At 35.7% G+C, this 144,179-nt stretch overlaps 8 protein-coding genes, 1 long non-coding RNA gene, 1 other non-coding gene and 1 pseudogene across 11 annotated transcripts; 6 read left to right on the forward strand and 5 right to left on the reverse strand.

Annotated features, from left to right (window-relative positions):
• Window positions 1–13,657: 13,657 nt before the first annotated feature.
• On the reverse strand, window positions 13,658–38,624 carry LOC146131750 (ankyrin repeat domain-containing protein 45-like). The gene is made up of 6 exons (XM_083397305.1): window positions 38,483–38,624; window positions 36,888–37,057; window positions 35,382–35,549; window positions 33,710–33,807; window positions 33,156–33,294; window positions 13,658–14,749 (listed from the first exon to the last, which is right to left on the reverse strand). The coding sequence occupies exons 1-6, from the start codon at window positions 38,596–38,598 to the stop codon at window positions 14,718–14,720; spliced, it is 723 nt and encodes a 240-aa protein (XP_083253431.1). The 5' UTR covers window positions 38,599–38,624; the 3' UTR covers window positions 13,658–14,717.
• A 2,654-nt stretch (window positions 38,625–41,278) lies between these two features.
• LOC146131751 (U5 spliceosomal RNA) lies at window positions 41,279–41,397 on the reverse strand. The gene has a single exon (XR_014501713.1). It is a non-coding gene; the product is annotated as a U5 spliceosomal RNA (small nuclear RNA).
• Window positions 41,398–46,166: 4,769 nt separating this feature from the next.
• Window positions 46,167–47,089, forward strand: LOC146131752 (protein SpAN-like). Its single transcript, XM_083397955.1, has 2 exons — window positions 46,167–46,284; window positions 46,807–47,089. The coding sequence occupies exons 1-2, from the start codon at window positions 46,204–46,206 to the stop codon at window positions 46,894–46,896; spliced, it is 171 nt and encodes a 56-aa protein (XP_083254081.1). The 5' UTR covers window positions 46,167–46,203; the 3' UTR covers window positions 46,897–47,089.
• A 781-nt stretch (window positions 47,090–47,870) lies between these two features.
• LOC146131753 (uncharacterized) lies at window positions 47,871–50,618 on the forward strand. The gene is made up of 4 exons (XR_014501695.1): window positions 47,871–47,995; window positions 48,797–48,903; window positions 49,306–49,372; window positions 50,405–50,618. It is a non-coding gene; the product is annotated as an uncharacterized LOC146131753 (long non-coding RNA).
• Window positions 50,619–51,418: 800 nt separating this feature from the next.
• Window positions 51,419–69,347, reverse strand: LOC146131754 (uncharacterized). The gene is made up of 14 exons (XM_083397338.1): window positions 69,222–69,347; window positions 68,135–68,300; window positions 67,624–67,760; window positions 66,830–66,968; window positions 65,997–66,232; window positions 65,358–65,504; window positions 57,260–57,532; window positions 56,971–57,042; window positions 56,624–56,734; window positions 56,055–56,169; window positions 54,488–54,685; window positions 53,741–53,833; window positions 52,852–52,947; window positions 51,419–52,300 (listed from the first exon to the last, which is right to left on the reverse strand). Exons 2-14 carry the CDS (start codon window positions 68,295–68,297, stop codon window positions 52,095–52,097), a joined length of 1,986 nt encoding a protein of 661 aa, XP_083253464.1. The 5' UTR covers window positions 68,298–68,300; window positions 69,222–69,347; the 3' UTR covers window positions 51,419–52,094.
• A 7,281-nt stretch (window positions 69,348–76,628) lies between these two features.
• LOC146131755 (uncharacterized) lies at window positions 76,629–89,540 on the forward strand. Of its 2 annotated transcripts, XM_083397336.1 has the most exons (16): window positions 76,629–76,675; window positions 78,236–78,395; window positions 79,074–79,204; window positions 79,600–79,738; window positions 80,339–80,535; window positions 81,141–81,287; window positions 82,422–82,625; window positions 83,223–83,294; window positions 84,747–84,821; window positions 85,523–85,594; window positions 85,878–85,988; window positions 86,540–86,657; window positions 87,414–87,611; window positions 87,846–87,938; window positions 88,463–88,552; window positions 88,991–89,540. In XM_083397336.1, exons 2-16 carry the CDS (start codon window positions 78,239–78,241, stop codon window positions 89,197–89,199), a joined length of 2,013 nt encoding a protein of 670 aa, XP_083253462.1. In that variant the 5' UTR covers window positions 76,629–76,675; window positions 78,236–78,238; the 3' UTR covers window positions 89,200–89,540. The 2 variants fall into 2 exon arrangements, with proteins under 2 accessions (XP_083253462.1, XP_083253463.1); XM_083397337.1 differs by lacking the exon at window positions 84,747–84,821.
• Window positions 89,541–92,496: 2,956 nt separating this feature from the next.
• LOC146131756 (uncharacterized) lies at window positions 92,497–101,207 on the forward strand. Its single transcript, XM_083397037.1, has 13 exons — window positions 92,497–92,545; window positions 93,170–93,338; window positions 93,725–93,861; window positions 94,465–94,603; window positions 95,106–95,302; window positions 96,335–96,472; window positions 96,889–97,092; window positions 97,713–97,784; window positions 98,240–98,350; window positions 98,865–98,982; window positions 99,489–99,686; window positions 100,235–100,327; window positions 100,875–101,207. The coding sequence occupies exons 2-13, from the start codon at window positions 93,170–93,172 to the stop codon at window positions 101,081–101,083; spliced, it is 1,785 nt and encodes a 594-aa protein (XP_083253163.1). The 5' UTR covers window positions 92,497–92,545; the 3' UTR covers window positions 101,084–101,207.
• Window positions 101,208–111,025: 9,818 nt separating this feature from the next.
• On the forward strand, window positions 111,026–116,701 carry LOC146131757 (uncharacterized). The gene is made up of 9 exons (XM_083397339.1): window positions 111,026–111,193; window positions 111,898–112,034; window positions 113,225–113,363; window positions 113,884–114,122; window positions 114,325–114,537; window positions 114,816–114,929; window positions 115,301–115,403; window positions 115,980–116,138; window positions 116,359–116,701. Exons 1-9 carry the CDS (start codon window positions 111,034–111,036, stop codon window positions 116,565–116,567), a joined length of 1,473 nt encoding a protein of 490 aa, XP_083253465.1. The 5' UTR covers window positions 111,026–111,033; the 3' UTR covers window positions 116,568–116,701.
• A 1,163-nt stretch (window positions 116,702–117,864) lies between these two features.
• On the reverse strand, window positions 117,865–125,445 carry LOC146131758 (uncharacterized; annotated as a pseudogene).
• A 4,197-nt stretch (window positions 125,446–129,642) lies between these two features.
• LOC146131759 (protein O-linked-mannose beta-1,2-N-acetylglucosaminyltransferase 1-like) lies at window positions 129,643–131,288 on the forward strand. Its single transcript, XM_083396986.1, has one exon. The coding sequence runs from the start codon at window positions 129,672–129,674 to the stop codon at window positions 131,181–131,183; it is 1,512 nt and encodes a 503-aa protein (XP_083253112.1). The 5' UTR covers window positions 129,643–129,671; the 3' UTR covers window positions 131,184–131,288.
• A 300-nt stretch (window positions 131,289–131,588) lies between these two features.
• On the reverse strand, window positions 131,589–134,319 carry LOC146131760 (choline/ethanolamine transporter flvcr2b-like). The gene has a single exon (XM_083397405.1). It carries the CDS (start codon window positions 133,910–133,912, stop codon window positions 132,437–132,439), a length of 1,476 nt encoding a protein of 491 aa, XP_083253531.1. The 5' UTR covers window positions 133,913–134,319; the 3' UTR covers window positions 131,589–132,436.
• Window positions 134,320–144,179: the final 9,860 nt, after the last annotated feature.

Genomic DNA, 144,179 nt, shown 5'->3' on the forward strand with positions numbered 1-144,179 from the left:
TTAAATGTTATCCATAACGTCGCATTTGTTTCACAATTTGTTCAATGTTGGGGAATTTTGATTAGAACCAATCATAACAAAACTAACAACTGCAGTCGGTGTCCAACCAAATAAAACAGGTGACCCATGGATGACAAACACAACATAAAATAAACTCATTTTTATACACAGTCTTACAGCAGAAATTTTACTTGGCTTAAACTCACGCTCGCTTGATATTACTCATTAAGATGAGCCGCCAGATTTGATGAAGTTATGAGCTTCATGTTTAGGAATCTCCCGTAGGCAAGAAAACGTCGGAAGGTTGAGCTTTTGTTGCTGCAAACTCACAGCCTAAGTGGACATCAAGTTATACTTAAGAACACATATTTACATATTTCTGTGAAACAGACATTTGTGCTTTTAAAGTATAATGTATATTGTCCTGTCATCTGTCTCACCAAATATTCGAATCGTGAAAATTGCGGGTTGCATGGATTCGTAGAAATATATTTCGCGATTCAAACTTGTTATTTTCTTGCAGTGAGGGCGTATTTGAGTAAAGTGGAGATAAAATAAACAATTTAACGCAAATATCCAGAGAGATTCAAAATATCTAAAACAACTTTATTTAAAAGAATTTAGCCAAAAACAGCATCCACAACTATTTAAATAAAATGTTGAAGCCTAGTGTCATAACTACAATATTCTGATAAAAGATTCATACTTTTATTTTGCAAACGTTTCGGCAACTACAATATTCTGTGTTTAAATAAATATGTTTTATAATTATACCTATTTAAACTTTTTTTTTGTCTTTTTTACGAAATATATAAAATATCAACTTGTAGTGTTGGAAGTGGCCTAGATACAAGTATAAACAGCAAATAAAAATATTAATATTAATGTTTTATCAACAACAAAGCTTAATTTACATTTAAGAATCAACTTGCAACTCATAAAATGCACAAAAACCCAGCACTACGAAGGTATGCTTATGGCCAGTCGCGGTGGTGAAGGCAAGGACATAGCTACTTCCAGGAAACGTTAGATCGTTGAAGTAGATAGGCGCGTGGAGCAGATGCAGCGACCGAAGTCATCTTATACAGGCCAGATTATCTCGCCACACTAAATAAACAAACACATCGCTAGCGTCGAGCTACTAGCGTGTGCTGTGGCCTCATATAGAAGGGCGCTACACGATTCTTTTGGCCTTGGAACGTGGCCATTTTGAGGCCGCTAATTTGGTTCAAGGCTTACTTAGCTGGGCCGATTTGCTTGAAGTGAATTTTTAATGTACGAGATCTTAAAGGGGGTACGTGGACTAGTTTTAGATGGCGTTTAAAGGCCTAGTTTAAATCTTGTTATTTAAGAAAAATCACATACTTTTTTCAAATAATTAGAGTTCAGTAGAAAAAACACTTTTATATACGCCTTATCTCTAAAAAATGGCAAATTTTAAAACGATAGTGGTTCTACGACATCAATTTATGATAAAAAAATCCAACACTGTTCGACGGAAAAAATGTTTAGGGGTCCGCGGTAAAAAAATAATTTAAGAATCGCCGTTTTATTACAATGACTTGGTTTGGAGTATTAAGTTCGTAGTAGTTTCTTAAGTTTAAAAGACACTGGATGCAAAATTGAGCACTTGCATTCAGTGAAAATTGACTACAATGTCAGAATCTTATTTGTCGTTTGAACAACAACTGCTCAAGTTACAGACTTGGACAAAGCGGAATTTTAATTTTCGCAAAGTCGAAAATCATAAATATAATTGTTTTGATGGTCACAACTTATACTTTTCTTGGTCTTATTTTGTGTTAATATGTGTGGTTTGCAATCTACAATAAACTATTTAAATTTGAAAACCTATTTGAAGAAATGAAGTATTTTGTGGATGTCTTGAAAAGGTTGGCGCTGACATCAGCACAAACAAACAATAACATGAACTTTAAACATTCCTACTATAATAACTGTGTCCAGAATGTACATCACGCTAGGGTAAATGTAAAATGCCGAAGCTGTGCGAAAATTTCAGGTTAGTCGAATTATAGATCAGTCATCGTGATGTTGAAAACGAATAAAGAGTTATTCGAAACGTTCAAACTGCTTTGTACTTCTGTTTGGGCTTTGGTATTTTTACTACGTCTGACTGCAACCTCCAGAAATTATGCTCCAAATAATATGACTTATCCTATTTAGAAAGAACAAGATTTTAGTGTAAAGCATTTAAAAGTCAAAGCTGTATAAATTCGACAAAAACTTGACTTTTACCAAGTATGAGAAAGGCCATTTGCAAGTGATATTTTTCCGGTAAGCCATGCTAGTCTGATATTACAGTTTGCATCTCCCAAGATCAACTCGTGGCTGAAAAAGTGTCAGAAGTGGCAATTTGTGAACCCCGATAGTGAGAAATGTGCAACAAAAACACCGGGTTTACCTCACTGATGCCAAAAATATAGCGGGCTCCGATCCAAGGATTATAGTGACGCTTATCTCTTGTAGAAGTCAACCATTTCAAAAGCTGAGATGCGAAAGATAAAATATGTTGGTTGTTGGGGTTTGGCGAAACTATTATCCGCTCCACAAGTTTCAACTCACAGTAATAACATTTTTAAATTAAAAAACACGCGATATGGTTTTGGATTTTTTCAATGCCCAAAACGTGAATAATATGAATATTAACAGTTTTCATTTTAACATTCGACCATTGCGAGTGATTATAAAAAACACAACAACATTTTTTATGTTTTTCTCTTTTTGTACTAAACTTTAGGTCTAAAAAATGATAACCAAAAGAAACTAGTACACCGAAAGCCATCGCAGGTGTACTAATGATATGTAAGCCGTAGTCGTTGGTCAAAAAGCAGCTTCAGAAGGGCTAGATCTCAGTTGTTACACACTTGGTGTGCATGTTTCATTAACCAAAAGAAACTATTTACAATTTTATAGATTTGTTTGATTCTGCAACGAAAAGAATCTGAAATGACTGTTTAAAATCCATTGTAAGACCCTTTATATTTTGAAAATAGTTTCTGAAATAAAGATTCGTTGTAGTTTAATGGTTCAAAGTTTAGCTTTACAACAGATAACCACGAATTCCCAGAGAAAATAGCGACGGTTAAACATTTTGCCTGGCTCGTAACATTAAAATCATGAGTTAAATCGCTAATGTTTAATACCACTGATGATTCAATCCATCTTTGGAAGATTTCCACAAGAAGTTAAACTTTGCGGTTTAAATACGACCTTTACATTGTGCGTCCGGATATATAGGTTATGTTGACATCAGAAAACCACAAGACATTTGATTAATGATGGGCGTTTCTGGATATGTTGTTGGTATATAGAAAGACCGCTTTTTCTTTGGTTGAGTTTGGGGAATTTGAAAATGAAATCAATACTTGCTAATGTACTAAGTTTACCGTTAACTGTGCAAAAATTCTAGTAAACCTACTAAAATATTGCTGGATAAAAGAAGAAATGGGAAAGAACAAATAATCATACTTTAATGTTTGGTAATTCATCATGATAAAGCCAGGCTAAAGTTTAATTTTTTTTATTTTTTAGCATTTAAATTTCACTGCAGTCATTTTGTATTTATAATGTTTTTAATATGCAATGCTAGCAAACATGTCAATTAACTTGCAACGTCAGGTCTTGCATTAATACACCTTTAAAAGTCAGAAACGCTCTTTTATGCTTTCCCTTCTATATTCTGCAGTAAAAAAATGCAGAAGTGTTAAGTTAAAAATGAGTAAACTTTGTGTTGCGTTATAACCATAGGTTACTTAAAATACCAACATTCATTTGAAACATATTGGAGAAATTTTAATCAAACAAGAATGCCAAATTTCGAATCTCAATATAGTTTAGGGTTCTAGAATCAAATAGGAAAAAAGTCACACTTAAACAAAATTCAAAATTATGTAGCATTGTTTAAATGTTCTAATTAAACAATGCTGATTATGAACGTCATAATAGCGCAAGTTTTCCGTACTACGTGAGAAAAGTGAGAGCTACTAAGGCGCAGGTAACGTTGTGTGTACGCCACACAGTAAACCTGTCATTTCCTGCACGTTCCAATACAACGTGGAATCGTGAAACGTGCAGTGATTTCTCAAATCGTGCGGTGATGCAGAAAACAAACGAAAAAGGGCGTTTTTCACCTTTTTACCTTCATCTGTCAAGTTCAACCGTCAATATGGCGCAGGCATCACGCCATATTGTGGTTTGCAACTCCTGGAAAACATTAATCTCGTCTCTCCATCACCACGAGCCGCCATTAAAGGTGAATCAGCTGGGAGACAAAATATCAGCAGGCGCTCCTAAGCACGCTAAGCACATTAAATTAAGTTGTTTGCTATACAAGCCGGGTATAGGCACCAAGCTAAGCCGATGTCGCCAACATTTTGAGAGAAAAGAAATTGCTGACTGGCAATAATCGCTTGAACTCAAAGACTTATTTGTTCGCTCCTATTAGATTAAAACACTGCTTATCTTTAAGACCACTTTGATTCATTTTGGATTAATATAATCAACTTGAAATGTACCTCCGGTTGCAAATATATTATGATCAAGATTACAGATTTTAATTTATTTTGTGCAGCTATAGAACATTAAAAAATAGCTCATAGAATGCTTAAATTTAGCTTGATTGACGTTTATAAAATTATTTAGTAAATTACAGACTTTTAAAAAAATCGAAAACACTCGTCTCTAAAATTGATTTAAAGTGTTTTTTCGGTTTTGGAAAAAGAATATCGAGTCTCCTCCAAAGCGTTCGGGTTTACTAAAGGTTAAAAAGTCAACTGCAGCGTTAAGTCTGTTTGAGTTCCAAGTAAAAACAGGGGATTTTGTACTAAAGATGTCTTGCCTATCGCCAAACACTTTTAAGGAGAAAGACAAAGTGTTGGTAAACTACAACCGAGCAACGACGCTAAGAGCCAGGTATACATAAACAAGAGGTTGGATCGGTTTAAAACTGCATGTAAATAGTGCTTGGATCGGCTTCAGAGAAATCGGTAAAATCCCGCGTCAATATTTACCTACACACAAAACCAATCGAAAACATGGAAGCCTCATGCGATAATTACTCGGCTGCTTAGGCCTGAAATCAGTGGCAAATAAAATTGATCGTGTTGCTTGATTTTGCTGCTGAACCCCGGGTTAGTTCTCCTTCGATGTAGCTTCATTGGAACGCCGGGAGTGAAGAGAATTGACGGTAAAATGTTGCCGCAACAAATTAAATCCTGGCTCAAGCACGGAGGCTTAATTCGGACGCTAAACGCAAGGAAAGGCAGTTTGCGATAATTGCAGCTATTTTTAACGCAATAAAGGAAATCGGAATTTTGTTTTTGGGTAATTTTTTTAACTGCATTAAGGTGCATAGCAATCGGGGGTTAAACAACGTGTTTTTTGTCAGAAATAAAAATGGTTTTATCTGACTCTGGTAATTTACATGTTTATAGTTTAATTATAACTATTTTATATTGACACATATTTAAATATAACCAAAAAGTGCACAACGCTGTTTTAACAACTTTAAAACAACCAGCCCACTCGACTAGCAACTTGAAATGTTCTAAGCCGCTTAATTACTGCTGGAAGCTCAATCTTGCGGGTAAATCGACATCGGGAAAGTACCTCTGTTCGGCAAAACACGTGCCGTAAGTTGGTTCAAACACAACCTCACAATTCTGACGTTGCTTGTACAAAATAAGTCATCGCACGAAAAACATGTGGTTATTATTGTCAAGGTTCAGCAAAAAGTAACGCCATATAAGCTAGAAGGTTTGACGATAAAGATTTCAACTTGATCCGTTTTAAAGCAGGGGTGGGCAATTAATTTTGATAAGTTGTCTTATAAGAAACATATCATGCATTTTGCCTTGGACCTAATTAAAAAAGAATTTGAAATACACCTAGTTAACAGGTGTATGGAAATGCGTTAATTCAACGTTCCAATCAGGGGTTCTTAAACTGGGGTGCGTGGTGACAATTCTTGGGTCTATGGAGGCCTAATTAAAACCATTAGAGTGTAATTCAAATATGAAATAACTTTTTTAGAAAAGAGATGCATTTTTTAGGAAATAAAACAATTAAAGTTTTTTTCATGGTGCAAAATGCACGTTTTTCAAGTCTACAGTTTTATGAAATCGTCATTGAAAGATGTTATAGCGACCTTAATTCATTCGAACTAACAACTTAAGGGGTAAGCTTTAAAACAAGTTTAAGAACCAATTTAAAGGGTGTAACGCCACTTTGCTTCCCTTTTAAAAGCACTTTTTTGTAACTTATATAACTTGAACTCAACTATTATTTTGACCCACAAGAACTCACCGTTAAACTCTGGTTTTGATCAGAAAATGGTAAGTCTGCTCGACCGAAACGACCCGTGATTCACAACATAAACATCTCAAACATCGATTTTACGCTAAACTCGGTAAAATAAGTAGGCGACAAAGTCAGAAGGAGAAAACAATTGAACAGATGCCGTGAAATATTTTAAACTTGTCGTCAAAATAACATTTGCAACTGTGAATACTGATTCGATCTACGGTTAAAAGCGTTTCGGTAATTTAGGCAGGGTTTTTAACACAGTTTGCAAAGCCAACAATTTAAATATTTATCTGAAAATACCAGGTGTCTAAAAATATGTTATATATATATATAAATTTTTGGTAACATGTTGATAGAGGGTTAGTTTACAGAAGATAGTTTGTTTAAAAATAGTTTGGTTAATAAAGTTAGATAGGTTATTTGAAATCTGGAGCGGTCCATATAAAATACGTAAACAACCAAAGGTAAAAATAATAAATATTTTATTGAAAAAAAAAAAAATAAATAAGTTAAAAGCAGATTTAAAAAATTACATTTGTAGGAGCACAGTTGAAACTTAAAAAAAAAAATTAATAAAATTTGTCAAAAAATCGGGATAACGATCGGATTATTCTCCAAAAGGTTCGTTAATTTAATTATTTCTAAGAAAACTCGTCGAAGAGTGATTTCAGTTTTTGTCGAGCTAAAGTAGGTAATATGTGGTTGTGGCATGACGACATTCGATGAATGTTATCAGGGATTCATCGAACCACGACCAACTTCAGTTTAAAACAAGTTCCTTAATCGAACTTCAATCGCCAGCCACTCCCGGTAAATTGCGACAATCACGTTTTAAACTTCGCGACCGACCAACGAAAAAAAGTGGGGTCAGTTAAGTTCACAAGAAGATGACAAGTTTTTTGAAAACTGTTCCGAAAAATCTTTAAATTGGGACACACCTTCAAAAAGTTATACTTTTCAACAATGTGTATTAAATTCACAAAAAGATGTCAAGTTTTTAACTGTTTTAAAAAAAATTCTAAATTTATACAAATCCTGCCGAAAAATGTATACTTTTAAGCAATGTTTACCTATTTAAGTATTTTTGGGTAAAATAACTTATTTATATTTGTAGAGTGTGGATATTTCTTCTTGGATGAGTCAATATTTAAAAATCTTTATTTATATATTTTGTTCAACAACTATCACAGAGTTTTGAGTTTTTTACTTTTTTTTAGTAAGTTGATTTTTATCCGACATGCTTGCGTGTTACGTCAACGTCGGTAAGATAATCTTTATGGAGATGAAAAAAGCTGTTTTCGTTTTAAAAAGATAAAAATATGAGGAGAATGGCAGAATAATGACACGTGGACATGAAATGTCGCAAGATATTCATGTGTTAAGCAAAGTCATGTATAGGACTTTAACATATCTTCAGACGACAGCTGCTAAAAGATACAATAAACGTGACTCTGCTTAGATGGAAGTGAAGGCACGATTCACGTTCTTGCCGCAAATGTGCTTCTTCCAACGCTTCCTAAGATTGCCATCAGCTCGAAAGAAGTGATTTCACTTTAATGCAGCACCTTTCATCTTACGAAAAAAAAATTAAAAAGCTAAATCTGTCGTTTAAAGATTTGAAAATGTTGAAAAAACAAAAATGTCATATTTGGATTTTCAGTTAGTTTACACTTGACATTTGCGAATAAAACCAGGTCAAGATTTACGTCACAGTTTGTTTTTATGACGTGTCAATGGTAGTAGGGGTTACTTCAGGTCACACTTGATCAGATTTCGGGTTTTACCGAACAATGACAAGTTTATGTCATAACTGAAAACGATTGTTACATCAACTATGACGTAAAGAAAGCTTTGTAATCTTTCACGACAACAATGAATCACCCTGGGGAGTATAAACACACGATATCAGCGGTTTATAAACATTTATCAACTATAGGACACTTCAACAATATTTTTCGGACGCGCGAACCTGACTGGACATGCTTTTTTCAAAGATGATGTCATAAATTGACGTCATAAAATAGACTTGAGAAACGTTACGCTTTTTGTTTTACTTATGCCCAAACATGAAACTGACGCATTTAAAGAGAAGGCGCCAACGATTTCTCTATTCTTTCATTTTCGTTTTTAAAAATTTAAAAAGCTATTATTAGACCTTCGTGAAAACATTTTAAGATCCTTGGACTAAATAAAATTGATTGTCATTGATAAAGCAAATAATCCTATTGCTGATATATACTCATTCAAGTAAAAAAATCCAGGCATTCAAAGCACGAAAACCTAAAACTGACTGTGGAAAATTACAGAACGTTTTCCATTAGGCCAAAGCAGTCTGGTTAGGAGCGGCGAAGAAGCTGTGTTCGGGCAGATGATCAAAACAAGACTTGGCGTGAAAGCCAAACACGAAAACACGAATCTCGGTCACAACTTGACACGAAGACATAACAAAACACGTCACAATGCACCACGTGACACGCGCGCACCTGATTGGTGGAGAGATGTGGTGAGGACGACCTGACCAAATATGTCGCCCTCCGAGCTCAGCAGCGAACAATCGGTGTAAACAATGAGTTGGGAGGAGTAGGAGCGCTCCTTGCTCCTCGGGAGAAAGTGAGATGAGAGATTGTGAATCCTGATCAGAGCATCTTAATAAAGTTTGGAGTGCGGAGGAAAAAATGAGGCGGATTCTTTGGAAGAGTGGAATTTTCCACAGGAATTTTGACACTTTGAAAAACTGTAAGTTGTTTAGAAATTTAAAAAAATAATAAGCAACCTGAAAAAACCTTGCAATGGCATCAAAACCATAGTAAACCAAAAAAATAACCACAAATATACTGTTGTTAGTTACTATGGCAATATTTTTGTTAAATTTACGGCCTTTTCGCAAGAAACAAGATATTAAAAGGTGTTCATGAGTTGGTTTGTAATCTTTAGAGTACAAAACTATCAGCAGCAATGCGGAGTGCAGACAAAAAATCATCCAGAAATGTTATAATTGTTTGTCACAGAAAAGCTTCAACTCTTGCAGACGAAATTGAACAAAATTTGAAAAAAGGTAGTTTTATCAATCCAATGGTTTAAAAGTCTAAAGTTTAGCATTTAAATAACTACTTGTACACCATATACTTGAAGTGTAATAGCCGAAGTACACCAAGGTGCTAATGTTGACATTTTGTGCGAATGATCGCCGATCTAATCACCATCTCAGCTAAATGCCAGCCACATCTTGGAGCGATCAGATGCTGCTATGAATAGAAATTCCTGCGCCTATATTCGGCGATGTAATCAGAAGGGCGACCTGGGGTTGTGCTTCAAGGGTTCAATTTGTCAACATTTGCTCAACTAAGCGTAAAGACGAAAAATCCAGCAGAAGAAATCGTACACTGCGTTTTTATTCCAATACCGTTAACCGCAGCTGAAATCGTGTAAATGTAATGCTTAGGGTTCTTAGGAAAAGTTATTTTAAAAAATAGTCTTGTCCCACTATTTTAGCTCCTACAGATGGAATAATAACTTGCATGATATAAAAGTGATCTCACAATGTTATATGTAACTTTTACATGTAACGATGGATACCAAAGTGTTGGATGTTGATAGCCCATAATTTGCTTTAACATTGAAAGTCCAAGTTTCGGAACTAACAAAAATTTCCATTTTTAGTTATAAATTGGTAAAAATTGTGCAGAGACAATGCGTTTGAACGCACGAGCATTAATTTTCCAAACTACCACTTGGTATGTTAAACAGTAAGTTTTGCACTAAAAGGAAAGTAAAAGAACATTTTTTTCCAACCCTAAGTCTAAACAAGAGGGATGAAACAAAATTTGGATAATTACCAAGTGGAATATTATAGGGACAACAAAACATGTTTGTATAAAACGCAGGGATCGGCAGTGAAAGTTTAGTTACTGTAAAAACTAAACTTTTTCAGTTGAAAACAGAAATCATCCTTAAAACAAATAGTGAGGTCTAAAGATTTCAAACAAACAGTAAACGTGTAGAACATAAATCTTATTCACTGTAAACAACACAAGAAGGTATCAATATTAGTGAAAAAGGCCAAGATAAAAAAATGCTCAACGAAAAAAATGGATGCGCATTTTATGCTTAACAACAACTTTACATGATACTTTCATAAAACGAATTTTTGTTCTTTATCAGACATGTTACATAAATTGACAAAGCTAGCGGTAAAAGTAATGAGAAAGCGTGTTTTCGGCGACAGACTAACCAGGAATCTCATCCAAGATCCAGGATATTTGCAAAGCGCAGACAAGGCTGGGATTAAAGCAGACTTACAAGCAGAAGCAATCCGATCCAAGACGAAACACAGCAGCAAACTAATCCAGTAGCTGTGGGGGTTATTGGGCAAAGCTGGTAGAAGCCATCTGGAGCCACCACAAGCCAGTGTCAACACACCAGCCATGCCACGAATACGTACATCCATGTGTAACTGTCAGTCAGTGCTGAGGTATTAAGCTCTCACGATCAAACTTTGGGGATTTGGCGATCGCAACGCCAGCGAAGTTTCAGCACAAGTGACTGACGTTTCGTACAAAGTGTCGCGGGTTTGCGACATTTTTGTGCCTATAGCTTAACTACTGTCACAGACAGGGCCGGATCAAGCCTTCTAGAGGTTCTAAGCACTTATGACTTTCATGCCCTATATGTGTCATTCAAAATATAAACACAGTTACACCACATAATATTACCCATCGAAAATATAGACAGGTTTAAGATTATACTTGAGAATGAAAAATAGGCAAACATTTATTTCAACAAGGCCACTATTGAGGTCTGAATCGTCTGACCAACTCACCACAGATTTGCAAACCTTGAAGTGATAAGGTATAGAGCGTAACCTTATCAACCTATATGTAAAAAAATTTAATTTGCAGCACCGCTCAATGCATTCACACACAGTCACACATACATGTGCTTTTAACATAAAGGGTTAAAATTATCTAAGATATTTACAAATTACATATACTACATGTAAAATATAACTGGTATCTGGTATAACGTTGTTATCAACGATTCAACGCTAGACAAGTCACGATATAATGTAAGTCTATAAAGCGTTACATTTGTGAGATATCTATGTGTTTAAAGGTACTTCAAGAAAATATACATTTGATTCATTGTAAGCAACATCAGAACAAAGCGAGTAAAAAGGTCACCCTAAAAAGCGCTTAAAGAAAAATAAACGAGTCTTTATAATTTGCCAAATAACAAACTTTAAATTATACTTTCAAACAGGAATTTGATCTTTATCATTTTTTACTTGCCTTCCTATTATAACAGCATTAACCAATTTAAGGAATTAGGAAGAAAAAGATTACATTTTTTAGATTCTCGTATTCCAAATATACACTTACTTTAAGATAAAATAAAATTGCTAAGTATGTTAATATACCGAAGTGTATAATAATGCAATATTGAAGCTTGTTATTACGAACACACGCGAATTTTGTAATTTATATTTCACGGTTTGTCCGTCTTCTCCCAAAGTTATTACGCAATAACTACGCACATTGTACGTCAGAACAAGTGCCTAACTACCAAAAGACCGGACTGTACTCGCAAACTTGTCATTAAAGATGAATTACGACCGCAGCCAATAAAGTGATAGCTAGATCTCGAACACCATCATTGGAATATTTCATAGTTTTCTCAAAATCGTGTTTTTTTGGTGTTAGGCACGCAATTTTCACGCAACAAGATACACGAGATGTGGAATCTTTGTGAAGCCTGTTAGAAATGCATTACCCAAAAAAAATAAGATATGTGAGTTGATTGACACTTTTTAAATTACAGGGTTTTGAAAGATAGTGCAAGTACAAAGTACAATAAAAAGCATGACTATTTATTTGAGCTATCTGTTTTGAATGCAGCACCATTGCACAAAATTACCGTAGCGCGTGTGATTTAAATGCCACAAAAAACCTGATTGCAAGTTGTAAACCTCAAAGTAAAAGTTCGTGCAATTGAGGTGGACAAACGTGCTCATTAAAACGTCATTAGGATCAGTTCGATCAGGACAAGGTTCACGTTTCCCTGGCATTTCTGTTTGCTCCATTTCACAGTTTCATGCAAAAGAACCAGCACACAAGATTGGGAAGATATGCAATGCTCTTTCGTTCCATATAACATGAGCTGAACACGGCAATTTCAAAAAAGCCTTTTTAGACTTATCGTTTGATTGCGTGGCGATATGGAACTATATAGGCAATAGTTCATGCCACCATCCCAGTAAAATAAATTAATTATATTTGTAGGTTTTATCGAATATTATTTGATATTTTTTTACGGTGTTTAGGCAATTTAGGGGTAATCAGTGATATGAGAAGCTTTCTCTACAAAAATATACATCAAAAGTAGTTTTATCACCTTTCAATTATTTGAACTTACTCTTTTTACTGATTTCATTTGACTATAGTTTTGGTTAAAAGGTTATTTTGTAGCATATTTACTAGTTGTCTATGTCCGCAAATCACGTTCTTTGAAAACCAATGAAGTTTGTGCGGGCGAAACGAATCTCTGCAAAACGCGCCACCAACAACTGATTTGTATAATTGAGGGCATTCTGTGAGATTATGTCGCTTCAATGTCAAGATACCAAGCCCAAAATATCTGTTATATTTCTATAAAAACATACATCAAAAGTAGTCCCATTACTTTCCAATTGTTTGAGTTTACTTTTCAGTGAAGTTACAACACTCCAAAGACGCACTTAAACGCCGTCGCCTTCCATAAAATATAAGCAAAGTGCGGGAAATGCTGCAGAAAGCACCAACTGTCATGTTCTCATCAAGCTAACACCAATTCCTGGCACAAGTGCTTCAAGTACGTGTCATAAACAGATTGTGACGAAACAGTTGAGCGAGTCGTGACAATGGGATCGCCATTGTTGAAGCGCTTCCGAGAAAAATCGCAGGAACTCGAAACTTGGATTATTTGGGTTTGGTCGCGAGAGAGGTCAATGACCCCGAGATAGAGACCAACAATGGGGTCAATGACCTCGAGAGACCACCAAGGAACGATCACGTGACCACGTCAATCAAACGAGGAAGAAAAAGAGAGAAATGCTTCGACTATTGAAACTCGGAATGATAACAATTGCGCCCCACCTTTTATAAGTGATGTTTGATTTGCTTCTCAGTCACATTAACTGATGATGATAAAGGTTCGCATTGAAACTTCTTAATCAAGATGATGGCGATCTACTCGACCTTTTTGGATTTTGCAATTCATTATCAAGCTACATTACAGATCTGTACATAGTGCACCTATGACGAACAAAACTATTGAAACACCGGGTTCAAAGTGTTAGGGTTTTTATTTTGAGCCAAGTTTTACTACAACCAGCGATATTTTAACAAACATCATTTTTTTCTAAATATTTTGGTCACATAATAAAATTGGACAAAACAAAAATTGACATCAAACTAAAACAATTCTGTTTTTTGGGAATAAATCTGTTTCATGACGACTTTGTAAAATAAAATTACCAACAGACCCGGTATATCCAAAAAATATTTATAACAAACTAATATTTGAATAATATATTAGAATTGATTAAGGTTTATTTTATATTCAACAGGAAAAAACACTCTAACGCATCAAAAACAAGTCACAGTGATGTAAATTGAAAAAGCGTTGATTGCCCTCAATAAAGGTAAAATTACTGGAAGCATTATTTACTGTTCTACGGATTGTTTAAGGCGCGATATTAAACGTAACACAAGTTTGCAAGAAAATAAATTATTGGTTACATTTAAAATTAAATAAATTAAAAAGCACCAACCAGCTTATTTCACAATTACCTCTTTAAAGACCTACAATTATTGTCAGCCCAAGAAAACTCCATAAACATTTCCAGGCATGCAACATATTTGGTAATATACTAGAATATTTTGTCACTAGTTAATCAAACTCTCATGTTATAAACATGCTCGGTCTTAAACGCTCAGAAAATTTAAGCAGGTGTGAAACAAAATGGCCGCAAAATGCAAAATAACATCGACAAGATTTTTTCGCAGTATTCTGTTGTGTTTTGGTAATTTGTGTTAAAATTACGATTTTTGTCTTGCGCTTATAAAAGCAAAACAATATGTAAAAAATTTTGTTTGCTACGGTCTGTTAAAAGTTGTTCTTAATTGTGAAATAATTCCAAAAAAATACTTTAATTATTTCAATATATGCGAGGCTACAAAAATAAATTTCCGGCGATTTTTACAATTTTGGAAAAACACCTTTTGCGCTGAGAATATTGGTTAGTGATGCGTAACAGTTAGTAAAGCTACTTTAAAACACTACGTCCTGGCGTTTGGAAGACTACACGAAGTTACGTTGGGAAGGAGAGGATAAACGCATAAGTCACGGTTGACTGCCTACTTCTTTCCACTGCTACCTGTCCCTGGGGCTAACAAAATAAAATTAAAAACTGTTAAAGTTAAATTAAACCATAGGCACCCTTATAACATATTAATAAATGACGGACATTTAGTTTAATTGATTTTTATGCAAAACAATTTCAGAAAATATCAATTTATTATCCACATCTTCATGCAAAACAGTTAAAAAACGAATATACTGTTGCTGCCAGTCATTGTATCGATGGAAAAATTGTTCTTTCTGCAATATTTTTTTTATTAAATGTACCTTAGTTTCGATAACCTATTCAGGAAACCGTCATCAGGGCAAAATAAATTTGCTGGAAGAACAGTTAAGAAAACACTGTAGTTGAAATTGTTTTTAAAAATGTTGATCAAATTTTATCAAATTGGCATATCATTTTCTTTGTGTTTCTCAAGACAAAATGGGTAACATACAGCTTGTGTAAACTTTTAAATTATAATCTAACTTTTTTGAGCATGATAATTTTTAGATTTATGTATAGCTTTACTGCTGAACTTCAGTTTTTAACGTAACAAAGAAACTGCCTTGAGGCAAGGAAATTATGCGAGGAATTTATGCACCACTCGTGTTTACAAAAAGCACCAATTTTGGTTCGAATTCGTCGAAATCCACCCACACAATACGCCCGTGTGCAAATCGCTGCTATCTGTAACAAGGAAGAACTCGTGACCTGAACACACGATTATAAGATCGAATCCTGATGCTCAACAAACTGGTGGGCGGTGAGCGTTTAGCAAATCGATGGAACTTTTGCGTGGTTTGCCCTTGAGCTTATGTTTCGCAACATTTTAAGTTGATGTTTTTCCAAAGTTTCAAAGTTTTTGCGATATGTGTGTAAAGGCATATTTCAAATGCCTATAACAAGGCGTATGCAACTCTATAACGTCTTATGCTTTGCAACATTTTGAGTTTTGTTTTTACGGAATTAGAAAGTTTGTATTAGTGGGTGAACATGTAAGTAGTTCTAAAACTTTTTTTATAGTTCTCATTTCTTTTCTGAACTGATGAAGCACATTTTAGCAAAATCTTGTCATTTTTTATAAGTTTTGGTTGTCTAATTGTAGAGCGCCTAAAAACAACGTACAAAGCTCAAGCAGACAATTTTTCAAAAAATAGTAAAACCAGCAAAACGTTTGTGTGCGAGTGAAAAGAAACTGCTGACAAAGTATTTAAAACGACCAGCATAATTTAAAAAAAATTTGAATCGAATATTTTATCAAAAATAAAAAAACGTATTTTTGTTTATAGACGTTTTTAAAAGATTAATTTCAAAAAAATAACTTTGATAAAACGACTATTTCGGAAACAAACTGTCACATCTCTTATAAAACAATGACTTCAATATTTAATTGGTAAATATGTACACTGGTTGTCTCACAGTTATTTAAAGCAAACTCATTAAGATATCCATTTGGTCCTCCCATGAAATAAAATTGCATTTTATTATTTAAAAAAAAGCCAGAAAAACTAGCCAGAAAAATAGGCCCTTTTTTACAATACTCCGAGGTTGTAAAAAAACTTGACCTATAGCCTTGTTATATATGCAGCACGTAATTAAAATTTATAATAAACCCACATAAACGTGACAAACCGACCATACACGACAGCTTTATTTCAAATTTAGTTTATAGCCACAAAACATAAGGTTGTTGCCACTGCAATCAATGCCCCAGCCCGAATTACGTCACAAAAACACGCATTTTATCGCAAAATCTCGCCGCAGGAAACAACAGGGTCTATTTCGGGTTCTGACGTCATTGTTGTGAGAATTTCCCGATAAACAGAAGCAAGTTGCGGAAGAAAAAAAATCGCGACATGTTGGCAGCAATAACATTAAGGCGATACGAAAATGTCGTTACCTTTAAATGCGTGGTTGTGGCCGTATCAAGAAAAGCTTTAGTTGCCAGGTATTTTTCACCCTATTTTGGTAACTACTTGTGATTAATAGGTAAATTTTCTCTTAAAATAATTAAAAGTAAAATATTGGAAACCACAGAAAGTAACGCGCGGAAACAAAAACGGAACCTATAAAAACAGTTTTGGTTTAATTTTGATTAAGGACGGACAAATGTAGCACAAAACCGACTATACTCCAAACATTGCGATTATACATATTTTTATATTTCCAGCAAATGTCACAAAAATGTTAGCAAACAATTGTAGTAAAAGATATACACACATACTCAAAAACAGCTCTTCAGGTAATGGTAATTGTAATTTTACAATTACAAGAGCTGTCTTTTTATTAATACTACAATGCCTGGTAGCAACAGTTTATATACACACACAAAGGCCTATATGTGTTTATAAACAACTGTGATCTAGACCCTCAATTGTAGTGCTTCTCAAACTGTGATCTGTGAGGAAGCTTCATAGGACCCGCTTAACTTTTTCAATTTATTTAATGATAAACTTATGTTATCAGGAGCACATTATAGTACTTACTACAGTATATAGATTTTTATATTTAATTACTTATGTCTCTAGTTGTATCCTAATATAATTGGAACAGTCACAAATTTACCACGAATTTTAATGTTTTCTACATTTGTTTCCGTGTTTAAAAAAATGTCGGGGTCGCTTATTATTCATGAAAGTAAAATGGGTCCATAAACTAATAAAAAGAACCACCGGTCTATCGCTACTTAACCAACCCTTAGAATCAGTGGAAGGTCATTTCTCCTTACTACCGGTAAGTATGAGCACAATTATCGGCAAGGGCGTCACGTTTAAACTTGTTTGTGTTCATTCCAATGTTTCGCCGACAACCACCGCTAAATAAATTAACACAAGGCTCTTCGGGGAAGAATTTTAAGGAGAAACAAACACGAATTCCATGCTCCAAGGTTAATTTATGGGCTGGAAAAGTAATCTAAAGGAAAAAGGTGCTTGAAAAGTGCCAGAAAAAGGTAATTTTTGTTTTTTGTTTGTTGCGCATACAAAGGCTGACAAAACTCCAAACTAAATTGACTCTCAACTTGAAAATGGAGAAAGGACATATTTTGCATTCTTGTATAACATTTCTATATGTGTAATATTTTCAGAATATTCCTTAAGAAAAAATGATTGAAGTGAAAAATAAATAGAAAAAAAAATTAATGAAGTTTTATGCCTTGCAACATTTTGAGATTTTCATTTTTAATAATTTTAATAAGATGCAGGTTGTTTGTACTTTTTTCTGTTAAAAGGTAAGAAAAAATGCTTTTCTATAAAATTTACATTCCAGGACTAATTTGTTGAAAGCTATATGCGACAATTTTCGAGTGGGTAAAGTTTGTGACATTTGTAATTTCTAAACGGGAATAAATTGCTGTAGTTTATTGATGGCATTTCAAGGTTAAACCACTTGGCACGTTTTATTTTATAAATATCGCGACAAAATGGATGAAAACGCCAGGTGCGGCTGGTAATTGTCGCAATTCGTCGGAATCTGACGAGACCAATCCTATTTTGGTCATCACGATAAGATAAATTTACGCATAATTAATTTGCAGCAAGGACATACTATTTTAAGAAAGTCCTTTTGTTCGTATTTGCCTTACATTGGTGCAATTGTATCGCAGTAAAGCCATGTTTTTTATTCAATTGTGTTTAAAGAGTCCGACGTAAAAAAAACGCAGAAATAAAAAATTAAATTAAAAGAGACGTTAGTGAACCATTGGCCAGCTTAAAAACCAGCACAAGTGGAAATACAATTTATCAAATAAAACCACCTTCCCACGATCTCACAATCTTAAATGTTTTTTTATCACCAAACAGCTGAAAGTTAATTGAAAACAGCACAAAATCACTCAATAACAAGCTTAGCATGATGTGAGTCACACCTGAAATGAGGCACGATTTTAAGTCAAAACTTACGCTCAAATCACTCAAATTTAAACAGACGTAAAATGACTACGTGGCAAAAGTTAGAAAACATGATTTTTCCCACGAATTTTGCATTACGTAGTGGTTTACAGAGATACTAATTAAAAACCACTCCCATATGTAGCACAAAATACAAGGGTTTGCTCCATGAAAATCACAGACTGCTAAGCACTACTTTACATCATCGGTAATTAGTTTATCTTTTTACATTCTCACCGTGTGAATTTATTAAGTAGCTTCCAGAGCACAAAAATTTCTCAAAAGTATATTCTACAAAATGGTGGAATAAAATTGAAAATGCCAAACATTTTTTGTAAGGAATTTTAAATTGGCTAAAAAAACTGCTATAACCGAAACTTATGTAAACCTAAGAATAAAAAAGTTGTATAAAATAGGAGAAGCAAGCCAGAAAAAATAACAATCCGCATTCTGTTTGAAGCGTCTAACATGTTTTCTCTTAATATTGAATTTACAACGTCCAGAGATTTTTGCTAATAATATTATCTTGAGAACTGGCTAAAAATAAACAGCGCATGTTGGTGAAAAAGGCGCGATTAAATGATACGTCAAGCACAAGGTTAAAACCACGAGGTTTAAGTTCAAGTTCCAAGTCACAAACCTCCTCAATAAAATAAAGGCAAGGTGACGCGGTTTAGATAAACAGCTTGTCGTGACAATGTGGTCACAATTATGGAACAAACAACTAAATCCCGGCACGTTTTGAATCAATCAGAGGATTTCTGCATCATGTGGTTTGAGTTTCGATCGATCAATCAGGATGTTCAAGTGACAAGATTAAAATGTAACTTCCAGCTAAAGAACTGCTTAAAACACAGGTGTTTCAACTTCTCAAGTTCGGGTTTTAGCGTCGCTCAGACAAATGTGACAAGATTTAGTAAAGCTTTAAAAAACTAGGTCTTAAATTGTTACTTGACAGCCATTAAATGATTGTTTTTGCAGAAATTGTGGAACGACGTTTCTTTTAATGGAGTAAATGCGGCACATTCAAGTGAATTGTGAACACAGTAACTTATTTTGAAATGAACGTTTAAATACTTGAAGGTTTTTGTTTGTAGCGGTCCCGTATGATATAACAAGCTGTTAAAACGTTCAAAATAAATCGCAGTAACGTTTAGAGTTGAGTTATATACAAAAAAGCCAACCCAATTGATTTCTTTAATTAAGCACAAACACGTCATTTTCCAATATTTACGACACGTGCACGTGCTATTGCCCTAGCACGTGATGCTGTTAATAGAATGGACCTTTAAGCGTAAAACAGCCACGTTTCCTTGTAGAGGGAAAAACATTTACTCTCTGTAAGCACAGTAATAGGATTAAATTTAAAGGAATCGCTGCAAACATTTGATCAACGTACGTAATCACAATCTCAACCTTATCCAAGAATAGCCGTTAATTTAAAGACCTACGCATACAAAATATTCTCATACGTCGAACAGAGGTTAAAGGTCACGCGGGACGCAATAAATGACCTTGAGCGATGACGCGCGTGCGTAGAGGTCATTGCTGCCTGATCCAGATGACCTTTCACGGCGCAAACCGATATAGAATGGCACAGGGAGTGTCGTCGCTTCCGTTTGTTTGGAGCGATAACACTTCTAGCTTGCGACGATTACACGCTTGTCGTGGCTTCCAGGCTGTGTACGTCCCAATTATAAAAGTCCCTACTTCACTGCGTTACCATTGCACGTCATTGGTAAAAAATTATAGCTCTTAGCTTGTGCTTTGTGAACTTTTGCCAGGTGCTATTATATTATTTGGGGACTGTTGTTGTTTTTAATCTTTTTTAAGTATCTTTTAATTTAGTCTTGTACTGCTCCAAAAAAAATTTCCGATTAGGTTTTTATCTGGAAACGTTTCTAGTGAAATAAAAACAAAAAATGTCATAAAAGTAGAGATTGCAGTACTCCTTGCAACAATAAAACGCTGCAACGCGCTAAAAGAGCTTTAAAAAAAAAAAAAAAAAGTTAAAAAAAAAGATTTTTATTGTTTTGAAATCGTGAAAGTGGTTTAAAATTTAGAGACACAACAAAACAATATTTTTACTTTTAAGTTATGTTTACTGCACTTAACGTGTTAGACACAACGTGGTCTTCTTAAGCTAGTTTTTTTGATGCTACTGGAATGTTGATTAGTTCCAAAGCAAAAAACATTTATCCACTAGAGGCGCTATGCATCATACAATAGTGGGGATTCCTCGATTTCGACAGGATAAAAAAGTGACGTAACAACAACAGCTAGGTGTGACGTAACAACAACATCAGGGTAAAGTTGACAAATAAAACACGGGGCGTTGCATGGGAGGGGCTGGTTGGTGGTGAACATCAGCTTGTTGTGGTCTGGCCGTAACAAGTGACAAGTGAATCACCTTCAGCTCAACTACGTGAGTATGACGTACTTATACAGGGAAAGTCGCAATGTAAATACAAATAAGGCAATTTTCGGTATGTAATAACATGGGACGGTGTTAAGGATTTTTTAGTGTGTGTGTCGAAGTTACCTGAAACGGGATTTGACAAAAAAACATTTTTAACCAAAATACTTGGCCGCAAAGTTAGTTGGTATACAAATAAGATTTGTAATATCAGTAACAACAAGTGTAAGGGATTTTTAGGCACTGTAGAAAAGTTAACAAAAATGGAGTTTGAATACAACATTTGTAAGCACAATTGGAAATGAGTTGAAACAAAATGTTGGCAGAATTGACAAAAACTACAGGTGGGGAATCTAACTGGTAGTCAAATGATTAGTTATTTTTTATGAAAAGTTGCATTTTAGGAATTTCTGGTTAATTAATGTGTACCAAAACAAAGAAACCAAATTTTCCCACAATGAGCGGGGAATTTTGTGCTTGATTTATCGCATTTAAAACTGAAAGATCAAAACAAAAAGATTACTTCCAACAAACGTCACCAACCGATTATTATTGCACTAAAACAACCAGCTGTTTAAACAAGGGAAGTCGAATTTTACAATTACAACACAATTTTCCAAAATCAGACAATGTGTTTATAACAAAAACATCTGCGGACAAAAGTCGGGCATTGTATCTCGATACGTGCATAATTAACCACTTAACACAATTCATTTGCAGCTTTAACAATGAAAATTCCCTTAATTAGCAACCTTAACAACAAAGTACCCAGTTAATTAGAGGCTAGTGACAATGAATCCTTGTTAACTACCGAGTCCTGGAACAAAAGAAGGGCCGATTAACCAAATATTGCGACCACGTTTAAGTAATTACTTCGAATAAAGACTGAACATTTGAAAAGCAGCGTCTGGAGCAATTGTTTGACGAGAATATTTAAGTGGAGTTTTAAATGAGCTATTTCCGAGAATGCTTCAAATTCTCATCACAAAGAAACTATTGTGTAAGCCACTCTAGATTGGCCAGTAATATTTCTTAATAATTTAAAAAAAAATATTATTGAAGATACCCTTTATTGAAACATTTTCTTCTATTATTTGCTGAGATTCACAGTTTTACTAAGAATTGTACAAAGCATGTGATATTTTTTGGTGGCTACACTCTTTTTATAGCGAAGGTTACAAACGAAATATTGTTTAAGATTATGAAAATAACAACAAAAACGACAAAATCAGGCAAAAATATCACAATCGTAGATTTTTGGGCCTACAATTTGAGTAAATTTGGGTAAAAACAGATTTTTTATCTCAAATTACGTTAAACTTTTGCTCACGAAACAATAATTATAGCAGTAATTTGACGAACAACTTTTTCAATTTATCACTACACTTGCTAAATCTTGAACAATTTACGTCACGTTTAACCAGAAACTTCCTAAAATCCTTAAAAACCCGATTGCGGAAAATCTGCTCCAAGTCTGAATCAAAGTACAGGTTTTTGTTGAGAGATTAGAATTGAATTGAAGTGGATGGTTGCAGCATTTGCGTCATTTCCACGATCAAACCAGTAAATTGCTGGAAGAAGGTTGCGTAAGGCAATTAAGAATCGCTGTACGTTGGTAATAGGCCAAGTTGTTAAGCATCTAGCCCGAAGATTAATCAATTGCCCGGATTCTATACGAAACTGTCGGCGACTACACGAATATTAAATTACTCCAAACCGCTCCAATCATCGACAAGTTTTACAATTGCTTGAACTTTTCGTTAAAACCGCGCGGCTCTTTATTAAAGCTCCATCGTGAAAGGCAAATAATAATGGTAAATTGAAGATTCCTACTTCAAAAACTAGTTTTTCAACGTATTTTAGCATTGTTTATTATAATATGTTTGATTCCCAAAGCAATGTCACCGCCGCATTGAGGTAAAATACCAACAGACCAGGATGAGTATTGTAAACCCGAGTAATAATTAAATCGATGCTTGCAATACAGAATTTCAGCAAAACCAGAAAAAATTTATTTTGTTAAATCAAAAATAAAGCTTTCCACGCTTTTGCTAAAACAAACTTATTTTACTAAATATAATAATAAAGGATGTGAAAGCACCAAGTTGAACCGCCTTAACTTCTATTTAAAAACGCTTAGAAATCACAGGTGCTTTAGTTTAAAGTTCAATTTAAGCGCAACTTTTCGCATTATTTACCAGCTTTACGTAAAGGTGAAATCACCGTGGATGTAAAAGGGAACCTTGTTTATTTACAGTATGATCTAATAGGTTTTTTATTTTTTATTGACATATGTTTAATGACGAAATCTGTGGCATCCAAAGTTCCAAATTAAATGTATGTTTAAAACTTTCCATTTACACTTGATACGAACTTAAAAGGGTTTATAGTTAATATAATACTTTCTCCAGTTTTAAGGCGTATTAGCAAGGTTGGCTCGAACAAAATTATTTTTACAATTTTCAAGAACTTAAAGTATAAGAAAAAACAAAAATTAAGTGTAAACGGAAGGGCTGGTTGGCGGTAAACATTAACTTGTTGTGGTCTGGGCGTAACAAGTGAATCACCTTCAGCTCAACTACGTGCATATGACGTACTCATACAGGGAAATACGTACAACCAAGATCTAATCGCAATGTAAATACAAATATGGCTTGTATTCTCAGTATGCAATAATATGGGACGGTGTTGGGGATTTTTAGGCTGTGCAAAAATTTCCCAAAACGCAAAACAGGTTCAAGCAATCGACTAGCAGCTAAATAATTATAAAATTTCACTTGTCTTCTATTCAACCGCATTTGTCCGTAAATTACCCTCTATGCCAGAATGGCTAATTAAAACTCAGACAACAAAACATTCTCCTAATTATTAAATATGGTATTCAGGTGGCACTATATAGAGACAATTGTATTGGATTCTCGACAGGCTTTCGCACAACCGTGCTTCATCAGGTCAAAGTCCTAATTTTTAAGACTTTTCCCCAATGTTCAATTTTAGTCAACTAAACCACAGAATCAAATAGAAGAATGTTTTAAACAGACGAGACTTCATTTCTACTCCACCGCAACTTCGCATAAACTCCCACAAACGAAGCCCAAGCAATCGCCATGCGGTCACCGCTTCCGCATTCCGCGCGCCCGATTATGACGTCATCGGGCGCGGTATGACGTCACGAATCGGCGATTAACATTCTGGGTCCAGGTGCTGTGGTTTGTCACTTGTATTGGGAGTGGCTGGCTTGTGAGATCGCATCGTACAAGTGGGTGTTTACAAGCAAACAAATATGAGCGGGGATGCGGCTTGTGGGTGGGCGTCAGGAGAGGTTGAACTTGTCATTTTTTTTAAAGGTTTTATTAAAGTTTAACACGTAAGCTAATACGGAGTTGCCGCACAGTTTATGAAAAAAAATCAAGACTAATAATTCATTTCAAAGCTAAAGAGGTCGAGTAAATTGACATCACCTTGATTAAGATGCTTCAATGGGAACTTGTATTATGTTTAGTTATTGTGAATAATAAGTAAATATTGACTTTATTTAGCTAGATTACAGATCCGCGCATAGTGTACCCAAATGAAGACATTCGAGCCTTTCAAAGTGTTTTTTTTTATTTTCTGCCTTTCAAAGACCTAAAATTGTATATAATTTGTAGGTGTTTAAATATATTTCCAAAACAAAATTGTATAAACGCCAGTTACGCCACGTGTTTCCATGTAATTGTGTACTACGAGCGTATAGTGTCGTTCACCCTGACGAAGGAAACGTAGGTCAAGAATTACAATTACCAGAGGAGCTGTTTCACGAGTAAGACATATAGTGGTTGCGGGTTAGTTTTAGTCACCAGCTGAGTTTGAGTGGTTAACGTGCTGTGTGGGATATTTAATTTGTTCGAAATTTCAAACGTAAACTTTTAATGTCCCGAAGAAGGTTGAAAAGTCAATCGAAATGTGAGTGGTTTTAATAAAAGTTGTTTTAAACAAATATTTTTAATTGCTTAACTAAAATGACCACAGAACCCAACGATAAGAACCAACATTGTTGACATTTAACAGTAAAATAAAGCTAAAGCTCGGGTCAAGATAAGTTATACCTTAAGAAAACACAATTTGTAACCAAAGGCTAGAAAACACAAAACAAAACTATTTTTGGCACAAAGAATGATTTCATCCCTCAAATAAAATTGCATTGATACAAAAGCTGTAAATATTAGGAAAACATTAAAATTATTACAATGTCTGACACCGGTTGTCCACGTAAGCTCCGAGCAACGGTATTGTGCAAAATAGTGTTAGTAGAGATCCCCTTTATTCTGATGAATTTTGTTGTTTTGAGAATCACTAGAATTTGGCGCAAAACTTATCATCGGTTCGAAACACTTCCCGTTGAGATTCACATTTACAATTTTGCGAACAAATACCAAAAAACCTTGAAAATAAACCAAAATGATGGTGTTTTTCAAATTGCGGGAATAACAAGTCAAACGCCCACCACAACAAAAACAAAATTCCTCAGAGAGCAAAACCCACAACAGGGGTCTGAAAATAGGTTTCTAAGCAACTTATACCGAGATATTTAGCGTTTGTTTGCATAAATGGGGATCACGGCAATCAGGAACAACAATCTCCGGTGAAATAAAATCCCAAAAGTGTCGGTGGCAATTACCAGGAGTTTATTTGACTTGGCTGTCACAATAATGCAGGACTGAGCAGCGCATAGACCGAACGTCGGGAAATTGGCTTTCACGCCAAACCAGCGGATTGTAAACAGACCTGGGATTATCTCCGGTGGCAATTCGCCGGCCAGGCTAAACGGCCACTTTGAAAAACACGTCGCGCTTTTTCAGTCATATTTTTATTTCATTGAGTCGGGTTTTACACTCCAATATCAACTCTGCTTATTGAGTCTATGTTTGCAACCGACAGGTTACTGGTTTAAGATTGGGATGCCAGGAAATAATAAAATACTTTAAAGTTAGAACACAGTAACACGCCAAATACAAGGTTCATCTCTGTCCATCCAATCATTGGCTTGCATCAACGGCAGCGTTTTCACCTGGTTATGTCACAAAACGTCAGGCTACTTTAAAGAAAGATACGCTTCTACTATTCACGTTTTATTTGTTTTTAGCAGATTGATAAATCAACAAATCCTTTTTATACTAATGTACAGCGTTTAGTTGAATTCGTTTCAAGCAGTGTGTTTATTGCTCCATACATGTTCAGATCGTCTTCTTGTAACCCTAATTTTCTGTTATTTCCACCAACTTATGACTTCAAATAGATCAAAAACGATTTTAGACTATTTTTGAAGCGGCAATAAAACATAAATAGGACGACCAATAATTTGTGTTTGATTGAATTTCATTAATACTTCAAAAGAAAAACGGCTTCTATACATATATAAGTTGTATACACAAAATTGTTGCGTTTAATGGTTGAAATACCTGAATTAAATATATCACTGTTTAAAAAAGAGCCAGTTTATATCAGAAACAACCATATAAGACGACCCATTATTTTGTGTCCGCTTGAATTTCATCATAAATCGTATTGTAAATATTTAAACCCTGTCCGACCCTTAGCGTTCAACAGTTATAATATTGTGAAGAAATGTTAGAAAGGATCCGGCCTATTTCAGAAACGGCCCTATAAAGTGGCCATATGTGACGTCAGCGATGGTTGTTATGAACTCAGACCGCGGTCATCTGAATCGCCATTGCGGTGGTCAAGATGGTCACGTACAACTCAATGCTAAACGTAGTAGTTTAAAGGTGCGGCCTGATCTGCTCTAAATTCAATAATTCAAAGAAATGCGGCGGATAATGCGATGTTGTGACGTTGCATATGTTAAAACGTGGTGACATTGACTTAAAAATACCCTGCTTTTTTGTCATTTTTAAACGCTGGTTTGCTTTTAAAGCTGAAACGATGTGAGATTGTTTAAGATCATTCTAGGCGAGATGCGTTATGCCCTTTATTAAAAAATATCAAGTTGTGTTAAAAAAATTCTTACCATGCCTTTAAATATTAATTTTTAGCCAGGGGTTCCAAGTTTCTAATGGAAGACAACTTATTCAGAACCATTTAATAGACAACCATAATATTTTGGCAAAGTCAATTAAATTTAAAGAGCCTTGCTTTTAAATAACCCACATATAGATGATTTTAAATGGTTAAAAACTATTTTTCCCATGCAGGTAAGTTGAGATTCATTTTAGCAAAAAAAAAACAAAAAAAAAATCGAAAAGAAATCAAAAAAAAAATCGCTGGTTGGATCGCAAATCACGGCATAAATTCCTACAATAATTTGATATCGCATCGGCACCGATATAACCCTACTATCGGACGAGTACCGATACTACCACTTGGTATCGGGTATCGCTTCGATCCAATATTATTAGCCAACCATAAAACTCAGTTTAATGTAAACAAAGCTAAATTGTAGAAGTGATAAGCAACAAGCATTCAGTGTAAAAATTCAGTGTGTCGTGTAAAAGCGACTTATAATTTTAAGATTTTAGGTTTCAACCAAAAAGAAACCTCATCAGCAAAAGACTTTTTACAGCATTTGCAAAAAAGGGTTTAAAGTTTCGCGAATTTTGCAGAAGAAGAAGGATCGGCCATTTAACCGTGGGCAGCATTTTGCGAAGAGCCGGAAAAAAAATAGCGTCGCAAAGGTTAAAGCATCAAACATCAAACTTGTGAGGAGTAGGAACGCATAATTTCACCCAACTTTTCCGGGAACGTTCGTCGAAATTTCTGGAAACACGGGAGAAAAGATCCAGCGACTGATAGCTGCTTTGTATTTGTTATGAGCAACATCAGGCCGGCACGACCCACATTTTCCGTGAAATACCTCGGTCCCTGGTCCGTGGTTGACCAACAGACTTGCAGCAAAAAATAAAGAGTTTTTTCGGAGAAATCAAGCGGCAAGATATTTTGCCAAACCACCACGTGGTTTCACGGATTTTTGTTGTAGAAATAAACTTGGAATTTCCAGGGAAACATAAAAAGTTATTGCAGCAACAACCAAAAAATAGATTCTCAAGAAAATTTGAACTTTTTACACAAACAAAGGCCAAAGATATGAAAATTTAAAAATCTTAAAGAAAATGATAAATTTTTCTGTGAAAATCGTCGTGTGTCATTAAATTTGTCACGGCCACACAGCCTTGACGTTTTTACAGCTCGTTTTAAGTCTAATAATTTGTTGCATCAACCAAAAATTTCCTAGAAAAACGGGAAAATTGTTGTTTAACTCGCGAAACGTGTGAGTAAGGTGGTGCCAGTATCGACAGGTTTGGCGACTATTTGTTTATTTCAAACAATAAGAATCAACGTTTCTGTGAAGCAACGTGATCTGCTGCGACAAGCAGATGCTTGAGTTTTGAAAAACAATAAAATCTGATGAAGAAACGGTACACTATTGTTTAAATGTTCCAATAAAACAATTAAATGTTCCAAATAAACACGTAGTATTGACGTCATAATGGTTCAAAGAAGCCGTAGAATATTTGTCAAAAGGACGACACACAAAAAGCTTTGAGTGAAACGTTTAATCTTTAACATAATATTCATTTATTTAAAAAACATTTACGAAGAAGACAATGTTAAAAGTGAGTAAGCATTTTTCAAATGTGTAAAATTACACGATACTTTTGTATGGGCTTTAGAGGGTATATATTTACCTTCAAACCAATGTTAATAAATCGTCACACATTTTTTAAATGTGCTAAAATAAAAAAATGTTGGAAAAAACTTATCCAAGAAAACAAAGAAATATTGCTCGCGATTTTTCTTGCATTTTATCCTTTGTGTTTTTCCATATATTGTACTACGAGCGTTCAGTGTCGTTCGCCCTGAAGAAGGCGATTTGAATAGGTTGCCGAAACGTTGGTCAAGAATTACAATTACCAGAGGAGCTGTTTTTTATTATTATAACATTGTGAACGTTAAAAAAATACTCATGTATGGCTTTAAACGCCATTCATTCCACTTTTATTGGTCTGAGTTTCAAGTGTTTCTCTAGCTCACGTTGCACAAATATTCCAGCGTGAATAAACAACAGCAAACAGTGGTTCTAATCCACAACGTCACAAACCAAATTCACAACGTCACAAACCAACGTTTTCCTCGAAGCGCGACATTTTGTGGATTAGTGACCTGACTTCTAACACAGATTGACCTAATGCACTGCCCGTGTGGTTTATTAAGTCGCTGCCAAAACAAACCTGATGTTTCAGGGAAATAAGCCGCGCTTGAGTTAATTAGGAGTGATGGCAAGCCTTATAAGGTTTGGTGCAAAAGTTTCCCAGAAACATTCGATGGAAGTAAGATTATAAAAGCCTTGTAATAAGAAAGGCAAGTCGTAAATGGCAAGGCGAGATAAATTAAGCCGATTTAAACTAGGTGACAAAAAACAACAAAAAGATCGACAAAAAAAAGGAATAGCTCCCTGAAAAAAAGAGGAACTTCGAAATAAATGAACTTAATATACTCACTTATCTTAAATAAGGAACCTAACAGTTTTATAGAATGGTTCACAACAATATTTCAGACCTGTATTAGTCCTGGCAACCTACTATCATTCCTCAAATTTATTATCAGTTGCAGAAACTTTTCGACACAATGTTTACAAACTATTTTTGACGAAAACTTCCGCCTTGATTTGAACTTTTAGCATTATGTTGTTAATATTAGGATCAACCGAACCTCAAAAATCCACTTCATACATGTTTATAGAATATGTTTTGTGCATCAATGTAACCTATATTACAATCAACGTACGGCGTAAAATATATTCTTCCGTAATACGAACATTGCGCATTCTTGATTCTGCCAAACCAACGACGCCAGCATCAAGCAGCTTTGTTGTTTTAGCGCACGAACTGAAAGAATCCAGTGTGTTGGATTTAGCGCCGCCTACCGTCCGAATTTTAAGACATTTCCTACCACAAGAGGCGCCAATAAAAGTATAAGAAGTCGGGTTGCATCAAAATAGTTGTAGAAAGATGTAAGACCCCGATGCATTTCACTCTTGTCTTCACAAATAAACAACGGATATAAAAGCGATGTTTAAACCCGTTTGGTCTGAAAACACATAACATTAATGCAAACAGAAAAACACTTTCGTTTTAGAAGAAACATTGGCTCGGCAGGTTATCGCAATAAATTCGTGCACAAATTTGGCGGCGTTTTTAGCCGATGAGTGGCAGGAATAATCCGGAAAACCTTATTTGATCTGAGATAAGCAAGCCACGGTTTCAGAAACACAACTTTAAGGTTTCGTCAGATTACGCAACCTGTAATAATATCGCTGTTGGAATTGGACTTTGTCCGGTTCAACTTCGTTCAAAACTTAAACTGCCCACAAGATGTGGATATCGGCGCCTTTTAAGCTTTACAAAGACCAACTGTGGTTTAAAGATTTATCGTAGAGATAGGATTTGCAGTGCAATGCAATTCTTGGTAAAACTGCATTCTGTTTCCACAAATTGCTGCACGGATTCAATACAACTTAGGTAAGCTTTGGAAACTGTAAATAAATATCTGACTGAAACAAACAAAAAGTTCGCTGTCTTTTCTAGATATCAATTAAAATATACTTAAATAAACATAAACATATGATTGCAAATAAAAGCACTGGATGAACAAAATCTCAAAACAACGTTTCTACATCTTTAACAAATTGTATTTTCAAATAAAAAAATAAAAAAATCAGCTTGTTGTTTTCAACGCCATAAATAATTTTTTAAACGCCTTTTTTAGGCACAAGATGACATTTTGTTTATCCTTTATTAAAAACCGATCTGACCAGCATAAGACACATCCAAGCAACTGAAAGTAATTGCACAAAAATCACAGATTCACAGCAAGACAATGTCAAACATGTCAAGCATTTAATCGTCCTTTGGACTTTGCCTCATTTTGAATGTAGTTAAAACGTAGTTGCACTGTTTGGTGGAACGTATGCTGTTATACAAGTGTCTCCTAAAACTGTTGTTAAAACTTAAAAGGTTCCGAAGACCACAATTTAACCAAATTACAACAGAGAAAATTAAGTGGAAAACAACGCCTTTGTTTTCGTTATTTTTTTATCTCGTTGTATAAGAGTCTATTTTAAAGGGTAAGAAAGAAAACACAAATAACTGAATATAGGCAAGGGAAGTGAATTAGATAGTCAGCATGTTACAAATAAATACCTTCTTAAAATGGTAATTTTTGTATCCAATGTAAGAATTGTTGACAAGTTACCAAGTTTTTAAAATTGTTGGTAAAAGACCTTTTTCTGGCTCATAAAAGTTTTTTTTTTATGAATTCTATGATTTTTACCGATATTACACAATTGTAACAAATCCAACATGAGTTTGATAAAACTATAAATCAAAGGAATAACCTTAAACAACCATTCATTTGTGAACGACAAATTTAATAGCAACAAAAAATAAAAATACTTTAAAAAAATGCATTTTTAATCAAAATTTTTTAGGTTAAGGCAAGACGTCTGCTCTGTCGCGCTATCAAGTGGTAGAAATAATGTTGAATATCAAGACAAGGATAACCTCAAGGATAAAAACTAGAACTAAATATGGTGTTTAGGATTAAAGGTACACTGAATCAACGGTTCAAATATCCCGTCAATCAGAGATAAGGGAATCACGCAAACTCAATTTTAAGGTTATGTCAGATTACAGAACCTGTAATAATATCGCTGCTGGAATTGGACTTTACCCAGTTCAAGTTCGTTCAAAGCTTTGCCCACAAGATGTGGATATCGGCGCCTTTTAAGCTTTACAAAGACCAACTTTCAGTTTAGGATTTTATCTTTGAAGATGGAATTTGCAGTGAGATACAATTCTATGTAAAACTGCATTCTATTTCCACAAAGTAACACGAAGATCTAATGGAACCAAAGCCGATTTGAAAATCCAAATAAATATATAAACTTAGGCTTATTTCCACAACAGTTTGACCGAGAAGTTACGTAACAATTCACTTTGATGATCAATATTGTCGTAAGATTAAGCATAAATATTAACTAATGTAATATTTTAAGAATACACCAGTGTTATGATATTACACCTCAACTAGCTTATAAAGCTTTACTAAAAATTTCAGCTTAATGACATTGATCACGTGATAAACATAAGTAACTTGTTATTTGTAAGAAATAACTTTTGAAATAAGTTTTATAAGTTTTTTTATAACTTTTTGACATTTTCAGAATCAACTTTTAAGAAATAACTTTAATATGTTCTCTATGTTATTTATTAAAAAAAATTCATTTGTAAACTGTCGGCCTGATATGATTTAAGCCGCATTTAATATTTAGCATTTCAAAGCAAACGTACATTTATTTAGGCATAAAACGTTCTTCTGTAATAAAAGTATAAAGCCTTTAGTGCTAATATTTGCAGCAACTGTTTTGTTTACGCCAAATAATATAGTCTGTTAAGGATTTGCACCTAAAAGCAATTGCAAATCTGTTGACGGTTTGCACCTGAGTCAACTAAAAGCAATTGTCACAGATGGCAAACGTGACAATGTCAAGGCCTTTAAACTTTTGCTGAGCGTGAAATTGGCCTGTATACGTCGTCGCTTAAACTGATCGCACTGTTTCAGATATTGAGCTATTTAAGACTTGCTTTACGTCAGTAAGACACGATTCGACGAATTGTACGGTATTTTCAGCATCAACGAAAAACTTGACATTTAAATTGCAGTTTAAATGTTTGGCAAGGAAATGTGGTCTATAACGCCTCTATATAGCCGTAATACTAAATATGTCTTAATATTCGAAATAAGTTTGATTTATTAGCCAGGGTAAAAAAAACAAAAGAAGGCAAAGCGTTCTTCTCCATTTACTCAACCAACGACAACATCATAATGTATTTATGACTAGGGGTGTCCAATACATTTTTAATTTTTGCTGCGTCTTTACTATGCTCAAATAGGGGAAATAGATCAAATGCAAAGCTATTGTTGTATAGATTTTTAAACAATAAATCTCCTTTAAAGTTGAGAAGTTTAGTCGCCTCCAGTAGTCCTTTACTTATAGGAACGATGCTGATTTAGGCGAAATATATTCCTTTTTCCTTTACAAAAAGTCCTGATTTGATCGGGGTTTTACACATAACAATGTGTCACTGACCAGGAGAGTTGATCTTGATCGTGAGGAATTCGATCTGCTTCTCAAGTTCCATTTTCTTGGTGAGGAAATCCTCAACAGTAGGGTCTTCAGCTTCATCTAACCATTCTTGCTTCTCATTGCAAGACGAGATCACAGTGGTCTGCAAATAATACAATTTTTTCAAGAAAGTTTGTGATTAACAGAGATTTGTGTGAAAAAAGTGCTTTTTATTGCTGAAAAACGTTTGCTCTGATTTCAAGTTGTTGATATGTGAACTTTTATAATATTGCTAACAAGTTGCTCCTAAAATCTGTTACTTTCTTACTATAATTGTGTAACCACAAACCGTCACCTGATGGTCTTAAAACATAAAAAAAGTTCCTCAATAATAAATTTCAATTTTTACACTGGGAGTATGCTGTTTAGTTTAATATAACATTAAAAAAAGTTTATAATTGTTTATGTAAGTATAAAAAGCCAACCTAATTAAAACACCACTTTAAAAATAAATGAGGGTCAAGTTTATGAATTCCACTAATTGTATCATTTAACACGAATACATTAAGTTGTGTTACCTTTTCTTCCTTGGATGGTTTGACACCTTGCATCTTTTCAGGGTCTGCTATCATTTCACGAATGTGGGCAATAAAAGACACAAGCGAGACCTTGGCAGCTGAAACAAAAACTTGCTTATGAAATGAAAGGTTGTGGTAAAATGATTTTCTCTAATCACAAACTGAAGTGAATCTTCTTCTAACATAAAATATAGTCGGGTGTTCAACATCCTTTTATAGTTGTGACAAAATAATTCTAGCCAAATTTACAGAACATTAATTTAAAAGGAAACACTGTTTATGTTGTTACTAATATTTATGAATCATGTATATATATATATAAAACTGACATTATTACTTTAATTATTTCGTGCAAAGCAATCGATAAATCAAGTCAGTAATTTGCACATTAGTGACTCTCGACCCATAAACTTAAACTGAAATGAACATTTTGATAAACAACTATTTACAACAACTCACCATAATACACTTTCTTCCATATGGTTAAGCTTATGCTAAACTCTGTAGATTTGATTGTCTTCAGTGAATTGCTATTGCAAAAATATTACAAATAATCATACATCTTAAAAACATGCCGCTAAGAAAACTCTTTTAAGGCAGCCTTTGGCATATATTTGCTAGATCAACTTTTAATGCAATTAAACATGACAAATAAGTTTCTGTTGCAAACTAATGTATAATAAAACAATATTTCTTAAGCAAAAATCTTTATTTCTTTCTCTTGGCTGTCTTTTTCTCAGCTTCCATAGTTCTCTCCACTTCTAAAAAAACAAAACATATGTGTTTCTTGTTCTTTTATATACGGATATTTAATTTAGGTGCTGCCTAACTACAATAAAGACTTACTTACTTACTATGCTAACTTAACAAATAATTGCATATTAAATCTACATCCTTTGAATTTTAACTAAGTCTCTCAAAACCTGATGACTTTGTATCAATTGAACATTTTATGAAGAATTCTTCTGGTTCACTGAATTTCAACATTTTTTATACAGGGTCCAGCAAAAACAAAACAAGTAAAACTATAAGAAGCATGTGCATTATTATACTATATTCAAAGTTACCTCAACTTTAAACTGCCCTAAACAACTCAAGTTTAAAACTAATATGAAAAATTCAACACACAGGAAAAAGTTAAGCAATGTTTATAAGCTTGCTGAAATGCACTAACTTTAGTTGATAAATCATAGTGTAAGATAATAAGATCAATTTGGCATGAGCACTACCAAGCCACACCAGCAAAATTCAAGTGCAATGCATCTACAAATAACTAAAGAGTAATGCCATACTTTGCTAAAAACGAAAGTTGCATATATAAGCTATTGCTACCAGGCATAATATCAGGTTTGTAGAGCTCTTCTGGCAAATGTAATTTTAAAATTACATTTGCCAGAAGAGCTCTACAAACACGAAAGTTGCATATTATGTAAACTGCTAATAATATTAATAGCTGCCGCAAACTTTTACTACCAAAGCACATAGATGTTTAAACCATTTCAAAATGCATAGATTTTAAACTTGACTTTATTATCCTTCGCTGCCTTGCATATATACTTTTAATAAATAATTCTTAGTTTTGATTTTTTGAATAATAAGTCAAATATCGATCACAGAATTTATCATTATCAAATTATATAACAAAAAGTGCCAGAGAATTGTGATGTCATACCTGCCCAATCGAGAAACTCGGTGCATTCCTTACGGTTGTACCGGACCCCTATTTGTCGAGGTGTTTCCCCTTTTGATGTCTTCACGTCAAGTTTTGCCCCCGCTTGAAACAAAACGTCCAAGCAAGCGACGTGGCCCCACGATGTTGCAAAGTGAAGTGGGCTGTAACCTGCAGGTTTTAAAGCAAAATGAAAGCAAAGACAAATAAACTTACAAAAAATCTGGTTAAAAGGGACACTTTCTGCTTATTTGGACTCTGTAAAGAAGCCAGGCGCAAACGTGATTAAAAACGCAACACTTTCTATCCCTTAAAAGGCATTTTTCTAATTTGTTCGTTGACTTTAAAAAGAACAGTCATAATATAAGGTTTGCAGAAAGTGTCATGTATGTATATGAACTGCAACTTGTAAATATATATTTCTTTTCCAAACTAATTCTTGTTTTTGACAATTTTTACTGGTACCTGATTTAAGGCAAAGATCAGCAAGCTTTGATGGGACCACGTTTTAACACTTATCAAATGGAGCATTTCTTAATCTGATTTACTAAATATGATTATACATATTTGGCATCTAAGTTAAGAGCTACAAAAAAAACTACACCAGGAGCCTTTAGAAGGGCTAACTGAAATTAGTCGATCAATCACGGGACTTCTACAAGCAAGGCCAGGAAAATAACTAGCCTTCTAAAGGTAAGGTTTGAACTCACGACCTCGACTAAACCGGGAACATCCCTCTACTGAATGAACTATAAAACCAATCAATAGTATATTTGGTAAGTAAAAAATAAGTTATAGTACTAATTCTGTTTGCTTATTTTATTGTACATCTTTTAAATATATTAGCGGTAACACACAATAAGTCCTAAAAAGCAACAATTAAGTAAAAGCAGCACATCCATAAAACCATATTATTAAGACCAACAACAGAATAAAGCCAAATACGCAGTAATAGGGCGTCAAAGTGCCTTGGCTTAATCTAACAAACAAGGTTAAAATCAACTGGATAAGACTTGAATCTTTCGGAATAAGGCCTAAAGGCCCCAAATAATGCCTGAAACTGTATAAGTAGAAGGAGTGGGATGTTCGGGGGCAATGGGTCCGGCATCGGACGTTTTGGTGTCGATGTTTGGGGTCCTAGTTTGACTGGCGCCGATATTTTGGCACCAAATTTTTGGCCCTGTTAGGGGTTAGAAAATGGGTTAGGGTTGAAAGTATTAGGAGATTTGGTGATGTACTTAGGGGTTGGGTTGGGGTTAGGTGAAGTGTCGTTTAGGCCTGGTTCTGACCTTTAGTTTGTATTCTAATTTTAGATGGTACTACGACTATTAGGTATTACTGTATTTTGGTCTTATTCTGACAACTGATATTGTTCCAAAGTCGGTTTTAAGGCTGGAGTACATATTATTAGCCTGCACAATATTAACCCAGTGACAAATTATTTTGTTTAAAACTCCAAGATTAAGATAATAAAAAAAAAAAACTTTAAAAAAAATTAATTTATCCAACCTTCAGAACTTTGTTGATTTACATCTGCACCGAGCCTAATAAGTTCCTTTATGACATCACTACGCCCAAGCATTGCCGCCATCTCGATCGGAGTTTTACCAACTTTGACTCGTTTGTCGATCAGACTTCCAGCTTCTTCGTGGTGTGGGTCCTCAACGTTCATAAAAACTCTTCAAATAAACGAAAAAAAACATATTAAATGAACTGTGGGCTGTCATCGTAACCGAAAAAACTCTTCAAATAAAAAACATCAGATTAGTCCAATAGATTTCGATAAAAGCATTTCTAAAGGTGGTGACTGGTGAGAGATAAAAGATTCCATACATGGAAAGGAGTTAGCAAAACACTACAAGGTGTCCGGAAATGTATTTAGTTTAAAAGAAAAATTCAAAGATGAAAAAAATGTTTGACACATAAGATGCAGCCTGGATTTTGCAAATTTATGCAAATTTTCTAAAATTTACAAATAAGTTACTGTTTATCACAGTTATTGTAACAGTAAAAAAATACCAACTAATGAGTTGTTATTAAAAAAAGTTAATGTAAATAAAACAAAAATAAAAAGGTATGTCATTTAATAAAGTTAATTTGGCTATTGAAAAAAAATATTCTGTTTTTTTTCAATGTTATTCGCCAAAAATGTCACTGAAAGGTTGTAAAAATAATTGCGAGAAATGCTTTTTGGTTTTGTATTATGCCTGGCAGAAACAGTTTGGAAGTTAAACAAAATAATATATAAACGTAAATATGTGGTTATTTACAGTTTACCTAATGTGGCATATATATATATGTAAAATATAGTGTCACATATTATAAACTATATTCTTTAAAAAAAATATTATTTAAACCTGGGGTTGGCAACCTACGGCCAGCGGGCTGAATGCGGCCCGCCGATGTAATTCATCCTTCCGCCTATTTGACAAATTAGACACGAGTCTATTGCACAAACTTTTTTTCCATTTTAACTACGTAATTGCGAAAAATTTTCACGCTACCCGCGAATGTTTATTCTATGTCCGTTTTGTTTACGTTTTGATCCAGCCTTTTAACTAAATCAGCGATTCTTTACTTTTGCGCTGTGGAAGGCTGCCATCGCACAAAAATGGAAGCCTTCCACGGCATCGCGCAAAAACGGAAAACATATTAAAAATATTGGACATATGTTTTTTTAACATTTTTTTATTTCGGCAATGTAATAAAAACTTGCAAGAAATTAAAAAAAACAACAGCTAGATTAACTTTAAATGTTATCGCTTTCCCTCAAAGTAGTTTTGTTACACTTTTCATTAGTAGCATGGATTACGACTGTGTGAACTCAAACTTTAAACCAAACAAACTTTTTTTTCGCGTTTTTCATCAACACTTTACTTCCTCCTTAAATGTAATTAAACACGTTTTTAAGTGCAAAAAATTTCCGAGCCCCGTCTGATTCACAGTTGTTCTAACATTTCAATAACACATTTCTTAGTAATAATTTTGTGCGGCCCACAAAGACCTTTCTGAGTTTGGTTTTGGCCCGCGACTAGAAAAAGGTTGCCGACCCCTGATTTAAACAGTCAAATTTTTTTATTTAACTGATTACTATAGTAACCAACTTCTTGAGTCTTTCAATATCGTTGTGTAAAGCGCAATGCATTACAATGTTTTCCCCGTCTAATTCCTCTTCAACTTGTTGTTCATTTTCATCAGGAACATCCTCATCAGGGGCCATTCTTATATTTGGATTAATTCCCTAAACTACAAAACACTACAAAATGTTGTCAACAAATAATGTTTTCTTTAGAGTTTGGAATATTACTACTTGAAATCTAAAAAAACTGAATTACACATTGTTAATTTAGAAGCATGTTTAAACCACAAAGTGTGTTTTTGAAATTGAACAAGCGTTTTTAACTGTTTTTAAAAGGTAGGTTGCCAATTGCAGTTACCGATGTGGTATGTGGCAAACCTTAAGGGAGTGGTTTTCAACCTGGGGGGCGCGATCCCCGGGTGGGTCGTTTGCCTTTTCTCTGGGGGTCATGAAGACGACAATTAAATACCAATCACTATAACAAGAATGCCATCTAAATACCATAAAACAATAACTGTATTGATATTAGTGAATGTTCGAACAGTTGAATAAAAGTTGAATGTTCAAACACTGAGGAAAGTTGCGAGATAGAATGTTATTTTAACAATGTAGGCTTATTATTGAGTTCCCGGTATCAATCATAAATAGCCTACGGCAGTGCTTTTTAACATTTTTTGGAACAGTACACACTTTTCCGTTTACTGAAGAACTTGTACACCACGAGAAACATTTGGTTATGATGTCACAATAAAATATAGCATTTTACAAGCTATACCACTTAAATACATGTTTGTGTCAGTTTTGTGCTATTTTGCATACACAAATGTACTATATATGTCTGAAGGGGTTGTGAGTTATATTGGGTTGTTAAAATGGGTTGCGGTATGAAAAAGGTTGAAAACCACTGCCTTGATGCATATTGTAAAAAAGTGTAATAACTTAATTTTAATATATGGTAGTAAAAGTTCTGTTTTACTATGTGAGTAACAAACTGGTAACAACCCTAAATTTAATCCTATCCTAGGTTGAAAAGTTACGTAAAATTCATCAATCTCAGTTGCAGCCGCGCATTTTGTCTAAAATCAACATAAAATGTGGTCAGCTGCGAAAGCTCAAGTGGGTAAAACTTCTGTAACATTCACACTAATGGTTCTTTGAATAGTACTTCATTTTTGGCCGTGCAAACATCTTAAGCTACATAAACCTTTCCCCCAGACAATATTAAAAGTTTCTAACATGGATCAGACTACTAAGATATTAAGCAAATTTTAACCAGTAGACTATGTACTATATCATAACTAAATTATATTCAATAATTCCTTTCAGTTTTGTAATTTTTAAATCATAAGAAACTCATTTAAAATTAAAAAAAAAAGTCGGTCAAAAGTAAACAAACTACGGAATGCCAATTCAATGAGTTTACTTTCAAGTCCAACTAAGATGTTTTACATATAAAAGCAAATTGCTCTGCTATTATGGATAACTAAATTTATTCCGATGCAAAATCAAAATAGGGTTTGACCATTTGAATATAATCTTTACCATATGACAGCGGATAGCTAAAAAAATCAAAACTTAAGATTATATTTTATTGAAAAAAGCATGTTTAAAATATATTTTGCACTAGTCTACAATCCTACCACATTTTCGTCCGTGGGTTTATGTTGCTAATATTATTTGGGTTAGGGTGGGAGTTAAGAGTTAGAGTGGGTATTATGATTATATTTATTCCTACATATTTACGCGTTTCTTGCAAGTTCAACTTTGACAACTCGTTTCCCGAGTGTCAAAATAAATGTGTTAGGAATTTAGACCAGCGCCATACGTTTTTTGAATTTACGATTAAATTCCGCATTATGAACGTCTTTAATAGAAAAATAAAAAGTTTTAGAGCAGAAACAGACTTATATAAAATCCTAAAAGCACAATATATGACAATTTGAAAACTATGAGGTAGTATTAATACATTTTAGGAAGTATACACCAGACAAAATTAGTTTGAAAACGAAAGAACAATTTTCTTGACGTTTTGACTTTTTGAAAATCTCTATCGAAAGGGACTTTCCCGCAAAAATACCCGGTTGCTATGCATAAACTCCACGTGGTGTCGCTAACGCAGCACTTAATTTTATAAAAAAGGGCAATATCTTGTTTTTGAAGCATAATAGTTTGAGGTTGTTGTTAAGGCATTTTGAAAGTTTTTAAGATGTTGTTTAAGTTAAAATTTTAAGATAATACTTAATTTTGTATGGGCTTTGATGTTCTTAGTATAGTTTTCAGTTTAAAATTGAAAGTAAATTACCCTAGTTTTGTGAAATACAAAAATGTGATAATTTATCAGTTCTTGAATTAATTCATGCCTTTGGTATACAAATTCTGTAACCAGCCGTGTCAGTAGAAACAGGTGTTTTGAGTTTTTTCTCTGTTACAACTAGGCTACATTGAATAGTAAGGATTAACTCTGTTGCAAATAAAACCCGGAAATAGTCAAGAATCGCAGCTATCCATTCTATTTATTTAGGCTAATCCTTTAGCTGCCTAATAAGACTGAATGCAAAGCGCATATCAATATTATTTCAGGAAATTAAAAAAAAATACAAAAAACATTTATTCTCGCATGTTCTTAAATAAAGATCACAGCAGTTTCACGTGTCAGTTGGAAATTGTGGTTTGATAGTTTACAACTTTTGGATTGCAGGTCTACCAAACCTTCAAAATGCATTTGGCAACGTTTCAAGGTATCTAAACTAAAGTATTTAAAAATATATTTATTAGAATATACTTTAGTTTTAGTGCTCGCAATGTATTAATTTTTTTTTAAACTGCAGAACATGTCTGCAGGTGCAAGAAATAATTAAAGACTCATTGCAATGTCCTATTTCACGGAAACCTTTAGTGAAAGGCGAAAGATTTACACGTTGTGAAATGAGACCAAAGTTCGCAATGTATTTATTTAGACGATTTTAAACTTTAAACACATTTTTGCGCCACCTAGCAGAATATATCGCACAATTTTACGGCCGCTTACAGCATAAAAGAGAAAGTTTGAACAAAGCGTTAAAAATGCACGAAGAAAAGTAATGAGCCAAACTGGCATTTAATATTCAAGCGGCTTTAATTTTTATAGTTAATGCTATGTTTAAAAATAACAAACGCGCAAAATCTCGAACAATCAAACTTAAATTTAATTTATTTGGTTTGTAAAATAACAATATATTGGGATCCATTTCTATTCTTATAACTAGTTTTTTTGTTCGCGTTTTTTTAACAGAACCGACGAAGAGTCATTAGTGTGTAAATGTATTATTTGTGTTATCCAGGTGTTGTCGCGTTGGTTTTATTCTTCCATCCTTCCACCGGGATGCCGATTAGTAGCAGACTGATGAAGATCTGCAACGCGATATTGGACGGGTTTGCAGAAGAGGCTTCTATACCGGAGCTCAACGCATGCAAAAGTAAACAGTAACTACTAGTGTATAGTTAAGTAAAAAACTGTGCTGTTTTTGGCTAAAGTCAACCCTTAACTTGTTTCCGTTAGAGAAATGATTACTGACGGCCTAAAATTAAAAAATTAAAGTTAAAATTTAGCGTCAATTTAGTGAACTGTTTGTTTCTCGCCACCTAATGTGACAGTATGAAAAACAAAAGTGGTAAAATTTGGGTTTTAGGTCTTCGTTGAGGCCCGTATAACAAGGAATGGAGCTGGTTTATCCTATTTCGTGAATTTTAATTTCAAAACATGCTCTGTTAAGACGAATGAGTTGCCATTGTATTGTGATATGTAGCATAATGACGGCGTTTTAAACGTTGTTTCATTTTATTTTATTTTGTAGAAATATTTACCCGTCAACACAGCAACATACAGTGTGCTATTTTTGGGTGCAACATTGTCGGGCACAAATCACCGTTATATAAATGCTCTTGTTGAATTTTAAGTGTCATTCACATGAGTATTTTATCTTTATAAAGCTTTAAAACTGACGGCTTGCCCACCACTTGACTGCGGCAACCAAACATGCTGGTTCGGATTCAAGAAGGACAATTCAGGATGCGAAGTTTGTGAATGCGACAGTAAGTAGGAATTATCGGTAAAAAGAATTGAACCCGCTGCTAGATAAACAATGGAAATGGATTTGTCCACAAATGGTTACAATAACTTTAAAAAGAGAAAATATTAGGGTAATTTCACTAACTTGTCTGACGAAGGGCTGATTTAAATGAGATACGTTAGCTCTATGCTTAATTGTCATGTATTGGATTTCCACCACTGAATCTGGATTAGTTTTGAAACAAAAATGTGCTCATCCTGTAAAAAGTAGACTAATTTACTTCAGGCGTTTTGCATTAATACCAACTTAAAGCAATTGAACTGGCGCTCAAGTGCACTGTTTAATGACAAATTGTATTATAAAGTTGGCTAGCTTTCGCACTTTACCCGACTTGGGCCTAATGGAAATAAAGCTTGTCAAAAATTTCAATGCAATTTGCTGTTAGCAGTGCCACCTGACTGCCAGATTTCCAAAACAGCTATAACTAGTTTACTTTTTTTTAATCTGAAATGTGATTTGGCGCTTTAGGCGATTATAACTTTCAAAACATGTAAGACAAGCCACTTAGAAGAGACACAAGGGTCGCATGGTTTGTCGTTCCTTGGTCTGTGTGTACAAAGCTACTTGTTATTCAGATGTGTACGGAGGTGACGTTTGGCTGACCCAGGATCAACAAGTAATGATGAAAGCGAACCTGGGGTTGGTGGCAAAACATGGAACTCGTGGATACAGAAGCGGAACGGAGAGGTGGACGGACAACTTGGACGCGATTGAAGGGAAATATATAATCCCCTACACATTCACCACTGGGATGGGTGAGTGGGTTATTGTAGTAAACACACCATTTTAAAACGAATTAAGTCCAAGTCCAGTCATTCGAAAAATAACTTAAGTTTAAGTCCAGTCCTTAACAAAATAACTTACATTTAAGTCAAGTCATTTGCATTAAAATATATGTTAATGAGTAGCAAACAACAAAAATTTAAGCAAATCTTTTTTTTTCATAAAATGAGGTAAATTACCAAATTTCCCGCAAAACTGTTTACTGAAAAGACGTAATGCTCAAAAGATTTAAGTCAAGTTAAAAAGCAACTTAGGTAAATTTAATTCAAGCCAACTAAAAAAAACTGAAGTCTAAGTCAAGTCGCAGTCCAAGTCACAGCATTGGCATCTATATATATTTCAAACTTATAAAAAATTGTATGTGTCTTTTTGCTGTTTTTCGATTCGTTTTATGTTTTAAAAAAAAAACAAGACACTGACTGCTAAATCGTTCTACTCTAGGTTCACAAATATTCTACTAGGTTTAAAATCAGAAAAAATCGGGTAAGTAATTGTAAAATTCAGTATTCAATCTTAACATTCGGGTTTATGCCAAATGACAACAAGGCTGGTAATAAATATTAATAATAATAAGTTTTCATCATTACTTAACTGTTACAGACTCGGGCTCGATTTCAACGATCAGAGCTGCACTTGATCACATTTCGAACCGAACCTGCCTCGAGTTCCGACGCTGGTTGTTCGATTACGACGATTACATCAAGTTCAACGACGAACCTGGATGTTATTCCAACGTTGGAAAGACCGGGGGAGAACAAACCGTAAGTCCGAGGGTTTGGGGTTCAAATCCCTCCTAAGGCAAACCATAATTGTAATGGTTAAAATGGTAGATAATGCTATACCGTAATGGATTCCAATGTACTTAGGTCTATATGGCATTAACAATAATGATACAAGCGCTTATTAGAACGTCCTAATCAAGATGATGTCGATTTACATACACTATCAAAAATGGTAAAGGATTTGGATAAAAACATTCTTTGAAAAGGATTATTGCAAAAAGACCAATAAAAACAAAGTGGCTAATTTTGATGAATAGTTGGCTTCTTAATTAAAAGTATTCTTAAGACAAGTTCGTAGTAAAAGCAAAAATAAGGTTAACAGTGCTCTAGTTTTAATTGGGCTTTTATGTTATTTTCTACACTATTTTGGTTATATTCTATAACAGTGGTTATTAACCTTTTTTCAGCCGCGCCCCCTTCGGTAATTTTCTCATGCCTTGCGCCCCCCTATGATAATATATCGACATTTTGCAAATAAATATCACAAAGAAAACAGGAAAATAGTGAAGGGTGTCGTTGGTCGCACAAAGCGCGAAAAATTTTGAGTTTTATTTGGTCGAATTGGCTAAATTGCAACCAAAGAGGCGTTTCGCATTGACCACACAACAAATTGCCCGCGCTCGACACATTGATTTTATCGAGCTGATTTTGACGAACTTGTTGCGAGGGCATTTACTCCATAGTTGTAAGAGTTGTATGATGTCGAGTGCAAAAAATCTCAAGCGCAAATATTAAACATTGCGTTATCGTGTTTCAAAAGATGTAACGACACACAATACAACGGCAATATTACAAAAACAATATAGTTTCGCGCAAAAAAAGTTCGACTCCTCCTGTTGCTATAGCCTGTTATCATATATAAAATATGGATGAAAAATAGTCCGAAAGGGCGATAGCTTTTATCGTTTATCTAAAAGTTAATTTAATAGGGCGGTGATATCGTGGATTTTGTGAAAAGAAATGAGAAGATTCGCGCGCAGCGCGAAAATTTTTTGCAGTTTTAACGTTAAAGTTGGCAAAAAAACAGAGTTTGTATGTAGGAATTATGCCTAACCCAAACGAAACCATTAAAATCACTGCAAAAAGTTAAAATATTGAAGTCGAGCTCGCGCCCCCCTTAGAATTGCTTGGCGCCCCCCCGGTACCACTGTTCTATAACTACATTTTTTAAGAAAATATTTCAGATAGTTGAAATTTATAACTTATTATTTTATAAGTGATATTTTTAAGTCGTAGTCAGTGCTTTACCACTCGTTAAATAACCACGTTGACCTTCAAGTCAATCACATAAATCCAACCTGACTTCCAGATACAGATCGGGCGAGGTTGCGCAACAATGGACCGCGTTCTGCATGAGTTGCTTCACTCCTTGGGACTCTGGCACGAACACAATAGACCTGACCGCGATCAGAACGTCAGGGTTCTGTGGGGAAACGTCGATCCTGGTCAGTAAAGCGTTACAAAAATAAATTCTTAACTTTTTATTGTTACGGTAGTTTTTGATGTTCATTATGAGGTAACTTTTCAGTAATTTTTTCCTGGTCGTCCCGGTCTGTGTAGGGATGAAAAAAGATTAATTTTATGATTTACTCACTGTTACACTATTTTAAGTTTAATGACCCCACTCCATTTAAAAATAACCTGATGAAACGATTGTTCTGAAAAATTTGAAATATTTGAACCTTGAGAAAAAAATAAACTCTTTGAACTAAAACGTATATTTGTTTGGTTAAAGGGCATTTTCCACTCGAACTTTATTAATTCAAGTATTGTCAAACGAACGAAATATTACAAATTATTTAGGAAAAAATAGCAAACTTTAAAAATGACCAAAATTAGGTCAAGGGTGGCATTCCCATTTTATCGATATTAAACTAACATTAACCGCATTTCTCTTAAAATTGTATTCCAACAATGTGAGAATTGACCTTGAGTAATGCATCAGCAACGAAAAAAAGTTTATTTTTCTATTATCTAAATTTTAACTCAAAACTTTTATTCCAGACCAATATACAAGTTTTCTTTGGAACGAGGTTTTCGACTCTAGCGGTGTTTATGACGTCACATCTGTAATGCAATACGGCTCGTACACATTCAGCCGGAACGGCGAGCCAACCATGACGGACTTGAACGGAACAATTTTTCCAGAAGTTGTAAGTTTAAGCAAACAACGGATTGACATTTGTCCATTATTAATGGCTATTTCCACTTACAAGTTTTGTTCGTGATTTGCAGCCTTAACCTACAATTTGTTTATTTACTTTCCTCCTGAAAATAAATAAAAATAGTACTAAAATTGGTTAGAAAACAGGGACAGCTAATAGACCTTCAATCGTCCAGCTATATTGACTCATTTTTAGCAACTAATTTTTGACTTGAACGGATTGACTCAGCTGAGGTCTTTGGCATAAAATCTTACTACCTAAAAATATATTTTTCTTTAATTGGAAAGCATGTTGTTTTACTCAAGAAAAAGTCAAAATAATTTTGGGTAAGCCCGCTACCCATTTCTACTTGGGTTGTTTTTTAAGGTACCCAAAGTATTTTGCCGTTTTTGGGGTAAACTCATGCACTACCCAATGTAGGTACCTAACTTTTTCAAAAGTGTATATTACATCATTTTTACCATTCTTTAATAATATTCTTCACTTAAACATTTGACTTATTTTTGACAGACGAGGAACGCACTTTCACCAACTGACGTGGATCGCATCAACAGTTTGTACGAGTGCGATATTCTGGCCATGGCGAGTAAGGCATTGTGATGCGACTCACCTTTGGAGCCTTGCCACAACCAACTACGACATAATTCATGCTTTTGGAACATTGTGCAAAATGACAAGAAACCAATATAATACAAAAAGAAAAGGGCCTTGAGTGACCAAAATTAGGAAACATTGTCAATGTTTAGTTGTGTAAAAAATTGCCTTTCGTGTTCGACATATATATTCTGTTTGGCCTCACATTTGTTGCTCGTGTTTATCCAATAAAATGCGCCCCTGGATTTCAGATTTTAATATCAGCAGAATACTAAGAATATTGTAGCGATTTAATCTGAAATCAAAGTTCATTTAAAATGCAACTACTTCAAAACTCATTAAAGTCTGGATGCGAGGCTACAGCTCGCAAAACAACACACACTCAGTTCTTTGAGTTAGCTTGTTGACTTTTCACACTTATCAGGACTTTTCTCCACAACTTGAAGCAAATATTGCAATATACAGAAGGACCAACTCAGACTGGTTCGTTTAATTGGCACGCAATCAGCACAATGCAATTATATCAAGTGGGAATTAGTCAACAGAGAACCCTGTTCAGTCAGCATAAAACCCACTTAACCAGCGCAAAGCACATGCAGTAAGCAAGTGGCAGCGGGCAAAGTGCGGGGCTGTTTACAGTTTGCGAGGCGTGCTGTTTACAAGTGCGAGTTGCGACACAACGGCTGGGGATCAAAGTTTGAAGCTTAAATACGAGAAACAACAAGTCGCTTGCTAGAGTCAGACTTAGATGGTTTAAAATAAATGTGCTTGCAAATTTGACTAGATTGATGTTGTATATAGCTTACCTCGTCTGCCGCTTGAACTAACTTATCTTATTAGAAAGTTAAACTAATAAAACTTACAAGGGCTAAGAATTTAGAGAGAAATAATTTGTCCGATTCCTGAAAACTTAAAGAGTTCAGTGTTAATAAATAAACGATTTTAACGACTTGTATTTTATTTCTCTGCTTAAGTGAGTTCCAGAATCCAAGTGCGCCAATACACCGCTATCAGACGTTTTCGAAAACTTTCAAAATGGTCTAGAAATTAAGAGTAAAATAATTAGAAGAATTATCGGAAATGAAAGATTTTAGAGTTCCGTAAGGTGCGTATGACTATCAGAACATTTGTGGCAGTAAAATTGTATTCTGGCACACAATTAGCTAACTATCAGGATTCACCAGGAAACCTGTAAAAAGGTTTATGAATATTTGGAAAGCGCAAAACAAGAAGATTATTGTGAATTAAACGTGGCATTGTTCGTAATTCGGCAAAATGCTGTGCTAATGTTACTAGTTTGCAAGATTTCCAATTTGAATCGGAGCCTATTTGAGAGTGAAAATATTCATACTAAAACAAAAAATTGAAGCTAATAACTTCTATATGGGCCTTAATATTCTTACTACGTCTAACTAACCTACAACTATTATGCTCTAAAAGAATTGCTTATTGTTGAAGTTTATAAGAGAGTGCTGTTTAGGATCTTAACGTTTATTTAGCCCCAAGAAAGAAGTGCGAAGGCACAAATAAATTGTGTTAAAGCTGACCTACGGGAAAGCTTTAATTCTCTGAAATTTCTCAAACCGATCTCACTGCAGTTGAAATCCCTACAGCTTTACGTGTTTTAAACATTTACTTAGAAACGATATACCGACTAAAGAAGTGAGTCTAAATGATTTAATAAACTGTTTTAACAATGAGTTATTAGAAACTTGCACCGTAACCGAATAATGTTTTTTGGAGAATAATAGTTAAAGGTTGTAGGAAGAAGTAGTAAGAATATTAAAGCCCATGCAGATAGGTATCATTTTGTGAAAGTTTCGAAAAAAATCTGAAAACGTTCAAATTGCTGCCAACTTCTAAACAGGCTTTGATAGTCTTACTACGATAAACTTTTATTTTACAGTGTCGAGTATTAAAGGGTTAAAACTTACCAAAAGTGAAATATGAAGCTCGCTTTGCTGGTTTTGCTCGTCGGAGTGTTCCTGGTTTGTGAAGCAGCGCCAGCTAGAGGTAAAACATACAACATAAATAAACATAAAGTGTGTTTTTTTCTCAAATTGTTACACAGTTTGCATTTCATGTCGCTCCACGCTCTTGGGTGTGCAGCACCAAGTTTTGAGGTGTTCCTGTGTGTGATTATATTATACAATCTACTTTTTTCGATATTTAAGTGCGCAATATACCAAGTTGGGTGTGCACACAAATTTCTTGAAAAACTATCGGGTGTGAACCTGGCACCTGCCACAGAATACAGACTGGATTTTGTGCAGCACAGAAGTGTGCCTCAAGAGATGCTTAAGTGTGCCACGAAACTCTTTGTTATCAAAAAAACTATTCGTGTTTGAAAGACTGGAATGCAGCCAATAAAATAAGTTGTTTTATAAAAAATAAAGTTGTTTAAAATTGTTTCAGAGGGTGACCAAGCAAGTTGGTGGGAGACTGTCACTGGATTGTCGAGAGAAAAGTTAGAAGAAATAAAGTAAGTTACTCACAAACTGTTGACTTACCAACACAGAGTTTAACTAAGTATATATTAAACCCCGAATAAATACTAGAACAGGTAAAAACAACCCTATTGAAGTAGACCAGGTTTTCTATATACCCAGGTAACTTAACGAACTTTTGGTTTGAAGTTTAAACATGAAACCAGTGTTGATATTGAATTAAATTCGCACTCACCCGAACAAAACATCATCGTTAAACATCTCCATGCGCCGTCTTCGAATTTCCTCCAGTGAATTTGTTTTCATCAATGACTCACCTTTTAACTTCGGTTCGCTAACATAGTTCTCGTCATTCTCTATCGATTAGCGGAATAGTGAACGCGCAGAACTTGTTACAATGGTCGATGCGCTGGTTTCATTAGTTTTGTGTTGCGCAACATTTAATGTACGAGATTTGCGCAGTAATTCGTCTCACATTTGGCGTTTCCTATACTTTCTGGCTGATCTGCAAATTGATTTCAGGACAAACAACCAATGTTTGCTTAAGGCACTCGCAAGTCAAGCGATTACGTGTCAATCAGCACTCCCGGGGTAAATTGCACTGCGAGTGCAAAAACGAGCCTGTAAACCAAAACCAATTGTAGCTATAGACGTTACATAAAAACTTCATGCAATTTAATAAATATCTAAGCCTTGATTAAAACTAGAATCACTAAAAAACAAATATACATGAAAATAAAAGACGTAATAAGAATATCAAAGCCCATACAGAAGTAGGTATAAAATAAAAGGCTTTGTCAATACCAAGAAAATGCCCTCGAAATATCTTTTCGTGCAACTTAAACGATATAAAGGCGTTTTTCGCTTTGCGCTAATCGATAACATCTTTGTAATGTTGCATTGGTTTTGAAATAAACATCTCTTTATTCTAAAACTTAAAACTGATAACGAAGTGTGTGGCGTTCTTGGTTACAACCCAGGACGAAACTTTGTGACGTCACGTTTTAGCGTAACTAATATTTCGTGCTCTTCAAAAACAATATTTTTCTGACTGGTGTTAAATTCAGGACCAGAGTACATTCTGCGGCTAGCGACATCGACTTTGGAGCGATGTGGCTAAAAGCGAAGACCAAGCTCGGAACACTTTCCACAGACACCCAAGCAGCGTTCCGTCGCTTTATGGCAGGAAGGGCAGCAGCCGGACAACCATGAATATGATGCTTGGTGTAAAACTGCCTTGTAATTTGTGGCAGCTTCTGTATTACGTAATTACAACTATGAAATAACTTTCGAGTTGTTGTTCAATGCTATTACAACCAGTTAGCTCAGAGCAGAAAATTTCCAGCAACTGAATTTTAAAAGAAACGTTTGCACTTTAATAACGAATAGCAACAAAATACAAAAAAAAAATGTTTTTGTACATTTGAAATTACTAACGAATCTTGTTGTTACGAACATTTAACGCTTGTTATGCGCATACTAATGTCGCAAATAGTGGAGGAATAGTTATTGTTTAATTTCACCCGTACAGAGTATTTATAAAAGTACAGGTGAATATTTACTCAGTGTGGGGCATATATGGCTAAAAATAATGCCTTTCTGTTACTTGGTACACGCTATGAAACACGTCCCAAAATGGTTGATAAATGACGTCATAATAGGCAAGAGGGGATAATTGTGGGTTACTTATTATTTCTAGCTGTTGTTGCAATATTACTTTTCAAATGTAATCAAAGTAGAAAGGTTAAAACGAAGTTGACGCGGATAGGAAATGACGTAGAGGTTAGTCGAACATTGATCTCCTACGTCATAACGTAAGTAAGTTGGCGGTTCAAACAAGTGGGCGACAATGCTTATTTAATTCTAATAATAATAATTATTACAAAACAGTTGGGTGGGTGTCCGAAGTTTTACTTGGTTTCATAACTGGTGTATAATGTTTTAAAGAAAACCAGACGGCTTATACTAAAAACGTTTGCATAATGCTTCTGTGTATGGATTTAGATATTTATCCTAAAATTCGGCTACATTTCATTATTAAGAAAAGCTTTCATCTTTACTTTCAAAACAAACCAAGACAGTAAACTTCAAGTAGCTTTTATTTTAATTCAAGCAAAGCATGGTTCAAGTTAATGAGTCACATTTTACAAATAACAACAACAGAAATGTTCGTAGATTTCTAACACCAGTAAGAAAAGGTTTTTCGAAAAATGTACGAAAATGTTCAACTGATATTGAGTATTTTTCTGGTAAGTGCAATTTGACGATAAACATACATGAAATTTGTGCAAATAAAAAATATAGGTTAGTTTCTATTTCGATTAGCACAAAGCTTAATATAACTGACTAGGGATTTGTAAAGTAAAATTTTAATCAGCATTTTGTTAATGAGAAATTTCCAATTAAGCTCGAAAAAAAGTTAATACTGAGCTAATGTTTGTTCCATGAAGCACACACAACATAAGCTTGACTAACCAAAAATAATTAAAACATTACGTACACATAAATTTCGCATTGGTTTTCCATTGGTTGTGCATATTTATTTTAACTTTATTCACTTCGTCCAGGTTTATTGCTAAATTATAATTTGTATATTCAACTATGGTAATGCAAAGGTCAAGCACGTATGCTTAAGTACAGAGAAATAGATTGCTAATCACAGCTACAAAAATTTACACAAGAACCACCAAAAAATCGGCCAAGCGCATTTTTTTCGTTTTTCTTCATATTCGACCTTGACCTTGAACCCGGTGACCTTTAAGGGAACAGCTGATTGCAGGTAAGGCCAGTGACGGGCCCATGGTCGACCCCCTTGCTGTACTGCTTGCCATCGCAGCAGAAGTAGAGCGACCCATCGATGCAACCATCTCCACAACAAATCGCCTCATCCCGGGGAACTCCGTCCAAACTGCGGGGAACTCCCTCGCAGCAGATCTCCGTGTTCAAGTTCATGATGGTGCTTCCTGGGTTTTAGGTTGGGCTCGTTTTGGTGGTTTTACCAGTTTTTAAAAGTTTTAAACGCTTTTGTTTTTTTAGCATCGGTTTCTTGACAATTATCTAAGAAAGCCATACGAAATTTCTTGATTTTCTATCGTTTTTCTTTTTGAAGCACTGATTGTACTTTTGGTGTCAAGCATTTATTGTTTTTATGGAAGTTTTAATTGGTTTTCTACGATTTTGGTCAACCTTCTAGTAATATTTGTTTTATAAAATCCAATTTTATTATATACTTTTTGGTTCTTTATGGTAATTTTTTTCTTGGTTTTAATTAGTTTGCGTTTATATTACGTATAGTTTTTTATTTTGTATAGATTAAGTTTTAGCCCTATTTTTTAATTTAATTACTTATAAAATGCTGTTTTTTTTCAGTAATTACATAATCGTGTTTTTACTTTTTTGAACCAAATCTAATATTATCCCAAAAATAAAATTGCGATATTATATTGTTAATTAAAGATAAACAAGTGCGACCCAATATCGGGTATCGGTTACGATCCGATATTATCGTACTCACCACAGCAAACAGCGTCGGCGGAAGTGACGTTGCTGATGACGTTATTAACGACCCCGGCGCAGCAAACGGAAGTGACGCTGTTCATGACGTTGCTTCCTGTGACAAAAGGTTATTTTATGAAGCAACGACTTTGTTTTTTTCTAATTGTTGCAACAAAAAGAGTTTATAGATCAGCGGTTCATTTTTACCCCTTTAGCCTGCGTTGGTGTAAAGGTTTTTGGTTGTACTTTAGGCGTATGCGACTATGCGTACAAGAAGAGTTGGTATAATGATGACAGATGTTTACAAAATGTATAAAAGACGAAATTGCCTTTTAAAGGGAATTACCTTAAAGTGGACAGTCCGTACTTGTTTTTTACCGTAACTCATTATTAAATATGCTGTTACTGTCAGGCATTGTATTAATTCCATCAGGGCAAAGATATATATAAATATATAGCAGCGAAACAAACAAGAAAACCACACAATTACAACCCATTTCGTTTGCCCTTACATTCAATCCTACTCTCACCACAGTAGATTGTGATATTTTTTAAGGGCGCCACATTTCAAAAAGCAAAAAAAACGCAAAATTGCTTTTTTCGGGCAATTTTACGTGAGGGTGGACATGCCGTACTAATAAAAGTATTTTTTTATTTTTACCCTAACCCAGGGGTTCTTAAATTTTTTATCCTGCTGACCCCTAATTTTTTTTGCTTTGCGTGGAACACGGTAGGCAGGAAATTTTCAGAGATGACGTCATAATTTGACGTCAAATTACAAATAAACTACAGAAATCTGTAAATATACATCAACATTTGAATTGAGCCTTCACGGACCCCCTAAAACCCAGATTAACAACCCCTGTCCTAACTCATTAGGTTTTTCCTTTATATGGAATCCTACTTACCACAGCAAACTGCGACATCGATTGGAATATTGTTGAGAGGAGTTACGACTCCGTTGCAGCAAGTGAACAAGTTGGCGTCGTAAGAAACACTCCCTGTGACAATTTAAGCAAGTTTTCATCAACGACACCCAAAGTTTTTATCCTCGTTTTGAAAAAGCGTATTATAGTTGTTAACGTAAGCCACTTGATTACAATATTTACGCAATATATACTATATGTTACAACTTTGCGTGTATATTAAATTATTGTTTCGGGTTCAAGAAGTAACAAAACCTAAATAAAAACTCTTGCAAACCAAAAACAACAAAGAAAAGATGGAAAATCAACTCTCATACTATATAGTATAAAATTTAAGTTGAATGACAGCATTTTGGTTAAAACGTCAAACAATTAATTTCACGCAGAAAGAATAATTTACACAAGACATATAAACAGACTTGGTCAACTAGATAATTCTAGCTTTTTAATTCAATTAATTAAAGCAAAATGCGGCTAAAATTGTAATATATTTGTGAATTGCTTCTGTGCTCACTTTTACTTCTAATATAATTCGGGTTTTACCAAAAATCCTACTTTGTCCAACGGCATTTTTAGTCTCCAAGTAGGAACAAAAATTTAAATTAATACCCTTCGGTCGGTCTACATATGAGCGTTAGATATAAAGAATTAATAGCATTTAACAAAACACTTCACAAAAATGATTCTTTGTAAGAATTTGATCAAAATCGTTAGTTTAGTTTAACTCACCGCAGCACTTTGTGTAGTTCCCCTGCAAAGGAGCTTCTGTTTCGTCACAACAGATGGACACTGATGCGTCAATGATGACGTCAGCACAGCAAGCGTTTGCTTGGCTGATTTCCATGGGGATTCCCCCGCAGCATTGAAAGTTGTTGGTGTCGATGACCGATGCTCCGCAACATTCAGCGTAATCAGCTGGGATTCCAACTGTGACAATACAGTGTTTATATGAAATAAGCTATTGTTGCCAGGCATAATATATAACGGAGTGTTGCTCTTCCAGCAGAATATATAATAGATCGACGTTTCGACGTGCTATACAGAACGTCTTCATCAGGATACTGAAGTTACATTTATAAATCAACAAGTAACAATTCGTGCGATTAAAAACTCGCACCAACGCTCATTGGTGTAAAAGCGCGCGATAGTGTTTATATGAAGCATTCAGCGTAGTCTGCTAACTTATTGTGTTACAACACTATCCGGAGCATCGTAAGAAAGCAACACAACCCCTGAGGTCGTGAGTTCGAATCTCACCCTGAACCGGATATTGAGGTTGTATGTACGAACAGGATGCAGCAGCAGGCAACGGTGCTATAGTTGTTTCTCGACTCTCTTTGAGCCAGTTGTTGAAGCTACGCTACCGGCATTACCTAGTCGTGAGTTCGAATCTCACCACGGGCAAGTTGTTTTTTCTAGTGCTGTTACCGTTGACCAGTACGACTCTTGGTCACAGACTACACATTGTGTAAATGAGTGTTTCATCCTCTGGGTTATTAGGGGTTTCAAAACCAAATATTAATTCCCCTTTGAAAGGAATACCATAAACCATTTTATACAAATATACGAGTGAGATGTCACCTTTTTTAGACTGAAAAAGCAAACATATAGAAACATGTACAAAATAATTTGTATATTTGCTTACATACTGTCACATCTTGAACATTTTTCGTTAAAATTACATTGCATCTACTCCCTTAAGCAACAATTGTTGCCCGAAATTGTTTTGCGATTCCCAACTTAAACTAACCCCTAGGTGTCGCGCAAACCACGTTTAAAAAATTAGGTTTAAAATAATAAAAACAGCTGTAAGTATTCCGAATTCGTGCCAAATTTAAATATGTATCTCAATATGGTCAAATCAGTCCGGAAATCAAAACATCTTACCGCGACTAAGAATAATAAAATTAATGACTTTCTCTGCAATTTGAAAGGGATATTTTAAAGCACAGTATAAGTAAGCCTGAATCGACAACTGTATTTTAACGCCTTCCTGCTAAATCGTCCGCTTTTTAACTGTTTTATCTCGTCTCTTTTCTCGTTTGCACTCGTTTTGTTGTGTCCTTATTTGAATAATAAAAAAATTAAAAAAATTAAAAAAGTTTACGAAACTTGACATAAAAAATGTGTTTTTTAAATACAAGCGAAAATACCTTTTTAAAGAGCTTTAGAGTTTTGAATAGCTCACATTTTGTTACAGAAAATTTTACATATTTAAAAATTTGTTAAAAATTGAACAAACATTTAAAAATGCGATTTGATTCATAACGCCCACGTTCTTCCTTTAAGTACTTACCAAGATCGATTATGACTCCGTCGCAGCAGATTTGTGTGTCGTAGTCGTAGGGAAGGAGTGACGAAGGGTTGGCGAAATCCCCACAACATCTGGTGTGGTGACTAATTGCTGGACCCTGGAAATGATAAGACTTTCAGTTTTCATATTTGTTATAACTTTAAATGCATTTCAACGTTTAAATGCGTGTTTGAGCACAATCTCATACGAGTAAATTATGCATGGGGCCGCAGTATCAGCCCTAATGATATTTTGTAGGTCAGTTTAGTTCAACTGGTAATCTTAAAAATAGAGGATTTAGTTGGATGGTGTTTTTGGAAACCGAAACGTAACAGAAAACAGAAGACACAGCATTTTCACAATTTATTTCAAAGCTAATGTTGAACATCTTTGTAATAAATAGAAGTAGAGCTTAATCAACCGATGACTAACTTTATAGATAAAGAGATGTTTTACCAAGTTGAAAAAGTTAAAAATTATAATTGTGTAGTGAGATACCGTAAACATTGCACGACGCCCGTAAAAGTTCAATATGCGATAATGATTAGTTAACTTGCATTGCAACTACTTACTTTAGGGCTTTGAATGACAGGGTTTGGGTGAATGGTTGATCCACAGCAAGTTTGGTTGTAAGCGTCGAAAGGAACATCCACACAACACGAAGGCCACACGTAGTTGTGAGTCTGAAGCATCACAGAATATAATTTTTTAAAAACAGGTTAATTTAAGGGTCGACACTTAAACCTAATTTTCCGATCTTTTAAATTTGTTTTATATAATCAATTAATTTATTATACTAACAGTGTCATCATGTGATTCGTTGGTAAAAAGTTTCGGCACTAGCTCGTGAGATGAAAACAAAAAAAAAATTAAAGAAAAAATGGAGACAAAAATTCTCCAGCATAGAAAGGTTACTCACTGAGACGACACCAGCGCAGCAAACTTGAGTTTCATGGAAATAACCGACGTCATAACAGCAGCTGTCTCCGGGCTGCGAAGAACAGAAATAGATTAGTTATATAAGCATTGTACGGCGTAGGGAGGTTGGTGTTTAGCTCGCATTATAAAAATGGATTTACATTTTTTTCAGCGAAGAATTTGTATAATCTCCATCGTTTTATACATTCGACCTAAATTTTCTAAACAAAAATAATAATAAATTTCTAAACAAAAATATTTTCCTTACCAAAATAAAAAAAATCACTCACGGTCACAAATCCGTTGCAGCAGACGAATCCGTTGTTGAAGAAAGGTTGGTTGTTGCAACAAGCATCTCCAGATACGCTGGAGTTGTACACAACATCGCCACAACAAACAGAAGCTGGGCTGAAGTAACCTTGGTCGTAGCAGCAAGCGTCCCCTGGGCTGACAACACCACGACAGCACACGTTCTTATCACTGAAGTAAGGCTGGTCAACACAGCACTTGTCGCCTGATACAGCCGCGTCGTATATCACTGTTCCGCAGCAAATTTCAACAACCTGTGTGCGTAAAAAGGCTCTTTTTGAAGATGGTGCCTCCTGGTTTATATCGTTGAATTTTAAACTTGGCTCGACAATTAAGGATTAATAACGCTGAATATTATTATTCATATTTATGGATATTAATTTTTTTTTGAAATATTTTTTGTTTGCTGGAAAGCTTTAGCCAATACAAGAATTGTGTAGAAATTTGAACACTGTAACGTCACAACTTCCAGAGATATTGCTCTATAAAGAAAACTCTGTACTACTGAAAACATTTCTGAATGATTTTGCTAAGCAACGACCGAGCCTTGCGCTTTTCTGATTCTAACAAGAGGGAACCTGATTTGCAGTCGCAATCAGGTAATTAAAAGAAGTGGAGCGACATAATTGCGGCAGAAGTGGATTTACCACAGGGCTCGAAACTTGGGCTTTGCGACCCTGAAGTCTTCTGTTTTTGTGCTTAATACATTAACACAGAGCTCCTTAAACTGTGCTTTGCGACTCCCTCGTTATCGCATCTAAAAACGCAATTGTAGTAATAAAATCTTAACAGGTATTATTGTCCCCTGACATTATTATTACCAAAAATCTTTAGGGACTGATTATAATCTTCCGATGCAAGAATTGATTTGTTGATTTCTGATTCAAAAGCTTTGTTCATCAAAAGTTCAACAAAACTTTCACCAGGTCTAAACAAGTTGGCCTAATTAGGATTATGATGCGAGGCGAGGCTGGTAAAACCTGCATGCGGTGAAGTTATGGAAAGACTATTTATTATTGTAGTGTGTTTATGATATATGGCGGTCTATTACTTCGGAAAAACCTTGATTTTGAGTGTTATCATTCAACTGTATACTATTTCTTCATAGACCTTCCTAAATGTCTTTTGCGTATTGCAATCGTTGAATATGATATGCATTTCGAACTGTGCTTTAATTGCAGGAAATTCATGCAAAAAAGCGAGAACCTTGCGTTATTGTACAGACTATGCTTACGTTATTGTACAGACTAAGTTTAATCCATGTTAACAGTGAACTCTTAGGCACCAATTATCGGATTTTGTTGATATTCATCATTAATTTGTGGCGATATGTTGCAATCACATCTCTAAGGATACTCTTTATGCAGTACAATGCTCAATAAACCTAATTCACATGGTTAAATTGTGTGAAAACAATAACTGATTATTCTTTTCTGCAAATAATATTAACAACACCCATTAACTAATCAACCTATTATAAAATATGTATATATTTCCAAATATATTCAAAAGATAACTGTATATAAGTAGGATGAAATGAATTATAATTTTAACAACAAATCGCAAAGTAAACGCCAACCTGAGATAAAAATTTGCTTAACATACTTATTAAGCGACTAACCTACCTCTTTCGAGCTTGCTAGACTCTAGCGCTTTAGCACGATAAAAACCAGTCAAGCGAGGCGACGTCGCCGTGCGTCATTTTAGTCAAACAAGCGCGCTAGCTCACTTATTCTGCTCATGTCCGTTAAAGTTGTTAAAACATATTTCTGAAATGATTTTATTCGGGTTTAAATAGTTGTGGTTACTGGACAGCTTGTTTTAAATGTTATGTTCGGTTTGAAAAATTTAAAATTATATTTTGGGAAATGGTAACGAAGATTTTTTACGAACTGCTAAAATAAGTTCGATAGCAAATTTTAAAATTCAAAAGTAAACAAATTTATATTATATTTTAATATATAGAGCACTACGTAGTGCCGGATTAACCATTAGGCTAATAAGGCTATAGCCTTAGGCTGAATCCCCACCAGTTAGACAAAAACGCTTTAAAGCAGTCTGATCGCGACTAATGAGATGGAACGCTATTTCTTTTGTTGTCGCGTCTCCACCGACCAGACTTGACGCAAATCTTACGCACAGCAGACAGACTAAACGCGTTTTTAGCGAGATAGCGCGTGCACTACGTTTTTACCGTGTCTGAAGATGCTTTTTGATAGAAACGATTAGATTTTACAGGTTTTTGTAGGTTTTATATTAGGAATGTTATTTCAAAAGGTTAAGCAGGTTGTTTTTTTTAATTCCAATAAAAACTAGACGGGGGTGCGGTTGTTGTATATTTTGTCAGGGGATATATTTTCAGGGCTTAGTGTTTATTTTCAATTTTTACTTTATTTTAATTTTTTTTTTTTTTAATTTTTTTTTAAATATTTTGTATTGTGTACTTTATATTATATATTTTGTTTTTCATTTTCCTTAACTTGTTTCTGCAAGCAAAAACAGATATGGGCCGAAAACTTCCCCACTTAAAATATGCCTTTGATGCGAAAGGGGTTCAAATATGGCGTAGAATTTGGGGAATGATCGAAACATATATTTGATAAATAGAATTTACTTAGATAATGCATATGGCTATTTTATTCAATTTTGACCAGCTTACGTGTTTGAAAATCAAATATTATCATTCTCTTAAAGACTAAAAATGGTTTAACGCCTATGGTTTGCTATACTTTTGCAAACTTTCACTAGGTAATTTTTTACCATAGCTTGGTCCGAGCAATCACTGTTAAAACAGGCTTTAAATCTGTCGTTTCAAACAATATGAAAAACACTATTACGTGCCTAATACGCAAACTATTAAATCGAAAGTTTTGCTAGATAAGTTTAGGCCTGATGTTGGTATGCTGGTTGGAGCAAGATGCACAACAGGTGCTAACAGAGAGGCGTAGACTGCCTTAAGATTTCGCATTTAAACTTGCGGCGGTAAATACACCCTATTGACACTTAATTATTAGGCGAAGCTTATCGCGAAGTAATTGGTCGCCCCAAAAAATGCTGACGCCGCATTTAAAGCAAGCATTATAAATGTGTCGCCGATATTCTGCCTTGAACATCCCTACTCGAAATGCTTCCCTCCGTTAATTGTACGGTGGGTGAAACTTTATTCACGGCCTTACCTCTTTGTGTATTACCGCGACAATACGATGAAATACGATTTGGAGAATATTGGAAACATCGTATTTGGAGAATATTTGCTATTTGCACCTGTTCTGTATGTTACTCCAATTCAACATATCTACACACAATTATAAGTTGTGTATAATAATATAATAACTTATGGCTTTGAAGCGAAGGGGGTTCAAATATGGCGTAGATTTTGGCAAATGATCGAAACATACATTTGATAAATAGAATTTACTTAGATAATGCATATGGCTATTTTATTCAATTTTGACCAGCTTACGTGTTTGAAAATCAAATATTATCATTCTCTTAAAGACTAAAAATGGTTTAACGCCTATGGTTTGCTATACTTTTGCAAACTTTCACTAGGTAATTTTTTACCATAGCTTGGTCCGAGCAATCACTGTTAAAACAGGCTTTAAATCTGTCGTTTCAAACAATATGAAAAACACTATTACGTGCCTAATAAGCAAACTATTAAATCGAAAGTTTTGCTAGATAAGTTTTGGCCTGATGTTGGTATGCTGGTTGGAGCAAGATGCACAACAGGTGCTAACAGAGAGGCGTAGACTGCCTTAAGATTTCGCATTTAAACTTGCGGCGGTAAATACACCCTATTGACACTTAATTATTTGGCGAAGCTTATCGCGAAGTAATTGGTCGCCCCAAAAAATGCTGACGCCGCATTTAAAGCAAGCATTATAAATGTGTCGCCGATATTCTGCCTTGAACATCCCTACTCGAAATGCTTCCCTCCGTTAATTGTACGGTGGGTGAAACTTTATTCACGGCCTTACCTCTTTGTGTATTACCGCGACAATACGATGAAATACGATTTGGAGAATATTGGAAACATCGTATTTGGAGAATATTTGCTATTTGCACCTGTTCTGTATGTTACTCCAATCCAACATATCTACACACAATTATAAGTTGTGTATAATAATATAATAACTTATGGCTTTGAAGCGAAGGGGGTTCAAATATGGCGTAGATTTTGGCAAATGACCGAAACATACATTTGATCAATAAAAATTTACGTAGATAATGCTTACGGCCATGTTATTACATTTTGGTCAGCTAGCATGTTTAAAAAGTCAATATTTTCATTCTCTCTGAATGATTTAACGTCTATGGTTTGCTATACTTTTTCCAACTTTTACTGTGTAAATTTTTACCATGCCTTGGTCTGAGCAATCACTGTTGAAACAGAGTTTAAATCTGTAGTTTTGAGCAATATGCAAACACGTTTATGTGCCTAATAAGCCACGTTTTCTATTGAAAGTTTTGCCAATTTAAATCCAATAAACGCAAGATTTATTTATTTATGACGCCATGTTATGACGTAGCTTTGTAACGTCGTCGTTAAGAATGCGTTAAACTTAAGCTTTTTGTTGTTGCGGCCCTTGTATAATTATATTTGCTTAGACCTGGTGTTGATATGTTTGAATGGTGCAACAATTACAACATGTGCTAACAGAGATGTGTACACTGCCTGTAGGATTCGCATTTAAATTTGCGGTGGTAAAATATTTTGTGTTGTAAGAGCAATAGTTTTTTTTACTTAGAGAGGCCTCTTTATGAAAGGCAAGTCGCGTGTGCATAGTTTTACTAGGCAAGCCACTTCCAACACAAATGTTGCACGCGCGGGACAATAGGGCGCAGCAGGGATGCCAGCAGCCGCCTCGTCGCGACGCGAGCTGGACAAAGCAAGCGAATATGAACGAATTCTGTATGAAAGTTTTTCTGCTGCTAGATGGCTGTCGTTAGCTAAAAAGTGCTAAAACGCAATATTTCAGGTTTTTACCCCCCAAGCAAAGGCCCCTGGGAGTGCAGCCTCATAAACTTTTACAAAGCACCTACATACCACTCTACGCCATGTCTGAAAATTTGAAGGTTCTACGATGTCTACTTTTTCTATAAAGCTTCGGACAAAACTCGGTCTGAAACAAACCATAGGAAACCATAGGAAACCATAGGAAACCAAAAAAGAACTAGACGGGGGTGCGGTTGTTGTATATTTTGTCAGGGGATATATTTTCAGGGCTTAGTGTTTATTTTCAATTTTTACTTTATTTTAATTTTTTTTTTTTTTAATTTTTTTTTAAATATTTTGTATTGTGTACTTTATATTATATATTTTGTTTTTCATTTTCCTTAACTTGTTTCTGCAAGCAAAAACAGATATGGGCCGAAAACTTCCCCACTTGAAATATGCCTTTGATGCGAAAGTGGTTCAAATATGGCGTAGAATTTGGGGAATGATCGAAACATATATTTGATAAATAGAATTTACTTAGATAATGCATATGGCTATTTTATTAAATTTTGACCAGCTTACGTGTTTGAAAATCAAATATTATCATTCTCTTAAAGACTAAAAATGGTTTAACGCCTATGGTTTGCTATACTTTTGCAAACTTTCACTAGGTAATTTTTTACCATAGCTTGGTCCGAGCAATCACTGTTAAAACAGGCTTTAAATCTGTCGTTTAAAACAATATGAAAAACACTATTACGTGCCTAATACGCAAACTATTAAATCGAAAGTTTTGCTAGATAAGTTTAGGCCTGATGTTGGTATGCTGGTTGGAGCAAGATGCACAACAGGTGCTAACAGAGAGGCTTAGACTGCCTTAAGATTTCGCATTTAAACTTGCGGCGGTAAATACACCCTATTGACACTTAATTATTAGGCGAAGCTTATCGCGAAGTAATTGGTCGCCCCAAAAAATGCTGACGCCGCATTTAAAGCAAGCATTATAAATGTGTCGCCGATATTCTGCCTTGAACATCCCTACTCGAAATGCTTCCCTCCGTTAATTGTACGGTGGGTGAAACTTTATTCACGGCCTTACCTCTTTGTGTATTACCGCGACAATACGATGAAATACGATTTGGAGAATATTGGAAACATCGTATTTGGAGAATATTTGCTATTTGCACCTGTTCTGTTTGTTACTCCAATCCAACATATCTACACACAATTATAAGTTGTGTATAATAATATAATAACTTATGGCTTTGAAGCGAAGGGGGTTCAAATATGGCGTAGATTTTGGCAAATGATCGAAACATACATTTGATCAATAAAAATTTACGTAGATAATGCTTACGGCCATGTTATTACATTGTGGTCAGCTAGCATGTTTAAAAAGTCAATATTTTCATTCTCTCTAAATGATTTAACGTCTATGGTTTGCTATACTTTTTCCAACTTTTACTGTGTAAATTTTTACCATGCCTTGGTCTGAGCAATCACTGTTGAAACAGAGTTTAAATCTGTAGTTTTGAGCAATATGCAAACACGTTTATGTGCCTAATAAGCCACGTTTTATATTGAAAGTTTTGCCAATTTAAATCCAATAAACGCAAGATTTATTTATTTATGACGCCATGTTATGACGTAGCTTTGTAACGTCGTCGTTAAGAATGCGTTAAACTTAAGCTTTTTGTTGTTGCGGCCCTTGTATAATTATATTTGCTAGACCTGGTGTTGATATGTTTGAATGGTGCAACAATTACAACATGTGCTAACAGAGATGTGTACACTGCCTGTAGGATTCGCATTTAAATTTGCGGTGGTAAAATATTTTGTGTTGTAAGAGCAATAGGTATTTTGACTTAGAGAGGCCTCTTTATGAAAGGCAAGTCGCATGTGCATAGTTTTACTAGGCAAGCCACTTCCAACACAAATGTTGCACGCGCGGGACAATAGGGCGCAGCAGGGATGCCAGCAGCCGCCTCGTCGCGACGCGAGCTGGACAAAGCAAGCGAATATGAACGAATTCTGTATGAAAGTTTTTCTGCTGCTAGATGGCTGTCGTTAGCTACAAAGTGCTAAAACGCAATATTTCAGGTTTTTACCCCCCAAGCAAAGGCCCCTGGGAGTGCAGCCTCATAAACTTTTACAAAGCACCTGCATACCACTCTACGCCATGTCTGACAATTTGAAGGTTCTACGATGTTTACTTTTTCTATAAAGCTTCGGACAAAAGTCGGTCTGAAACAAACCATAGGAAACCATAGGAAACCATAGGAAACCAAAAAAGAATAACGGCAAAAACAAGATATGTCCCGAAAATAAATTTTCGGCCCATATAATAACGGCAAAAACAAGATATGTCCCGAAAATAAATTTTCGGCCCATATAATATATTCCTGGAAAGGTCGAAAATCCTTTTAATTTGTATCTTTCTTTTCCATGTATGATTTTACCAGCTTGACTAGTTCAAAAAACAATTTTGAAGACACCCTTGCATACTTTTAAAACTTATCTTCATGTTTTAATAAAGTGTGAAAAAGTACATGGAAAGAAAACTCTCTATACTTTTTTCACAAATAAAGTATACCCACTACTTGTGTTGTCGTATAAACTGCTGGTTACGTTTCCAAATACACATTTCTTCCAAAATTTCACGTTATATGCCTCCGCCATGATCACAACTGAATTATATCGCCTAGCTTTGACCAGTTCAAGTTTTCGCGCGCTTTGTCGGTGGGGATTGGACACAGTCGCTTTCAGGCACGACGCGACAAGTCAACAGACAGACATGTTTCGTCGCGTCGTGTCTGAGGTCCGGTGGGGATCCAGCCTTAGGCCCTGAAAAAATTCGGCCCTCAAATTTTTAAGGTTAAATTTTTGTAAGGCTGATAGTGATACAGATCCAATATCAGCATAACGGTTGTTGCTTAAAAACGAATGACTGAGTCTAGTCAATATGTACGTATTTTTTATTAATATTAGTAGCTTGGTCAACATTAGGCCTTTCTCTAGTAAACAGCCTTGGGCCTACAGTACCCTTAGTCCGGACCTGCCACTGCGTACTATATACGCACTATATTAACAAAACTCATCCATCCAATGCACTTATTTAAATACTTTTTTCAACTCACCCCGGGAATGGCAGGTTGAACAACTCCCCCGCAGCATCTCTGTGTGTTGGGGTCGTACACCGAGTACTGCCCACTAGCTGACACACAACAAGCAGCTTCAGCAGCAAACGACACGTTTGCTGGCACGATGACGTCACCACAACATACCTGTGACGTCATGGTTTGTTTAAGGTCCATTTCGAGGTATTAAGCGCAAATATGCTTTATTGTAAATTATGGTTGAATTCACTTTAGAGCGTGAAAATCGATTTTAGAATTGTTGCAGATAAATATATTTGCGAATATTCCTTTATTAATATACATAGAAATAGTTTTGTTTTTCATTAACGTGTTATTTCCAGGCTTATTATATATTATTATTAATATAAGGTATATTTACAACACAACAAATATTTTATTAAATTCTGCCAAACATAATTACTGAATAAAACCCAAACCGAAAATGATTTATATACAAGCGTTCATTGGATAAGTAACACTGCTGATTTGTTTATCATATTACAAAAACTAATTTGTTAAATATATTCAAATTTATATTCAAATTTTGCTAAAATTTTAGTTTTATAGAAAGTATAGGCCAACATAAATGTATAATTAAAGGAAAACCATAAAAACGAACTTCTAAAACTTTAAACTTACGCTTGAAATGAGATCTCCCACAACGCCACCACAGCACATCTGGGTGGCGGTGTTATAGACATCCTTCTCACAGCATGCTTGGGTTCGAAGGTCATACGGGGTCATAACTCCTCCCCACATACAACATGAAGCCCACACATCGGGAATAAGAACTATCACCTCGTTCTGACAAGGACATGAGGCCACCCTTCGGTCGTAAGATACAAGGCCACAGCAGGAAGTGTAAGCGGTGTCACCTGTGCAAAGTTATTAAAGTATAGTGTTGGTATATTGTGCTACATTATGGTCTGCGAAAAAATGTATAAGCCGTTCCAACTGCAAAAAAAAGTTTGCTGTAAATATTTTACTAAAAGCGGAGTTTTTGCGCTATTAGAAAGGTATATTTGCAGTTTTGTTCACTTTTTCTGTAAAGTCAAAGATAAAGCTAGATCACGCTACACTGGACAGAGCTCACTTTGATTTTGTTTTTTCTCGTAATGTTATCTGTTCAGTAAATACCATGTCACAACATGAAGTATAAGCTGTGTCAAAGTTTTTTTAAGAATGATTGATAATATTATTGGACTTTTGCTGCTTTTAATTTGTTAAAGGAATTGAAATCAGCGTTAATACTATAGTCCTTAAAAAATCAACCTGGTATAGCATTAAAAAATCGAATTAATACAACAGTTAAGACTGTGGTGAACATATTATTTACCATTATAAGTAATTAGGTTTGACGAGTTATTTATTTACATTCACATTTCCCACCAGAAAAAGATTAAATAAAAATTACATTTTTATGTTAAATAAAGGTATCAGGTTTAAATTGCCGCCTATTTAACATTTCCCACCAGCAAAAGCGACGTTTCCATCACAGCACATCTCGGTTAGCGAGTCGAACACCTGAGGTTTTCCAGTTTGTGAGTAGCAGCAACTCTTACGGTCGCTTGGAGTGTTGTAGTAGACCTTGGTTCCACAGCATTGTGCGCCCTGTGATTTAAATAACCCACTTTTAACAGTATTTAAAAAACAGCAAAATCAACTTATTGATAAAATAACGCGTTCACATTTACAATGTATTTAATTTTTTTTCTGTGTTTTCTTTTTATGCAGTTACAATTTCTTAATATATTTTTCTTGCGAATAGGGGAGTCAATGAATATACTGTAGGGGAGTCAATGCTGGGTTGAAGTTAAACTAATTGTAGATTTAAGATCGATTCACACTTGAGTATATTTGTTACTTAGACCAGTCATTAAAAACAGAACTATAAGCACTTCGAACTAATGTAACACAATATTGCCTCCGGAGGATAACAGCAATCAGGCGGGCATTGCAAGGATTTTTTGTGTTTCTAAATATTGCATTTCCACAGATGGGACTTTATAAAACAGACAAATAGGGAGCTCCAGAGTTAATTGATGGTAACAATAATAAAAAATAACACAATATGCTGTAATTACAGAACTAAGTTATATTTTGAGAGACAGTTGGTAACACTTACAAAAAGTGCAGTGAAAATAATTGTGTCGTTATGCTTAACCCTGGTATTTGGTCGCCGTAAAAGATGTTGAGAAACACCGATATAAACCAACAGCGATTTTCCCCATATATTTGAAAAACCGCTTATCAACATCGCAATCACCTCTGTCTTGTTGTAAACCGCCCAATCCCCTGGGTAGCCCCACCCACAGCAGATCTGTGAGCTTGGATCGTAGATCACACCTGCCACTTCGTTCCCACAACAAGCCATGTTCACGTCACGCTCTGTAAGCTTTCCACCTTTAAGGTACAACAATTGTAAGTAGGTTGATAAAATAATAATAATTTTTATATTTTTATATTGGGATTTAAGCCTATTTTAACTCTTCTAGTTGGTCTTTTATCCATGTCGTAAGATTCAAACAGGACCACAAAGGTTAGAAAAGATCCAAAAACATCCCTATGGTGTTGGAAACTTATTTAGCTTCTATTTTTTTCCCTATTTTTTAAGAAAATGTGTCGCAAAAGAAAACATGGCTGAAATTCACAACTCTACCTGCTAACAAATTAACTTGGTATCAGATTGACCCGATACCACCTTAGTATCGGACAAGTTCCGATACTTTAAGTCGGTTATCGGTCCAACATTACTCCTTAACGTGTGTTGTGCTTACCGCAGCAGATGTAGAGGCAGTTGTCGTAGGACTCATAGTTCCACGTTCCAGTAGAAGGGTTGTACACGTTGCATTGTTGAATGGAGCGAGCACACCTCCCCGCCTTTACTTGGCTTACGCTCACCATGAGAACCAACGAGAATGACAACATTAAGAACTTCATTTTCTGTAGAATGTAAAAGTTGGTTTAAAGGATTTCTTTAATGGCGTTGAGGAATGACTCTATTAAATAAATTATTTAGTGATTAATTATCAGTTTTATCTCATTGTTTTTTTGTTTTCTATAACCAGATATCAGAGTTATTTTTGTACACTTTAATTTGTTTATTTATTTATTTGTGCTTTTGTTTAAAATCATTAAAAATATTATTTTAAAATAGCCAGGGAACACAATTTTAAAATAAAAAAGGATATGATACCATTATATTTTTGGTAAAATTATAGCAACTATAGTAGTTAGTTAAAGCCATTTAGTTACAAGTACGTTTTAAAATGTGGGGCGAATGTTAAAAACCTTTAATTTTTCTAAAATATTTATTGAAACAACTAAGATTTCTATAGGTAAGTAAACTATAATCGGTGTTCAAGTCAGTATACTAATAGGTTAGGATATGACACCATGTTTCTTTATTGAAACTTTTACTTCGCGTATTTCGTCTTTCGTGTATTGTCGTTCAGAATTGGACGACTGGGACTGGGATAGCGTTTTTATTTAGGTCGGAAATAAAATTAACTTTAGAAAACCTGAAATAGGAACTTAATAAGTTTAATAATGGTATTTTATTTCTGCCAGACCTTCGCACATCAGGACTGACACTTTTCATTTTGAAACAAAACAATTTTTGTTAAAAACAGAAATCAGATTAGAATTAAAATTAAAATTATCAGCATATTTACGTAGAATAATATTGTTGTTTTGTTGAAGACTGTCACAAAATAACGTTACACTGTAGCATAAAATTTTGCATAAAAAGAAACGACAGTGTAATTCAGCAGAACACCCAAAATATATTAAGCAATGTCTAAGGTAAAAAATATACCATTTCGCAAATATCCGTTAGTAAGCACAACAACAATATATTCTTACCTCTTGTAAATTTTGTAGTTTTGGTAGAACTTGTAAACTCTTTGTTGACTCAATACAAGGTTTTCACTCAGTTCAAACCGATGATATTTCCAGTATTGAAAGCTCCATCCTTATATAAGAAAAGTGGGCCGGGGTTTTAGCCGCAACTTTCAGGTTTGGCAAGTTTTTGAAAATAACGTTGACTCGGGAATTTTTCCGGCTCATGTGAAGAAAATAAACCAAGGTTCAGGCGAAAGTTGGTTTCTTGAAACTGTGGGTTCGGGGGAGACTTTCAGGCGCTGATCAACAAATGTGATTGTGATCTTAAAATGCTCTGCACTTTCTTCTGCCAGATAAGGGAATGTTGATTACAAAGCTGTGAAGTTTGGGGCTGGAACGCACTATAAGGACATAAACCACAAAATATAAGCCACATATCGGCGTTTTTAATTAATTTGATGTTAAATAACGAATTGAAATGCAAAATGTCGCGTCCGCACCGGGGTTATTAAACTAAAAGCTATGGTCAATTTTATTTTTATATCGGTAACTAGTTTAAAAAAAACATGGAATATTTAAAAAACGAAACTCGTTAATCGAACTATTTTTATACAAAAATGTCTGCCATAAAATTTCAAATATTATCATAAAACTTAAAAGAATTTAGATCAAAGTTCATAAGCAGAACAAATGCGAAATCAAAATCAAAATATGTGGTATTATGTGAAATACATTAAAGATATTTGTAAATTGAAATACATAATACATCTTCAAACATTGTAAATTTGAACGAAAGTCTACTCAAATTACTGATGTGACCAATCACTTCCAAATTTTTTTTTTTTAATGTTTTATTTCAACATAGTTTCTTATTGTTTGCAAATTAGCCTGCAGTGTTGCCGCAAAGGTTATCAAGAATCATCAAAATCTACTTCTTCCAATCAAAACGTTCGGCGTGAAATTATCTTGTCTCTCGAATGGCCTTGGGGTGTCGATACAACTTTGACGACTTTACATAACGTAGAAAAACCGCAAACGTGATTTGTGCAAAAAATGCAGAAAGCGCTGGAATTGACGCACAAGGCATTTTCCGCAAAAACAGAACTCGGTTTTCTGAAAATCACCGTTTCAGGAAAAACGCGATGTTTAGCGGAAAATTTATTATTAAAATGTGCTGAAAAACCTTAATCTCAAAAGTCAAAACCGCTGTTAACGTAATGAGCGCAAATGTTTCGGAAAAATTTCTGTGTATATTTCTCTGAATGTTGTGTGTTTAAAGCGGAAATATCTTTTGTATCACATTCTCCACGAAACGAAGGCCGTAAAGATAACGTCAAAGTGAAACGGATTAAAACGAATCAATTAGAAAATCGTTTATTCGAATGTCAGGTTTACGCAACTTTCATTTCGATTCAATCCAAAGGTCTTCCTCGACTGAAAAATAGATAACGCCTTAACGTATAAAAAAAAACTAACGATTTCAAATTTTCGTGGAACTTTTTTCATGAATTTTATTTGAACCGGATTGGAAATTAATGTCCGTGGAAATTTATTGATTTTCCAAATAGAAATGTAATTTTACCGCGATAACGATATGTTGCCACTTTAAATTAAACTTATAAATATATTACCGACATTTAAAATGCGCAGTTTACACCAAGTTTATCGGAATGTTTTATTTCAGCCGGGATTTTTAATAAACCGCTTTTCTCGGCGGAGGAATTAATGTTAAACTCTATAAGGAGAAATTTATTTTCAGTTGTTTGGGGATTTACGAGCTTGACACGATCGAGTGCTCAAAATTAATCTCTCATATTTTAATGTTGTACTTATTTTAAAAGTGACTTCATAAACGTGCTTTTGTGAAAAATATCCCACTAATTACGAAAGTTGGCCTTCGCGGCAGCAGATAAAATAAATTAAATCGAAGTGTGTAATTTTCACTGTTGGCTGCTTAACCCATAAACATACTATTACCGCAAAGCACAGGCAATTTGTAATTTTTGGGTTTTTCGGTCGTAGTTTTATGCTGTTTGCGAAGTTTCCAACAACTTTTTCAACATTGTTGCGCACATGAGTAAAGCTTGACGCGAATCTATAAGTAGATTAATCCTTTCGAACTCAAGTTAAAACGCTGGCGTAAGCATCAAAACAAACTTTTAATTAAAAATGTAATTATAGGGCTTGTCTAACTTGTTTCGGTTCTACGCAGAAACGTTTTGGCGAAAAGATGATCTAAGAATCAAGAATACCTATTTCGCGAAAATATAAGTTTACATTTTAAAGTGTACCGTTCATATAGCAATTTGCGTTATAAAAACACATGCACTGAGTTGACATTTGTTCTCTGAAAGAACAGCATTTTCGCGATAAACGCTTAAACTAAAAAAAAGCGTTACTTTGCAAAATGACGCGAACCAGTAAAGTTTCGTGGAAATGTAAAATCACCAACAAATTTAGAGAACGGAGTAGTTCGGAGAAGGTGCTATTGTAAGCACCAAATGGGTTGTAATATTGCAAAGCTTTCACATATATGTTCATAGCAATCAACAAAACATAAATACACATTAATGCTAATTGAACCTGTTTAGTTGCTATATATAATTTTTTTCCTAGTTACAGTATCATTGCACTGATAAACATTTCCCGTGTAGGTTTTTAAGAACTGTTTAATTGTAAAAATGGAAAAATTGAAATGATGCTCGCTAACTAGAAATTAAAAAAAACCTTTGTGTAGCTGTTTTGTAACTATCAACTTTTAAACATTAGTAGAGTAATACCTGTTAGTTATGTTGTTACTTTATGATCAGAAACAATTTTATAGCCCAATTTGTACATTTTTGTGTAAATCTCTTATTGTGTTCCCCTTTTTGTTCAGTTTGTGACAAGAGCATTGTTGATGTGTTTTTGCTGCTGAATGAAGCAAGTAGCCTAGAACAATACAGCTTAAATCGCAGTCTGTGGCGAAGAATGCTACATCAAAGTGCTATTTGCTTTAAATACGAGATAAAAATATTTTCAGAAACATTACTTGCGCACCCACCAACTTCTTGTAGAGGTTATCAAAACGTCGGTATATATAATAAAAAAATATTTGCCGGAAGAATATTTCTATAATAATACTTAATTGATGCAATGCCTGGCAGCAAAAGTATATTAAATGGAACCTGTGTTATATAATAAAATTGCCTACAGAGCATCTGATATCACGGTTGTATTGTGATAAAATGCGCTTTTTAATATGCACACAGTTTAAATCTCTTTCATTAAACAAGGATGTACTGTTGACCATTTTAACAATATGCAGCAATTTATTTTCGCCAAATAAAGAAATATGTAGAGACCTCTACCTCTAACACGTTGTCCGTGTTTGTTGTATTTCAGCCTTCTAAGATAGAATGTTTCACTGAATATGTGAAAAATAGAAATCACCTTGACCCTTGCAAGATAAATGTCGACCTTAATTCCTGATCAGTAACAACAAAATAATCTAGCAAAGCTAGCAATTCAGGTCAGACACATTAACCAGATCTTAAAAGATATCAGATTTAATATATATATATCTTTTAAGATCTGGTTCATGTGTCTGACCTGAATTGCTAGCTTTGCTAGATTATTTGCTGTTCTAAGATAGAAATAGTCAAATATTAAACAGGCATCTTTAATTAATTGAAATATTCAGGGTTGCGGAGTCGGACTCGAGTAAGTCTTCCAGAGTACCGAGTACGACGCGCACATTATAAAGGTGGAATAGCATGTGGTGGAAAATTTCCCAACCATGTAATATTATTCGCAGTTTGGTGACTTGCGACGACCCTCTTTTTTTGCCTATTTTTTTTAAATAGTCGCTTCGTATTAATCTGTTGCGACCTCCAGTGGAACAATATTGTCAAAAAAGGAAGCCACCAAACTTAACTTTGAAAAATGTGTTTGAAATCGAATGAATGTTAAGAACAAACAAAGAATAATAATTAAATATCAAGTTGCTTATAGAAGACTTAGAAATCGGGGTTTAGTTGAGGTTTCGGTTTTATAGTGGTAACTTGGGATAAAGCAAAGCATTTATAATAAGTTAACTTAAAAAGCGAAACAAGCCAAATCCATTGTTTAAGTTACTGTAAAAACTGAATTTCTGCAAATGGAACAACGTGAATTTCTTAACCGCTTTATATTTTCATTGAATTACGAATTTTCGAGATGACAAATCAAAAATGTAATTCACGGTAACAATTTACATTACTTGTGAAACGGAATAAATATATTAAAAATTATGAAAAACCAGTACAGGGCGCGTCGCATGGTGCGATTTAATACTACAACCCATTGGATTCTTACAATGGGAATTGAAGACTGAAATACTTGACTGACCAGTTATTATTACGCATTAAACCTCGCTTGCGACTCTTTATTAAAAAAAGTCATTTTACCTTAAATATATGGATATTGTTGCCTTTGCAAGACATCAGATCATAAAATTAAAAATACAAAATCTGTTTATATAATTTTTATTTTTAGTGTTAATGATTAATTATTTTTTTATGATGTTCATTTAAAAGGTAATCTTTTTATTCAATTTGTGTTAATTTTTGACTAAAATACCAGAAGGTTGACATAACACAGCAGGTATTATTAGCAAATTAAAAAATTAAATGCATTCCGTTTTGTGTGATCCAGTGTGTCACTCGGGCTTTCAAACTTTGTGTTTTATTGTTTATTTTAAGTACAGTTAGTATTTAATGCATCTTTTGCTCACTGTGACCTTATTTTTTTTTTTTGCCACTGGCCTTACTTTATATTTAAATTTGTGTAAATTCATTTGCACATTCCAATTTAGCCCGAGTTGACGTCTTAAGGGAATTACAACGATTTAACTCGAATTGAGGTTCACTTTCATAAACAAGCTCCGTCTTCTAACGGGAAACAAGAAATACAAGCTCTGCTGTGAACGACCAGCACTTAACTACACGTGTCCCAACCACTTAATCACCTCGTAACTCTAGAGCCGTATCACCGCGTGCAACCCACACCACGTGGATCGAAGGATTGCGTAACATCGCAACTTGCTCGTTTAGAAGCTCTGCGATTCCTACAGCCCGCAAAACGAGCTGCCCGTCCAATTGCAAACCGCTCTTAATGGCTTAATCGCCGGCTTTTGGCAATCTTCGCACGATTCCTGCTTTTCGAAGCTTATTTGCGCACTTTTAATTTGACCAAAACCCAGATGTTGAGATTCCTCCGATCAGCAGCGAAAATTTGGCTAAAAACATTAAGGACATAACAAGACGATTAAAAATTCTAAAGTGCCAATTGAAAACGATAACTTTGGGCTAATTATGTTTTCACTGTGTGTTTCCTACAAATCCTTATAAAAAGCCAATTGTCTAGCAAATTGCATAAAGTGGTTCTGCAACAAAGAAGCACCTCTTACATACATAACATATATGTATGTACAATTTATCATTGATCCTTTGTGCATAGGCCTATACATAAGCCATAACCTTATAAACACTGGAAGTTGAGTGTTAATTTGCAAGTCCGTGACCAAAATGTGCATTCTAATAAACCTAGTTCCCGAACGGCAACGAAATTTAATTACGAGGTAAAATTAATAAAACTACGCCTCTTTACTTTAAATATTAGAATAAAATGCTGTGCATAGAAAGGATTATATTTAAACAATTGAATTCCTATACATCGTAACATGACTTCAAAGTAAAAAGCGACGAAAACAAATTGAGGTATTTTACTGTAATAGGAATAAAAAAAATAACAACATCCTTTACTAAAAGTGGTGTACAGTGTTTCACGTGGTAGCCCCTTTCATTGGTCCTCAATATTTGACGCCCCTGCTCTCATATCAGATAAAACTAAACATATTTTCATAAAAAATTGTAGACAGATCATTCAGAAGGAAAGACGGACAGACAGACGAACAGAAGGTTAAACAAACAGACGGACAGACAGACGAACAGAAGGACAGGCGGACAGACAGACAGGAGGGCAAACAACAGACGGACAGACAACAGACGGCAGACAACAGACGGCAGAAAAAAGGACAGACAGACCAAAGGATAGACAAATAGAAAGACAGACAAACAGAAGGACAGACAGACAAAAGGGAAGATAAACAGAAGGCCGGCAACCAGACGGACAGACAAACAAACGAAAGGACAGAAACAGACGGATGGGGGACAAAAATGTAGTTTTTAGTGTTGATAAGGTAAACGCCATGTTCGAAATTCGTGGCTTCAGTTGCAGATTGCATTGATTGAGTCACTAAACATTGGCGAGCCAAGAAAGGCGCAGTTCTTGCGCAGAAGGCGAATGTTAGTGCGTTCGTGGGTTCTTGAGTAAACTCCGTGTTCCACAAAGTTTACATCTTAAACCTAAATCACGTCTTAACCTTTACATCGACGTGTTTTGTGTTGTCCCGCCCCGAGCAATCAGGCAGACTGCAACCTTGTAATTCTTATCATACTTCGGCTGAATTTTTACATAACAACCCGGAAAAAACAAGAAGCTATAAAATCTTATAAGAATTGTAACTTTTCAAAAATAACTTTTCTTATCCTTATAGTAACATATGTCTATTTTATCCAATAATATGCCTTTAAATTATTTATTAAAACTTTTAAATTTGCATTTTAGCTAAAATATTTTGTCAAATTTTTTGTTAAAACGGCACAGGGTCCTTCACATGAAAAGGTATTTTTATCTTAAAATAAACCAATCTGAAGTGATCTACAGGATGTAAACTACTTTTTCAAACCTAGTTTTATCAAGAATAGATGGCCCATTGTTACGTCAATAGCACGAGGCGAAATGTTTTGCTTTTCAAAACAAAATGCGCCGAATCGATGTTGAGGAAGTTTATGTTTTTAAATTCTAAAATAATGTCTTGTGTTCTTCAGTAGAAAAATAGTGGCAAATAAATGATAAAAGATTCATTCTTTTTTTGCATACGTTTCGACAAGTGCTTATGCCATCTTTAGTGAAAAATTGCTGAAACGTATGCAAATAAAAGAATGAATATTTCATCATTTATTTTGGCCATTATTTTTCTACTGAAGATAATGAACAGATCCGTGTTTAGTCTTCATATAAACGTCTTGTGAAAGTCCAACTTTTGGTCTGAAAGGACGCATTGTCCGTTGTTATGTCTAAACACCTGCATAACTTACAAGCGGAACACCTTCAACTGCTGTTAATCTTCAAATAATCGCCGACCTAGCAGTTGCGTTGAAGTTGTAAGACGTGGTTCGTCTACAAATCCAATTTTCGGCGCTGAGTTTCTAGGAATCACTGTAATCCCGCACCGACGAAATGCTCGTGCAAAGCTGCAGACCAACCTGTCCGACTGGTTCAACAAACTTCTTCACAAGCCTCACACACTCTATAAAAGCTGACGATCTCATCCAAAAACGTCACATCTCATCTTGGAATCAACGTCATCGCGTCGGTTCGTCATCGCAGAGGTACGTAAAGCTTCGTGTTTTTCTGAGCTGAATATTTTAAAGTTATATCGAGATTTTAATTATATTAAGGCTGTTTTCTATGTTTTTTATGAACTAAAGATTATGTCTTCAATGTTAATTAGAATGTCCTATTTAATCAAAGCGTGGACATGAACGTATTTTTATTTTTATTCCTAACCCGATTTATTCCTGAGCAATTAAGGCTATTTTAAAGTTACATCAATATCGTTTGGAAAAACTTTTAATCATTTTATTTATAACAAAAAGGAGTAGATATTTATTCAGGGCGAGTGGCATTTTGAACGCTTTTATTAAAAGTTTGAAAATAAAATCGCCTGAAAATGTAACAAAAGTTGTCTATATTGTAGTTTGTCTTTAAGGGACAAGTCGCAATTTTGTTCTTTTCAATTGCGGGAGTTTAAAGTATTTTCTATGTAGTGAAAATATTGCGTAATTTTACTGGATAAAGCTGGTCTAGGTTTGTTAAATGCTCGTAGCAAATAAACGTTGATATTTTGGAGTTTTTTCTGGGGGTTAAAAGTTTTTTTGTGGTGTAAAAACGCACCAATTCATAGTCGGTCCAATATAGTTCGTGTGTATTGGTGCGTAAAAATGGTACGCAAGCAGCCTCTGAGTCTTACAGAAGATAAACTAAGCGAAGTTTCGCTTGTCGCGAGTTAATACCTTTTTCGGATCAATCCAAATTCTAAGTTTTTTTTTACTTTTTCCTTAAACTTTGACGCTCTGAGCAAATTTATATTCAATTATTTTCTAGTTTGTTTGAGTAAATTTTATTAAAATTGTTTGTTCTTAAAGCAGTTTGTGCGCTACGATAATAACAATACTGGGCCGGAATCGGAAATAATAAACTCCAATAAATATACGTGTCAAGTCATTCGCTCGCGGCTAGAACGTTTTCATTTTTAAAGAGAAGTAAAAAAATTGATTGCATTTAAAACAGCATCGCCTATAGCCTAACAATTTATCGAGAAAAGAAAAATATACATACAATTTTCTAAAAAAAAAAACGAATTCCAATTTAGGAAAAAATTAATAAATTTAATTTTCTTTATAAAAATAAATCCAGGATTTCTTAAAAAATAAACAACAAAAAGAAATCGTATTTTCTTTAATGAAAATAATTCCGAAATTTCGTTAATGAAAAATAATTTCGTGATTTCTTAAAACATGCCATATGTCGCTCATCTGCACCCGTGCACGACAAGCAGCTAAAATACTTTGTGATTTGTCTTTTTACGCTTAAACCTACGGTTTAAATCAGAGCAGGTTTTGCAGCATGTCGCGTCAAATTGTTGTGGCACAAAAAACTGCATCAAAAGGTCTAATTTACAACTGGAGGGATCACAGATAAAACTAACTGACTGTAACCATTTTCATGATTTTTACCTGCAAAAATAATGTGTGATTCATGTATTAACACCCCTGTTAACTTAGTAATTACGTTAAATATGATTTTTACCAACAAAATGGTGTGCGCTCCACGCAGGTTCCCACCCCTTGTTTACATACACAGACTCACAGCAAGTTCGTTACTTCCAGATAATGAAGTCGTTTATTTTCGCCCTTGCCTTCCTCCTTGTACTTGGGTTCGTTCACGCACAGGACGAGCGGTCGATTGGCCGGTGCAAGCGAGAGATCAAGACATGCAATGTTTCCGGGGTCATCACAGATTACGACACATGTGTGTTCTTCTGCTGCGGTAAGTTGTAAAAGTTGTACGGTTTGATTATTATCGATATGGTAATAGCATTGCTTAACGACTTATTGTATTCAAATCTTGACTTTCGCACAACCGTGCTTCATCAGGTTAAAGTAGAAACGAGATTTCAATCCAGTTTGCCTTTATATTGTACCACATAAATTCCCTACTTAGATAGGAATACGGCCATTTACAAAGATTGAATATTTTTATTACCGATGTGTTCTTTCAAATAAGATTTCAATCGATTAGGGAGCTGAATATATTAGAATAGGCGCAATATATATTCGTTTGACAAACGCCTGATCCCGCATTATACTTGGATATTTAAAATTCAAATTTTTCTTGTTTTTGAACGCGTCAGTGGAACAGTGACCCGTTTATCTGCGGTTCGCCATACCTTTGTATGTAACAAGAAACAGAAAACATTTGCGCACAATTCACTAACACTGCTCCCTCATAAGCGAACAGTTGCTCAATAAGCTAAAATTGAAAAAAAAGAAAGCTGTGTGCTCCCAGACAGAAAAAATAATCACTTTCTTTGAGAGAAAGACGGAGAAATAAATAAACGCGTAACTTATCGGTTATCAAAACGCCGGCACAGAAAATAAAAACAAAAACCCTAACCCTAACATGCCTGGTAGCAAGCGTATATTAACCGTACTTATATTTGCACAGGAGGTGCTTTGGTACCAATCGCTGGTGGAGATAAATGTTGCGGCAACGAACAATACGGAGTCCCTTACGACCCTGCTACTGAAATCTGCTGCAACTGGATGAACGACTGGAAGGCCTACGACAATGTCGACGTAAGAGCCAGTTTGAAGATAGTTGTTGAAATATAAAATCCCATATAGTAGTATACCTTCTACGTCTAACTACAACATCCAGCCATTATTCTTCAAACTTTGAATGACGAAGTAGTAATATCAATGCCCATATAGAAGTAAGTAAAATTTCGTGCCTCGGAGAAAGACTGAAAGCTTTAACCATTAATGTTGTCGAGTAAAACTGATTTGATATTCTTGCGTAAGAATAAATATATTAATGTAACCTAGCCAAAAGCGCCGAAGAATCGTTATTACCAAAAAACAAGAAGAAAACAGGCATCTAAAAAAATATTTAACATATGGTGAAAGTAAATGCGAAAAATGACATTATAACCACCGTGGTATTTTCAACAACATTCTCTTATTTCTCACAGGGCGCTATTTGCTGTGGCAGCGATGTTTACTACTCAGTCAACGACTCGCGACTCAGCTGCTGCCAGGGCTGGCCCGGACCGCCCCAGATCTTCAACTCACTCACCGAGATGTGCTGTGAGGGAAACGTCGTTTTCGCTGGTGAGGGGATTTTGTTGGCAGAATAATCGCAGCACAAGAGCTCTTAGGTTAGAGTTCCTATTGTGGATACAAATATACTGGAAACCGATGGCACTGTTTGAGTCAAGTTGTATTGTAATAATGTAGGCAACCTTGTAATAAAAGTTGTCGCTCCAAAGTTCCACCTGATTTCGAGCTTGACAAATACGGATATCAATAAAGATTAAAGACTTGTTTAACTTTCCACAGGTGGCACTCTGCCTACTACACATACACAAGTTTTTCGCAGGCCACACAACAAACAATGGCAATATACCTTCAAATAAACACTATACTTGTTTACTTTGACCAGCTGACACGTCCTACACTCCAACAAAATTTTCACAGGCCACAAACTAGCACAATGTGCATCCAAACCGACGTTATAGACTTGATTAACTTTGTACAAGTGACACGGCCTATACATTATTTCCCAGGCCTCACAATATCACAATATACCTCCAAAACCACACTATACTAGTTGTACTATCCACAGGCGACACGGCCTACACTTTACAATTTTTCGCAAGCCACTAAGTGTCAGAATATACCTCCAAACCCACACTATGCTTGTTTCCACAGGTGACACCGCTCACACTTCCTGCTGTGGTCCATCATCTTACGACCGAAGGGTGGCCTCATGTCCTTGCCAGAACGGTGTAATACTGATGGTTCCCGAGGTGATGGCTGGCTGTTGTATCGGCGGCGGGGTTAGAACCCCTTACGACACACAAACGCAAGGTTGCTGCAATGGAGTGGTCTACGATCTCAACTCACAGGTAAGACAACTCACACTCACTGCATTAATTTATACCTACTGTGATGTCACACCTGACTGGTTGATTGTGGCGTCACACGTGGCGTCATCTTGTTTGACGTCACACCAAGTGATATTGGTTTTTGACGTCACATTTCGTTTTGCTTTGTTAACGTATAGTTAGTTTAAACTAAATTTCTTCTTGCTTTGCAATTTGTATCCGATAATTTACATGGACTTATCAAGATATTTGTTTTTGCTCAAGAAAAAGTTTCAATATGGTGTAGAAGTAAAAAAAGGTATAAAGCTACATCTTAGATTAGTTTTTTATCTTGCTTTCATCCATTATTAAAACACCCCAAAAATATTAAATCGCCTAAAGTTTTTTTTCCTTGAATAGGCTAAAAACCGTGCGTAGTTGATAATGCAAATAAACTATACAAACCCAACACAAAAGGTAATAATTTTGTGTAAAAAGCTCAACAGCAACCTTCAACCTCTGACTATAAGCAATGTTGCAATTAACACGATTTTTATTAGTTCGTGTATCCTGAAAGATTAAACCAAATCGACAACATACATTTTCCTCAGCATACACGATCCCTCTCATAACAACTTGTTTGTCAGGTGTGCTGTGGAAACGTGCTGGTCGCAGCCAACGTAACGGTCGGAGTTGATGCAGCTTGTTGTGTTTCTGTTAATGGAATCTACTCTGTGTACGACCCAAGCTCTCAAGTTTGCTGCGGAGGAGTTGTATCAGATAAGATTCCTGATGTAAGCAACAATCAAACTATACACAATAGACGTCAGTCTGGCATCAGTTGATTACAGTACCTATTTTGTACAAGTAAATGTTGCACAAACTTGGATCAAATATTGCCACACCCGACTATGTTTGTTTTAAAGCAGAAAATAAAATTTCAGTCATTTTTGGTAAACCACAATAGAAAACGGCAGAAAAATATTTACAATTTACTAAAAAAGTCAATAGTTTGCCTAAATGACTTACGCCAAGTAATTTAGACGTAGAACGAATATCAATGCTCATATAGTAGGTAGCATGTTGAACGTTTCCAATATATCTTTATTATTTTTCAACATACAATAAAAAGATATTCGAAACGGTGTCAAAATTCCACCTACTTTTATATTGGCCTGGTATTCTTAGTACGTTTAAATAACTTGGTGTTAGTCATTTGGTCGTACAAAGCACGGCAAGGTGTAAGCGTTTAGCTCACCATTGACCCCAAACAAGAAGTTACTGTGAAACGTTCTACATCCCGAATACAGGAAATGATTTTGTCTCGCCTGCCAAGCAAAGGCACGTACTTTCCAGTTCTTGCGCCACTCAAAGCTTGGCAAAGCCGCTGAATCAGGTGGCGTAATTACCAAGTGTTTGCGCCATTTGTAAGCAATCAGAATGCAATTAATCACATCTGAAACCGCAGTTGGTTCGCTGTGTTTGACGTTTAAAGCGTTTCTCACGTTTAACCAGCAGATCTGGCCTATTACACACCATTTTAGAGTGAACCAAGTCCGTGATTGCTCTAAAATCTCCAACCTTTATGCTCCAGGTAATGTACATTATATCAAACTATGCTTGCTTGTGCCAGGCGGTCGGATTTATGAAATGTGGTGCTTTGTGTGGCAAAAACACACATTACAATTTTATGTTTTAGCAATACGCCAAACACCTTTGCTTTTCGTTTTCCATATTTATTGAAAGTGACCAGTTAATTCCTAGATTCCTGATCAGTAACAGCACAATACTTTAACGAAGCTGGCAATTCAGGTCATACACAATTAAAAATGAAATGTGTCGGACCTGATTTGCTAGATTTGAGTATTCTGCAGGTAATATCCTATTCATGTAGTTTTTGCTTCCAACACGTTGTTTACTTGTGCCAGGCGGTCGGAGAGTTGTGCTGTGGTACTGTAGTGTACGATCCAGCGGTATCAGGCGACCAGTGTTGTGGAACTGCACCTTACTTCAGCGCTGCTTCACAATGTTGTGCCTTGGTCGTCTACGATAAACTGCTTGATGGTGATGCTTGCTGTAATGACGCGCCTTACTTCTCTGTAGGATATGTGTGCTGCAACGGAGTCGTCGTTGTAAGTATAAATAACGCCCCTGATTTTGAAGTTAACTTTTTTTTAAGCAAAATAACTAATCTTTATTGTTTCCTTAAATTTTTATTGTTCAAACGTTTCGGCAAATGCTCATGCCATCATCAGTTACACCCGTTTATATACATTTTAGCCAAAACGTTTGAATAATAAAGCATGTCGCTTTTTACGTCCATTTGGGCCGTTATTTTCACCATTAAACTTATGAACAGATCCGTATATAGTGTTCTAAAAAAACACTATTTTATGGATTTTCTTACGTTTTCAAAACTTTAAAACCTAATTTTTAGTGTTTTCTTCAAGTAAATATTACATTGATTATAAAGTGTCTAAAAAGAGATAACAAATTTTTAATGTTTTATTAAAATGCTATTTATTTTCACAAATTAAAAATAGCATATCCGCAAAAATTTGCTTTTATACAATATGTCAAGGTGGTAATTTTAATTAGTTTTGTAACATACGGCTTTCTGGATCACATTTGATTATATCACTAGATTTAATCCGTAGATCTAGCTTATTGGTAACAGCACATAGAGGAAGAATTGGAACCAAAATCTTTAAACATTATTTTTTGTGTAGCCCGGAGATTCCTGTTGTGGAGATGTTGGTTATTTCATGGAAAACCAAGTTTGCTGCGTCGGACTCGTCAGTGTAAGTTAAAAACGCTTTAAACTTTGAACGCTAATCTACTTTCATATCTTCTTTGTGTAATCATAAGGTGTTTATATGCGCTGTCAAAACTTTTATCATTTAGTTCTCCTATATTTTGCTTTTTTCATAACTGTAGACTGTACGCATCGCGCTTGAAAGCTCGATTATTATAATTCAAAGCAAAGGCCTATTTTTTTTAAAAAAGTCATAGCTTTTTCATATTTTCTTGTACAACCCCTGGCCCTTGATGCTTATCACGGCCGTTTATTAACTTTCTTAAGATTAGTGTGGCTAGTTTACCCTTTTATGAAAACTTTAGAATCCTTTTTATTCAACAGTAGAACTTATCACTGACATTGTGGCTTTAAAGTCTTTTTAGCGGTTTTCTTTAGTAGAAATGCATTATTTTAACTATCTGTGGCTTTTGCGCAGTCTGGGGATACTTGCTGTGGTGATTCGGGTTTCTTCGCCAATAACAGCCAAGTTTGCTGTGCTGGCCTCGTCGTTGTACGTAAACTCCACAAAACTTTGCATGAATCAGCGAAATCGCGGTGCTGTGGTGACGTTTTGCATGACAAAGCAAAATATTGAGTTTTATGACATATTCTGCGCAGTTTGTCGATTTTTTCAGGGGTTGTTCGATATGGTGGGCCTTTAAACCCTGGAATGGAATCTAACTCCTTAATTCGATCAGTGAAATAAGTTTCTCTCGATAATAATTACAACATAAAAAATACAGATGATTTTTCAATGCGGTGTTTCAATTTTTTCTGCTCATTTTTTTCTCAAAGACATTATAAGTCATTCAGCAAAACAAATAGTAAATTTTGCAAAAATTCCGGAAAAGTACCGGAAATCCACTGATTGTAAGTACGGTGACGTAACCAGTGACGTAACTGGGTGATATTTGGTCTGAACACAAATCCTTCAATTTTTATTAAGACTCTTAAAAACACAAATAACCGGAAAATCCCCAAATGACGTCACTGGATGCGAGTAATAACCGGGGAAATCCCTTGTTTTTTATTAAATGTGAAAGGAAATGTTGGATTGGATGTCCCAACAATTTTCAAGCACTAACAAAAAATTGAAGTAAAAACAAAAAATCGAACCGTTTGACTTTTCCGGTTCAGGTTCGACTACAATTTATTTTCAAAACCGGTTTGCTAAGTCCCGGTTCAGACACAAGATGGGAACTGCTTTTTTTTCTTTTAAAATATTCGGTTCAGTTCCAGAAAATCTTACAAAAAACGTTTCGGGAAAAAAATGGCCCAGAACAGATTTACAAATTCCGGTTTGGGTTCGGCGCCCTGGGCAATTTATCCTGGTGGTGTGAAATGTGAACTGCTCTAGATGTTTGTGTGATTCGACTTGTTCATCCAGCTTTGGTGTCGCTTTGCATGTTTCAACAACAATTTTACCAGAAACATCCAATTCGTTCCATTTGTTTAGCTCGGGGACACTTGCTGCGGTGATGTAGGATTCTACGCCAATAACAGCCAAGTTTGCTGCGCTGGGCTCATCGTTGTACGTAAACATTCATTTTCATGCTTTGGGTGACATTTTGCAACTCATTCTTTCATTCATTTTTTTTTTGCACCAAGTTGTAGATACTATCCGTTTTGAAGGAATTTTACCGTATTTCGTATATTTTTCATACAGATTAAAGTTTGTGTCTCAAAATTCAAACTTTGTAAAAAAAAACTTAATGTGTTCGCAAAAACACATTTCAAAAAAATCTAAAACAAAACATAAAGAGTAATGGTCGATGAAGTTGTGTTGACCTAGTAAAATTTAATATTTAATTAAAAACCGTTGGAGCATAATGGTGGCCGAGGTTTAATTAGATTAGTAGGAATATATAATCAATGCAGATAAAGGTAGCCATTTGGACATTTGTAACATCCCTAAATTCATTTTTAACCAAACTTCAATAGAGATATTCCAAACATTTAAAGTTTTTAGCTAATTTATTGGGCTTTGATATTCATTCTACGTCTAATTACAACCTCCATTAATATATTAGGACTTATTGAGACGTTCACAAAATACTACTCACTTCTATATGAGCTTTGATATTCTTACCACCTCGACTTAAACATTAACATTTACTTTCGCAGCTGATTTTGATTGAAACTAGCAAATGGTTTAACGGCAACAAAACTCTCATAACCTGCTTGTTTCTCTTGAAAGCTTTTGTATGAGTTTAACGTTGTTTTTGTGCAAAGGACGGGGACGCTTGTTGCCTAGATGTTGGATACTTCACAGAGAACCAAGTCTGCTGCGCTGGAGTCGTCAGTGTAAGTAACCAACAACATTTACTTCTATCAACCTATAACTGGCCTGTGAAGGAGCTATCTGTGGGAATGGATGTTTTTCAACGAACAAAAACTTGAGCGTGAAATCATGACCAATAGCTTTTCGAACTTTTATAAAATTGGTTTTAAAATGGTTACTTTTATTTTTATTAAAATGAAGGTCTTTAAAAAAGCGTTGCATTTCAAGTTGGTTTAAATTTGTACTCTGTATGTAGCTGCTACCGGAAACTTGAATAAGATCTGTAAAAGTAATGTTCCATCGCAGGGTCACAACTATACTTGGCCAGAATGCTGCGTGGACGTTCCTTTCGACTCTTACGTTCAAACTTGCTGCGGATCAACCGTCTACCCCAACCCTATCATCACTGGACCAAATGTAAGTCAAACTCAGTCGGTCCAAACAAACCAGCCGCATCTGCCAGTTTAATAAGCTGCTGAATAGATGGTTTTTAGCCTTTACAAAATAAGTTTAATGCTATATTTAACTGTTAGGCTTCGGATATATGAGCATGTAACTAAGTCCAAGGATATGTGTGATTCTGATCAGGCCAACTGATTTTCAGTAAGCCTTTCCGAAAGCATCTTGTGTACTTTGTAAAATGTGGCGCTATCGTTGATCAATGCCATTTCGGAAGGGCTTTATAACAGAATGCATATTGTGTATTTGCATGTTTCATCGTTAAGTCCTAGTATCTTAGGTACATAAGTGGTTTTGCTCCAAGAAAATATTCCAAAAAAACAAACATGAAAATGTTACTGGCCTTAAGTTTGACGCAAGATAAAACCAATTTAAAAGCACTAGACTTAAAAATCATGGCTTCCTTTAAACCAACGAGGCAAGTAGTCCTACAAATAACATTCGTATCAGACAAAAATAGAAATACAGTTTTAATCCCATATTTTTACAACAATTTAATCTATTTTCAGGGCACCGACGAAGTGAGCCACCACACCAGATGTTGTGGGGACTTCGCCGACCCCAGCACACTTATTCCCTACGATTACGACACGCAGACTTGCTGCGACGGGATTATCGTTGATCTTGGTGAGTAAAAATAAAGCAGACTTTGTGAATATCGCTTTCTATTGCCAAAGGATGTTTTCAATCCTTCAGAGCCTAACATAAAGGTTCAATCTTTATGTGAAAAACGTTCGAGCCTTGCTCAAGAACCTGTTTGGGCATTTTCTCTATACTTTACAACTTGTTCATATCTACGGCTGTCACGTTTTTCAACTTGACTGACAAGCATTGACATTTTTTGCCGTAAAGGGAAACCCAGGTCCAATACCCCTTTGTTCAAATTATTAAACCAAACTTTGATCAGTTTGTGTCTTGTTAGTCTGGTTAATTAACGAAAAGTGATTTTAGAACAGCAAACATATTAAATTGTTTAGTTATGGCAAATATCAAAAACGCAACTTGACCAATATTGATTAACGTTATGCTTTTAAGGTGAGTATCTTAATACTTTAGCAGAATAAAGTTGTATTTACCACATAGTTAAATTCAGGTTTACATAACTTAAATATTACGTCTCATAAAATGATATTTTCTGTATTTACTTAAGTATCACACGATGCTGTTAAACAGCTAGCGAATTTTGTAGGCTTCATTTAAAAAAAACGCTTTTAAAAACAGTTGTATGAACTTTATTTTACTACGTAAAAAAAAATCTAGTTTTTCTTTTCGTGTAGTTGTAGAAATATATTTAAAGAGCCATTGTAAAAACAGACTTATCGCCTTCAAACTTACTCCACAACCTTACACGCCTTGAGCAATCTTCTTTATCTGAATCCTTAGGCTTCATTAACCCGATTGTTGCGCAATGTTGCGGTCCAATCGTCATCGACAGCACAAGCACCCTCTGCTGCGGGGGAATCCCCATGGATATTAACCCGGCTAACGCTTGCTGTGCTGACGTCATCATTGACGCAACAGTGTCCATCTGTTGTGGCGAAACAGCAGCTCCTTTGATGGGAAACAATACAAAGTGCTGCGGTAAGTTATTTGAGTGCTCAGTGCCTTGCTTTGATTGGTCAGCAAGTATTCAGTGCCTTGCTCTAATTGGTCAGCAAGTGCTTAGTGCCTATATTTTAAATATGTTTTTTACTTGAGTAATTGGTAGAAAGTGAAAGCCATATTTTTCATCGAAATATCAAAGTTATCTTTTGAATATACAGTTGACACCTGTCGTTTAAACGTGTACTTATTTTGTTTCAATCTTTCCCACAGGAGTTGAGTCATACGACGCCAACAACTACATTTGCTGCAACGGTGTGGTCGTTCCGATCGGAAACATCGATGCAAGTGACGCGGCTTGTTGCGGTAAGTCTACTGTTACGTCACAGACAATTACGACTATTTACGAAAATATAGCGGTTAGAGTCATGTTTTGCTGCAGTTTGAACGTTTGAAGAAGCTCTAACAACACACCTAAGGTTCTTGTAGAACTGATCAAAAATTCACCAAGATTCAAGTTTTAAAAGAATTACGCTTTTACCATTTGCAAAATAGCAAAGAACAGTGTTTTTACGCATAACTATATAAATAACTCAAAATAATGTTTTAATATTATAATACCAATATATTATAATACCAAGTATCTGGCACGTGGCAAAATAAAGTACAGCTGTAAACATGACAGGTTTAACCATTCATGAATTAGCTAACATAGTTCAATCTCCCTTATTAAAAATTCTCAAACCAGTACATGTTGCACCGTATGATGCTTTAGGTTTGTCGGTGATTGGCAGTTTAACCTTTCCTTGTATAGAGACTAATAGCATCTTTATAAGCGGCTTGCGAAGCCACTTTTTTGAGGTGATTTCACCAACTTGCTTGTGTTTCAGGATTAATCGCGATCGACGTGATGACTTCGATTTGTTGCGAGGATGCTCCCGTCTCCCCCTCGTTCGATGTCGCAACCGCAGTTTGCTGTGGTGAGTATGACCGATGCATTCCAATATAACCGGTATTTTAATTAAAAGTATCGCAATGTGATATCAGATGAAAATTTCCATATTAACTTGATATTGAATGGGTACGGATTCTGCAACTTGGCATCGGGTATCGGCTCTGATCTTAGGACAGTATGTTGCTCGCTACAGGCGCCGATCCTTCATTTTTGTTAAGCGGGCGCCTTAAATTGTCTTTTGAAGATGATGTCCCAAAATTACGTCATAACGCGACATCAGAAAGTTCGAAAAGGAGTAACCCTTATAGTTTTATATTTGAAGGATGTCACTTTTCAATCCAAGGCATATTTCTAGATTTAGAATTCGACAAACATGTCCATAAACAATGATTCATATTAAACGGTACTATCACTTGGTATTGAGTATCGGCTCGTATCTAACCCCAAGCATCGTATGTTCCAGGCGCGGCAGCAATGGACAGCACCGACTCTCTGTGTTGTGAGGGCACACCTTTAACCTCAGCCATTCCTATGGAGAACGCTGTATGTTGTGGGGGAGCAATCATGGACACCAAAACACACTACTGCTGCGAGGGGAAACCTTACCCCCTTGGGAAGTTCGTGAACGACCCTGAAAATGTTTCGTGCGATGATCTCTTCATCACTAGCTAGATCAGCAACGACAACATTACAAGAAAATAGAGATTTTTGGTGAAATTTTCGCTGTAATCCATTATCTTAAAATAATTGGCCCAATATCACCAAAAATTAATACTCCCCGCAATAAAAGTTCTTTATAAAAAAAAATGAGAAAATGAACATTGTCTCTTTGTGTAACTGCGACTTTGCGCGCTTATATAGTTGCTTGATCTTGTAACAGAAATCGCAAAATGCCAATAAGATCTTCCCACTGGGCTTTGCAGTTAAAAGCTTTTGGTATTTTGATGCAGACTTATTGCCACGTGCCCTTAACAAGTGCTTGTTTTGAAGCGTAATAAACTATTAAGCAGCTACGACTTTCGTGATCCATTTGAAAACTTCCATTTAGATGAAGAAACAATTTGCAGTTGAAAGTTAATACGAAGAAATAGCTGAATGTAAGTATGGTAACCGTCTGGAATAGTCAACAAACAAACGAACACGAAGTAATCTGAGGCCTGCTTTCCATCAAAACACCAATGACCAACAAAAGAACCTACAAACAAGATAATAGGGTTTATATTTTTAACAGAGACGTAATATTAGTATGTATAACTTAAGGTGGAAGCACCTTGTTAAAAATGAACTGAAACTAAAAAATTACAAAATATCAGAAAACAAAAACGCTTTCTTTGACCGCCAACATGACACATTTTGTTGATCGCTTCTGTTCTAAGCTAATTTGTTATGTGCATTTCTAAACTTATTAAAAATAGAAGTGTAAGCCAGCGGCGTCTGTCTTACAAGGTGAACAGGGGATCCAGATGTTGCATAACACACCACTGTTAGAACAAAGACGTTCAACCGATATGATCTAATCTTTCCCCGGGGCCATTAACCTTAAAATTCACAATCTACAACTTTTAAGTTATATAAGACATCAACAAAATACCTATTTTTTCTTTAAATTTGGCACAAATCTATTATAAAAAAGTGGTAAAATATACAAAATACTGTGTTAGATCGGTAAATTTTATCAGGGAACACAACGTTGTAGTAGGCATATAATGAATATCAAAGCCCATACAGAATATAATTTTGAACGTTTCGAATAAATCTTAAGCTAATGACTGGAGGTTGTAGTTAGACGTAGAATGAATATCAAAACCCATAAAGTAAGAACCATTAAAACATTGAAATATGAATCTAGAAAAAATCGAAACGTTGAAAATGTTACCAATTTTTACAAGGCCATTGCTATTCCTACTATGACGATTTTTGCTGCTGACAAAATCATATGCCGCAACTGAACAAAAACAAGGTCTTTAGCAAACATAAGACATACTGAAGCAACGCAGGTCAGAATGATTTGGCATTTCCGCAAATAAATAAAATACAAGATAGACAGCTATTGTTTTGTTCTATTATAGGTGCATATTTTGCAAAGCGCGTATGAGAAGTAAGTTGTATGCGGTCAAAAGTTGGATTCCTGGTGTTTTTTCGACATGCTTGTAATGTAACAAGATCCACGAAAACTCAAATCCTCACATCATTTACAGTTGGAGCTTAATTTGCACACGACTCTTTCACAACTAAAAACTTTCGGGGAAACTAAACTGAATTTACCCGGAAAATCACTAAATAAGTTCAACGCGTTTTTTTCCGGCTAACATTACGATTTTTCTAAAAACAAATTTACCGATGTTTAAGCCGAAAACGAATGTTTTACTAAAAAGAAGAAGTTCTTCCGGGAGTAATGTACTTCGTGTGATGTCGTTGCATTCTCTGATGAAGGCATCCCACGTAGGCAGCCAAAACGTTGGACAAAGTGAACAGGTACGGGGAGAAGTTATTATTAGTATATACTATGCCTGGTAGCATCAGCACATTAATAAATGTATTACGTCAAAATTGAAGAAAAAGCTCAAACAAGTTTTTATTTTAATTCAAATTAGAACTATATACCTCAAATGTAAGTTCTACATTGGAAAAAGTATATATCATTGTTTATTTTTCCAGTTGCATTTAGCAAAGTCGTGCCAAGGCGCATAATGCTTATCTGATGACCTGGGTGCGAAAGGTTTATCTGATGAACAGCGTGGAATGGATCTGGTCACGATTTCAACGCGTGGCAAAAACCTGACTCAAACATGGACGAAAAACCTCAACTTGAACTTGTGTCGTGATTTTAGTGGTTTTGTGGTCTTATGTTATCTAGAGCTTCGCTGGCAGTTCCTTTATTACTTAATTTCGCGTCTGCTTTTCAAAAGTTTTTGCCGCTGACTTAATGACTGTATTGATTTAAAAAGAATTGTTTGACAAATGAAAATGTTCATTTTTATGTTTGCTGTTGTGCTCCGGTAACACATGTTGGTACTCATATTGTGGTGAGTTTCACTCATGCTCACTTGTATGTAATGTGGCAAGTACCACTCATATTTGTGTAAACATTTTCAAAGCGCCGCAAGCAAAGAGTTTAAGAACCACTGCCTTAATAATTTCTACAAGTTTTTGTGCGGTAACTTGGCAAAAAAAAAAACACAAAAGCGACAATTTGACCTCAGTATTGCACTTAGTGTTCTAAAGAGGTTATTTTGAACTGACATTCCGAATAAGGTCATTTTTAAAATAAATCCCAAGTCCCCGTCAGATCATTCTGAAATAACATTAGTAACAGTCAGGTCATTTGAAATGACTTTAGTAACAGTAATTTAAAAACAGTTGCTTTAGTGTACTTGATTCAAGTCAAGGACTTAAGTCATATACAGCACTGATCGCACCTGGTATTTTGCTAGCTTAAAAGAATCATGCAATGTAATGAGGTTACACGAGGTCAACAAGCTTACAAATCTCAAATTAGTTTTGACCTTTTTAAGTGGATTTCTTTAAGAGTGAAAAATTTTTAAAGTAAATCGTATAATATTTAACGTTTAGCGTCTCTTTATGCTGTGAACTAATATGCAACAAATTTGAGGTAAAAAAACAAAAATTGTACAAATTAAAATAAGATGTTTTCGTTTCGTCAACATTTAGAACAAAATGAAGCCATAACACAATCAAAAGTAGCTTTAATTTACATGTTTTGCAAAAAACTTTACAAAATAAGATGAAGTATTTTAGCAAGACAGAGGTTTTTAGAAAAGCAATTTAGCGTGAAAACACCCGAAGCAATCTTATCCTCGATCAACACTTTCAGCAGAAACCTTTCGACGACAATTTTAGGGATGATTTTACGGCGAACTGTCTCCAAATATATCCATTATCGAACAGGACAAACAGGTTTTGCACTTTTTTGTCTAAAGTAAAGCTCCTTTATAAGTTTGCGAGGAACTGGAGATGACATATCATTGTTGGATCAAACTTCGATCTACTTGTAAAGGTGAGTAACTCTAATGCAATAGACGGAGCGGATCAGGCTTTAAATGGTTTTAATATGTCTGTAGAACATTCGCATATATTTAGTCAATAATATAAACTGTATAAAATATTGTAATGCCACGCCATAATATGAATCAAAATAACTCTCTGGTAACTAAAAATTGTTATTAAAAAATGTTAATTAAAATTTTGTTCAAGTAATGTATTAGATAAATGTTGCTACCAGGCATAATATTAATAAAAACAGCTTTTGTGCAATTGGAGAAGAATAAGAAAATGTATTTGAAAAATAAATATAATTTCCGGGAGCTGTTTTGATCAATATAGTTACTTATTGGTCACCATTTGTAGATAAAATTAATAGTTTTATCCTAGGGACTGGCTATATACTTTATAAGAATGTATATTGGCATACAACATGTGTTACCTAATTAAGTTTTTATAACTGTCGTTCTAATAGTTGAATGTACCGTATATTAAACCATAAACCAGGTATAACGTGTTCTTTCAAGCATATCTTATCACTAAAATGCAGACTGGGTCACAATAATACGTACACATATATATATATATAGCTATAAAGCGTTAATGTATATATATATATGTATATATTACGTTTTCACAGATGACGAAGTCGTTTTTCTGCGCATGCGCACTGTTCCTCATTGTCATCTGCGCCAGGCAATTAGAGGCGGGCAGATGCTCGCGAGCAATACGTCAGTGCAACGTCACGGATGACGTCACGGGCGACTGGAGGTTCGAGGATTATGACAATTGTTTGTGGGATTGCTGCGGTGAGGTTTTGTAAAGCATTGTACAAAGTTTGCTAGTTTTGACTTCTTTTATACAATTTGTTTGTAAAGCCTAATTTACCAGGATTTATTACAAGAAATGTTTTTTAAAGTGGTTCAAACAATTCGGTTAAAAGCACCATGCTTTTTTTTGTTTTATTATATTATATAATATGTGTTGCTTTTTCGTTCGTTTGAGTAACTGTTACGACGATATGCTTCACTTTTTGATGAAGTTAAGATTTACCCTCGTTCCATCACAAATGTATAAAGTCGTTCGGAAGAAGACCAAAAAACGAAATTTGATAAAAGTATTGTTATTTCGCACCACGTGATATATGTTACGTAACGATACTGCTATTTAAATAACGTCACTCTGATTACGTCAGGAGGTCGACTTTCTGCCCGTGACGCGCAGCTAGAATGCTGTGGAACGGAACAGACCGGGGCTATTTACAACACGAGTAGCGAGATCTGCTGTAGTTGGTACAACGGGGGACAGTTCGTCGTCTACAACAACACACAGGTTAGTCAACAAGCTAAGCTAAGCTGAGCTGGGCGTGAAACTGCGTTTGTACTATACAGCTGCATAACAGACAAAGCAAAATCACTTTTACGATTCGATGGCAGTCGAGCAAAGCGTGAAAATCGCTCCAAAGCATAAGGCTTGAGTTTAGCAAAGCGTAAAACACTTGCCACAAAAGAAATTAAATGTAAATTACGCTCTGTAATGTAAACGGGACTTTAACATCTACATTTGTGAAACTGTAGTTTACATCGAGCATTAGAAAACTGCGATTTTGTACTGGTTGTGGTTAATTTGTAAAATGTTGCGACAGAGACCAGCTTGTACTATTTCTTCCTTCTGTGTACGCTTTTGTACAGTCGGTGACCCAACTAAGTTAAATTGCGACCCACCGGTTGAGAAATTATAGCTTGAAATAAACCCAGTGATCAGCTGTGTTGTGTTTCAAGGGGCAGCTTGCTTGATGTACCCATAGCGGCATTTCGCTGCCCCCTGGCAACTCAAACTCCCGATTTTTGTGGTAGTTTGTTTGTATAATGTTTAAATTTGCGTTCGATGTTGTTTAAATTTGCGTTTCGATGTTAGAATCAATCTATGTTGCAGGGCGCGATGTGTTGTGGTAGCGACGTGTTCTACCAAACCCAGTCCACCCACTTGAGTTGTTGTGGTGGTTGGCCACAAGCCCCACAAGTGTTCAACTCACTCACTGAAATGTGCTGCGCTGGAAACGTGGCTTTTGCCGGTGAGTTTTTACAGGGGACTTTTAAAAGGGGTACAGATGCTTTTCGGTTTATTAGACATAATAAATTGAGTTAAAAAACGTATGTTAAAAGCAAAAGTTTGATTCTTCGGGAAATATGGTGTTTCGGTTAAAGGGAATCGCCAGTTTTCGTCCATAAAACAAACAATGCGAGCCTTTAGCAAGATCGGTACTAATACAGTCTTTTAACCAGTTTTTATGGAATACTTTAAACTTACACACCTAAAGAATTACTTTAACTTATAACTTCGCACTTATACCACAGAAACTAATGAGTTTTTTTACTGACCTTGTAATAAATTGCCTTAAACTTAAAACTCTTCAAAGCATAACCCACATTACCATAATCCTCCAGCCAAAAAACTCAAACAGATCAACATTTAAATGCTGCTATTTAACCTAAAAATAGCCACAAATAATCGGCCACTTTAAAGGAGCTGGCCTAATGTGAAGCGGCCAAATAAACTGGCCGAAATCTTCGCAGGAGACACAGCTTACACTTCCTGTTGTGGGGAAACCTCGTTCGATCGTCGCGTCGCCTCTTGTCCATGCAACAATGGGGTGATTGTTCTTGCACCCCCAGAGTACGGCGCTTGTTGTGTCGATGGGGGGGACGTGGCCCCCTATGACACACAGACGCAGGGATGCTGCGGTGGACTGGTGTACAACTTCGATTCACAAGTGAGTTACTAGAGAGGGGTGGAGGGAAACCCTTTTACATATTTTTATCGTTTTTTAAAAGTAATGGATTATGACTTATAGACAATCGAGGATAAAGCAATACAAAAATTACAAAATATATCACATTTAAATTCTCTTAAATTTTAATGACAGTCTACAGCAGTGGTTCTCAACCTTTTTAGCTTACGGACCGTCAAATTTCAAAATAAATCTTGCGGACCGGTGGACCTTCAAAAATCAAAATCAACCCAAAATGTAATTACGACCGTATGCAACTTGAAAGCAAAGAATGGAAACTTCAATTTAATAGGCGATTAGCTGCAATCTTTTTGATATCATGCGTGTTATACGTTGTGCTATTAAATTATTTCACTTACAACTGGTCTTAAAGTTTAAGATTTAAACGAGTTGTAGTCTGCTTTTAAACAATTGGGCACAACACTTGCAGCATTGTGACGTACGATAAAGTCCAAAATAAACCGTTAACTCAATGTAACGTAACAACGCTGCAAATTACGATCCTGGCGAAGTTCTAAATTTGATGGAAATTTGAAACCTTCAACATCTTGGATTTGCAATTATATTTAAATTGTAATATATTTGGTGGACCGGCTGAAAAGTGGACGAGGACCGGCACCGGTCCGCGGACCAGCGGTTGAGAACCACCGGTCTACAGTATGCATCTTGTCAAACTAACAAAAAACTACAGAACTACTAAAGCGTTTAAAAATTCAGTTTCCTTAAGTCTAAGGTCTGCTATACAACTACGCTGTCTGGTGGCTAATACAAGCTTATTCTTATATGGACTTTGGTATCCATTCCACGTCTAACTACACTTCCACCCATTATATAATATTTATTCGACAACTTTCATAAAATGCTAGCTATTTCTGTATGGACTTTGATATTCATTCAATGTCTAACTACAACCTCCAACCCTGATCTTATGATTAATTCTAAACATTCACAAAAGAATACCTACTCCTATATGGGCTTTACGTCTAACTAAAACCTCCAACCGTTATGCTTTAGGTTTGCTGTAATAGGGTGGTTGTGGATTCCAACGTCACCGTAAGTGCGGATGCTGCTTGTTGCATATCAGTGAACGGACAATACGCGGTTTACGACCCAAACACACAAGTATGCTGTAGTGGAGTTGTCGAGCCTGGGGTAAGTTCAAACATACCTCGGTAATTATTGGGTTTATTCGATTATTCGAAGAAGATTTTTTATCTCTTTGAAGTGATTTTTAGGTTTATTGACATCAGGAACCCAAAATTGCCGCTTAGGTGAAATAACCACATATTTTGAATCTATACGTGCAATTTATCGAGTTTTATAAATTTATGTTTTACTTGTGTTTGCAATGATGTTCAAGCGATGAAAATCACAAAACATATTACTTGATTACACTTATGCTTCGGGAAAACCCGAAAATCATTTAGTTGCATCGTTAACAGTCTTTATCCTAACGGTTTTTACAACCGTTTTCAAGAAACACTTTTTTAGAATATTGTTTTGTTCACAAATTATTCCTATCAGTTGCCAAACGCAATAAACTGAACTTATCCATCTTTTAACCACAGAACGCCAACTCCTTGTGTTGCGGGACAACTGTGTACGATCCAGTAGTAGCGGGCGATAAATGCTGCGGCCTCACTCCATACTTCAGTTCTGTTTACACTTGTTGTGGCGATGTTGTGTACAACTCCAGCGTATCTGGAGATGCTTGCTGCAACAACCAACCTTTCTTCAACAACGGATTCGTCTGCTGCAACGGATTTGTGACCGTGAGTGATTTATGTGGAATATGAATAAAGACTCATTTGAAACGTTAAAAATGCTACCTACTTCTGTATGGGCTTTAATATTCATTCTACGCCTCACTACAACCTCCAATCATTATACTCCAGAGTGATTTACATTTTTGGTAAACTTGGAACTGAAAGAATCCTCTCTAGTTAGGGTTACTGACTCAAAATACCTCTGCAGTTGCATCTTTTCTATCTCTGGCATCTCTAGACTTGTTTTTAAATAGCGCCACTTTTTTGCCCTTATGATAATTAAAACATTAAATATTCACGTTGTACATATTAGTTTAGTATGTGTTTCCAACAGAATCTTGCCTTCCAACAGTACACATAATGCCGACAATAAAATACTTTTTTTATAAAACATTTCCTCGCTTGAGAAGCGCAACCGCTTCCAACAAAAATAGCCAGCAATGTGTTAAACTTCATAAAATATGCATTTCGACAAGAAAATGGCATCATCAGTTTTTTCATACAAACAAAACGTAAAAATATTATAATATTCAAATGTACAATAAACCCTTATGTGAACTAATGACAGATGCTTTGTTTAGGAAGATCACCGGTATTTAAAAGCTAACACATTTATTTTGTTTCAGGCTGGTGACAGTTGTTGTGGCGACGATGGTTTCTTCATGAGAGACCAGATTTGTTGCGACGGAAGTGTTACTGTAAGTTATAAAATCCTATAACAAGTGTTTATAATACAACTGTGTAAGCACACCGAACTTTTATTAACAAAGTCAACAAACTAATTATGGGCTTTGATTTTAGAATTCTGTTTTGGGATTATCAAAGATAGTTTTAATGAAATGATTACTGCTAGTTGTTAACATTTTTCTCTCTATATGAGCTTTACTGACAAAACGTTTAAGTTGTGATTAAAAGCCTTCTTTTATAAGGCTATATGCGCTGGTGACCACTACTATTTAAACATGTAAAAGTAACAATAGTTGCTAAGTTATTGAAGTAGGATATATATTGAAAGACCGTCTTGACCTTACAAAAGGTACTTATTGCATGTATCTTGTCACGGTACTGACACATTTTATTTTGGGGGGTAACTACATAAACAATTGTTTTTTAACTTAATGCAGCATTAATTTGGTGTTATAATTGTTTCCAGAGCCACAACTTTATTTGGCCAGCATGTTGTGTCAACCGACCTTTCGACGCCTACAACGAAACCTGCTGTCACGTCACAATATACCCAAACCCCGTCATCACTGGACCTGGGGTAAGTTTCACAAAATAACGAACATAATAATTTGCTAATGTGAAATACCTAACTGAAAGGCGCAAAAAACATATGGCTTTTATTTTTGTCTAAAAATCTCTTCTACCAACCACTACATCTATTGTTGAAAAGACACAATTCAGTGTTATTAAACATTTTTTTAAAATTCAGTCACAACTTTTTGCCTTGAGTCATATTGGCAATATTGGCACATTTAAACCAATCAGTAGATAAACGGAATGCAAGTTGTTGTTTAAAGAAGTGTGTCTAAATAAAACAAGAACGACACTCCTAAATATATTTAAAATCATGTTTAATAAAACTTTTACCTATGGAACACTTAAACATATTTCACATAACGCATAAACGTTTGCTGCCAGGCATAACATTAATCAAAAGAGCTCCTCTTGGAATCATATCCCCCCCCCCCAACATTTCAACGACCTATACAGGTCTCCTTCTTCAGGGGGAATAACATTGAACACTCATTTATCTTTCAACTTATGTTGTGTAGGGCATTCCCACAGTGAGCCACCACACAAGATGCTGTGGAGATTACCTCAACCCAGTAACACTTGTTCCTTACGATTACGACACACAGACTTGCTGCGACGGAGTTATAGTAGATCTAGGTGAGCGTTACTTAACCAAGCACTGAAATCTGTATCTGCTAAAGGCAATGGTAAAATTCATCAGCAAGCCACCTTCTATATCCGAACAAAAATCGAGCGGTCGAAAGGATAAACACACTTTGTATGATTTGCCAGTTAAACATCTATATTACGCTCGCCTCTGTAAACGCAGTCACATCACGTTTCAGGAGACTATTGCCTTTAACAGACTACGTTTAATTTTATATATTTATTTTATCCTGAAGCCGCAGAATTGCAATTATTTTAAGTTATAGACGTGGAGGCGAATGTATGCGAACTTTTTTTTTTAAACAAAACTTAACCTTATGCAGCTAATTTCGTCAGCTGTCCGTTTCGGCCCTTCATAACACAAAAAATAATACGACATTGTGGCATTTTACCAGCAGCTAAACAAACGAGGGGATTTTAGTTCATAATTTCATCCTATACAGGTAGAATTGTACAGATTACGCTGAGTGCTTTATATAAACGCTATATTGTCGCAGTTGGAATCCCAGCTGATTACGCTGAATGTTGCGGATCTTCGGTCATCGACACCAACAACTTCCAATGCTGCGGGGGAATCCCCATGGAAATCAGCCCGAATAACGCTTGCTGTGCTGACGTCATCATTGACGCAACAGTGTTCATCTGTTGTGACGGAACAGAAGCTCCTTTGATTGGAAACAATACAAAGTGTTGCGGTGAGTTAAGTCAATTTAAACCGATTTTGACCAAATTCTTACAAAGAGTAATTCTTGTGAAGTGTTTTACGGATTGCCATCAATTCCCAACATCTAACGCTGATAATGCCTTGTATGATGGCAATTATTTTACATGCTACCAGGTTGAATTGATCGTCTGGCGTTGTTAGCAAATACACTGGCGTAATACTTTAATTTGAGAACATTAGTGAACTTATTCAAAGCAAGAGTCTTTGTTTGATATTTATTGTCTGCTAACAATTCTATACAAACAAAAATGGTGAATCTATAATAGTCAAATTCGCCACCTTTTCTCAACATTTTTTAGTTAACTTAAATGAACTTGAGAAATTGCCACACACCTTAAACAGTCCCAAAAAGATTAACTTAAAAACGTCCATGTACCTTGTTTAAATACTATTTTTAATTGATACCAATGGGGAATCTTACTGTTTGCAAACAGTACAAAACATATATTACATAAACATACAATCAAAAGCACTTGCTTTACGACTGATCCATCTACTGAAGCATTCCAACATTCACAGGCAGCTCTTCAATGGATGGGTACGGGTTTATTTGCTGCGATGGGATCCCAGCCTCATTAGGAGGACTCACCATCGACCAAGCGGTCTGCTGCGGTAAGATACCCCTTCTGATATATTATAACCAGCCTTTACCCACGCTGTGTATTCGGGTTTGTAAGTAGCAGGCTCAGATATAACTAATGAGGTCATTTGCTGATTAGAATCTATAACTTGAAACTAAAATTTCCCTCTTTCCGTTTAAAATTTACAACTGTTTGATCGCTCTTTTATAAAAAACGGAATTCGGGTGCAGAAAAGTATATTTCTTACTTAGTAAATAGCACTTAAAGCAAGTATTGCAGGTAGTGAATTGACCATTTATAGCGTGGTAATAAGATGATATTTACCAGAAGCGGTAATTTATCTAAAACAACCTAAAAACGCCGATAAGCATTCCCTTCTCAAATTTATCTAAATATCAAAAACTTAATACGCTTTATTTTTAACAGAATTTCGATGTTAATGTTTTTGAATAAGAACATCGTCATAAACGACCTGACAAATCCTATATTATAATTGCTTTATGACGTCACAGGCACGACGACAATTAACAGCGATTTGTCTCTTCGTTGTATATTCTAATTGCTTTATGACGTCACAGGCACGACGACAATGAACAGCGACTTGTCTCTTTGTTGCAACGGGGTGCCTCGTAGTTTGAACGGGATCGCGAAAGAGAATGCTATTTGTTGCGGCGACGGTTGCATAGATGGGTCGATCTACTACTGCTGCGATGGTAAGCAATACCAGAAGGGAGTCAGCATTAGTGGGGATGTTAGCGGACCAACATGTGACCAGCTCTTCCCATGATTAAGATGATGTAAATGTTTAAAGCGCTTCTATTTCAGTGTTTTACGCGGATGTTGTATCTCTGCGCTTTGGTGAGCATAAAATGAAAATAAACTTTACTTAAAGTGAAGAAATGGTGATGTTTAAGTAACTATTTATCCAGGAGTAACTGAAAACAAATGGAACTGTTCACAAATTGTATTTATTCTGACATGTTGAAGCACCGTTGTACGTAAGCTAGTCAACTTGTTCAACAGTGCAATTTGTTTTCAGTTTTTGAACAGGACAAATACGGCTATTAACCAAGATAGCTTGGATAATATTCATGTTGTTAAAAAATATATATCAGTGATCCCGAAATAATAGAGTATGGAGTAGTCATAATACGTCTAGTGTCAGATTTTGAATATCCTGTTTAATGGCTGGAACACCATGATCTTACTTGTACAAGCATCTTAAATGGCCACAGAGTCCGTTGTCTTTGCATGCGCCGTCGACAACGTAAGTAGGACCGCACTTGCTTAGACATTTACAAACTCTTGAATTTGAGGCAGTTATAAAAGAACTTATGTCTGATCAGAAAACCTCACTAAAGTTAAATCGCACTTCGTAAAGGCACAACATATACTTGCTTTTAAGACACAGCCCTTCTTTTTAATATCGGTAATTTTTGGCGCCATTTTATATCACTAGATTTATTTAAAAAATAAAAAAAGGTGCATCGAGGTCAAAAATTAAATGTTTGTTAAACTTTGCTCAGCTTGATTCATTATTTTTTTTGTTCTTTTTGTATTCATTATTATTTCCTTTTTAGTGTATTCCCATATGAAGGCTTCTTGTATAGTTAGCCGAAACGTTGGAGAGTGTACATAAGTACCAAAAGAACTTCTTTCCAGTATTGATTCGCGTTATTTTATGTTGTTCCTTTGGAGTGTGATCTTTTATGCCTCGCCAGGTTTGAAGTCACAGCAAAGAACTTGCCACATTCTTTGCACTGGAAAGGCTTCTCCCCGGTGTGGATTCGCTTGTGCTTGCGAAGATGGGCGAACCTTACAAAACACTTGCCGCATTCCTCGCACTTGTGAGGCTTCACCCCGGTGTGGATCTTTTTGTGCAAGGCTAGCGCTCCGGTCTGGCTGAAAAACTTGCCACACTCGTCGCATTTATAAGGCTTTTCTCCGGTGTGGCTCGTTGCATGCGAAATTAGGGTCGTTTTTTGGCGAAAACACTTTCCACAGACTGTACATTTGAAAGGTTTTTCTCCGGTGTGGACTCTCGTGTGTCTTTTAAGGTTGCCGAGGTTTCCAAAGAACTTCCCGCATTCTTCGCATTTAAACTTCTTGAAGTGGACTATAGTGTAATGGCCTTTAAAAATCCAAAGGTTTGTGAAACATTTTTCGCAAATATGACAACGAAATACTTCCTGTTCATTTGTTTCATTGCGTTCAGCTTTTTCTACTTTATCTTTCGTGCGTTTTCGGCTTCGTAAGTTCATTTGAATCAAGTTATTTTGATTTTCACAATTGTTTCGATCCCTAATTAATTGACTTTGCTTCAACGATGATCCTGTGACTTCAATATTACTGGGAGACCCATTGCCATTCATTTTGATAAAAACACAAGCTCTAGTTTGATAAACCTTGTTTTGGTGTTGAAAAATTCTGTTGCTCAAACAATATACACAGTCCCACTTAAACGTCAAGCTTATATCACAAACCTGTGTAAACAAACAAGTTGGGGGTAAATTTAAACCAGTCAAATAGGACAGAAACTCCGAAAAAAAGCATAGCAAACAAGTGTGTTAGGTAAGCTGCTATCAGGCCAAATGCGTTGAAGCAGAGAAAATAGGACAAAACCCCTGTGATGCAATTTGTTTAATAGCAGGTCGCAGTAGGATACTGTAGGCAAAAAATGGATAAAACAATTTCCGCCGCACTTATCAATATATCTTAGCCTTAAAGAAAGTACTGTAAAAACCTAGAGCAAAGCAAAGCTATCATACGATATATCACGTCCGTGCTTGACTACACGTTTGCACGAATCTTATTCGACTGTAATATCTTAGCACTGTTCTACTGGTCCCAACTAAATCCAGTAGAGCGTAACATATACAGTAGGTTAGGGGGGTTAAAGCAAAGCGTTGAAACCAGTGGTAAGAAACGTGGTAACTGCGCAACAGCTCTCCCACTCAATACGTGGTTTATGATGCCTATTGTTGTGGCTTACAAGCTGGCCAAGATCTCGTTCGGGCAATATATAAATATTATTTATTTTAATATTCCTCGCTTGAAGTGTGTTTGTTGGATAGCCTTATTCAATGAAAAGTTTGTGAAAAAAATTCAGCTTATTGACGTCACAACTTTCGGAAATCTTGCTCAATCATAAAAATCTCGGCGAGCTCATCTCGCTCAGGTGCTGAAAGGCCGCCTCTTTTCTGTCCAGTGGCCTTTCACTTTGCTTGCTTTGGCGAAACAAGTTTACCGCTTTTAACGGTGCGGGTGTGAATTGAATTTCAAAACAACTGCGCAGTATTTTGCACCTCCCACATTTTTACAACACACTTAGATCTCATATTTTATTACGCAAACTTGTTCAAACCTTACACAGTTAAGGCATTTAAAGTACCACACTATCTTATTGTCTTGTTATGTTAAACACCTGTTGTTTGCTAAACGTTTCTTAACGTTCAAAAACACAAAAAAAGTCGTTGTTGTAAAAACCTTATCTAAAACTCACCAGCAAATTCAAAACTTTACACTTATCTATCTTTTTGTGTCTAACACTGGTTGCCCGCCAAAAGTTCTACTAACGACAACACAAAGTTGTGCCAACTGAAACGTGGAATGCTGCCAGTTGTTGGCCGTTTCTCTGTTGACACAGCGCCAGTCTTTATGTCCAACCACTTAAACGAATCTCACCCAAGCAAGCACGCATTCACAAGCAGCAGGAAATTTGATTCCAGTTTACAAGTAATACTACGAAAAAATGGAGAAGCGTAAATGTCGGGTTCATTGAAGCAAGTAAGTGGCAAAAAATCGCTGTAAACATGTCAATTTTCACGTTTATAACTGGGCTAGGTGTTGTGGGTGTTGTTTTAACGTTTTGTTTGGTCACCTGCATTGTACTTTGCTGTTTCAAGCTGACCCTTCAATGAATGAAGTGAGCATTAATCAGTCACCACTGGCCCAGACCCAAGCACTTACACACCTTGTTGTCAAAACCACAGATGAAACAAAAATACTCCTGTACTAGTGAATATTAGACGCGCGACGCCAGCATAAAACAACGCTCTGACCTAAACCAAGTTATGCTTCATTCGCCACAACCAGTGTAAGTTTTTAAGAAACAGACTCGAGTGCCAATTTTCTAGTGAATTTTTGTTCAGTTGATCTGGATCATCGTCATTTATATTGGTTTTAAAGATATAATACTTTTTATTTCTCATTTAGAGTTGCTTCATAGTGTAGCTTCAATAACTAAAATGCGCTCGGCTATCGCTTAATAAAAATCTACAGTAAAGCAAATAAAATAGTTTTATAGGCTGATGTACAAAAAGTGTCTCGTTTATAGGTAAAAAATTCTCGTTCCGGAATTTAAAACGCTTAATCTTTGGTACCATACCTCTGCAGTAAACAGTATTATTTTTGTCACATTTAACCTCGCCAGCAAACCTGATATGGTTCAACATGTGGCAACTGATGACCATTTTGTCAAGTGCCACTTGTGTACCTCTCACGTCAAGAGTTTATCAGCTTATGTATTGCAAAAAAAACCTTCGTTATAGAGCTGAAACATTGATTCATGAGGATATTAAGTCGACTTATTGTTTCAGAACCTCTTTATTAAGTTCTGTTATCCCCAACTCAAAAAATAAAAAAAAATTAAACATTTTAAAGATATACTACACTACAGCATTATGCGTATTTCAGCCTATATCATATTTACAACCCTATTGCCTTCACACGATATTTTGCTTCTTAGCACAAGTGGTAATTGTAGCGGTTATGGTTCAAGTACTTTTTTAGGTTACAATAAATAATTGTTTATTTGTCGCTACAAATACACGGACACAGTCGCGAATGATGAACAAAGCTCCACAAAATGTTTAGACGGTATAAAGAATTTAAGTCACGACAAAAATTATAAACACTTAAGATAAATTAAAAACAAAAATCAAACATTACAAATAGAACATGATAAAAATCAAATGTAAAAAATTGCATAGCCAATGAATCGTTTTCATCCTCTTTTAAAATTTAAAACTTTCATCTTTTGACGATTTATGAATTTGGCACAATATTCACTTGACTACATCACGACCAGTGAATATCAAAATCCACCAGAATATGTAGGAGCAGAAGACAGGGGATGAGCGCTACTGTTTTACTGTTGGAGTGGATTAGGTGTGCGCAAATCACATTAGGTGAGGTGTAAAAAGTAAATTAAACATATTTTAAGGAGTCGTTGTTTTCAGGGGATTTACAACCTTCAGTTTTTTTATATGATTTTTTTCGTGCGAAGAAAGTGATGAGGCCTCTAAAAAACATTTACCGCAGTCTTTGCAAGTGTAAAGTCCTTCTCCGGTGTGAGTTTTTTTATGCCTAATCAGATGGTAGCTGCGACTGAAGCTTTTCTCACACTTCCCACATTTGAAGGGTTTTTCTCCTGTGTGAGTTCTCATGTGTTTAGTTAAAGATCCGATTTGTCGAAAGCACGACCCACATTCTTTGCATTTGAACGGTTTCTCGCCGCTATGAATTCGTTCATGCGCAATCAGCGTTCCTTTTTGTACGAAGCTCTTTCCACATTGCTTGCAAAGGTGAGGTTTTTCTCCGGTGTGGAGTCTTTCGTGGATGAGGAAGTTGGTGTAGATCCCGAAAAGTTTTCCGCATTCTTTACATTCATGTTTCTTGAAGTGAACTGTTGGAATGTGAGCCCTTAAATGTGAGGATGTCTTGAAACATTTTTCACAAAAGTTGCAACGAAATTCTTGATTTTTAGCAAATTTTTTCCTGCGTTTTCGTTTTGGGAAACTAAGGTGGACCAAGTCTTTTTCTTCTTTAAAATCATTTTCATTTTTCCCAAATTCTTTTTCTTTAATTGATGAATCATCTATTGGAGTAATGTTGCCACCTCCTTCATTATCGTTCATTTTTATCAAATAGTAAAATCTCTATACGTTCCAAAAAAATTGTTAGACGTTATGATGAATAATGTAATTTGATAATGTAATTGTAGACTAGCAAAATAACATTACACAAGTACAGATTTCAACGTTATTCGTTCATAGGTTTCCAAGAACTAATCTAAGCCACAGTTATAGGTAGAATCAAACATTTCAGGTGAACAACATCAAAAGGCCTATATAATGGTCAGACACCACTGCATAGCACCAGCAACAACTAGCTTCTGGTATAACTGCATTACTGCTTGCTTCTCTGCAAAGCCAAATCAAGATCGACTGATTTAGGCCTAGTACTTTCGTGCGAAATACCAAACTAACAAGGCTAGAAGCTACTATTTGTTTGGTCAATCAGTGGCCAACCATTGTTTTGTGCAGCACCTTTGTTATTATAGCCTTAGGCTACAGCGATCTCTAGCTTTCAGATAACAATAATTTTTACCACTTACTGTGTGCTGATTAACGAATTCCTACGTTTTCCTAATTACTCTAAATATACCCAATATTTGCTGCCGAAAAGTCAGTTTTATAGAACTTCTTTCATACCGAAGAGCGAATAATATCGGTATACAATCCATTTTAACATTATCTAAAAGGAGCCACACGAGTAGCTGTACAAAAATTCTCATATTTGTTCAGTTGTAATGCCGGCGCCAATTCAAGTACTTCCTTTCAAAGTGGAAAATTCTCTGTTGCCATTTCCTTGTATTTAGACTAAAATTTGAGTTGCATATTTGTGCACGTGATCAAGTAAAACCGCAGGTTTCTAGAGGTCGCCTTTTTATGACGTCACGGTACGACGCAACTTTGTGACATATCTTCTGTCAAGTTACCTTGCGTTCCGGGAGGAAACTAAAAAATGTAATAACTGTCCACTATTGTTTTCAAACATAAAACAAACGGGTGGTTGTCTACCTTAAATAACATAGTTTTGTTGGAAAACACTTGTTTAGTCTTATAAGTAATATTCCCTAATAATACCCCACTGCGCTGCCCAGAAATAAATACACAAGGAACGTGTAAGACATTTAGGCAGCCGTCAGCTCCCCGCCTGAAGAGCCAGCGCCTACTTACCCTCAAAAACCCCTAATGCAAAACAATAAAAAATAAATGAGCATTAAAAACGCCATAAGCTTAATAAAGTAATTAAAGTCTTCTAAAGTTTATTGAGATGATTCGCGCGTCGTATTTATAATGTATATATACATTTCAAACAAATCAACCAGTTTCGTTTGCCTATTTAAAGTGGCTGGCATCTTTGTTTTTGCGAAATTGTTAAAGGTTTACACAAGCTTCTTGCAACAATCGCCAAACCTCGCGACTCCATTGTTTCCCTTTGTTTACAATTCGGCAAGAATTCGCGATTAGAGCTGCCTAACAACATAACGGTGTCAAAATTATCTTAAAGTTGGATTCAGTAAGAGACTCCAGCCTTCACGCTTGATCGAGCTCTGTGTTCAATCGGCTGTGGCGGAGCGTGACGAACCGACCACGTTACAAAGTAAGCGAAAAATATAATTTGAAAAAAATTGAAAATTATTTTGAAACAAGTTTAAAGAGAAGTGATTTTCACCCGAAGGCAAACCTTAAATCAACTCGTTGCATCTAACCATTATGTTTTGTGCATTTATATTGACTTAACGCGTAAGACCCCTGACGTTTTGGAACATGCTTGCCTATTCAATGTGATTCGCGAAACAGCAGAAAATAAAAACTGCCAAAAAGCATTTTATGGCAAGAAATATAACAGCTATCACGTACAACCAGGCTGAGGAGTCGGACTCGAGTAAGTAAATCTACCAGAGTCCCGAGTCCGACGGGCGCATGCGCACTGCGCGGTGCCAAATTTCAAAGCTGATATTGCCGCCAACTGTAAATTGTAAAGGTGGAACAGCATAAGAAGGATATTTTCCAACCATGTATCGTGAGTGAAGGGGCTTAATATTCGCCTTATTTTAGTTACGTAAATGGTTGAAATGCTGACTGCGGAGTCGGACTCGGGTTATTTTAACCACTCCACATCCCAGCATACAACACATGTTGAACTTACCATCCGTTTTTTTGTGTTTTGGACAACCCGAAATATTATGGAGTTTAGGCGCATTGTGTTATTCCCACCCCTAGCTTGAATGTGTGAAAATGTCAGACGCGCCGTTGTAAACTTATAGCATCGCGGTTTCGGCGCAAATGTCGCGGATGGAAAGTGGAAATAATTCTGCTACAATATATTCAGTTTGAATGTGGACATAAAGACTGAAATAACCAAGAAAATGAAGGACACATGAAATTCTCTTAGGTTCGAGTGGCCGACAATAAAAAGTTGTTGAAGTAAAATATACCTATTTTTATATATTAAACATTTCTATGTCGGTGGATCTTTACCAAATAATATTGGTCGGTTAAGGAAAAAGTAGTCCGGTTATTCACTTTTTAGTAAAAGTTACACAGAATGTAAATGGCAGAAAAATTAAAACTAAAACTAAAAATTTTGATTGGAACTGCGGGAGGCCACAAGCAGAGATTTATAGATAGCTGTGCTCTCTTTAAGGAAGACGCAGAGCATAATTGACAATATCGTTTATACTCCAGTTAAACCTAAATATTTGTAGTTTTTAATTTTGACAGACTATTGTGTGACCTTTCTTATTTATAGAACCTTCTTAAAAATTCTCAAATAATTCAGTTAAAAATAAATTGACTGTTTTTTTTAATTGTTTGTTTGTGATTTCATTTCTTATTTGTTGTTTAAAATTACATGTCGAATTAAATAACGGATGAAACACGTTTAAAACATATCAGCCTATTTTTTGGTTAAAAGTATAATATAGAAACGTCGACAAGTAATAATTTTGAAGAACCAAAGGGTAGACAGCCAGTATTGATGTTTTTTTAATCATTGGTTTCATGAAACATTTACTTTTAACAAGGTCAAGAACTTACTTAATGTGAAACACACCGCTTTAACCTTAACGTAGAGTTCCATTGAACAACAACCCTGGTTTAAAGAGGGGAAGTGACACATTACACGAGCTTCTAGATTTCAACAAATTACAGCTGAGATTGTATCTGCAGGAGAGACGTTGCACTTACACACTACTGCTATATGTGGAAAAACGTGACACAGACAAAAACATTTTATAAATCATAAAAGAATAATTCAAACCAGCCATTATTGTTATTATGGCTAACAACACATTTATTGAACCAATGATAAAGTACGGTTTTATCTAAATTAAAAAAAAATTGAAAGAAAACTGTGGTTTAAAATGTTTCTTTACACAGTAAAATATTAGTGCACATATCTAGCCCCGTATGACCCTATGCTTTTGACGACAAGAACAGATTTTTCGACTTTAAACCATAACTTTGCAGCAAAGAGTGGATTTCGAGATCCGCAATTCATCACCAATTACCGAGATGTGAATCGAAAAGTGAAGGTTGGCAAAATAAACACTTCGTCAAGTATATATTACCGGTAACAAGTTCTTCTGGCGTGTATTAGCTTCACACTATAGTTTCATAGTTCTACAATTGCAATGTTTTCTGTGTGTTACACATTATTTTATAAAGTTTCTGCGTATTAATTTTATTACGTTTTTTTTTTTAATTTGATGGCCATTAGTTTACAAGAAAGAACCTTTTTATTTGGTATTCTTACTTTAAGCATCTTATTATCGCAATGGTAAATAAACTCTGGTCAATTAAGCAGCAGCCTTTAAGCATTGCTCAAAAATTGAAAACATATTACAGGTTTTTGTTCTAAAATGTGGCGTTTTGTCACAACTATATGGTTTGTTGTAATTAAAAAGAAGGCATTAAAAATAGATTTTCTAATTTCGATTTAGCAATACGAGTTTCTAAAGGAAAATTTTATACACATTTCGGACCCATATACAAATGATGTCAAGACACCAAAATTGCCTTCGCATTGAGATAGGCGTTGCAAAGGTTATCTGAATCTTTCCACATATCAGGTTTTCCAAAAAGCGTTCCTCGTCTCCCGTTGAACCTAAAAGTTGTCAAACCGGATTTTCTCGGTAATTTGCGACTTTCTGGTTCAACTGTAGACGAAGCTGTCATTTGTGTTTTGAGGCTACAAGGGCAGACATATTATGTTGAGGATTATATTTTTCTTACAGGATTAAGTTCAACTGAGTTTTGCGCTGAAAAGTTGTTAAATTTATTTCGTCGTTAATTAAAAACTTTACCAAGACAAAGCATAACTTAGTGTTATGGTAATGAACAAGTGTCTTGTGATTGTTCGCTTTTGGAAAACCACAGCAGCAGCAAAAAATGAATTAAACGTCGCAGCATTGTCAGATTTAAGTAATTTGCGAAAGCTAAATCCGGAGACGCAGTGGTTCGCAACCTTTTTGGCTTACGGCACCCTACAGAAATTATAAATAGTTTGCGGCACTCTTGCTCGTATCTTTGCTGAGTGGTTAACTGTAACGTTGCAATAAACGAGATTGTAACAGCACATTAACTTTGCAACAAGGTTGAAAAAACCTTTTTCATTTGTTGCATTTTTAACGTACACAAAAAATTGTAATGAGAAGCTTACCAATAGAGCAGAAATTTGAATCGTAAAGAATTTGAAATATCTCTCGGCATCCTAGAGTGTCGCGGCAACCTGGTTGAAAACTACTAGTTTAACATTAGATAATTACGCCGACGTACAGAAATTAATTTATCTATTCATTAAGTGCACCACATAAATTACATGCATGGATATAATATTAAAATAAAATATATTACAAACACTCGGATTTTTCAGTGTTTTTCAGATATGAAGCCGTTAATTTGTATTGTAGCTTTAATCCTATTGGTCGGCGTCAGCCAATCAGACGCGGGCAGATGTGCGCGTTCTATTCGTCAGTGTGAAGTAACAAACGCAGCTGGACGGGAAAGTTCGGTGGAATACGACAATTGTTTGCAGATTTGCTGCGGTGAGTTTGAAAAATACCAAATAAATGAACGACGATTTCTAACGTTTTTTAGCGGCTTGTTTGTTGCCAAGGGTCGGCATTTTATGTGCTTGCAGACCAACTTGAACTTAAAAAGGTTCTGTGATAAACTTAACTAACCAGTTTGCTGCAAATGATCAAAAAGGTTATATACCAGAGGCGTACCTTTTTACAATTGAAAATGTGTCTAATTACAAATAAAATAAGGCGGTAAGCGAAGGGGACAAAACATTGGGTTAGGATGGTTCAAAACTTGATTTCAAACTTGCGTCAACGAGCATTGATATATAGAAGATTGGCGAAACTTTCATTGTTGATAGTTTGGTTATTCATGACCCGTTCAGGATGAAAAGAATCCTCTTTAAAGGGTAATGGATAGAAAAGATTGGCACAACCTGGTGATACAACAATAAGTATGTGTTGGTGATGCATTCGCGTTAAGATTTCATTTTGGGTAGTAACCTGTTTAGCAAAAGTACAAAAGGAAATAAAATATGTTGGTTTCAATGTAAAAATAAACTAATACGCCCTGTTTTTTAATAGAAACCGTTCAGTCGCGCTGTAAACGAATTAAATTATGAAAGCCCAATGCGTTAATTTTACATTTATTTTCCTGTGTCATTTCATATTGTTTGTCTCTTTAGATCTAATAAACAAATAATATTTTGGGTTTTCCTATTTACCAGGCCGACGCCTTTATGATCGCGACGTCAACCTAAAGTGTTGTGGAAATGCTGAATCTGGGATTGTTTACAACACAAAGACACAAGTTTGCTGCGGATGGCAATATGGGGGCGTCTACAACGTTTACAATAACACTCAGGTTTGTAGCCGGAGGATGGTGTGGCCTGCAACTGTAGTACAACAAAGCGGAGTGTTTCGAATGATAACAATTGCGTTCCACCTTTTTAAGTGAGGTTTGGATAGCCTTCAGTCACATTAACTGAAGATGATACAAGTTCGTATCGCAACATCTTTATCAAGATGGTTTTGATTTACCCGACCTTCTTGGCTTCGGCATTCACAATTAACTTATATTACCTTTACTTTGTTAAATTATTTCAAATATTCAAACCTCACTTATCAAAAAAAGGATAACGTTGAAGAAACAATCAAACTCGCAAATACTTACTTACATAACGACAAATCACAAACAGACACGTCAGCTTTCACAAACACGCAACCCCAAACAAATAATGAACAAGAAAAAATCTCAACGCTAGGATGACCAGAGAACAAAGTGGAATGCAAAAAAATATTTAACTTAAAGAGGTGGTGCGTTGAAGAACTTTTAAAAGGTGAATAGATCCTACATCTAATAAATACTAAACATTACAAAGAAGGTGCGAAAAACATCATCGACCTTTTAGCAATTCTGATCGTTATTGTGGGTTGAGGGAAGCTTTTTGTGGAACCTTATCGCGAATAAAATCGCGTGAATCGCAGAAAAGTGTGTTTTGCAAACGTTCGGCGTAATGTGGGTTTAATCAGGTGCATCTAAGACTACACAAAAACTGAGAAACTTGACGAAAAAAAAGAGAGTCTAAAAATGATAAAAGATTTTAGTCGTGAAAAAACTCGGGCTGTTATAACTGAGATTACCAATTATAAGCAGAGCACTAAACTTGTCGTTCATTAAATTCAATAAATGTAATTAGACATTCTACACAGTATAGATCAAAATCGAATTTTTAGAATAAGAGAATATGCCTGAATCCGAAGGGTGAAAAACAAACGATTTTGGTTTCACATCAATTGATTAAGATCAGATACTGATGACGCTCGCAGGAGAGAAATAAATTTATCGTAAAACACCAAAACACGCTGGTTTCGGTTTTTTAAGTTTAGTCCTTCGTTTGTCTTTTAACTCTGATTACCATTTTAAACCACATATTTCCCAACATTTTGCTATAAAAGATATTGTTTTTTTCTGGATATGTGGACAATGTGGTGTATGACAACTAAACATATAACAATTCCTCCAACCCCTTTAAACCGCATATTTTCGCACAGGACACTTCATGCTGCGGAGATTCTCTCTACTTCAACAGTGGATCAAGACGGAGGAGTTGTTGTGCAGGTTGGCCAGGACAACCCAAGGTGTTCAACTCCATCAGGCAAATGTGCTGCGACGGGGTGGTTACTAACGCAGGTGGGATGTCAAAGCAATGTACCTATATGCTTTAATACGGGAAACTATAGCGGTTGGAAATATAAGGAGCCGATTTTTTGACGAACACACAAATAACAGGACTCCGCGTTCCTACCAACTCGGTCGTGTGGTGTAAATTTATTCACAGCTAAGCCTCTGCGCTATGCAAATCGCAAGCATTGTACATTTGGTAGTTTTACTTTTCGAAATAAATAATCAAAAAATATTTTACGTCATACTCGTCATTTTGCCCCAAATATAGTCTATTAAGGTAAAAGTATCGGCATAAAATACAGTGTCGGAAATTTCTTCAGTTAAATTAGTCTGCTCAGCAAAAGGCCTCGAAGGTTTTTCTACATTTATAAGAAGTTCAAAAATAACAACAACCACCCCAGGCAAACACAAAAATACCTCCACAATTTAAACTATAACTGATACTTATGCGGTGAGGATCGAACTCAAGACCTCAGCAATAATGCGCCAAAAAAAAAACACCGTTCAACTTGACACTTTCCCTCAGCAAACACTGCCTTCACCTCATGTTGTGGATCTGATTCCTTCGATCGTCGTTTCGCCTCATGTCCTTGCAACAACGGGCGTGTGGAGAGGATACCAGCTCGCAGGGCGCGTTGCTGTAGGGGGGACAGGGGGGTCGCGAACCCCTTCAACTACGACACACAGGGATGCTGCAATGGAAGGGTGTTCGACAAGGCAACGCAAGTCTGTTGTGGGAACAGGGTCGGGAACTCAGACACACATGTGAGTATTTGTTGCTTGTTTGCTTAATAGCACGAAAATTTCTATCGAAGCTAAAAGACAAAGCCGTTTTAAAGGATTCCAAAGTTTTTACACTTAATTGTTGCAACCTATAGAAACATAAAAAAAAAGTCAATTCAAGTTATTTGAAAACAGTTACTCAATTACCCTAAAGTCCAAGTCATGTATTAAAAAACCCATACAGATGTGCTGCGGTAATCGCCTGATTCGTACCAACAACGTGGACCCGAACCTCGCCTGTTGTGTTTCTCGTAATGGCAGCCACAACGTGTACAACCCCATGGTGGATGTTTGTTGTGAGGGCTTCACTTACAACAGAGCTAATGCAGGGGAGTCATGCTGTGGACAACAACCTTACTTCAGCAACACAACTGCATGCTGCGATGGACGGCTGAGTGTGAGTGGATCAGTAGGAATAGTGGGACTTTGTGGTAAATGTTGTTGTAGCCCCTGCAAAGAACTCAATTGTTTAAGTCGTACAGATTTCTAGATTCCCATGACCAAAATCGCCCCAAGAGTGCTAAAGTGGATACATAGCGTTGTGGTTAAACTTTATAGGCTCAGATTCGCGAAATTACGGTAATGGAAAAACTCTGATCAAAAAATGGTTGGATAAAACACATAATGTCCAGAATAACAATTTTCATTAACCCTTGAACTATTGTATTATTACAGAACATCGTGACAGGAAGGAAGCCATCTTGTTGTGGAAGCCAAGCTTTCGACTCTTACCTACAAACTTGTTGCGGTACAAGAGTTTACAACAACCCAATGTTTCAACTCACTAATGTAAGTGTTAAAACATTACCTACAAACTTGCTGTGGTGCAAGAGTGCACATTACAACAACCCAATGTTTAAGATTAAAACATAGGTCACAGGGATAAGAATGTGCTTAATATGATTCATGCCTTCGTATGCTTCCTAAATTTCCTCAAGTTTTGGAGCAATCCTGCCCAGATTCATTCTCAATAAACTTAACCATGTGAACTACCACAGTCTGCAAGCCAACTCAATTAAATGGCCACACAATTTACCCATGGGTTGAGAAACACTGGTTTGTTGCATCAAACAAGCATTTTGCACAAGCGATCTAAATATCTTTGCGTTTACCACAAATCATTCAATAGCAATTCATCTTTTACAATGTTGTGTGTTTAGTGGTATACCGTGAGCCACAACACTCGATGCTGTGGAAGTTTCAACTCTCGACCTTACGACCTCGACAGACAAGCTTGCTGCAACGGAAACATCATTGACCTTGGTAAGCAGTTATAAGTGGTGAGATTTATAAACTGTAAAACAACTGGATCAGATAATTAAGGCATATATTGAACATAAAGTTGGGAAAAATAGAGAAAGCAAGATGTTGGTAAACTTGGTAAAAGTTTAAAACGGTAATGAGAATTTCAAAGAGGTGTTAAATGAATAAGAACAATCTAGGCCTTCTCGCATGCATGGGCATAGGCATGCATCCAGAGATTGCTAAACGGAATAAGTCTCTTAAAGAAATGTTAATTTGCAGTTATTGGAATTAAACTCAATTGCTAAACCTAGAGTGAAACGAAAACCTAACTTACAAAACTGTTCAAGTTTAGGGGTTTGAATGGGGCTAAAAAAATTAACACAAGATATTTATCTATGAAATCGTACTTTTATCTTAGTATGAAAATGACAGAACTGAATAACAACTGTGTACACAAGCAGACAATCAGAAACTTTCTGTTCATCATGATCAAACAAAAAGTTTCAATGACTTAAAAAGAAATCACAAACTGAAAATATCTGCAGTCCACATCCTGGTTTATCAAGCATCAAATAATTCGACCTTTCATGTCAGGTGGTTTACCAGTGGTCAACGCCGGTTGCTGTGGCAACGCACTGTACGACAAAAACGAGGCGCGCGGGTGCTGTGGTGACGTCATAATCAACTCGACGCAGTCGGCTTGTTGTGCCGGTGTTGCGTCACAAAGGTTGCTAGGCAACACGGAATGTTGCGGTAGGCGGACGATTATAAGATTTCTATTTTTATAGAAACAATAAACTTATAATTTACATGATATTCTAATTACTTTAAGACGTCACAGGCACGACGACAATGAATAGCGATTTGTCTCTTTTTTGCATATTCTAATTGCTTTATGACGTCACAGGCACGACGACAATGAATAGCGATTTGTCTCTTTGTTGTATATTCTAATCGCTTTATGACGTCACAGGCACGACGACAATGAACAGCGACTTGTCTCTTTGTTGCAACGGGGTGCCTCGTAGTTTGAACGGGATTGCGAAGGAGAATGCGATTTGTTGCGGCGACGGTTGCATAGATGGGTCGACTTACTACTGCTGCGATGGTAAGCAATACCAGAAGGGGGACAACTTCGGACAGGATGTCGGGGGACTCAATTGTGACGTGTTAGCACCGTGATTGTGACGTCATAGTCCGTGAATTGTGACGTCGTTGGACGTGATTGTTTAGTCAATAAATTTGATGACAAATGCTGGCGAGTAACCATTTTGTAGTTATAATAAACTAACAACAATTTACATCGTAATAAACAAAACTAACTTAAAAATCGTGTGCTCCTACAGGTTTAATTATTGTAGAACATGATTGAGAGATGAAAAAGCGGTTTGATACTTTGTAGTAAACAGTTAAGTTGTATTCCCTTACTAGACTATAACAATTGGAAGCGTTGGTCAAAATCAGAATTACTGAAGGACTTTACAAATGTCTCACAACACACCTCGATTTTCAGTATCGCCATTTATGTCTCATTTATTTAATTTAGTAAAGAAAGAAAATATACAGCAAAACCAAACACAAATGGGCTTCGGTCAGGACAAGATATTAAATTACTTTTAATTAATCGACGCGGAGATTAATTTTGCGTCTAGCATTAAGAAAATTAAATCTAAAATGGCAAAAGTTTTTAGAAACCTTCGAAATTCCCGAAATAAAGGTTGAACTTTCAATGTGTTTCTTGAAAGGAAATATTACTCTGATGTAAACTGCATATTTCCATTACACAAAATGCGTTGTAAAACGAAGGTAAAAACGAACTGAAATTTATGTTCATAACAACTTAGGGAAATTCCAGGGAAATGTTATCTGCACTTATCTCGAAACCAGCGGTTTGCTTCCAAATGTAGCCAGATATTTTGACAACAAGGAGATTCCAGGGAATTGCAGACCCCAGTCGAACTTATGTAATTTTCCCCTTAAGCGGTAGGCGAAAGGTAATTCTGTCGCGGCAATACGTGATCTGTGATTTGCACAGCTTACGGCAGGTTTAAAGGTGTTTTACATCAAAACACTACACAAAGACATACCTAAGTCTCAAGTGTAAATATTTTCACAGTTGAGGAAAATAACTCATTTTGTTTAATATTGAATAATTTGAATTAAAGTAAGCGAACTCCTTTGCTTTAATTTCAAATTGAACTTTACTGCTCTCTGCTGCCAAAAGTGTCTAATATTTCTAGCTAACCTAGTGATTTTTGACAAAGTTACAAGGACGCAAAGCTAAATCCGTGTATTACACGTTTAAGCAAAAAACAACAAACGACAACAAACAAGTACAAAAATAAAAGGGCCTCAAAAACATATTTTCTCACAATTCATACAAAAGTTCGAGCTGAAAAGCTTCTTTTGCCTCATGAGAACAAAATTCACCGATTTGGCAAAATTCCTCGACCTTGACCTTGAATAGCATGACCTTGACTCAAGGCAGGAAAAGTGCGTCACAGGTGAGTCCGGTGACGTCAACACCTACGTCATTTCCCTTCTGGTACTGCTTGCCGTCGCAGCAGAAAAAGCTGGTTCCATCGATGCAACCTTCCCCACAACAGATCGCCTTCTCCTTGGGGACACCATTCAGGGCGCGGGGAACCCCCTGGCAGCACTTGGACACATCAGGGTCCATAGTGGTTGTTCCTGGGGTGCATACGGGGTTATTTGGGGTCCATAGGGGGAATTCGCGGATGTAGGGTGGTATACGGGGGAACAGGGCAGTATTTTAGGAAACAGGGGGTTATTTGGGGGCACAGGGGGTACAAGGGGTTATTTGGGGACACAGGGCGGTTATTTGGGGCCATAGGGGGGTATTAGGGGTCACAGGGGGTTATTTAGGGGCATAGGGGGGTATTTAGAGTCACAGGGGTTATTTTGGGTCACAGGGGGTTATTTGGGGCCACAGGGGGTTATTTGGGGGCACAGGGGGTTATTTTGGGTCACAGGCGTTATCAAAATTTTAGGAGTGGGACTAGGATTTGTTAAACATTCTGGCGCTTTAAAAGTTTTATGTTTTTTTTGTAGATTTGATAAATACCAGAAATTTTACAAGGTCACTAAAGGTGCATTGTCATCTTTGAATAGAGGATTGGAGAGCCACTTTAATGGAAACTTGATTGCTTGTACTTGTTGCATTGCTTCATCTTGCAGAAACAACATTTGACTTGCTAACAGTCGCTGATACTGCGTTTTGCCGCCTATGCGTGCTAATGAAGTGCGATATTCGACCCTACATTGGTAATATACCTAAACATTTTAACTATCACAGCACTTGATTAATGAAGCTTATAAGAAGTGTGTGATTGTTTATAACAATCCTTAATTGGCTCGTTTAATTCATAATGTTTTTCTAAGGCCGAATTTGATCGGCTTTATCTGAATGGCACAAGTCAATAACAGAATCTCCAACCATTCATGAATGCCAATTTCCCCATAATTATGTCAAAAAAACGTTTACAACACCTAAAATTTTTTGTAAAAATCTATAAAAAGCAATTACACCGCATACCACATTACTTCGTGTCCAAATTTTCTTTTCAGTAAAAATCTTTTTAAAAACGCTATCGACAACTTCCGCTCATTTTACCCTATTTTAAAATGTTTAAAAAAACGTTTACCACACCAAAACACTTTTGTTTAAAATCATAAAAAATAATAACACCGCATACCACAGCACTGCGTGTTGTTCCCGACGATTTTGTTCTCTGTTCCGTCACAACAGAGCGTGTCAGTTGAATTGATGGCGCTTCCGTTGCAACATCCGGTGCTTTCCCCGTACCAGAGGTCGATCGGGTTGCCATCGCAACAGGTGTACCCGGTTGTGTTGATGACGAAATTACCACAACACGTGGCACGGTCCCACTCGAGCCCAGCTGTGACATGTAAACTTGGTCATTACGGGTTGTTGTACGAGTGAGGTTATCACTTTAAGCCTTAGGTTTGACTTTAGCAAGTTCACACCCTTCTAACTTAGTCAATTTTCCCTAAAAATTGACTGGTGTTTACTGAATCCCCATTTAAAGCAATGTGTTGCCAACATCTTATAAAATATGGATTGTGTCAGACAGACGCCCCCTGCAAGACACATTCGTCTACGTTATCCTATGTACATGTTACGCCAATATGGCTTTCAACAGTCCCGGAACTTCCAAATCTCTTTAAACTCGACAATAGTTACTGAGAAGTGGATTGTTGACCTGTGTCCAAAATAAACTCAGTATGTTCTTGATAAATCGTTTCTGAAAAAGGTGTTGTTTTGCTACGATCTCCATGGTTTCAATAAAGTTTGACGAAATTTGTTTTTCAGATGTTGCCAATTTTTAACGTTCTTAAACCAGTAAAGGGCTACTAAAAATGGTTTTATGTTTTAACTCTAGTGATTCCCATAGAATTTAACGACAAGTGTTTTACACGATAATTATTGTTAAAGCAACATTTTAATTATTACAACACCCGCGAATATTTTTCTCACCGAGATCCACGATTTGTCTGTTGCAGCACAAAGAGTTCATGTAATCGAAGACAAGGAGTGAAGTGTCGATGGAGAAGTCCCCACAGCATCGTGTGTTGTGGCTGACCATGATACTGCCCTGCAACATAAATATAAAAAACTTGATATAAATCCGTTGTTGTTAATAAGATCAACGACGTTCTTATCGGACTGCTCTATCGCGACACTCTATAGTTGATTTGATTATTAAGTAAAACTGCGTTTATTTGAAAACCAGCTAAAACCGTAATTCCACCGTTCAAAAGAATAATTCAATTAATATTGTGTTCAAGCAATATTTTATTTTAATTTGGAAGTATTAATATTTTATGTATGTTATAGACCTAATGCTAATTTTCAGTCTAAGTTTAAAAAAAATACTATTTTCTTTACAAACAAGCAATATTAAAGTACTGCTTTATTAAGAGTATTTCACCTTTTAGTAATATGAAAGACCTATTTTAATTTTCAATCTAACTTCCAAAACGATTACTATTTTTCTAATGAAAAGGCAATAAAGGGGGATACGTGTTAACCACACGAGGTAATTATTGTAAACAAGAAATATTTAAGCTTTGTTTAAGATTGTTTCATCTTCTAAGTGATGTAATAGACCTAATGCCATTCTTCTGCCTAGGTTAAAAAAATTGCTATTTTAATAATAAAAAGAATGAATCAAATAGTATTACTTTGAACGTATAGTAGGTAATATACCAACTTACATCTACAGCCACAGTCTCTGGGTTGCTGAATATGGTTGACCCGCAGCAAGTCTGTGTGTAAGCATCGAATGTCTCGTTCACACAACATGAAGGGTTGGTGAAGCTGGCAGCCTGGTCCTGTGAATATTCGGCGTTATTTGGGGAAAGAAAGTAGATAAAAGCCTACAACGAGGAGGGAAGTTGAAAGAGTTAATAGAATGCGGATGATTTCATTGGCGGATCAGAGCCACGCACGAAATAATGTTAAAATTGGTATTTATGTAATGACTTTGTTCATCTTGGATGTATTTATTTTACATTTATATTTTAATATTTTAATTTTTTACTATTTATTTGTACAGACAAACTGATGATGCCATTTATAGGCGAAATGCATATTTGTATTAAAGTTTTACACCTTGCTGACTGATTTTTGTTCGGAGCGGTGCGCTTCTCAAGCTTTTATGTAATGACATTACGAAATAAAATATTGTGAGGTATACAGCAATAGAAATTTACTCATTTTTGATAAAGGCGTACACCAAAGCCAATGTATTTATTAGTTTTTTAGAAAAAAATATTATCTGCTTTTTCTCGTAACAACGCTTTGGGATGCTAATGTCAGGGTTTAATATCATTTGTGTGTGACAATAGCGTTCTTTAAGGGAAAAAATGTCATTTTTTTCTTTTTTCAACTTACACTGACGATTCCGCCGCAGCATATTTGTGTGTCACGTGAGTAAGCTTGGTCTCCACAACAACTGTCGCCCAGCTGCGGTGAAAATAAAATAAAATTGATGTAAGAAAATGTAACTGCAATAAGAGGAATGTGTTTGAGTAATATAAAGTTTAAATAAAAGTTTACGTTAATGTGCCACTAACAGGTTAGTGCTTTAAAGTTGTTGACATTGCTTGTCATTCTACCATTTTGCTCTGTATAATGTAAATTGTAAAACCATAACATTAAACTTCACAGCTTTTTAACAAACGCGTAGAGATAAGAGACAGATAAATTACATAGCAGTTTTAAAATAAAACAAAGAACAACTTAAGTAAACTGACCGAAACATTTCCCCCGCAACAAACTGAATCCAAGTTCGAGTAAGGAACTTCGTTGCAGCAACTTCCACCAGAGGTCGCTGTGTCGTACACCGTTGATCCGCAACAAATCTCGGTTGTCTTAAACATTTAGTAACAGATTTGCTGGTGTTTTAGGACTGGTTATTTGCGCGTGTCCTTTTAAATATTAAAGTTATACCACGGAGGAAAAACTTTTAACTTAAAACTTTCTGAAAAAAGGTAAAACTTCGCGGCAAAATATTTTTGAAAATAGTTTAATTTACTTTTATTCCTGTGTAAAATACTTTTATTGTCCCCTCATTAAACAAAATTATGAAATTGTTGACTTGATAAATACAGCAAGTTTTTAATTAGTTGAAAAGTTTTCACAGATATGCTTCATCGCGTCAAATATACCCGAATTAAATAAAGCTGAAAGTTGATAAATTAAATAATTTTCAGGAACCTAAGTGTAATTTAGTGGCCGGTTTAGGGCCCTGAGATTTAAATTAGTTGACAAGTTTTCCACAAATATGTTTCACGTCAGATAAACCCCAAAGTTTAAATCTCGAAAAATACCAGGATAAGACATTTGTTAACAATACTGTATTTTACACAAACGTGTTTTATCAATCCGAATAAAGATCTCAATAACCCACTATATTTTCGCTACAAAGTACTTGAATATTCCACTCACATTAGCTGTTCTGTCCTGTACAATCCCCCCGCAACAGATCTTAGTTGCAGCATCGAACACGGAAGTACTTCCATCAACCAATAAGCAGCAAGCAACATCTGCACCCAACTGTGAAGCGTCACGTGGTACGATCACGTCATTGCAACAAACCTAAGAAGAGAGGGAATGTTAAACTACAACAACATCGATATTTCAAATGTTTGTTTCGAATTTATTTTATTATTATTATAATAAGAAATGTAGGGCTTACATGTAGGAAATTCAAGACACTTCTTGGAATTTTTTAAAATGGTCATGATTTATCTCCAGAAATATTTAAAAAAATAAAATACAGATAATAAAAAAACAATAGTAAAATTTCTATGAAGCCACCATAACAGCATCACCAATTCATAAGCGAATACAAATCTTGGCTACACAATACAGGGATCTGTTATGCAACTTGAAATTGAATGTCTAGAGCTAATTATGTCGAGTAAGTCCACATCAATTTTAAAAGACGTGTGACACGCAGTAACTGATGATAATCCAAGTGCTTATCAAAAATGATGTCGATGTACATTTGGCGTTCATACTCATTTTCAACAAAAAAAAAAACGATTTAAAAAAAAATGTCTAAAAATATTTTTGTAGTGGACACAAAAAAGCATAAAAATTTTAAACCAGGCACAAAATACGTGAAAAAACACTATAACAAGAAAACCATCTCCAATTGACAAGCGAAAAAAAATGTATTTAAAATATCTAACTTAAAGGGCACAAAATTTAAACCTACCTCGGTCGCCAAATCTGTGACATTCTTGCCGCAACATTCCTGTGTTGAGAGATCGAAGGCCACACCGTTGCAACACCCCTCTATCTGGTTGTTGAAGGGGGCCTTTGCGCCGGCCTCCCCTCTACAACAGCTGGTGTTGGTCTGGGGGGCTGGGAACACTTGGCCATCGTGGCAAGGACACGACGCCACCCTGCGGTCAAAGGAGATGCCGCCGCAGCAAGAAGTGTAAGCCGTGTCCTCTGTGGGAGATAGGAGTTAGTATTCAGGAGGATACAAGTTAAAATTATCAATATTAGTTTTTGTGACGCCATTAAAGGTGGAGTGTTAATTTTAAGAATTACTGCGAAATTTCTATGTTTATTATTGATTTTTTTGCCATTTGGAAGCTTTATTATTATAAGTCGTAAATTAGAAATTGTTTAGTATTGCTACATAAATCATGCTCTTATAGGTCAAGTGTATCGTGTTTTTTATGATCGGAGAACATCTTGGCCGGATTGCTCAGTCTTGCTTGAACTGTTGTCATTAAAATACTACACATAATACTTGGTATCTGCTTGTTCGCGATTTGTTTGTGTGATAACAAGGATAAAGTTGGTAAGTCGATTATTTAAATATATTTGTGTGTCAACAAAACAAACAAGTAAGTTTTTATGGACAAACAACCGGAAAACATACAGATTCTGATTGAACATCAATGATAAAGGCTAAACTACAGAAATTAGTAAGTTTGTAACAAACTGATTGTAGGTTTCCTTAGTTCTGTACTTAGTTTAATCTTTTCTATATTATTAGATTGCCTCTGGTTTAATAAAGGTTTGCCAACTTACGAGCAAATTGTACTTTTCCGTCACAGCACATCTCAGTGGTTGAGGAGAATAGAGCGGGTCTGTCCATGTAACTCTGGCAGCAACTTTGGTCACCCATGACGTCACGAGTGAACTGCTCGCTTCCGCAACAGAACGCGTTCTGTAAGTAAAGTAAGGTTTGAAGCTGGGATAATTGTAAGAAGATTAGAAGAAACTCAACTTGTCGAATACAAAAAAGTCTTGGTTCAAAAACCTAGTAGAACTAGATTAGGATGCTGCTTGTTTTAGACTGCTTAGTGCAGTGGTTCTCAACCGGGTTGCCGCGGCACTCTTGGGTGCATTTTTTTAACGATCAAGGGTGCCGAGAGATATTTCAAATTCTTAAGGAATCCGATTTTAGATCTATTGGTAAGCTTCTTGATACAAGTGGCATTTCAGTTAACCACTCAAAAATACGAGCAAGGGTGCCGCGAACTATTTATATTTTCTGTACGGTGTCGCAAGTCAAAAAAATGCGAAAAACCTCGTATAAAAAAACTCCAAAAAGATAGCTTAGCAGTTTCAAAATCCACGACAAAAACAACTATTAAAATTCACTCACTTTTTCTTACCGACATAACAAGTTATATAGAAAATTGTATATATATAACAAAAAGTTATATATAGAAATCGCTTTTCTGGTGTAATCGAAGTTATAAACCGAACAGCGGTTTCTATCTTTCGATATGTTGCCTGGTGGAGGTAACTGTATTTGTAACTATTAAGTATGTTTCTAAATTAAAGCTTTTTACCTGTGATTTGTTGTTGACGGAAAACTCATTCCCGTAATGCCACGCGCAGCAGCTTTCCGTTTCCGTATTGTAGGGAGCGCCAACCTTTTCCGTTCCGCAACATTCCAGGAATGAGTCGCGATCGTGGATTGTACTTCCTGAGGAACAAGTTTAAACGTTAATTATGGAAAAACCGGAGTGGGTCAAGTGTATTCTTTCACACAAACTTTAAACATATATTTTCCACGGTTTGTAAAATAAACAAATCAACGATATTTGAGCTTTAACGTTTGTTAAAATTGTAAGAATTTAAAAACTTTTTGGACTACAATTTATTTCCTAAACTGTGAACTTTAATATTATGTTTAAAAGTAATATTATGTCATGTTTGATTAAACCATTATGTTTTAAGTTTGTTTAAGTTCTTAAAATTTTTGACGAGAATTTATTCCTAAAACCATAAAAAAGTGCATTAGTGTCGCACAAATGTAAATATATATTTTCCAAGGTAGTATTACAATTTCACAATTTAGAATTTTTTACTGGGATTTAGTGTTAAAACTGCTGCGTTTTGATAAAGTAATATTATGTTAATGTTTTATTAAACCACTAAAAGCTCACCGCAGCACATTTGAGCACATCCATCGTAATCCCTCAGCTCCCAACTTCCATCAGCGATCGTAACGTTACAAGATCGAATCCCACGCTTACACCTGGCGCATTCTGATTGGCTCACAGCGACCAATAGGACGAAAGCAACGGCACAAATGAAAGACTTCATGGTTTTCTGGAATAAAATTTTAAAATTATAAAACATTTTTTTGATGAATTTGGATGGCAGAATAAAACAATGTTTATACAGCCGTTAACGTTGACATGAGCAAAGTGGTATTTAAATAATCACAAATTGTTTATTTCTTGCGGCTTTTTTGATTTCTAGCTTATTTCCTAAATGTCTAGATCGGACGGAAGGTCGAAGTAAAAACAAAAAACAAAAATGTCTGCATTGTTTCTCTTAACTCTCAACACCGTTCCAAGTACAATAAAAGTACCCCCTAATTGCATACTTCGAACATATTTTAAGTTGTTGTAAACATTAAAGTTTCGCAGAAAGCAAATTTACCTCAAGTTTTTGCGATTCCGAAATCAGAAACTCTGTCAAACCCCGAACAATTTCAGCTTTTATACTCAACTTTCAACCTGAACTTCTTCAGTTCTCAAAGTCAAGGCGCAATCTAAAAACTCGGGTGTGACGAAACAAGAGCTCGTGTTTACGTAACAATCGGCGTCGGGCGTCGGACGTTGTGCAGTAAAATAGAGAGGTGACTTTCTAAATGAGCGCAACCCAACACAGACACGTACCAGGGGGTGGAAGCTAATCCAATAACAACGTGTTTAGAGACAAACGTTAAGACTTTCTGCGAAATTAAAACCAAGTTTTTCTGAGAATTCAAGTTTCTTGAATTTCGCGATTTTCTTAAACTCGCTTTTCAAACCGTTTAAAATTAGAAGCAAAAACTCATTCAATTATATGCTTGAGAAGCGAACCGTTTCCAACAATAATAAGCCAGCAATGCGCCAAAACTTTTAATATAAAATATGCATTACGCAAATCAGTATGACACCATCAGTTGTTGAAAAACGTACTAAGCCTATTGAATAGGAAATCTTATGCCTGTGCAGTAACATGGTGAATTTCTGCGAATCTCAAATAAGTTTATTTTTTGTCTTAGCCCATTCAGCTATAATAAGTTTGGCTCAAAGGTGTTCATCGCACCATCGAAAATAAAGTTAGGGCGACCTAACAATATAAAGGTTTTTTCGCTTCGCGCGAATCAATTACATCTTGTAATGTAGCTTTTGGGTTAAAAGTAGCATCTCTTCAAACTAAAACTTTAACAAAATAAACGAACTGTGTGGCGTTTTGAAAGTTACTTCTTTATGACGTCACGTTTTAATATATACTACTCAAAGCATTAAACATTTTGCCAATCGGACAAATTATATCCTTACACGTATAATTAAAAAAGTTAATTTTATTGTTGTACCAACATTTCGAACTATATTTTTCAAGACCAGTGGTCGTTCACCTTTTTGTACCACGCCCGTTTGGATATTAACAAGGTGGCTATCATTACAAAAGCAATTTGGTATTCGTCGATATATATTAATAAGGTAACATGTAAATACAACAGTTGACTTTTAATAAGCGCAAACAAATTCGTGTTTATTTGGTTTGAATTGGGTGCACTTTAATATAGGAGACCTGACGCATTGGGCACAAAAAAAATCGAGATGATTTTGACAAATATATTGGTGGGGAGTGAACTCACAGTTGTAAGGCAGTATTGCTATCACGTAAAAATTCAACATTGCGTTATTCGTGTTGGGTGTGATAATCAACAATACAATGTCAATAAAGCAAAAAAGTCTGAGTTTCCTGGGGCTAACACATCGAAATACACAAACGAGAGGTTCGCGCGAAGTGCAAAAAAATTGCAGTTTTGTTGTTGAAGGTGGCAAAAAATACAGTTTGTGGGGAGGGTGGCATATTGTGCCCAACCCTTGTGCAACACTTAGATGTCGTTCAACCATATCATGCTGTTCTCACTATACACAGCCAAAATCGACCGTAAGTAGCAAATATTGCACGTCGAAACGTCGATCTATTATATATACTGCTGGAAGAGCAACACTCAGTTATATAGAGCAGGGTGGTCCAAACCCAGGCCCGCTCGCCACATGGGCCCGCGAAGCACTGTTAAATTATTACAGGGTTAAATCAAAGAAATCTAAGTGACCGTGAAGGCATACTGCAATTGTTTGGTTATGATTACATTTTTCTGGTTATACGGTTAAATAAACGAAAAATTTGGATGGAAACCTAATTTATACGTTAGACCGGTTTAAGAGAAGCCGCAGCGCGTTCTACAGGCAATGGGACTTTCTAAAAAGTATTTTTTGCGAAATTATGTTATATTTGCGTTTTGTTTTCCGTCATTTTAATATAAACATAACATAAAAAGTACAACCCTATATCAATTACTATTTTTGTCGCTTAAAAAGTAAATGAACGATAAAATATATCGCGCTGCTGGCCTATTGTGTTATTTGTGAAATTTGCACGGCTGAAAACGGGTTACTATATTAAAAACCGTGCGTTTGAGCGATTTTTTGCGGCTGACCGCATTTTGCGTTGATTTTACATGAAATGCGCGGCTATGACCGCTGCCGAGCGGCAAACTATGCGGGGATTTATCCGGCCTTACTTTCCAACCTGGCCCTGACGCTTCTCAAGATGAAATTTCAGCCAAATTGATCTGGTTAAAACCTTTAGGCGAACGACAACGTCCTTGTAGTTAGTCGATTGTGTAGCATGCAACTTCTCTCAAATTTTGAAGAGATACTCACGGTTTCCGCGAACATTGTGCGCTTATAAAATGCAGTCTTCTAAATTTAAAGTTTTGTCAAATACGCATTTTTTCCAAGTCTCATAAAACTCGATTTCATTTGCGCAAAAGTTCAAGTTTCTGCTTTATATGTTATATATGTCTTTGATATGTCTCGACTAAACGAAAATCGTTGATCCGCTCCTGGTACGCATGCAGCCTACGTTGTGTGGCCCGCGATGTTGCCAACCTTGGACCACCCTGGTATAGAGTATTGCTCCTAGTTGTAGTGTCTTATATCGTTGGGATGAGTTTACAAAGTGAAACTTATTTGAGTGGAGTTTTTATTCATTATTTATTAGAAATAAGCTATACGACCCCAAGTCGAAAAAAAATTCTTGTTCGCCGAAGCAAATTACTCAAGCATAACAAAGCTCAGCGAAGCGAATCAAACTAATTGTAGTATTTTTTATGAAGTGACAAATAAAAACAAAACGCTTTAAAAAAATATGGTAAATTTTGTAATATATCGGGATTAAAGGACCTACTTGTAGGAAATAAAGTACTTAATAAAATATATGAATTTCGTAACAATACAAATGATATAAAAACTGATTTTACTGCTAAAATTGGAGACACTTTTACAGTTACACTAAGTAAGGATCTCAACTATAGTGCTTCTATCATAAAACGCAGAAGTAAAATTGAGTAAATTAAATTCTAGTTGGGTTGTTTCGTGCAAGTATGGAGTGGACCAACAAATTTTGCTTTTCATCTTAATTGTTTCATGTTCATAAATTTTTAAACGAACATTTATATACCCTCACTCTGGCTCCCTGAATAACTGGTGGTCGAGTCATGGCTCTATTTGAAGTATTAAGTGAGTCACTTTTGGCACGCCTAAATTTTAGGGCTAAATATTGCTATTTACTTATTTTCATCAATATAAAAAATAGATATATTCCAATAATATTTTTGATAAAAGTCAGATTGCTTGCTAAGTTAGATTTTTTTAAGTAATGTTTTAAAATTTATGATTGATAGACGATATTATACGGTAAAATTTTAAGCTGCACAAGCACTTCCTTTTGGTCAAACTTCTCAAAGTTGTTGTTTTCAACTACTTACAACTATTTGGATTTTTTAACAGTTATTACTTATTTTATAGATGTTTGAGCAAATTTATAGGAAATATTCCTACTGGTATTTCCTAAGAAGAAATCATATAAAACATTGCGCTAAAATCACATGCGGTTTATTCCTGGTCATTCTGATTATTTTGAAGATTCAGAAGATTATAAAGCTTAATAATGCCATTCAAGAAACCAAGTTTTTACTGCAAAGAAATGACCTTAGATTGCACAAAGATTCAGTTGAAATTGGAAAACCTTTGAACATTATCGAAAAACATGCTGCAATTATTGAAACTCTTTGCAGCAAAAACACTGTTAAATTGGCGATTAATGGTGATATCTTGTACGAACATTTTGATAAAAAATCAGGGCGTGGATTGCATATTTTAATCGTTGATCCGAAATTATTTCATTTAATGGGTCACCAAATATTTGACACTTACACAAAAAGTGGCGACAAGAACCTAAATTTGTTTTTGGAGGAAATGAGTAAACGAAATTTGCTTCTAATATTTGCCACGAAAGATGAGGCTTCATTTAGTTTGGGTGACAAAGCAAAGAATGGACTAAAAACGCTTGGCAGTAAGTCCATTGATGAATTAAAATGGAGAAGTCTTTGGTCAATGATTGTGTTTTTGAAGCAAGGCACTGGATATTTGCTCGGTGAAAAAATCAGCCACACAGATAACCTCTCGTCCTGGCCAGAGCCGATGCATTTCAGAGCGATTTTCAACAGCTCATTTGACACAAATGATAAACAAACATGTAAATGGTCTCCTGATGTTCAGCACAGGCTTGAAACATTTTGCAAGAAGTATGTTTTATACAAAGAGCTTTGTTCTTGCAAAACCGATTCAAGTTTTTTTGAAACTGCAAGAAATTTCTCTGAAAATAATGTTTACAACATTCCTGTTGTAATTATAGCGGCAAACCGGCCACAATATTTGTACAAAATGTTGAGGTCACTTCTTTCTGCATCTGGTGTGAACAAAAACATGATTACTATTTTTATCGACGGATTTTACCAAGAACCAATGGATTTGTCAAAAGTTTTTGGTGTGAAGGCAATTTACCATACGCCTTCTGGCACAAGAAATGCTCGCATATCTCAACATTACCTTTCAAGTATCTCAGCAACCTTCTCAAGGTTTCCAGATTCGAAATATGCGATAATTCTAGAAGAAGATTTGCAAGTGTCGTCAGATTTTTTCAAATACTTCAGCCAGACTTTGTGGCTTTTAGAAAAAGACCCATCAATTTATTGCATCTCAGCATGGAACGACCAAGGTTATAATCACACAAGTGAGGATCCAACATTACTTTATCGCGTTGAAACAATGCCGGGATTGGGGTGGATTTTGAAGCGGTCGCTTTTCGAAGAGGAACTGGAACCGATATGGCCGGGGCCGGACAAGCCTTGGGACTGGGACATGTGGATGCGGCACCCGGACATTCGAAAGGGTCGTGAGTGCGTTATACCGGACGTGTCACGTACGTTTCACTTTGGTGAGGTTGGGATTAATATGAACAACAACTTTTATGAAACCTATTTCAAGACAAGGCGACTTAATCAAGATGAAAACGTAGTTCTGAAAAATGTTGAATCTATGGTGAAAATGGAATATGAAAAGCTATTTCATCAACTTGTCAGGAATTCTGTTTTATTAAATCACACAAAAAGTCCATGTGACGAAGATTTTGTGCCAAAGAATTCCGAAAAATCGTACGTTGCCTATTTTAGTACGGACAAAGACGCACATACTTTCATTAAAATTGCAAGGTGCCTAAAAATTTGGGACTTAGATGTGCGCGGTTTTCATAAACATGCTTTCCGAACTTTTATAAGGAAAACAAAGGTTGTGTTTATAGGATATCCACAGTCTGCATTTGGTATTTATAAACCTCCTCATATTGTCCCTATTAAGTAAATATATTGTATACAAATGTTACTGAATGCAATTGCAAGATTTTACCTAAATAACATTGTGTACTTTTGTTCTTATATCAACACTGTGCTCATTCCTTTATTTTGTTTTTTGGTCCTTTTTATAGTATTATGTTTACTTGATGTCAATTGTCAATCAATGGTGTTAGTGGTAGAAATTGGCTTAAAACAAAAATGTACCTTAATAAGAAAATTATTTAATGTGTTATTGTCATTGGAGTAATATTGCCTTAATTCCTGTAATAAGATATGGGAATTGTTTTTTTTAATAATTGTCTGAATAATGTTATTGCCTCAATAAATATGACAGTGATTTTCTTTTTTATTTGAACTGGTATATTCCATAGTCAATTTTATTATGAAATAAATACAAAAGAATGTGTGAAGAAACAATTTACGAATACATGCAAAGACCAATACTAGCATCAAACTCAACACAACGGATAAAGTTAATTTAAGACAGTGAAGCTTCTAATTGCTCTTTGCATGAAAGGTACAAAGGAATGCAATTGCCATGGCAAACAGGAAGTAAATGAGTCATCAGATATAAAACCAATGCAAAATGAATCTTTTGCTTGTTGTTGGATTATATTAAAACAAACTGCCCTTGTATAACAAAAATGTTTTTACTGTATGAATTTTCTAGATTGCATTGTTATTAAAACAGTCATGGATAGTAGTAAATATTGCTGACCCTTCAATTTTAAAGCAACATAAAATTAACACCTTTGTAATGGAATAATGTTGAAATTACAAAAGTTTTTATTTTAAGAAACTTGTACTTCCAACAGAAAATAAATAATAAAATCACAATTATTATTAGAATCTTTCAAATGCAATTAAATTTACACATGTCACCAAACTATATTAACATACATCTGCTAACAAGTGATTCATATTTGCCAATATTGTGGGCCTACCAAGTAGCTAATAGACAACCGCATATTTGACCGGAGTCTCCAGACTCTGGTTTAATTTTTGGCCGGAGTCCTACTCGGGTTATTTTTAACCCACTCAGAAGCCTTGAAGTGTGGGCACAAATTGCTTTACAAAATCCCGGGTTTGCGCTGCAATCTGCACACTGGACTTACATCAATGGTATGTTTATTATTTCAGGTTCATAAATAGCGTTGGTATCACCAAATTTTCTTCCAACCCATAGCACTTGGTGCCTTATTTAGAGCCTTGTTGGTAGCATTAGGCTTAGCATATTTCCTTCCAGCGAAACGCTTGCTTTTATCTTGAACTTTCAACGTGTTTCACCAGCGGGGTAGTGACTGAGGGGACTTCCCTCTCGCTACGGTTGACCGAGTATCGTTCGTACCTCGGTTTAAGGCAAGAAATGATGAGTGTGGCCACAAGTAGGACTACAGACTGCAGAATAAGCACCCCCATACTTGCAACAGTGTTGTATATGAAGCGGCCAAGCAGGGGAACCAACAGACCCACAAGACTCACAAAGAACGTTATCCAGGCGCCCAGAGCCAGCTCCTTGCAAGGATACATGTGCTGAGCTATTATTTCGTACAAAGCGGTGTAACAAGCTCCGTTAAAGAACCCATACAGCGCGTTTGTGACGAAACAACCGACCATGTTCTTCGTGGCGATGCTCGCGAGAAATCCGGCAGAAAAAATGGCCATGCTAAAACCAGACGCTACCGCCACGGATTTAAACCTCTTGGTTTTATCCAATACCACACCGCTGACGACTCCCCCAATCAACCCCCCTGTAGCGTACAGTGTGAGTATATGCGATGCCAGTACATTGCTGTCGGTGCTATTCCTCAGTTCAGCGTGCGTCTCTCGTAGTATGTCAGACATCATAAGTACCTCGAGCATGTAGCAAGTCTCAACCAAGCCGAAGCAAAGCACAAGTGTAAGGAAAGTTCGGTCGTGGCAGACAAGCCGCAAGTAGTAGAAAGCTCGCGACAAGCTGCTCTGCATCTTCAGGTTGTCCATAATCGACAACCTCAACTTCACCGCCTCTGAGAGGCTCGGTGGGAGCTGGGGGGAGTCCTTAATAACCAGTAGGACTATGAAAAGGACTCCACAGGATAGAGTGAAGCAGACTAGGAAGATTACAAGCAAGTGGCTCCTCACGAACTCAGTCCACTCAGATTCGAGCAGCTTGTTCTGGTTGTTCAGGAAATAGGCAGGAACGTTGAAACCGATGATGTTGCCGACGTCAATCCCTCCCAAACAAACCCCAACAGCTGTAGCTACCTCTTCTTTTGGGAACCACAGCGCACCAACCAGTGGAACCATTGTGATGGCCAGGGCATTCGCAAGCCCCATTGAAATCTGACCCAAGAGACTGACAGCGAACAGAGATCGACTTAGAGCTGATGCCAAGTGGCACGCGTATGCCACTGTGATGCAGAAAGCTGTAACGAGGCAGATCATGTGGAAGTTAAAGTCAAAGTAGGATAGCATGAGCAGTATAGCGAGGCTCGCGAACACACTAACTGCGCTCATGCTTAGGGTCAGCCAGTCAACCTGCTCCCTGGTGACGTTGAAGAACCTCGAGTAAACATTGTCGACAACCCCGAAGCAAGCGCGGTTGTACCCCACAGCGACCAGGAAGAACGTGGCCACAGCAAGCACAAGCCACCGGATCTTGAAGCTTGCGATGCGAACTGTTTCCTCAGAGGAAGCACTTTCGCACTTTTTCTCTCCTTTACGTAGAATCTGCAACTCTGATCCACCCTTCATGCTTTCCGAGTTGTTTTCGGCTGAAAGTCTTTGGGGGCAAAACTAAAAAAAATCCCTTTCTTGAATGGAATAATAAAAAAAACAATTTTTGTTGAAACCCAGGTTTTAATTTAAAAAGTTTGTTCTTTTAGTAAAATCTGAAATAAAACTTTTTCTTTTTTGAATAATAAAGTCCAACAATTGGAATTCACATTGAGGCTAAAGGTATAAGTTGCTTCAAAGGTTTTCCAAGAAAATCACTCCGTTTCAATTTTAAGTTCAAAATGTTTTTTCATCATCAGATGTTTTGCTTGCTGTTTGTTCTTTTCACAGTTGCAGACACAACGCAGTACGAATGGTGACGTAACAAACGGGATTGTTGACGTGATTGTGTATCGCGTTTCCGCTTCACAGCGAAGTCGCGCGACCCTCTTTGTTTTGTGTTTTCCCAGCAAGCCAGCTTAGCTTTAACACTATAATCGCCTAACACACACACAGTCTGCTGGATGAATGAAAACGATGAATGGTGGATGGAAATGTGAAGGAAACACTTGCAAAATGTGATTTCTCTTTATATTAAATAAGTTGCGCAATGGTCTTTTAAGATCAGTCAAAATTAAAAATAAAACAACCGCTTCCTTTTGTTTGTTTGGACGTAGTAACAATATCCAAGCCCATACAGAAGTAGGTAGAATTTTGAACGTTTCGAATGTCTATGTTAAAATGAATAAAGATATATACAAAACGTTCACAAAATGCCACCTACTTTTGTATGGTCTTTAAAATTCATTCAACGTCTAACTTTAACCTCTAACCATTATATAAAGATATATTCGAAACGTTTACGAAATGCTACTTACTTCTGAATGGTGTTAAAAATTAGTTTACGTCTAACTTTATGTTTACATATCTTATGATACATCTAATATAACCCAACCCAACCTTTATTGGAAATATTTCACTTAAATCCACCCGTGACTTTATATGTAATCATTTGTACGAACTTATATCTGTAATAACTCGCAACTATAACCTCGAATATCAACTAACACAAACAAAAACACACAGGTTTTATATGAGAGTAAAATTTGCTCGGTTCATCTTTACTTTGTAAACTGAGTTAAAAGCCGAAACGCTTTGTCTCTACTTTGCACCTTTAGCTTTTAACCTAAATTTAACTAACTTTACGTTGTTTAGAGCGCAACTGCGAGAATCTACTGCGCGCTAATGCAGCGGAAATGTGCGACGATTGATTGAGACTTCCTTTGCATCACGTGCCGCCCTCACGCTGATCAGCTGACACAAAAGCACACAAAATTATAATTTGTAACAAACCATACAAGCTCAACAGTTGTTTGTGAGCTGGTCACTACGTACTTAGTCTCCACAAGGACAGAAATGTACAGGTGTTGACTGAAACAAATCGACGCTAGAAACTGGCCCCAACGATGCACAACATTAAAATTTTTAAGCCGGATGATCAATTTACAACAGATAAATTGAAAGCAAAAGATATTTCGTACAATTTCTTCTAAACGCGAGAGCCGAGAATCGGAGAAACAAAGCACATATCACCAAAGTTAACCTGTTTATTTGCCCCTAAATTTACGACAGCTAGTGTTTACAGCGGTAATAAATTTACCACGCTAGATGTCGCTATTAAGTGTAAATCCATCAAATATTTCAGTTTGTGTTTTGCTACAAGCCGGTTGCTGTGCTTGTTGAATGCAAGAAGCTAAGCATTTATCAGGATTTCACTCTATCGCTCAAGCGTTGTTAGCTCTATGACTATGTTGAAAATAAATAAAGAGGTATTCGAAACGTTCAAAACAAAATATGTGTTTGTTTATGTGTTTGTATGCTTTCCTTCTGTTTCAGTTGTGTGTTTGATTTTGTGTTTGTTTATGTCAGTCTTTCTCAAACAGTTCGTAGCCTTAATTTCATTATTCCAAACATGTGAATTTGTACGAATGGAAGCACAATTAAACTGCAGTGACTAAAAATAAACAAATGAAATTAAAACACCCCTGACGTTTGGTGCAATCTAAACAAACTTGTTTTAAGGGCAAATCGCTGCTCTTTGTGTTTATTCCATTGCTAAAGGTGTAGTTTTAGTGACATTTTCTGGGTTTTTTTAACTGAATGGGCCTGTTTGTTATGTATTGTTTTGGGTTTTGTTTTGCGCGTCTATTTGTTATTCCTTGTGTGTTTTGTGACCAGGTTTTAAACAGAATGTTTTATGCAAGAGAAAACTAGCGAAATAATTTAAAAAAATCAGCTCAGTTAAAAAGCATTTTTTAAACATTTTTTGAATTGCATTATGCGCTAAAACGTAACAAAGAAGCATTGGCTTTTAATGGAACAAGAACTCAAAGCATCCAATTTTAACAATAAAGACCGGGACATACTAACGAATTAAAATTAATCGAGTGTAACAGAGTTCATTTGGAATATTTGGTGCTGGCACCTTTGTACACTTTAATTAAGTTGAGTAACACGAGACAGCTTAGTGAGGTGTGCGGTAAAATATTTTTTTAATTTCTGCGCGGATTTTATATTCGAAATGAACAACTAAATTTATGGAATTAATAAGATCAAGCTTATGGTACATATATCAGCAAAAAGTCTAGCTTTAATACATATAGTCTGTTTATTTTGATACATTTTAGTACATAAGCGGGATAACGCATTCTCGTTTTAATTTTTAACCCGGATGAGGTCAGCTGGTATCTGCTGCCGAACGTGAGGTTATAATTTCAATTAGGCTACACCAGAAGTGCGGTTAATATCCATCAATTTTAGAAACTGCACTTATTCTATCTTTAAAAACAAGTGCCGCTGCGTCAAACTTTTACACAACCGTACTTCATCAGGTAGAAGTAGAATTAAAACACAAACACAAAATAAAGGCGCAGGTGAAAAAGGCCGTGAAATGTAGCAATAAAATACAAACTGTCATTCCGCGTCAAACGGATTCCAAGTTTCGAATAAACAAAGAATAACCAAGGAGCTATGTGAGCGTAGAATCGGTGGTTTGGCAAAAAATACAAGTGTCTTTTGTTTTCAGCACAGTTCGTTCCGGTCAAAAAAACAAAAATATTTTCATCGTTGCGCGCGACTTATTTTACCACTGACGGATTTTTGTGGTTTTAAAATTACTTTTTATCAGCAAAAGCGCAACTCTGCATGTAACACGAGATCTGGCGTGGCGTGTGGTCCTGGTTAGCAGACTGCGGTCTACGTTTGTAGAAGAATTTCGACGGAACTGCTGCAGTTGTTTGCTTGGGGCGAGAAAAAATCGGGGCGCTTCACAACAGAAAGATGGCACTGATAAAAAGTTCACCTTAAAATGCCACTCGCTTTTTACACCAACTTTTTCAAGAGTCTAAGGGCGCAGAAAAGTAGAAGGTAATTAACCCACATTAACCCTTGCAACTGAAACCACGGCCATACAGGAAACGAACAACCCAAGACCTTACAAGTTTAATGAAGTGAGCGAGATTTTTGAACTCTGCTTTTTTGCGAACGGCTACCCAGGGTTAAGGGTAAGTTGCGAACCATTACTACTCCTGACACACCAAACTGGGTTCGAATGTTCGAAGACATTTGTAAATTGCAACTATCAACATTGTTTTATGTTAGATGAAATGCGTTTACTTTTACATGCGATTAGAAAGATATATTTTGTTAAGAGGCGAAAAAGATTCATGTATTACCATAGGTAAGAATATTTTTAGGTTCAGTTACTTAGAATTGCGGATTTAAATGAAACTCATCGTTTCCTTGTTAGAATTTTTATTCGATTCACCATTTGACATTTTGTGGCAAAATTACTACTTTTAGTTACAAGGATTTTAAGTTTATAAAACAAGATTAAAGCCTTAACAAATATAGTACAGATCAACTTTAAATTTGTTCACGCGGATTATAAGTTACAGTGTCGAGTAGAAAGTATAATTACTCCTAGACCCGCGAAAGCACTTGCCCTAACACTTCAAACCCAACAAGTTGCTGTAGTGTTAGGGGAAAGTTCAAGGAGTTCCACCTTAAGCTCTCAACAAAGAGAAGATGGTGAAAGTGGACATTTTAACCTGGGCGAACTGAGCGCCGAGATTTTTGGGGGCAATTTATCCAAAAATTGCAAAGAATCGTTTTAAAGAGTATGCCTTGTAGTATATATCGTAAAAAATTAGCCAGAAAGCTCAACAATTAGTTGTTAATATGGCTGTATATATTAATATTCCATAATAATATTCATAAAAATTATTAATATTATTTTTATTTTTTTCTAAAAGTATGTTTGCTAGGTTGCTAAAGCCAATACAAGAACTATAGAAAAATTTCAGCTTATTAGCGACACAATTTTCGAAGATATTGCTCAGAAACAATCTCGGCGCGCCAAGTTCGGCAGGTGCCCTCTAAACAGGGTCAAACTGATCAACGTTCATTGCAGGGCTTGGCAGGTTCGGTAAAATGCCCTAATTACGTTCTAAAAAAACACTATGCACCTTTACATACTTGGGAGCCTTTTTGCGACACAACGTTTAAAAAATTAAACGTTCACTTTCGCAAATGTATTAATACCGCAAATTTTAATTGATCGAAATTTTGTAAAATGCCAAAGTCGCAAATAGGGTTTTCTATTCATTGAATTACTCAACAAAAAAAACACGTTTCAAAAAATACGTTTTCATTGTTTGGGATTTAAAAATGAAATTTCGTAAACCCGAAGTTATTGGAAACGCTGAGAGCACAAAGTACGTTTCTCCGCTTTTCAGTTGAGTCCTCTTATTTTTTGTGAGTCCAACAGCGAACCAAAAACTTCCGTCCACCTTACAACCGCGAATCTGCGCCGCATTGTTTACAAATTACTGAAATAAAACTTTTGTCTCGAAATGAAGTTTATTTTGCTGTGACAAGTTCAACTAGCAGCGTAATGTTGTTGCCTGGTAGCAACAGTTAATCATTATAGTCTTTATGGACTTTCCTTTCAATACCGAAGTAAGTTACCACTAGACACCCGGTTACGAGCGTTCGGTATCATTAACCCTGAATAGAGACTTGAACAGGTCGCTGAGGTCGTTTGGAACGTTTGAGAAGAAACATAATTATGGGAGGAGCTATTCTTTAATTAAAACGATGCTTGGTGGCAACAGTTTTTACCTAAAATTATCTAGATTCGAACTTTAACGCGAAGTTTTTTTTCCTTCCTTTTTTTATTCGTTTATTGTAAAGCTTTGTATTACCAGCCTTAGATGTAATTCAACCTTAAGACGGCGGTTTGAATAGTTTGTCAACAAATTACCAGATGAGCTATTGATTAATATGACTAATTAGTTAAATGGTCAAATAATTAATTAAAACAACTTATTTCAATAAAAAATCACAACAATAACTTTTACTACTGGCCAGTTATTGATCTACCTGGTAGCGATTTGACCAAACGCAGAAAATTTTAAAATCGATTCTAAACTTGGACTTTGATTCGCCATAATTCCCGCTAAACCGCCAACCGACCGGCGATATTTCCCGCCAACCCCGACCTTTAACCCTTGTGTGTAACGTGCGGTGTGCAGCGGTGCATGACGTTCGGCTACTCTTATTACGCGAGCGAACAATGGATTTCAGCGGCGTATTTAACCGCATTGGCTGGCTCTGGGATTGTGATTTATTAGAAGCGTGTTTATGTGAAGATTTTCGCGATGCCTTTTGACACGTATTACCAGGGTCATCACTTCAATTCCTGCACAGAAAAGTTATTTTGCGTCAACAAATACTAGAGATACTTCCGAGTAAACGGTTGGAGGTTGTAGTTTGACGCAGAGTAGCATTTTGTGAACGTTTCGAACAAAACTATATTATCTTTCAAAATCTGTTTAAAAATTGTTCCTACTTTCTTCTGTATGGGCTTTGATATTCATTAGGCGTCTGGAGAAACTGTTTGTACTTTAATACATTATACGCGCATGTACATATCATCAGCTATAGACACACTACACAGGGTTTAGGTTTGTTGATTTTCACACAAAACCCAGGCTACCATACAATAGTCAACACGCATTAACTATTACATGTGATATCAGCGCTGACTTGGTGTGGATTAGCAGCGAAACATCCTGTTGAAAATCCCGGTTTATCAGCGGCTCGTCGCTTCCACAAATGAGGCTTTAAATGCCGTATGCGTGGCTGTTTGAAACCAGGAAGCTTGTTATCCGACACCTCTGCAGCAGACTGCTCGCCTTGTTAGTAAAGTTGCTCGTTGTTTTGACGTTGGCTCCCAAAGCTTAGCAGTGACTTCATGTAAGTTGAGGAAGGCAGCTTAAAAAGGTTTATCGACAATTTACGACATTTAGCTGTCAGGTTAATAATGCACGAACAACGTCGGTATTTACGTTATGTTCACTGTTAGACCAAACATTTACGGTGTGTAGCTGCCTAATGCTTTGCCTTATTTGTAATATTTGTTGATTGCCGTATTTGTTTTATTTAAAAGCTAATAATCGGGTGCAAAATTTTAAACTTTATTGCATTATACAAAATATAAGCTTTTCAACAACCATGCTCCATCAGGTCAAAGTAAGAGACCTTTAGTGTTAACTGTGAGTTGCTTAAGCTGCATTTAGATGTGGGGAGAATAGTGACAAGCCAAGGTTGGAAGCTGTTGGTCAGCATTAAAAGTGTAAACTCGCCAAGTAGAACGTTTGTATTTACATTTATGGCAACACCATTTACAAGCATCAATGTTGCACAAATGTCGATTTAAATCGTTCAACAACAACTTGTTACAAGGAGTTTATTGTTCTGTGGTTGTTCTTACTTATGATGACGTCATTAAGTCCTACGATTGTGTGAAGTAGGTTGACGTCTGAATGCCCATTGTACGTCATAAGTGATAAGAGAGACGTGGTTTGAAAGGTCTAAGTTGTCTTATCGAGTCTTCACTGAATAACAACCAACAAAGTAAGACTGACTTTGTACTGCAGATGAAACAAAAACAACTAAAGTACTGCGATAATATCATTGTTATGTTTGGTTAAATAACTGAGCTTAAATTCAAACTTTGCTGGACGTTTTAACATATGTGTGAAGAGTGTTCTGTAAATGCTTTTTCGTAGGGGTAAGGTTCAGTGTTTTTAGCTTGGGGTTGAAAACACTTGTTCACATGCGATTAATTGTTATTATCAACATCCAGCTGTTTGGATTCTTGGTTAAACTAAACCTTACCCCGATAAAACAACTCGTTGTGTGCCTTGTGTAGTATTCGCGGTTTCGATGTAATTTAAGGCATAAGTGGTTTCGATGCTTGCTATAGAAAGGGTTAATAGAGGTCTATTCGACTGTTAGGAACATTCGAAAAAGTACTATTTGTTCGGTTTTAAAGCAACAAGTTTGGTCCACGCTTTGTGTGTGGTCCAAAATATTCTTGAGAGAAACAAAAACCAATAGGGAATAGCGCTAATTTCAAGGTCATGTAAAGGTTAAGCTAGTATGGTGTTTTATGGGAGACTAAGCGATTATTTGTTCATGCGTTGTGATTTCCAAAACCCGTCAAATACGAAGCTTTTTTAGCATTTTGCTCATGTGACTTTAAAGTGCGAATTTCGACCTAAAAAAGTAAATTACACATTTACAATTCTTCAAATCCGAACAAGTAGTTTTATTGCCTTTATAAAGGTTAGCTAAACCTAACCGTGTCCCGTACTTTAACTGACATTCAGCTGACTCCTTATGTCTGTAAAGGGCGAAGCAACACTTGCATAATTGCACTTTAAACGGGGTTGTAACTCACAAAAGTGCTTACGCTTTTGCGTGAAAAAAGAAACTCTTGGCCTGCTTAATCTGCTGCGCTCTCCTTAACAAACCAAATAAGCTTATCACATATTTCGAAAAAAATTTACTAATTGTGTTGGTAATTCGTGGGTCTAACTATGCAGACCATAAGATCCAAGCAAAACCACAAAGGTTGTGAAAAAGATCCAAAACAACTTTATTCAACAAAAGCAGAATACAGGTTACCCAAAATACATAAATACAATATGCAGACTATAGATATCCAGCCTAAATGACATTCGCAAGATATAGGGACAGTTTTAAGCTAAATGCACCTCTAAAACCGCGTGCCCAGTTTGAGAACCCCTGGTGTAAATTAATTGAGTTTTAGCTCCTTTACAAACCTCTTCAAAATCATTAAGTTGATCTGGTGAGTTAAGCCCAAGCCAACCTTACACAGGCCATTCAATATGCGCTTGTAAGCAATCAGTTTGCAACATCACGCATTCCCAGCACGACTAGCCAAGTAGTGAAAGGTTAAGTGGTACAAAAAGGTTTATTTCATGCCGTCTCAAACTAAATCGAACCTGCAACTCCCAAGCGTGTACAATACCCACAAGCCAGTAAGCTCAGCTCCATGTATACAATGTAGTTTATTGAGAGCTGTGTAGCTGCTTAGTTAGTCAGGCTCGCTTGTAAAACGACGCAGCTTTATGTAGGTATTTGAAGGTTAAATTTAGGAATTGAAACTTTTTTAGATTTTATGACCATTGAGACTGTGCGAAATATTGTTGAAGGTAATTAAGAACATTAAATGAGACTGCATGGGCGTTTTTTAACGACGTTTACCTAGAAAACTATGATTTTAGTGCGAACCACGATGGAAAAAATTAATCCAGTGTTCGGCAACTTTTTTGTCGTGGCCCAAAACACTCTTTCCAGAGCTATTACAGGCCCACGTAAAACCACTACAACGACAAAAGCGGATTGAGGATTTTGTTAGGTTGGGGCATTCAAATTTTAGAATGAAGTCACAAAGTTACGCCACACACACTAACTTTCAAAAATTTACATCAGTACAATAAATGCAGGCCTACGGTTATCACGCGACCCACTACATAATAAAACTAAACTATTAAAAATAACCGGCGTCCAAATGAAAATGGCTCAAAAGCCCACATTTGGCCGACCACTGGTTTAAGCTGTCAGTGGACGTCATTTGAAATCGTATTAGCTGCCACAGAGCTTACGATTTGATTTACATTTGAACATCTGTCATAAACACACGAGTGATGTGTTTTGCAAAATGTTTCATGTTTCGAGTGATTCAGTGTCGTGTTAAAACAGGCGATGACTCGTTAAAGTTTAAGTAGTTACTGTGAGCGGTTGGACTAATGTTAATGCTTGCAAACATTTTAAAATATAAAGGTTTAAACGGTATTTTACATAACTTATTCCTTATAGGTAAACGTTAGAGAGTGTGTCAGCGGTTTCTGAGAAAAATACCTTTTATAGTATAAAGCGCTGTGCGAAACTTTTTCGTGCCTTGCATAGCTTAAATTGAAAAATTGTGCGTTTTTTCATTTTATAAATATCATTATTAATTTTATATCTTGCATATAAATATTACATGGCTTAAATATTATCTGCAGTAATAAGATATCATATCGAATTCGTTTCCTATTGTGAAGCGCCCTGCGAAATTGCGACTAAAATGGCTGATTGATTTACTGAAAAAATAGTAGAGGAATTTATATGATGCAGTATTATGGCACAATCTATCAACGAAAAGTTCCCATAACTTCATTTGTACACTGATGATAGAATGGGATTTTACTTAAACAGGGAAATCTTTCGAATGTTGTTTGAATGTTGTTTCATTTGATATTTTATTAAAGTTACGCAAAAAAAGCGTGTATTGTATTTAAAGTATAAATACTAGTTCCTTACTATAAAGTGCTGGGTGAGAATAATAAAATCTGCCAAACGCCCCATTAATTACCAAATTGGTGTGGGTTGAATATATCTGAGGAGAAGGTAATGCAGTTCAAATTGTTCTCAGCTTGTAAATAACTCGGTGTTGCGACTCTATTAAGGCGAACGCGTGGCTGGGTAAGCTCGTAAACTTTAATGTCGCTTTCCACTTGTTAAACTTCCCTCTTTACTGCTTTGTTCTGCTGTGGTTGGCAATTCCAAAGGAAGTTGTTAAAGCACGTTGTGAAGTTAAGGTTTAAAACGCTCTACCTTCAAGTTGCCGCTCACTTAATAACACCAAAGTCCAAAGCGTAGAGGCGACAAAGCAAGGTTAGTGCTTTCAAACACGTGTTTAAGCTTTCATGTTTCAAATTGCAAGTGTTGTATGTTAGTTTAGCGCAACTGATTTTTCAAACGCATCTGTGGATGCCATTGTGTATTTAGGCTAGGTTTTCCGGATGCTCCACAATTTGGGCAATTATTGTTTATAGGGGTCGCAAAAGAAATTAGAAATTGTCTTAGAAAAAATCAAAAGTGGAAAATG

The sequence above is a fragment of the Ascidiella aspersa genome, chromosome 9 (assembly GCF_963924565.1).
Source record: "Ascidiella aspersa chromosome 9, kaAscAspe10.2, whole genome shotgun sequence".
NCBI classification, from domain to species: domain Eukaryota; kingdom Metazoa; phylum Chordata; class Ascidiacea; order Phlebobranchia; family Ascidiidae; genus Ascidiella; species Ascidiella aspersa.

What these genes read in the sequence shown, in the direction of transcription:
- LOC146131754 (XM_083397338.1), bottom strand. Translation starts at nt 68,297, where the DNA reads ATGAAGTTCTTAATGTTGTCATTCTCGTTGGTTCTCATGGTGAGCGTA. An exon ending in TGGAAACGTCGCTTTTGCTG is followed by an intron (nt 66,233 to 66,829) that starts GTGGGAAATGTT and finishes AACTTTGCACAG; the next exon opens with GTGACACCGCTTACACTTCC. An exon ending in TTCAACCTGCCATTCCCGGG is followed by an intron (nt 57,533 to 65,357) that starts GTGAGTTGAAAA and finishes TTACGCACACAG; the next exon opens with GTTGTTGAAATTTGCTGCGG.
- LOC146131759 (XM_083396986.1), top strand. Translation starts at nt 129,672, where the DNA reads ATGGGTCACCAAATATTTGACACTTACACAAAAAGTGGCGACAAGAAC.
- LOC146131757 (XM_083397339.1), top strand. Translation starts at nt 111,034, where the DNA reads ATGAAGCCGTTAATTTGTATTGTAGCTTTAATCCTATTGGTCGGCGTC. An exon ending in TTGTTTGCAGATTTGCTGCG is followed by an intron (nt 111,194 to 111,897) that starts GTGAGTTTGAAA and finishes CCTATTTACCAG; the next exon opens with GCCGACGCCTTTATGATCGC. An exon ending in TCGGGAACTCAGACACACAT is followed by an intron (nt 114,123 to 114,324) that starts GTGAGTATTTGT and finishes AAACCCATACAG; the next exon opens with ATGTGCTGCGGTAATCGCCT.
- LOC146131750 (XM_083397305.1), bottom strand. Translation starts at nt 38,598, where the DNA reads ATGGCCCCTGATGAGGATGTTCCTGATGAAAATGAACAACAAGTTGAA. An exon ending in GATATTGAAAGACTCAAGAA is followed by an intron (nt 37,058 to 38,482) that starts GTTGGTTACTAT and finishes GTTTATTTGAAG; the next exon opens with AGTTTTTATGAACGTTGAGG. An exon ending in AAATCAACAAAGTTCTGAAG is followed by an intron (nt 35,550 to 36,887) that starts GTTGGATAAATT and finishes TAAAACCTGCAG; the next exon opens with GTTACAGCCCACTTCACTTT.
- LOC146131756 (XM_083397037.1), top strand. Translation starts at nt 93,170, where the DNA reads ATGACGAAGTCGTTTTTCTGCGCATGCGCACTGTTCCTCATTGTCATC. An exon ending in GCTGCAACGGATTTGTGACC is followed by an intron (nt 97,093 to 97,712) that starts GTGAGTGATTTA and finishes ATTTTGTTTCAG; the next exon opens with GCTGGTGACAGTTGTTGTGG. An exon ending in GTTGCGACGGAAGTGTTACT is followed by an intron (nt 97,785 to 98,239) that starts GTAAGTTATAAA and finishes AATTGTTTCCAG; the next exon opens with AGCCACAACTTTATTTGGCC.
- LOC146131760 (XM_083397405.1), bottom strand. Translation starts at nt 133,912, where the DNA reads ATGAAGGGTGGATCAGAGTTGCAGATTCTACGTAAAGGAGAGAAAAAG.
- LOC146131755 (XM_083397336.1), top strand. Translation starts at nt 78,239, where the DNA reads ATGAAGTCGTTTATTTTCGCCCTTGCCTTCCTCCTTGTACTTGGGTTC. An exon ending in TCTACGATCTCAACTCACAG is followed by an intron (nt 80,536 to 81,140) that starts GTAAGACAACTC and finishes CTTGTTTGTCAG; the next exon opens with GTGTGCTGTGGAAACGTGCT. An exon ending in GCTGCGCTGGGCTCATCGTT is followed by an intron (nt 84,822 to 85,522) that starts GTACGTAAACAT and finishes TTTTGTGCAAAG; the next exon opens with GACGGGGACGCTTGTTGCCT.
- LOC146131752 (XM_083397955.1), top strand. Translation starts at nt 46,204, where the DNA reads ATGCAATACGGCTCGTACACATTCAGCCGGAACGGCGAGCCAACCATG. An exon ending in GAACAATTTTTCCAGAAGTT is followed by an intron (nt 46,285 to 46,806) that starts GTAAGTTTAAGC and finishes TATTTTTGACAG; the next exon opens with ACGAGGAACGCACTTTCACC.